We start from the raw sequence: 144,179 nt of genomic DNA on the forward strand, positions 1-144,179 counted from the left end.
GTGGAGATGGGGGAGACCTTCCCTCACACATACTTGCCACCCTCCTTTCTCACTCCCTGTTCTTTCTCTGCAAACTTCGCATGGGAACCTAGGTCAAACATAAATCATACAAAATCAACATTACTTATATTAAAGGAACAATGACTTTCCTATACACTACAAAAGAACCAAGATGGGAACTCCAGACAAGATGGCTGCTGCACGAAACTAAATCATTTAAACATTATTATAATCACTTTCACATAATACATATCTTAGTAATTCGGCCTCCTGCTTGATAATTCATAATGTAATTTCATACAGAGAATATAAGCAAATAAATCATCCTTCACACCATAATTAAAGATAGAGCATTAATGAACGCTGAGACCATCCAGGATAGATAGATAGATAGATAGATAGATAGATAGATAGATAGATAGATAGATAGATAGATATTATTTGACAAATAAGCTTTGCCACAGTAATGGCTATGGCCGCGGGCCGTCAGCTTCACTCACCTCCTGACGGCCGCAGCTATGGGTCTACGAGCGCTGGCCCCAGTCTCCCCAGGAGACGCTAGCGCTCACTTCCGTTCACCTCGGCCGGGTCCCGTAGGGTGCGCACGCTCGTGCCCGCTGTTAAAGGGGCAGCGTGCGCACCAGAGTTTAATGTAAATTTAGCCCACGAGTACCCTGGACTATAAGAAGGGCCCAGCCCCTTCCTCCCATGCCTGAGTGTTGTTGTCGTACCCAAAGTTTGTCTATGCAAATGGTCTCCTAGTGTTTTCCAGTTCCGAGTGTTCCCCGTATCTGTATCCTGTATCCCGTGCTATACTGGTCAAGTGCCGTGCTGAGCTGAAGTCGTGCTGTTCTGTATTCCATGCCTATCCTGCTACTCCATGCCTGACGTCTACCTGCTGCCTAGTCCCAGCCGAGCCTGCCCTGCTACTGTCTGAGCTGCCACAGGTACACTATACGAACTACTGACTGTGACCTGCGTCCTGTCGGCCAGCTGCCGTACCGTCTAAGCGGTATGGCCCAGTGGGTCAGACGATGATGTACATAGAAATACAGACTTACAGATAGAGCGTTAACCACATATGAGACCATCCAGGATAGATAAATATTGGATATATAATATAGGTTAGATAGATAAACAAACAAACATAAGACAAAATAGAGAGGTCGATAGATAGATAGATAGATAGATAGATAGATAGATAGATAGATAGATAGATTTATCTTGCTTAATAGAGATAACATACAGGGAGAAGAGAAAAAAGTAGATCGATATATGATAGATAGATAGATAGATAGATAGATAGATAGATAGATAGATAGATACAGGGCCGGCCTTAGAATAGATGGCGCCCCGTGCAAAATTATCTTTTGGCACCCCATGCCATCATAAAAAAGTATAATGCCTCCCCACAGTATAATGCCCTATATATTGCCCCCACACAGTATAATGCCCCTTTAGTGCCCCCTATACAGTATAATAATATTTAATAATGTAATATATTATAACCCCTTCAAGGACACAGTATATTGTCCTCTAATTGTGCCCACACAGTATATTGCCCCCTGTAATGCCCCTACACAGTATAATGTCCGCTTAGTGACCTTCACACAGTATAATGCCCCCCTCCCCGGCTGCTGCACACAGCCCCCCCTGTAGATTGTGCCATACAGCCTCCCTGTAGACAGTGCCATACAGCCCCCGACCTCCCCCTTGTAGACAGTGCCATACAGCCCCCACCTCCTCCATGTAGACAGTGCCATACAGCCCCCACCTCCCCATGTAGACAGTGCCATACAGCCCCTCACCTCACCCTTGTAGACAGTGCCCCCAAACAAAAAAAATTGTAGACACCTAGGCTGCGTTCCCACCACGAACTGAGCTGCTCCACAATACCAACGACAGGATCCTTGTGTAGGACGGTGTGATCCTGTAGCCTAGTACAGAGTTTCCTGACCTTTTCGGACTCGTAGAGCCCCTGGGAAAAAATGTTTTCCTCAGGACACCCCTAACAAAAATTGTTTAGGGGAAGGCAGAAAACGACTAAAAACAAGCACTAAACTCTTGTTCACACAGCATTTTTTGTTAGGCAGAAAAAATGTGTCTCAAAATTCTTGAAGGAATATTGAGGCAGATTTTGAATTGACCGAGTTATTTGACAGTTTTTTTTGCGTTTTTTTAAGCTGTTGAAGTAATCCAAAAGACGGAGGCAAAAAGCACTCCAAACAAGCGCCGCAGGTATATTCTGCCTCCTAAAATGACTCCCCTTCACAGTAAAATGACCATCAGCCCGCCACTCTCACTAAAATCACCATCAGCCCGCCACTAACAGATGCACTCATAGAATAGTGCGACACAGCCCCCTGTAGATAGTGCCACACAGCACCTTGTAGGTAATGCCACACAGCCCCCTTGTAGATAGCACCCACCCCCCTTCCTGTAGATAGCGCCACTGTAGCTCCCTGAAGGAGCGGAATCCCCCTGTGGCCAGGGGTTTCCACTCCTGGGCGGAGCGCTTGATGTCTCTGTCCATATATGGACAGTGACATCAGGGGCAACTCCTGAAGTGGAATCCCCGTCCACAGCTTTGCCGACGCTGTGACCGGAGATTCCACCCCAGGATACGCCCCTGACGTCTCCATCCATTTATGGACAGTGACGTCAGGGGGTTCTCCTGAAGCTGAATCACCGGCCACCGGGTCGGCAACGCTGTGGACGGTCATTCTGCTTCAGGAGTTTCCCTGATGTCACTGTCCATATATGGACAGAGACATCAAGTGTTCTGTCCAGGAGGGGAATCCCAGGCCACAGGGGGATTCTGCTCCTTCAGGGAGCTACAGTGGCGCTAGTAGATAGCAAAGCAGGGAGATACCTCCCTGCTCTGCTATAGTGTTCAATAATATCTGCGTCTTGGACGCAGGTACTATTGAATGTGGCATCGCTACCGCTGTAGCAGCAACAGCAGCTGCTAGCGGTGCCTCATGCCCGTATCGCCGCTAGCAGCCGCTATGGCTGCTGCAGCGGTAGCGACGCCACTGATAGAAGAAGCGCCCAAGGGGATAGGCAGCTGCTGAGCATGAGCAGCCGGGCCCAGGCACTTCTGAAACACAAGCAAGGGAAGGAAGCCCCATTCCACCTGCTGGAGTGATGTGCACTGTACAATGGCACAGTTCGCACAACCCTAAAGGGGGTTTTACACTGGGTGATTATCGTGCAGACAAGCGTTTATAGAACGCTCGTTCCCGATAATTGTCCTGTGTAAACAGGAGAACGATCAGAAGATGAACGAGCAAACCCTCGATCAACTACTGGTCGTATCATTCTAAAAAAGTTAAATATTATCGTTGTCGGCAGCACATCTCCCTGTGTAAACAGGGAGACGCGCTGCCGACATGATAATAATGTATGTGGACGAGCGATCGGAGTAACAACCGCTCGTCCCCATACATAGCTCCGTGTGACAGGAGCAAACGAGTGCTGATCAACAATATCTCGTAGATCGGCGCTCGCTGCAACAGCCACTTATCGTCCGGTATAAATGGCCCTTAAGGCCGGCCCTGGATAGATAGATAGATAGATAGATAGATAGATAGATAGATAGATAGATAGATAGATAGATAGATAGATAGATAAATAGTGTCCCGATCTGTGGGTATGTGGACCCACTGGGCCGCACCACCGTAGCGGGATAGCAGCTGGCCAAACAACAGTGTACTAAGTATATACCAAGTCCAGCACAAGGGTACTTGTAATAGTCCAGACAGTAGCAGCAGCTAGGCACAGATGGGATCTTGACGGCACATGATGCAAAGCGTGGCAGATGACACTAGACGTGGTAGACGGCACAACACGACTCCAACACTATAAAGGGCACAGGAACAAATACAGCATGAGACACGGGATACGGGTAGCAGGGCACGGGAACACTGGGAACAGGATACGACTAAGGGATCATTTGCAAGACTAACAGAGGAATACGAACAATGCCCAGGCAAGGAGTAAAAGGGCAGGGCCCTTCTTATAGTCCAGGGTGATCATGGGCTAATTACTGATGTTTTAAATGTGCGCGCACTGGCTATTTAAGGGCAGGCGCGAGCGTGCACGCGCACCCTACGGGACACAGCAGAGTGATGCGGAAGTGAGCGCTGGCGTCTCCTGGGGAGGAGATGCGGGCCAGCGCTCCCCAGACCATGGCTGCGGCCGTCGAGGGGTGAGTAATGCCGACGGTCCTCGGCCATGGATGTTACAGATAGATAGATATTAGATAGATATAGAGAAGGTCGATAGACAGTTGATTAACTTAGATGTTATTGATATTAGGTGGATCCTATGTGTTAGAGCTGAACTGACGGAATCGGCTGAGAGAGAACGATACAGCTTCTATGTCTACAGGATACATAGACACTGTATTGTACAAAGTAAAACAAAATTTTAATAAATGTCAAATAAACAAGTGCTTAAAAATACCAAAAACATTAGTTTAATTTAAAATAAAACATTTAGGTATATACACAGCCTTTAAGTGTGTGTTAACAACGTATAAGACCATCCAGAATGATAGATGGTTATGAGATAGACAGATAATGAAAGAGAGACAGCTTACCTTCTGTAGTTAATGGAAATAACATATAGGTAGAAAAGAACAGACGATGATAGATAGATAGATAGATAGATAGATAGATAGATAGATAGATAGATAGATAGATAGATAGATAGATAGATAGATAGATAGATAGATAGATAGATAGATAGATAGATAGATAGATAGATAATGATATTTCTGCAAATTCTGAGTTCTGCAACTTTCTTTAGTTCCTGATCTATGATGCGCTGTTGGGCATAGTTTCCATTCTGTGCTATTTAGTGTAGGGGTCTATTCACACAGTGTTTAGAGCATCCGTTAGTGTATACGTCGGGAAATACTCCTGACATATCCCTCTGACCGATCTCCCGACCTATGTAACTGTATGTCATATATTTGCATACATCGCCCATAGACCACTAATGCAGGGAAAAAAGTATACCAGGCTGTATACGTTCTTTTGCAGTGCCTGGGTGCATAGGAAAACTTTCTTTTCCTATATAGCAAAGACAAAGGTATACCAATGTATACCAGACCGACAAATGCCAAAAGGACACTCTTGGCATCCATCAGGCCCATAGGGGTAGATGAACATGTTCAGCATATGTGCTTGGACAATGCCACGGCGCCTACGCCAAACATACATCATAGATCATAGACCCTAAATCTGTGATGAGACTGCAGCTGCTGTGTTACAGGATGAGTTGTCATCTAGTCGTAGCCATGTTTACGTACCAGTACTATATACAATCACATGCATTGTGCAGCTATTACACAAATGTCACACTTCTCTAGTGTTGGGATTTGATCGCTGCTTTCACATGAATTGCTGCACTCTCTTGTCTAGCCATGTGTTAATGCTTCGTCATCCAACAGCTGCTACTCTATAGAAATGTGATCCCACATATGCAAAACATTGGGAAGCTATATCCGTCATATATTTTTTTTCTCTGAATAGTTTTGATATTTGAATCCTCATAATAATCCTTGTGGGGAGAAGGGAGGATATTGAATAACATCACTGGAGGGTATGAGGAACAATAAGAATTAAGATATAAACTGGGCATCTACGTGTAGGCTTCTTATATTAAGATGTAGAAACCATCACAGAAAATATTAGAAAACTGTTTATATAATAACTCCTTACACTTTGCAGCCATTTTATTGCTTCTAAAATAAAGTAAATTAGTTAATTTTGCAAATAATCTTGGTTAAAAATGTTTTATGTTTATGTATACAGCTCCTATGCAGACCTATGTGTCTCCATGGTAACAGACTAGAAACAAACCCTGTGTAGCCAGATCTTGCAGTCATACTCCTTTGTATCTGTCTCCTACTTCTTGATCATATTAATTTAATAGGTTATCAAGAAGTAGTGAGGCAAATGGAGGGGCATATGATTGCAGGACCTGACTACAAAGGTTTTTTTTGTAGTCTGTAACCATGGAGACTCATAGGTCTGCATAGCTGTTGTACACAGTGTCTGTCATAAGACAAGGAATTTAACAGATTTGCTCGTCTATTTCTTAATTTATTTTTTTTATATAAATATTTGAGTTCACAAAGTCATATTTACAATTAGGGTATGTTCACACGCAAACTCAAAAACGTCTGAAAATACGGAGCTGTTTTCAAGGGAAAACAGCTCCTGATTTTCAGACGTTTTTTAAGCCACACGTGATTTTCATGGCCGTTTTTGGAGCAGTTTTCAATAGAGTCTATGAAAAACGGCTCAAAAAACGTCCCAAGAAGTGACCTGCACTTTTTCACGGCCGTTTTTTTTAAACGCCCGTTTTTCAAAACGGCTGCGTAAAAAAACGGCCCGTCGGAACAGAACGCCATTTTTCCCATTGAAATCAATGGGCAGATGTTTGGAGGCATTCTGCTTCTGATTTTTCTGCCGTTTACGGCCCGAAAAACGTCCGAAAATGGGCCGTGTGAACATACCCTTACAACATAAGAGGAACCAAAAGTCCTCTTCATAATAATATAACAAATGTTAACAACAATCACAAGTAAGGGCATGTTCAGACGTGGCGGAATTCTGCAGACACTGTCCGCATCAATGGCGCACATAATCCGCGTTGCAGATTCCATTGCGGATTTGGCTAAAATGTTAAGTAAAATGCTGCGGATTAGTCGTTGCGAATTCAGGTGCAGATCACATCCTGCTCTCTTTCAAACATTCCATCTCAGTCTGGCTATAGACCTCGAAAACACATAGGTCCAGCCAGAATGATGAAATATCCTGTTCATGAAAGCAATCCGCAACGCAACACACATAACATCTGTGAATTTCATTGCGGAATTTTGAAACTCCATTGAAGTCAATGGAGAAATTCCGCAACAAGTCCGCAACAGACAGTGCATGCTGCGGACACAACATTCTGCACCACAGCCTATAGTCCGCAGCGGAGTTTTCCGCAACGTCTGCACGAAGATAACTAAAAAGGTGTGGAAACCAATGGACAAACTGTCTGCTGCGGAATTCCACAGCAATTCCGCCATGTCTGAACGTGCCCTAACATAAGTATTGTGTCAAACATTATGTAATACCAGGACTACATTAGCAAAATACGTACTGAAAAAGATGTATCCCTAAATAAGATCCCTATTGAACTCCCCTTATCAATCGCTCCCCCTCCCCATGTCGCTACCTTTAAGGCACCATAAAAGGTATTATGAAAGTGGGACTGATTGGGCATTTGCCCAGTGCTGGAGTATACTCTTGCGTGCTTCCCCAAAAAAGTAAAGTAGATTTAGAGGATTTTGTAAGATTATTGTTAACTGAATCATAGGATATTAAATATAGCCCATTCAGCAGTTATGTCAAAAGAAATTTGAAATGTACCACATAAGTAATCTTTAACCGTGGACCATAATAGCGGAGTTTGTGGGCATTCCCAAAAATTTTGGAAAATGTCTGAATTGGTTTGTTGACATTTGGCACAAGAATATGTTTCTAGAGGAGACATCCTTGCATATACGCCCTATGAATATATTATGAGAGCCATGTCCTGGTACGTGCTTACTAGGACAGCCCTAGTTAGATAAAGCGTAGCTTCCAATAAATCTTTCGTGGTGTAATCAGAAAGTTGAGATGACCATCTAGCAGCTCCCTTGTACTTTTTTATTTTTATATAAAATACATATAAATAACTGGAAAACATTAGTCTCAATAAGGAACACATTTTGCGCTACCAGTTGTAGTTTTCATTGGCACCATTTTGGGGTACGTGATTTTTCGGGGGGTGGGGGGGATCAGCAATTCTGCCAATGTTTTTTTGTGTTTTTTTTTACTCTGTTCACCAGATATAATGTGATAGCTTTTATCCTTGCCAAACAGATGATTTTGCCGGTGGATGCCATGGCCAACCAGACATTTCCCCTGCAGCAGTGGTTATCATTACATGGCGGCCATTCAGATGTCAGAGTCCCTCTATGACGTCCATATATCCTAATAGAACAACATCTTTAAAGGGTAACTAAACTTTCAAAAAACATCTGACATGTCATAGTGACGTCACAAGTTTAGATTGGTGAGGGTCCGAGCACTGAGATCCCCCATCCTTTCTGGTGAGCGCTCAGCTGCTTCGGTTCTAATTGGCTTTTCTCAGAAAGCCGATTTAACGGTGTACGGGCTCATCCTTTGAGTCCATACAGCAATTGCTCGCCTTTCCGAAAAAAGTAGATCAGAAACTAAGCGGCTCAGCGCTCACCCGAGCGCTTCTGCCGCTTTGTTTTAGCGATCGGTGGGGGCAGGGTCGGCGTTAGGGGGGGCATACTGGGCAATTGACCAGGGCCCCCACCCCTCTTAGGGGCCACTGCCCACTATCGCAGCCATAACGGCTGCTGCGAGGCCTGCGGCATGAGGGGGCCCACGCTGACCGGCACATAACATATATGTCTGGCGTGATGGAGTCAAGGAGGCTGTGGAGCGCTCCATCTGTCGCAGGAACAGGGCTAGGTGAATACTATTTAGATTTTTTGGGGGGCTGTGTGGCACTATACAGGGGAGAGGGCTGTGTGGCAATATACAGGGGAGGTTACTGTGTGGCACTACATTCAAGTGGGGGGGGGGCTGTGTGGCACCATAAAGGGGGGACTGTGTGGCACTATACTGGGGGAGATCTGTGTGGCACTATACAAGAAGGGGGACTGTGGCACTATCTACCAGGGGGGCTGTGTGGTAACTACACAGGGGGTAAGGGCTGTGTGGCACTATCTACTGGGGGGCTATGTGGCATTATGTGCAAGGGGGCTGTGTGGCACTATCTATAAGGAGTGGGCTGTGTGGTACTATCTATAAGGGGGGTATGTAGCACTATACAAGGTGGGGCTGTGTGTGTGGCACTATCTACAGGGGGCTGTGTGACACTATCTACAGGGGGCTGAGTGGCGCTATCTACAGGGGGCTGAGTGGCGCTATCTACAGGGGGCTGTGTGGCACTATCTACAGGGGCCTGTGTTGCACTATCTACAGGTGGGGGCTGTGTGCCACTATCTACAGGGGGCTGTGTGGCGCTATCTACAGGGGGCTGTGTGTGGCGCTATCTACAAGGGACGCAGTGACACTCTCTACAGGAGGCACAATCTACATTGCACTATCTACATTTATGCCCCCACTGTGTGGGCATAAAGGGAGTGCAGTTACTGATGGGGCACTTTTATTGTGTCGAGCACTAAGCGACCATTATTACCATCTGGGGCACTGTGGATTACGAGTTTGTTTAGAGGATGTTGTATAGGTGGAAAGGATGCTGGAAAAACGAGAAATCATAATGTGTGTTGAATTCTGCAGAGAGGAGTCGTGACTGGAATAAGTCGTCACAGTGGTCCGGGCCGGATGGAGAAAAAAAGGGAAAGTGAACGACACTAATCAGATAAAACCTCACCTGTGAGTTACTGAATATAAATGTGCTGTAATCACGTCTATGGTCTGCAGAACTGCTGTGTATAACTTGCATCTACCACTATATGGTCACTATGTAGTGGTAATATTGGTCTAGGCCACTGCCCACTATCGCAGCCATAACGGCTGCTGCGAGGCCTGCGGCATGAGGGGGCCCACGCTGACCGGCACATAACATATACGGACTGGGCAGCACAGCCCCCACATGCCCTGTGGCGTCAATAGCCCCGGGGGGGGGGGGTGGCGGTGCGAACGACTGCCAGATTTAATTGTATCTGCGCCATTAGGACGCAGATACAATTGAATACTATAGACTGCGGTTCACGTTTGGCCTGCAGCCTTTAAGGCACTGAGAAAAATCCCTGCGCAGTCTGGCGTGATGGAGTCAAGGAGGCTGTGGAGCGCTCCATCTGTCGCAGGAACAGGGCTAGGTGAATACTATTTAGATTTTTTGGGGGCTGTGTGGCACTATACAGGGGAGAGGGCTGTGTGGCAATATACAGGGGAGGTTACCGTGTGGCACTACATACAAGTGGGGGGGGGGGCTGTGTGGCACCATAAAGGGGGGACTGTGTGGCACTATACTGGGGGAGATCTGTGTGGCACTATACAAGAAGGGGGACTGTGGCACTATCTACCAGGGGGGCTGTGTGGTAACTACACAGGGGGTAAGGGCTGTGTGGCACTATCTACTGGGGGGCTATGGGGCATTATGTACAAGGGGGCTGTGTGGCACTATCTATAAGGAGTGGGCTGTGTGGTACTATCTATAAGGGGGGTATGTGGCACTATACAAGGTGGGGCTGTGTGTGGCACTATCTACAGGGGGCTGTGTGCCACTATCTACAGGGGGCTGAGTGGCGCTATCTACAGGGGGCTGTGTGGCACTATCTACAGGGGCCTGTGTGGCGCTATCTACAGGTGGGGGCTGTGTGCCACTATCTACAGGGGGCTGTGTGGCGCTATCTACGGGGGGCTGTGTGTGGCGCTATCTACAAGGGACGCAGTGACACTCTCTACAGGGGGCACAATCTACATTGCACTATCTACATTTATGCCCCCACTGTGTGGGCATAAAGGGAGTGCAGTTACTGATGGGGCACTTTTATTGTGTCGAGCACTAAGCGACCATTATTACCATCTGGGGCACTGTGGATTACGAGTTTGTTTAGAGGCTGTTGTATAGGTGGAAAGGATGCTGGAAAAATGAGAAATCAAAATGTGTGTTGAATTCTGCAGAGAGGAGTCGTGGCTGGAATAAGTCGTCACAGTGGTCCGGGCCGGATGGAGAAAAAAAGGGAAAGTGAACGACACCTATCAGATAAAACCTCACCTGTGAGTTACTGAATATAAATGTGCTGTAATCACGTCTATGGTCTGCAGAACTGCTGTGTATAACTTGCATCTACCACTATATGGTCACTATGTAGTGGTAATATTGGTCTAGGCCTCATGCACACGACCGTAGCCAAGTGCACGGCCGTGATTTTTGGGTGGGACGGCCGCGAAGTGTTACCCGCGGGCCACCCGCAAATTGCGGGCCGTGCACATGGCCACGTGCATTATTTCCTATGAGACTGGACCGCAGAACACGGCCGTAATAAGACATGTCCGTTCTTTCTGTGGTCCATTCTCCTGGGCCATGCACGGACCGTGGAAACCACGGTCGTGTGCATGGGCCCATAGAAATGAATGGGGCCGCAATTCTTCTGTGGTTTTTCGTGGGACTTGCGGCCGCAAAAGCACGTTCGTGTGCATGGGGTCTTATAATAGTGAGTTGTGTTCAGTAACAGTATGCAGGTAATATTTCATATGTATATATATATATATATATATATATATATATATATATATGTATATGGCCACGGTGCTCATGAATGGAACAGTGGAGCAATACCATGCACAGCCACTACAAATGTAACGGAGTGTACAAAGTACAAAACGAGAAGGAAACCATGTAGACAATGAAGAGGTTGTGGCCCTCGTACGAGCGCCTCGGCCCCTTCAAAAAGCTGATCGGCGGGGCGTGTCGAGAGTCGGACCTTCACCAATCTAATATTAATGGCATATCCTAACGTTAGGTCATCAATTTTAAAAACTTGGAAAACCCCTTTACGCTTGACGTACCCAAGACAGCAGCCACTTATCCTAGGAAAAGCAAATGATTGGTCAGGTTACAACCCAACCTATCCAACCCTTGTATACCATGCTCGGGGGGAAAGCCCATACACATTGGGTTTAGGGTTGCCACCTAGCCAGTAACTGACTGGCTGACCCGGTAATAGATACCAGCAGGGCAGTTCCGATATTTCATATAGACCCGTAGCGGGCTTTGGGTGACCTATTGGGGATCTGTGTAATGAGGCCATAGTCTGAAATCAGACAGGTATCTATTATACATAGGTAGCTTTCTTGACGGGCATCAGAGGACCACTGGTCATCTAAGAAGTGTAAATATTGGTCTTCTTATAGATGAAAAATCCAAAGACAATATCAAAATAAGCTTTCTAAAGGCCTGAACCAACCATGGTCAGCCTAATCTCAATAGATGGCAGAATTATTATTATTATTATTATTATTATTATTAACGATGTCAAAAGACATTGTCCTATATTGTAAATAATTTCTGTACAAAGAAGCCCTACTCAGCCTTGATCTACCCACCATCCGGAACAAAACATAGTTTTATTGCAGGAAATTAAATTTCGTCACGCAGCCCCTTACAAAAGAGAAGATACATATTTCGGGGGCAAGTATGACGTCACCAATGTGATTTGTCATTGCTCCTCCACGCTGTTCCCTTACCCGACAACGAGGTCTGCGGGATCCAAGGCATAAGGATTGCATCATAGCCTTTATAAACCCTATAGCTACTGTAGATAGGCACCATACAAGAAATAACATGTGTTAAAAAATCACATGATGTCACAGCAACTTCTGCTGGCCAATGTGACAATAGCTGACAAAAAAAAAAAACAATGACATATAATTACACACTGAGTTAAAAACTTGCAATGCAGTTTCTATGGCAGATAAATACTATACTACATATATAATAGATGATAAATCTGTCTTAAAAAGCCACTTTCTAGCAACTCTTGTAGTACCTCTTCTGGCCAGCAGATGGTAAACTTTTTTGGTGCCATTCACTGGCATTGAAATTGGGCTATGTTTCTAGGTGGGCATCAAGAGTGGCACGTTTGTTGGAAGGTATTCATTAACCCCGTTTCTTCTTTTTCGTCCTATACCAACGAAGGAAACGGTCCATTGTCTGTATAGACCATGTTTCATCTATTGCTCTTCCAAGCCTCCAGCCCCCATGTTCAGTGCGCCCTATAACGTCTTGTACCATGATTTATAAGATGATAAAGCAATAGTATGGTGGAATATTAATACCACATGATACGCAGGATTTTCACTACTATAGGGTGCAGAACACACAGATAGACGTATAGGAATCTTCAACCTAGACATTCTAACATCTTCAATCAGGTCACATTTCTATCTCTGCGATATCTGTGATCTCTTTCATCAGACGGCAGAATGATGGGCGAGGTTCTGGGTTCTGTTGAGAATGAAGTAAAAATGGTGTTACATGTGTACGAATAGACATTTCTAGAAGCATCCCACAGATTTAGACAGAATCCCTAACAATATATTGTCTATGGAGACTTGCTGATGGACCCTCAAAGGAACAAGGATCATACAATCCTATTGTCTCCTCATGAGATAAGCGGCACTAAATGTGTCTGTCGGCTGCTTATCTCCTTCTCCCTACTGAATTGACATGTTTTGGGTAGTACCGAATGATTCCTCAACTGACAGCTATCACATCTGTGATCGACAACTGATGTTAGTATTTAGACGGTTCCCTCTTGTGAAGAAAAACTGGATCTATTGAGTCAATCCTACATTTTTACCCCCTTCATGGGCAGTCTCGTAGTTGACTACCCGCCACTGTTATCTTTTTTCTTTGGCCAGGTATATCATTGGTTCCTCCTGCTTTGATGGAGACATACAATTTTAATATAATTGATTCATTTTTCTATACCTGGCTTCTATCAGCCATCTGATCTGTGGGCAGCAATAACGGTAACGATATTCAGAATGCATTGACTTGCCAAGGGCATCACCCATTATTTTTCATCATTGATTCGGTTTGATTCAAGCTCTTCGCTCCTGAGTTGTATGGCAGCATTGCCACACATAACATGTCTAGACGAGGGACAGGAATATGTGGCACGTTACTGCAATTTTGTTTTTTGCATGCTCCTTCTTCAGATGCCCCACTTGCCCCCATAATAGTGCTAGTAGACACATTTAGTTACTAATTACACTTGCCCAACAGCCATGCCCGCTTTATACATGACCATGCTGCTCCTCCCCTGCACTAGAGTTTGTTAGCCATTCCAATGTGTGAGATTGTCATTGCCACCAGTCCGGCCGTCATTCCCTGCTCCCACTGAGTTCCTACCAGTCCTCAGTGTTTTCTCTGTGTAGGCATTTGCCGCTTCTCTTGGCTTCCTAGCTCACAGACACCTCTGCTGCCGTTCTCCTCTTGTTTCTTGTGCACTCCTTAGTGCGCGTGCGCACTGACCCACTCCTCCCTTAAAGGGCTAGTGCACACCAAGATTTATTTTGATATATAAGGTACCCTCTGCCATTGCTTTTTGCCTAAATTAGGTTCCATACTCCAGCTCAGCTCGTTAGTTGTATTCTCCTGAGACTTGTTTTTTTATTAACTTTTACCGATCCTGCTTGAACTTGACCTCGCCTACCTGCCCTGACCTCTGGCTTTGATAATCTGCCGCCTGCCCTGACCTCTGGCTTTGATAACCGTAAGTGAACGTCTGCCCTGACCTGCGCTAACACCAGACCCTGCATCTTGACTGCCTGTGTTGTACCTCGCCTGTCCACTTCGGCCATTGTCAATGGGGACTAGTCTAGGGGTAGCAACCGGGGGATAGTAGCAGCCAAGTCCACATCTCTGACTGAAGGTTAAATTCTGAACACCTAGCTATGCCTTAGACTTAGATCTATGCCTTAGACTCTCACGCCCAATTCGTTGGCAACACAGTGGGTCCACACCATCCACTGAAGGCCCCGGGACAGTCAACACCTCAACGGGCCCCTGTGAGATCCACACCATCTTATAGCACTGGTAAAGAGACTCACAAGTCACTATATTTTTTAAACAAAGAATGGCACTAGTAAAGGCTGGTGACAGGCACCCTGAAACATGAAGCTATGAGGAGGCAGTTTTCCCACTTCTTGGTTGGACCCAGCAGACGAACAACCTGGACCCCAACAATAAGATCTACTGGTCCCCGCTCTGAGGTCTAGCGGTAGGTCACAATCTACTATTTGGCCACCACTGGTCTAACGCTGGCCATAAATTTGTGATTTCAGACGGCCATTTCTAAACTACTTGTAGTTCATGGTTGGTATGTGAAGGTTGTCGTTCTAGACATCAACCTTTTCAACTAAAAACGCCAAATCGCCGATCAATATCTGCCTTGACCTGTGGCCTGGTCTGGACTTTTATGGATGGGATGCAGATCTGTCACTTGGCATGAACAATTTTACAAGACTTCACCCGACACAGACCGGAAAAAGTCCAACATGGAAGATCATATTCTTTTCTTTAGACATCGGTCTTTGGTCGCCGTCTGCCGCATTTGTTCGTGTCATGAAAAAGGTCGCCGGCGGTCAGTCGAAAATTCTCTTAATTGTCCTTTTTGGCTGACCAAAATCCCTAGTGTATGGTGAGCTTAAGACATGACAGCGATGGTTTCTGTTGTTAGTCTGCCCGTGTGCAGAAGTATGGCTGATAAAATGCTTTCCAGTGTGAACAGTGTGTAGATCTACTTACTTCCTGCCAGCAGCTGTTCATAAACTGGTACACCTTATCTGATGCCATCTTGGGTTTGAAGAGCCTCAAGCCGTTTGATATTTCTTCCACAGCGACCGGATTACTAAGGTGTTCAAATGGTGTCTTCCCCTCGCTGAATACCTCCCAAACCAGAACTCCTGCCCAGCAGAGAACATACAAATGTTGTTGAGCAAACACACATATTACTTCTTATTTCATTTAATTAAATGATGGGGGGGGGGGGGTTGTATTAAAACTAGTGCAAGGGTGAAGTTGTCCATAGCAACCAATCAGGTTCCTGCTCCAACTTTGTAAAATAAGAGCAACAATCTGATTGGTTTCATTGGGCAATTGCTCCACTTTTTGCATTTGTGCTTGTTTTAAAAGATCTCCCTCATGTAATATGTCATACATGATGCGAGGACCTTAAAATGACTGAAACGTACCATAAGACCAGACGTCGGACTTGCTGCTGTATCGTCCATATCGAAAAACCTCTGGAGCTGACCATTTCACAGGAAACTTAGTGCCTGATGAGCTTGTGTACTGGTCGTCCAGGACAAACCTGAAAAGGCAATAAAATTATTTCGATTTCAATGTATACCTGCATTGCCAAAAAGTTAGCCAGATGAATGGCCACGGATTACACCAATGAAAGAGAAGCTCTGGCATGGAGACAATGCAAAAAAACAGTTCTAGGATAGTGTGGCTATCTATCCAAGACAAAGGACATGCTGGTGCAGAGTTGTAGAGGAGAACGCGAATGCAAAAAAAAAAATGGCCTTCAGAAATCATATTAATAACCATCAGAGACATCTGAACTGGGAATTTTGAGCCTGTGCACCTGGATCTCCATGATCGGCCTATGGCCTACCATGGGCCTCCAACCATGGCCTCAAGTTTGGAATATTTTGATAATTTTGGAGACCTCCTCGGACCTGAGAGACAACACCCTGCCAAAAAGGATCTGCAGCATCTTCCCTAAGTGTCAGAGGCATCCCACATTAATCAAACGTATTCACTCAGGATGCAGTATATAGAAGGGCATCTTATATTAATAAGCGGTGGCACTGCAGAGGGATCAATTACTTGTGGTCGGGTTCCTCTGCCGTATACAGCTGATACCCTGTGATCAGCATATTTTCGGCAGGCCCTTCTTACAAAAAAAGGATTGTCCGAAGCAGACAACCACTTCGAAGCGTTTTTGTCCACTTTGGACAATCCCTTCTTGTTAGCAGCCTTCCTTGACAATAAGTTTAGCACAACGTGTCCTCCTACTGGGACCCCCAGTGATCAGCTGTAATAGTGGGGAAATCTGGCAGTAAGTGTTCAATTTCCCTACAGCGCCACCACAGGAGAAATGAAAGGGCTTTTCCAATGAGAAAAAAATTTATGGACTATCCGGAAAATATGCCATCAATATCTGATCGGTGGGGGTCCGACTCTCGGCACCACCGCTGATCAGCTGTTTCGAAGTAAGCGCTGCTTCCCCTAAATTCCTGTCACTGCTTCGTACAGTCAACACACTTGTAGAGGCGATTCACAGTGTGAAGGATGGAGTGGACAGAAGTTAATGTTTATAATAATTTTCTCTCTTTAATAAAATATAGACTATAGAGTTGTGTACATAATTGTGATGAAGCAATAGTAGGATTAGATAAGTATACGTGGCAAGATGGCCCCTGAACAGGGACTACGCACTAATAAAATAACAAGTCACTTCCTGGTATGAACGAACTATGAAGACATATCTAAAGGACCAGATAAGGGTGAACCTATCCAAGGATGACACAAGTATCAAGAGGCTTACAGTGATACGTGCTTTTATAAAAGTGTGATAACATGTACCCACCCCCAGGAGAAAGGAGATATAGAACAAATGTGTCTAATAAAGCAGTGACGCTTCTCCTGATGCTGAGTGAGGAGCTTTATACCAGACTTTGTGTGGTGTGATTCCTTTCGTACGAACTCAGCGTATTATCCCTGCCGGTTGAGACTGATTAGTACCCGAACATTTTGGCGCCCAATTTTTGTCTGAAACTGATGAACATGATTGTATGGCCCTTATGGCCCAGGAAACAGTGGGGTTCGCACATGTAAAAGATACCCCACTCCAAAACCCAGACCTAAATACTCTTTGTGGATGGTTCAAGGTATTTTGTAGAAGGATCTTTTCTTACAGGATATGCAGTAACCACCGAAGATGTAGTCCTAGAAGCAGCCTCCTTACCAGCGTCCCGCTCAGCACAAGAAGCGGAGCTTAAGGCCCTGGCAGCAGCATGCCAACATGCAGAAGGAAAGACAGCAAATATATACACTGACTCTCGAAGTAGCAGTAGTAAACATTAAAAGCTCACACCAAGGTGAGTTCACCAGAGACAAAAGGAAATGCTTTGGCAGACCAAGCCGCAAAAGCAAGCAGCACAGAAGCTACCCGTGTTAGCAGCCGTATGTCAGATAAAAGATCCAGAGGAAACAAGACCAGCTGTAAGCCCGGAACTACGGCAAAAACTTCAAGGACAAGCAACAAAAGAAGAAAAAGACAAGTGGACGGCCCAAGGAGCAACGCTACGAAAAGATGGCCTCTGGCAATGCCAGAATAAACTGTGCCTGCCTAAGACAATGTTCCCAATGATGGCCCAAATAACACATGGAGCGACTCACCAATCAAAAACGGCAATGATGGACTTGGTAAACAAGGTGTGGTATGCCCCAGGGTTTAGTGTGATGGCCAGCAGTTTTACACAAGGATGCATGATCTGTGCAACACATAATATTGGAAGAACTGTAAAAGTACCACAGAAGCACACACCCAGACCTATATATCCGTTCCAGAGACTGCAGATAGACTATATTCAACTACCCAAAGTTGGTACCTAGGAGTATGTGCTTGTTTGTATTGATCTCTTTTCAGGATGGCCAGAAGCTTTTCCAGTAACCAAAGCTACAGCTGTAGCCACAGCAAAGAAACTGATCAACGAGGTGGTGTGCAGATATGGAGTTCCAGAGATGATCGAGAGAGACAGAGGAACTCATTTTACGGGTGAAATCATGAACCATGTGTTGTCAGCTCTAGGCATAAGTCAAGCCCTACATACACCATACCATCCACAAAGCAGTGGGAAGGTTGAGAGACTAAATGGGACTCTCAAATTGAAAATCCAAAAAGCAATGGTAGAAAACGGGAAACCATGGACCGAGTGTCTACCATTAGCCTTGTTCTCAGTAAGATACACGCCCACAAAAAGAACAGGTCTCAGCCCATATGAGATCTTATTTGGGTCGGCTCCCAGATTAGGATGTTATTTTCCACAGGTGCTCCAAATGCAGTATGGTAGACTAACAGATTATGTATCACCGCTGAACAAACAATTGACTAAGGTGCATGCACAAGTCTTTGCTTCCATTCCAGGTCCTGATTCAGTTGAAGGGACGTATAAGCTAGAACCAGGAGATTGGGTCATTGTCAAAAGACACGTGAGGAAGAGCCTTGAGCCACGGTTTGATGGTCCTTTTCAAGTTTTGCTCGTTACAAGCACCTCAGTGAAGCTCGAAGGAAAGGCAAGCTGGATTCACGCCAGTCATTGTAAAAAGGTTCTTCAGCCAGAAGAATGAATAACTTTGCGGTTGTTGCGGCGGTTGTTGCGTGTGCTCTTATACAAAAAGGCAGAACTGCTACTCCTGTACACGTAATCAGTACAGAATCACTGGAACAGTTCAGGACAGGGTGGGCGAATGCCACAGTGGATAGAAAGCAGGGTAACTACACCTGTAAGGCCAATGCCCCGTGTTATACTACAAATGTGACTACAACCGAAGGGACTTGGAAAAAAGGACCACATGGAGGGACTGTGTACCTTCACATAGACAAAACAGCCAACATTAGCATACAAGAAGAGACGCCGGGGCTGTTGCTTTGTTGTTATGAACCAGATTTACAGTACCCGAACATTGTGTTTGGTAGCGGCTTGTGACACCAATCCATGGAGTACTTCTACGCAAGCATATACTTTGTACTGTACTGAACAAAATGGACATGCCACTGCAGTTCTCACACAAAGTCATGGACCACAGCAGCGCCCGGTAGCATATTATTCAGCTAGACTAGACATTGTGGCCCGAGGTTCCCCATCATGTGTGAAAGCTATTATTGCTGTAAATTCAATGTTAAACAAGGCCTCAGATTTGGTCCTGGCATTTCCACCACATGATATTACTGCTATTCTAACTCAAGTACAACCGAAGCATTTGTCCACTGCAAGACATTTGAGATTAACCTGTGCTCTTCTTCTCCCTGAGCAGGTTACTTTACACCGCTGTACTACATTGAACCCAGCTACCTTACTGCCTTTGGAGCAAGGGGGAGAAGACGTAGGTAAAGTATGGTCACAATTTTTGTCTGAAACTGATGAACATGATTGTATGGCCCTTATGGCCCAGGAAACAGTGGGGTTCGCACATGTAAAAGATACCCCACTCCAGAAGCTTTTCCAGTAACCAAAGCTACAGCCGTAGCCACAGCAAAGAAACTGATCAACGAGGTGGTGTGCAGATATGGAGTTCCAGAGGTGATCGAGAGCGACAGAGGATGTTAGGGATCTGCCAGGTACTTCATCTAGGTATACTCCTGGGATTAATCAATCCACACCTGAGGCCAGACCTGTTCGACTGACACCATCTCCCACCAACCAGGGTGGCAGGCTCAGGAGTGGGAGAGCCTATCGCGGCCTGGTCTGTCGGAGTTAGCTCCGCCCCCTGTCCTTTATTACCTGCCCTGCTCTCTCCCTCAGTGCTTGTAATTCTTTTGGATTCCTGGCCCCACTGCTGCTTGCTCCAGCCTGCTTCTGCCGTGCTCCTGCCTTGCTGCAGTTCTGCTAGACCTGCTTTGCTTTGCCCCTGGCTTGCTTCTGTCTCCGTGCCCGCTCGGGTGTACTTACATAATTACAAGCCCTTACCTAGTCTACCATTTCTCCTACGCTGACGCTATCATGGACCCCCTTGAGACCCTGACCCAGCAGATGCAGGGCCTCTCCCTACAGGTCCAGGCCCTGGCCCAAAGGGTCAATCAGGGTGACGCTGCTTTAGTAGTACCCCTCACCTCACCTCTAGAACCCGACCTCAAGTTACCTGACCGGTTTTCAGGGGACCGTAAGATGTTTCTCTCCTTCCGGGAGAGTTGCAGACTGTATTTCCGCCTAAAGCCCCACTCCTCAGGTTCCGAGAACCAGCGGGTGGGTATCATCATATCCCGACTCCAGGAAGGGCCCCAAGAGTGGGCCTTCTCCTTGGCTCCTGACGCCCCTGAACTTTCCTCTGTTGATCGTTTTTTCTCTGCCCTCGGACTCATTTACGACGAGACTGACAGGACTGCTTTAGCCGAGAGTCAGCTGGTGACCTTACGTCAGGGTAGGAGACCGGTTGAGGAATACTGTGCTGATTTTAGGAAGTGGTGCGTAGCTTCTCAGTGGAACGATCCGGCCCTAAGGTGCCAGTTTAGGTTAGGATTATCTGACGCCCTGAAGGATCTGCTGGTTAGCTACCCCTCGTCTGACTCCCTTGACCAGGTTATGGCCCTAGCAGTACGACTTGACCGACGTCTCAGGGAACGTCAGCTAGAACGCTTCAGTGTGCTCCCCTCTGACTTTTCTGCGATCCCCCCCGAGGTCCCGTCTCCTCGCCCCTCCACGGAGGACTCGGAGGTACCTATGCAACTCGGGGCCTCCATGTCCCCTCGACAACGTAGGGAGTTTCGCAGAATGAATGGTCTCTGCTTCTACTGTGGGGACGACAAGCATCTTCTGAACACCTGTCCCAGGCGCAAGAATAAAAAGCCGGAAAACTTCCGCGCCTAAGTGATCATCGGGGAGGTCACTTGGGCGCACAGGTATTTCCCGTTAATGTGAAACGCAATAAAATTTTGCTTCCCTTTCAGGTCTCGTTTGCTGGCCGGTCTGCCACGGGCAGTGCTTTCGTGGATTCTGGCTCATCTGCTAATATCATGTCTGTGGAATTTGCTATGTCTCTAAAGATGCCTTGTATTGATTTACCTTATCCTATCCCTGTAGTAGGAATCGACTCAACCCCCCTTGCTAATGGTTATTTTACTCAGCATACTCCTGTTTTTGAACTCCTGGTTGGCTCCATGCATTTGGAGCAGTGCTCTGTACTGGTGATGCAGGGATTATCGTCTGATCTGGTTTTAGGCCTTCCCTGGTTGCAGTTGCATAATCCCACGTTTGATTGGAATACTGGGGATCTCACCAAATGGGGTAATGAATGTCTTATGTCATGTCTTTCTGTTAACTCTATTTCTCCCCGGGAGGAGGTAAACACGCTTCCTGAGTTTGTTCAGGACTTCGCCGATGTGTTTTCTAAGGAGGCCTCCGAGGTGTTGCCCCCCCATAGAGATTACGATTGCGCTATCGATTTGGTGCCTGGTGCCAAGCTTCCTAAGGGTAGGATATTTAATCTTTCATGTCCTGAACGTGAAGCTATGAGGGTGTATATCCAAGAATGCCTGGCCAAGGGTTTCATTCGCCCCTCGACTTCTCCTGTAGGTGCTGGCTTCTTCTTCGTGGGGAAGAAGGATGGTGGTCTTAGGCCGTGCATTGATTATCGTAACCTGAATAAGGTCACCGTAAGGAACCAGTACCCACTTCCTTTGATTCCGGATCTTTTTAATCAGGTTCAGGGAGCCCAATGGTTTTCTAAGTTCGATCTACGGGGGGCATATAACCTTATCCGCATCAAAGAGGGGGATGAGTGGAAAACTGCGTTCAACACACCCGAGGGTCATTTCGAATACCTGGTCATGCCCTTTGGGTTGTGTAATGCCCCTGCTGTCTTCCAGAATTTTATTAATGAAATCCTGAGAGAGTACCTGGGTAATTTTCTTGTTGTGTACCTTGATGACATACTGGTGTTTTCCAAGGACTGGTCCTCCCACGTGGAGCATGTCAGGAAGGTGCTCCAGGTCCTTCGGGGGAATAATCTGTTTGCTAAGACTGAAAAATGTGTCTTTGGGGTACAGGAGATACCATTTTTAGGGCAAATCCTCACTCCTCATGAATTCCGCATGGACCCTGCCAAGGTTCAAGCTGTGGCGGAATGGGTCCAACCTGCCTCCCTTAAGGCGTTACAGTGTTTTTTAGGGTTCGCCAACTATTACAGGAGATTTATTGCCAACTTCTCGGTCGTCGCTAAGCCTCTTACGGACCTTACCCGCAAGGGTGCTGATGTCCTCCATTGGCCCCCTGAGGCCGTCCAGGCCTTTGAGACTCTCAAGAAGTGCTTTATCTCGGCCCCCGTGCTGATTCAGCCCAACCAAGAGGAGCCATTTATTGTGGAGGTTGACGCTTCCGAGGTGGGAGTGGGGGCCGTCTTGTCCCAGGGTACCAGCTCCCTCACCCATCTCCGCCCCTGTGCTTACTTCTCTAGGAAGTTTTCGCCCACGGAGAGTAACTATGATATTGGCAACCGCGAACTTCTAGCCATTAAATGGGCTTTTGAGGAGTGGCGGCACTTCCTGGAGGGGGCCAGACACCAGGTAACGGTCCTTACGGATCACAAGAATCTGGTTTTCCTAGAATCGGCCCGGAGGCTTAATCCTAGACAAGCTCGGTGGGCACTATTCTTTACCAGATTTAATTTCTTGGTTACCTATAGGGCTGGGTCCAAGAATATTAAGGCTGATGCTCTGTCACGTAGTTTCATGGCCAATCCTCCTTCCGAGAAGGATCCTGCTTGTATTTTACCCCCTGGTATAATCGTCTCTGCCACGGATTCTGATTTAGCTTCTGATATCGCGGCTGATCAGGGTGCAGCTCCCGGGAACGTCCCTGGGGACAAACTGTTTGTTCCCCTGCAATACCGGCTGAGGGTACTCAGGGAAAACCATGACTCCGCTCTATCTGGTCATCCTGGCATCTTGGGCACCAAACACCTCATTACCAGAAACTATTGGTGGCCTGGGTTGCCTAAAGATGTTAGGGCTTACGTCGCCGCTTGTGAGGTTTGCGCTAGGTCCAAAACCCCTAGGTCCTGACCTGCGGGCCTACTACGTTCCTTGCCCATTCCCCAGAGACCTTGGACCCATATCTCCATGGATTTTATCACCGATTTGCCTCCATCTCAGGGCAAGTCGGTGGTGTGGGTGGTAGTCGACCGCTTCAGCAAGATGTGCCACTTTGTGCCCCTTAAGAAGCTACCTAACGCCAAGACGTTAGCTTCTTTGTTTGTGAAACACATCCTGCGTCTCCATGGGGCCCCAGTCAATATCGTTTCTGACAGAGGGGTACAATTTGTTTCCTTATTTTGGAGAGCTTTTTGTAAAAAGTTGGAGATTGATCTGTCCTTCTCCTCCGCCTTCCATCCCGAAACTAATGGCCAAACGGAAAGGACCAACCAATCCCTGGAACAATATTTAAGGTGTTTCATCTCTGACTGTCAATTCGATTGGGTCTCATTCCTTCCCCTTGCTGAATTTTCCCTGAATAACCGGGTCAGTAACTCGTCAGGGGTCTCCCCGTTTTTCTGTAATTTCGGGTTTAACCCAAGATTCTCCTCCGTCTCCCCTGGTTGTTCCAATAATCCTGAGGTAGAGGATGTTCATCGGGAACTGTGCACTGTCTGGGCCCAGGTTCAGAAGAACCTAGAGGCGTCCCAGAGCGCACAAAAGATTCAGGCGGATAGTAGACGTTCTGCTAACCCCCGGTTTGTCGTCGGGGATTTGGTCTGGTTGTCGTCCAGGAACTTGCGCCTTAAGGTCCCGTCCAGGAAGTTTGCTCCCCGATTTATTGGACCTTATAAGATCATTGAAGTCCTCAACCCTGTATCCTTCCGTCTGGAGCTCCCCCCATCCTTTCGCATACATGACGTCTTCCATGCCTCCCTCCTTAAACGCTGCTCCCCGTCCTGGTCCCCCTCGAGGATACCTCCTGTTCCCGTTCTCACCCCTGAGGGGGTGGAATTCGAGGTGGCCAAGATTATGGACAGTAGGATGGTCCAGGGCTCCCTCCAGTACCTGGTCCATTGGAGAGGATACGGGCCGGAGGAGAGGACTTGGGTACCTGCCCGTGATGTTCACGCTGGGGTATTGATCAGGAGGTTCCACCTTCTCTTCCCCACTAAACCGGGTCCCCTTAGTAAGGGTCCGGTGGCCCCTCATAAAAGGGGGAGTACTGTTAGGGATCTGCCAGGTACTTCATCTAGGTATACTCCTGGGATTAATCAATCCACACCTGAGGCCAGACCTGTTCGACTGACACCATCTCCCACCAACCAGGGTGGCAGGCTCAGGAGTGGGAGAGCCTATCGCGGCCTGGTCTGTCGGAGTTAGCTCCGCCCCCTGTCCTTTATTACCTGCCCTGCTCTCTCCCTCAGTGCTTGTAATTCTTTTGGATTCCTGGCCCCACTGCTGCTTGCTCCAGCCTGCTTCTGCCGTGCTTCTGCCTTGCTGCAGTTCTGCTAGACCTGCTTTGCTTTGCCCCTGGCTTGCTTCTGTCTCCGTGCCCGCTCGGGTGTACTCACTTCGTCCTGGTCCTGACTGTTCGTTCGCCGCTCCGTTTCCTCGTGGCGTTCCGTGGCTACTGCCCCTTCCCTTGCGTGTTCCCTGTTTGTTTTCCTGTGCACTTAGACAGCGTAGGGACCGCCGCCCAGTTGTACCTCGTCGCCTAGGGCGGGTCGTTGCAAGTAGGCAGGGACAGGGCGGTGTGTAGATTAGGGCTCACTTTCCCTTCACCTCCTTTCTGCCATTACAGAGGAACTCATTTTACGGGTGAAATCATGAACCATGTGTTGTCAGCTCTAGGCATAAGTCAAGCCCTACATACACCATACCATCCACAAAGCAGTGGGAAGGTTGAGAGACTAAATGGGACTCTCAAATTGAAAATCCAAAAAGCAATGGTAGAAAACGGGAAACCATGGACCGAGTGTCTACCATTAGCCTTGTTCTCAGTAGGATACACGCCCACAAAAAGAACAGGTCTCAGCCCATATGAGATCTTATTTGGGTCGGCTCCCAGATTAGGATGTTATTTTCCACAGGTGCTCCAAATGCAGTATGGTAGACTAACAGATTATGTATCAACGCTGAACAAACAATTGACCAAGGTGCATGCACAAGTCTTTGCTTCCATTCCAGGTCCTGATTCAGTTGAAGGGACGTATAAGCTAGAACCAGGAGATTGGGTCATTGTCAAAAGACACGTGAGGAAGAGCCTTGAGCCACGGTTTGATGGTCCTTTTCAAGTTTTGCTCGTTACAAGCACCTCAGTGAAGCTCGAAGGAAAGGCAAGCTGGATTCACGCCAGTCATTGTAAAAAGGTTCTTCAGCCAGAAGAATGAAGATCTTTGCGGTTGTTGCGGCGGTTGTTGCGTGTGCTCTTATACAAAAAGGCAGAACTGCTACTCCTGTACACGTAATCAGTACAGAATCACTGGAACAGTTCAGGACAGGGTGGGCGAATGCCACAGTGGATAGAAAGCAGGGTAACTACACCTGTAAGGCCAATGCCCCGTGTTATACTACAAATGTGTCTACAACCGAAGGGACTTGGAAAAAAGGACCACATGGAGGGACTGTGTACCTTCACATAGACAAAACAGCCAACATTAGCATACAAGAAGAGACGCCGGGGCTGTTGCTTTGTTGTTATGAACCAGATTTACAGTATCTACAGAAATATACAACCAGTAAAAATAGAAACAAAATGATAAATAAGACTTATGAAAGATGCAACAAGGAGAGGCTCAACTCTACGATTGTAATAAAAGAAACTGATAGGATGATATTATGTATGAATAATAGCAAAATAAGAAATAGAAGATATTTTGTATTCTTGATAACAATTTTAAGAGATAGTTTTAAGCCACATATAACAGTACAAAGTCTGGAAAGAATCCCACACACTTGTAAGAGCGCTGTAACCCAACAGCAGAAAAAGAATGTACACTTCAATATTTCCTTCCCTGAATCCCCCAGCTGTCATAGACAAAAAAGAGAATGGTATGACCCGCTATTAGGAGGGGTAGGAACGGGATTAGGAGTATTGAATGGTATACAGTTAGAAACAGTTCGGCGGATCGAAGGGAACTGGAAGGGAGAATGCACCCTGGCGAAAGCGATCATGCCTTTTCATATACTCTCTGAGACCCAAGAGACCACCTCTCAAAATAGTCACATATTTACAAGGGAAAAAAGAGATCTGAAAGGAAGTTTTGACCCCCATGTGTATATAGATGCTATAGGAGTCCCAAGGGGGGTCCCAGATGAATTCAAGGCCCGGGATCAGGTAGCAGCTGGATTTGAATCATTAATCCCTATGATCACAGTTAACAAAAATGTAGATTGGATAAATTATATCTATTACAACCAGCAACGGTTTGTTAACTATACTAGGGACGCTTTACAAGGTCTAGCTGACCAGTTAGGACCCACATCTACTATGACTTTCCAGAACCGTATGGCCCTTGATATGATACTAGCAGAAAAAGGAGGCGTTTGTGCCATGATAGGTACTACCTGTTGTACTTTTATTCCAGATAACACAGGACCAAACGGCAAAGTAACCATGGCAATCAAACAGATTGTTTCTTTATCCGAGGAATTAAAACGAAATTCAGGTTTCACAGACCCATGGGATCAGTATTTCTCATGGTTAACCGGATGGCAGAAAATTCTGGCCCAAATTGGGATTGTAATCTTAATTTTTCTAGTGCTTTTCGCAGTTATTGCTTGTTGTGTATTACCATGTATGAAGAAATTAATGACTAAAACTATAACTGAAGTAACTCCCACTTTTATGTTTTCTTCAGAAATTGAAGGACTTTTACCAACTCCATCCAGGAAAACAACCACCCTTTATCGAGACTATTGTTCTGAAGATGAATAGATAGTGTAGGGTGTGCACCGACTCTTTAAGTCCAGCTACAAAGGGGGGTCTCCTAATAGGGGAGGCTCGTCTCAAACTGGTGAAAAAATCCTTTTACTCCCCTTTCCCAGAGCACGGACACACTTAGGTTAAGAAATGAAGAAAATAATGATAAAAGGGGGGACTGTGAAGGATGGAGTGGACAGAAGTTAATGTTTATAATAATTTTCTCTCTTTAATAAAATATAGACTATAGAGTTGTGTACATAATTGTGATGAAGCAATAGTAGGATTAGATAAGTATACGTGGCAAGATGGCCCCTGAACAGGGACTACGCACTAATAAAATAACAAGTCACTTCCTGGTATGAACGAACTATGAAGACATATCTAAAGGACCAGATAAGGGTGAACCTATCCAAGGATGACACAAGTATCAAGAGGCTTACAGTGATACGTGCTTTTATAAAAGTGTGATAACATGTACCCACCCCCAGGAGAAAGGAGATATAGAACAAATGTGTCTAATAAAGCAGTGACGCCTCTCCTGATGCTGAGTGAGGAGCTTTATACCAGACTTTGTGTGGTGTGATTCCTTTCGTACGAACTCAGCGTATTATCCCTGCCGGTTGAGACTGATTAGTACCCGAACAACAGTATTATACCCTTCTCCCATTCGAGTGCAGCGCTTGCACGAGAGCCGAGGCTCCTTCAAAACAGCTGATTGATGATGGCGCCGAGAGTCAGACCCACACCGTTGAGATATTGACGCCTACCCTAAGGATAAGCCATCAATTTTTTCTCATTGGAAAACCCTTTTAAGCATTAACTCAGTGCACATTCAAATCAATGGGTCCTCCAGAGCTAGAGGCGCTCTTTGTAACCACAATCCAGGATGAGGATCTTGATCAGCGCACCCCTCTATCAACAAGAATTCCCTACGGGTTTATGGAAATGTTTTTTCTGAACTGAACAACCCCTTTAAGTTGACTATAGACAAAAAGATGAAAGATAGTGGTAGAACATGAGTTGAAGGAGTTCTGTGCTTCAAAACATTGATGGCACATGGCTAGGATATGCCATCAATATGTGATCAGTGGGTGTTCGACTGTTGGGACCCCACAATCACACAAAATAAGGGGGACCTAGCGCTAGTACACTGCTTTGCCACTCTTTTCTGTGCGCTATGTGTGATATTGCAGCTCAGACCCATTTATTTATGACAAGTGCGGTCTAACCAATTTAACGATTTGATCTCAATGGGTGCCATGCAGTGCTTCATTTTGAGAATTTACACTGGGATTATCTTTTTGGTAACAAATAATTTTGGGAGATCTGTAAACTATAGAAAAAATTGCAAAAAAAAAAATCCCTGCAATGTATTTTTTTTACATTTCTTTCTTACCTGGTCATGCCAAAATCTGATACTTTAACGACCAATGATTCTCCAACCAGACAGTTACGAGCAGCCTGTAGAGACCAGATAAGACCGTTCTCAGATTTAATACATGGATAAAACAGTCATAGACAGATAACTATTCAAAATGTAGAATAGAAGCATTTTTCACTTAATAATACTGGAAATAAATAATTTACTGTAATAATTATCTATGACGCAGAGAACGTAATCACTCATAGCAAACTCGGTTCTCATTGGGGCCCACAATCTGTGCATTTTGAATACAAACTAAGGCCGAAATCAAAGGCATTCTCCTCAAGACAACCCCTTTAATTTCCATCTACCAAATAGCTGATTTTCCAGGGATTTGCTGTCGACTGCTCATCTTCCCTGCAGCGGCCACTAAAGGCAAAATGTAGTATTACATGCTGGATCCTGCAACTGTGGCGACCACCTGATCATGTAATACATAATTTAATCAGGTCCACCAGAAAGCGACTGTCTTCTCTGGCCATTAGAGGGGGTTCCTGAGCAGGGCACCCCCTTTATGACATCCATATGCTCTAATAAAGCATGTAAATAGGGGTTCGTCGAGATGAGACAACCTATTTCTCCCATAAATGTGTATTTGGATTGTGAAATGAAACAGTTTTTAGAGGTAGTAGAGTAGCTATATTGGTTGCAGCGCGCTCTATCATACTTGCCAACTTTCCAGGAATGTCTTGGAGATTCCTGGAAATAAGGGGAGACCTCACAGATACCCCTTGCTAATAGTGTATGTATCTACACAGTCTCACATTGTCAGCACTGATTGGACAGTGTGACATGTGTAGAGATATACCCCATTGACAAGGGGAATGGTAACACCAAGTTGTCAATTAATTCATACGTTTCCAGGAGGAATAAGAGAGGGACAGCACGACGCAGAGTTCTAAGAAAAGATGCTCAAGAATTGTTATTTTATGGGCAATACAATTATTACTAAAACAGATATGAGGTCTTCTTTAAATTATGGATATTGTAAGGATAAAGAGTTATTTCAGGATGCTTCCTACATTTAGTGTCAGATGTGCTACATACCAGGTCTCTGTGAATGAAGTTAGAGGCCTCCAGATACTCCATCCCTTCACAGACATCCTGACACATACCCAGAGCTGTACTCCGTGTTAGAGTGCCCCGGTTTCTGCGCAGATAGTCATTCAGGCTGCCATACTCCATAAACTCAAATACAAGGAAGATTGGCACTTGCTGGGTGCAAACTCCAAGTAGCTGCACTAGTTTAGGATGGGAAATCTTCCTGTAGAAGAGAAGGAGACAGAAGACAATAAAGTGTCTACAGTGTAAAAGAACACAAGAATACTCCTGTTCATCAGAGGCTCTGGCTGTTGCTCTGTATCTTACCCATGCTTTACACTGCAGTTCTACCCCCAGTGTGAAAAATAATGTAATCAGGTATCTAATTTACACTAACTCCTGAAAACTTGGGTGTTGAGGTAGGAATAGATTTTCTTGTCCAAACTTTGTGACCAAAACTGATTTTGTATGACAAATATGCTATGTATTTCATGAATCTAAATTGTATTGAAGGCGGGTAATCTAAAAATAACAGGGTACATGTCACTTGTACTATCCTCCATAAATGGTCCTTACATTAAAACCTGTGCTTCCTCCACAAAGTCTTCCTCTGACATCATTCCTTCCCGAATCATCTTTATCGCCACTTTTTTTGTGCCTTGCCAAGATGCCAGTTTTACCACACCAAACTGGCCACTGCCAATCTCTTGAATAAAAGTCAAGTGCGTGGGGTCAATTTCCCATTTTCCTAAGGATGAACCAAAGTGTATTATTTCAGCATTGCTGTTCAGCAACAGTATAACCATTTATGATATACTTACCTTTGAAATTCAGCCCCAAACCCATGCTGCCAGGGTACCCCGCCCCTTCTTGTTGTCATTGCTTTGCATTGTTGTGTCGTCAAGCTCGAATCACTGCAGCGGGTGCCTAAGTCACCAGCTTTGTGTTAATGGCACTTCATTTTTTTTAAAGGGTTTTCCCACCATAGATGGGATGTGCCCATCACTCGTGATCCTCATAATGAAGGAGCTGCATTACTAGTTATCTCCTACACAGATTGTCCACACACATCGACACTCCCGGCCACCCTCACCTGAATGGAGAACAGCGGGTGGGGGGGGGGGGGTGCGTTGCTTCATTCTACTAGCAATATACTGTACTATTATATTATAAAATGGGAATAGCCCTCTAATATTGTGAGCCTGTAGCTACCTATTCTTAAGGGTCGTTTGAGCATTCATTAAAGCGGTTGTCTGGGCATGGGGCGATTTTTCATACTGATGACCTATCCACAAGGTCATCAGTATATGATCGCTGGGGGTCCAACACCCGGACCCTGCACCGATTGGATTGTAGGATGACATTAAAAACAAAAAACAATAAAAAGATGAACATTGAAAAGAAAAAAGGATTATTAGCAGTAAACGGCTGCTTTGGGGCTGGAGTGAATTCGGCTTTGATGTAAGAACACATATATTTAATGTCACATGTAAACCCAAATCAGTCTGCAAAGAAGCGGCCTTACCGTAGCTCAGTCCTGCTGTTATGGGGGTCGTCTCCTTCCAGCTACACACTGGATAGCGCAACCTTGTTACCAGACCTAAATGAAAGACATAGCCAATAAGAATTGTTAGGATTATCCATTCTAGGCCAGAGGTTTCCAACCTTTTACAGCCAGGGGACAGTCTTTTCCATATGATACTTACCAGCGCCATTGTGTTGGTGGTAATTAATGAGCTGGGGGATGTTCGAGAACACAATCTTCTCAGCCAAGTAATATCTTGGAGGGGAATCACTTGTTTTCCGAATATGATAATGTTTTACTGTGTGAATGCCGTCCCTGTGTAGAAAATCACAACATGAGACTCACTTGACTGGGGCTGACCTGCAATACCAGACACAGCTCACGTACAAGAGTGGCACTGTTTCTGGAAATAAAGCAGATCTTTTTTTTTTTTTTTTAATCTCAGAAAATCCTTTTAATTCAAGGAACTCATCACCACATTTACCCTGCTATCTGTGTCTGCCCTGGTAGCACTAGATACATCATTTTCAAGGACAATGTATGTGTTGGAATCAGTGCACGGGTCAATGGACTCTTCAGGACTGGAGTTGGATTGATGGGATTCACTAATCTGTCAACAGTAGCTGCTTCAGTGATCTCCAACCTGTGGCAAAAATACAACAGCCTGCGTCTGTCAGAGCATGTTGGGAGTCGTAGTTTTGCAACAGCTGGAGAGCCACATGTTAAAGACCAGTAAATTGCTTGCTACATGTATTGTCTTATTATAGATGGACTTGCATATGCAAGATTTTCAGTTAAGGGGAACACAGTATATAGGGTTGTAACGCCGGGGGCGGGTACTGCTCCTGCCGGCGGGGTCTCGTACCTCTTCTGGCAGCCTGCCTCACTCCCAGGCCGTCGGTGTCTGACACGCCATGACTAAGAACGAGTGATTCGTTCAAAATATGTAGGTTTGCTGCATCCTCCCCTTTGTGCTCAGTGCAATTTTATGTGAAGATTTAATAAAGTTGGTAAGAATTTTCCTTTTAAAAGCGCTGGATCAAGTCCCTTTCTACCCGCCGGTGTCTGCTAATGTCCTCCGCTTGCGGCTACACTGTCCCTAGTCACTCAAGCAATCCCTGTTGCCCTCTAGACTATTTAAGGCACCTCCGCTATCCACCAGATGCCTGAGTAACATTGGAACAATTTTGTTTGTATCCTGCAAAGGTTCCTGTATGCATCTGATTCCAGTCTGCTGCCGCTATTGCTGTCTGTTGTCAGCCTGTATCCAGTTACCCACTATCAGCTTGTATCGTGTTATCCGCTACCAGCTCGTATCCAGTCTGCTATTGCTGTCTGTTGTCAGCCTGTATCCAGTTACCCACTATCCACCAGTGTCCAGCGATCCTCCATCAGCTTTCATCCAGCTGCCCACTGTCAGTCTGCCTCCTACTGTTGGTGTCAAGCCTGAAGCTTCCAACCATCAAGGTACCATCTACCAGTGCTTGTTTCTAGTCTGATTGGCCAGCAGCTACTCCGCCGGGACCACCTCAAGAGGTAGCGACCTGGTAGCCTTCCCACAGAGAAGTCCAATTCCCTATATAGGGGTAAAAGGGTGAAGACCGAAGAGGCTACATAGATAACGCCCTTAAAGGTGGCCCTAAGCCAAACCGGAGGAGTAGCCCAGTGGGTCCAAAACCTGCTGGTCATAACAAATGTTACTCCACTCAAATAAGGTGACGCAAGTATATCGGCTTTGCTAGTGAACACTGGAGAAATTTCCTTGCTGGAATGGTCATACTGAAGGGGGTTGTACAAGATTAGAAAACCAGTTGGTTTGTAGCTCAGCTCCAAGGGGCTGAGCTGCAATACTACACACAACCTTTGGAGAGGTGTGGCGCTGTATTTATAATCCTGTATGACCCCCTTTAACGCTTTCACAGTTTAGGTGTACCATACACATTCCCTTATACAGTAGTCGTATAAGCTCCGGCAGTTTAGCAATTACCCTGATAATTTGGTGAAGATGGATACAGTGTACATCCCTGCCTGTCTTGAATCCCGAACCATGAACGCCCCTTCCTTGCCCTGTGTAGAAAAGAAAGAAAAGGACACGATAGGAAGAATTTCTGAATATGAATAGAAATCCCAATTATATCTACAGTAGGAGAGTCTGAGCACAATGGGCGGCTGACTGTGCCTAAAATAAAGAAACATCATCTATTAAAATTCATTCTAAAAATACCGCTGATAAAAATGCGTCTGTGCCGTCACATTAGCAACGACTCGCCAAACATATAGTTCAGCTATTTTCCACGGTGCCAAATACAAAAGATATGATTGAGCACCCGACAAAATCCGAAACACAAGGAGGCTAAATGATTGAGCTCATTGTTAGCGCACATAATAAATACATCTTGTCAACAGAATCTGCACTAAGCGTTCCAAATATAAAAGATGTAGCAGAGTTTGAGCTGTATCCCTAATATACAATACAAGTCAACAGTGCTGTGGAGTGGGAGTCAGTTTTGGGTGGAGTCGGAGGTCAAAAAAATTTACTGACTCCAACTCTGGCTTCAAAATAAAAATATTAAATATTATTAACCCCTTCCCGCCGCATAAATTTTTTGTTTTTTCATTATAATTTTTTCCTCCTTATGTTTGCTCTTTCTGAGCTTGGTGGTTTAAGTGGCTTGTGAACTAAGTGGAGTTCTAAAACCGGATTGTGTTGCTGTACTTCTGTATTGTGTTGCTGTATTTCTGTGTTTGTGAATCTGTTTTGATTGCTAGCAAATAGAAGATAGCAAAAACTCACACAATTAAAAAAAAAAAATAATTTGTAAATTTTTTTTTTTTTTCCCTTGCAGATTCGTTCCAGCTCAGCAGTTGACGAGGGGGAAGGGGTTAACAAGACACAGATTCGTTCCAGCTGAGCAGTTGACGAGGGGGAAGGGGTTAACTGGACACAGGTGGTATAAATTAGTCATCAGACCTCATTTTGAGCTTGCTCTTTCTGAGCTTGGTGGTTTAAGTGGCTTGTGAACTAAGTGGAGTTCTAAAACCGGATTGTGTTGCTGTACTTCTGTATTGTGTTGCTGTATTTCTGTGTTTGTGAATCTGTTTTGATTGCTAGCAAATAGAAGATAGCAAAAACTCACACAATTAAAAAAAAAAAATAATTTGTAAATTTTTTTTTTTTTTCCCTTGCAGATTCGTTCCAGCTCAGCAGTTGACGAGGGGGAAGGGGTTAACTGGACACAGATTCGTTCCAGCTGAGCAGTTGACGAGGGGGAAGGGGTTAACTGGACACAGGTGGTATAAATTAGTCATCAGACCTCATTTTGAGCTTGCTCTTTCTGAGCTTGGTGGTTTAAGTGGCTTGTGAACTAAGTGGAGTTCTAAAACCGGATTGTGTTGCTGTACTTCTGTATTGTGTTGCTGTATTTCTGTGTTTGTGAATCTGTTTTGATTGCTAGCAAATAGAAGATAGCAAAAACTCACACAATTAAAAAAAAAAATAATTTGTAAATTTTTTTTTTTTTTCCCTTGCAGATTCGTTCCAGCTGAGCAGTTGACGAGGGGGAAGGGGTTAACTGGACACAGGTGGTATAAATTAGTCATCAGACCTCATTTTGAGCTTGCTCTTTCTGAGCTTGGTGGTTTAAGTGGCTTGTGAACTAAGTGGAGTTCTAAAACCGGAGTTGAAAAGAGGAGTTGAAGCCCCAGTAAGTACTCTTCTTTTTCTTTGACAATTGTTCGCTGTTTTGGTGTAACTTGGATAATGGATAGCAAGATTGGAGGTTTTCTTCAGTGCACAGTTTGTCATATGTATACACGACTGGAGCCGGAGTTCCAGGGTGAATATCTCTGTGGCAGATGTGAGCATGTTGTTCACCTGGAATCTCGTATTAGAGATCTGGAGGAGCAGAATGCAACACTGAGGAGGATAGACAATTTTGAGCGGAGCTTGCTGCTCACAGAGCATGCAGTTAGTGGGTTAGAACTGGAGGGTGAAGACATGGGTGAGCAGGATCAGGTAAGTAGCTGGGTTAATGTAGTTAGGGGCAGTAGAAAGGGGTCAAAGACAAGGAAGGCCGATCCGGTTTCTGGCATTCCAAGCAAAATTGCCAGGTTGGGTGATGATGCGAGGGTGTCAGTCTCAGAAAAGGCAGCCCTAGTGGATACTGATCTCCCTAACAGCCGGGAGAACAGCCCAGCTAGTAGTCGGCGGGATGGTAATGCAGGCAAGCCAAGACAATTGATAGTTGTAGGGGATTCTATAATCAGGAAGACGGATAGAATAATTTGTCGCCAAGACCGCCTCAACCGAATGGTTTGCTGTCTCCCTGGTGCCAGGGTTCGGCATGTGGTGGAACGGGTGGACAAATTGCTGGGAGGGGCTGGTGATGATCCAGCTGTCGTGGTCCATGTCGGTACCAACGACAGAATAAATGGTAGGTGGAGGAGCCTTAAGAATAATTTTAAAGAACTAGGCTACAAGCTGAAGGGAAGGACCTCCAAGGTTGTATTCTCAGGAATACTGCCTGTGCCATGCGCATCACAGGAAAGACAGCGGGAGCTTAGGGAGTTAAATGCATGGCTGAAGTCTTGGTGTAGAGGAGAAGGATTTGGGTTCCTAGAGCACTGGGCTGACTTTTCATTGGGGTACAAACTGTATTCTGCAGATGATTTGCACCTAAATGGAAGGGGGTCCGCTGTGCTGGGGGAGAGAATTCTAGCTGGGGTGGCGGAGTATTTAAACTAGGGCTGAGGAGGGAGGTCAATGTAGAAAAAAAAGGGGTAGCCAGGTTAGAGAGGGGTCAGACTATATTGGTGGGGGGAGAAACAGAATGTGGGGAGAGGACTAGACAACAAGATAAGGAGATCCTTTCGTTACAAAACATCAGTGTAAATAAAAAGGACCGATTAATGTCAAATCACATTTCTGATAATAAAAGTGAAAAACTGACAGGCAAGTTAAAGTGTATGTTCACAAATGCCAGAAGTCTAGCAAGCAAAATGGGGGAGCTGGAGGCCTTGATACTGGAAGAAAATATAGATATAGTTGGTGTTGCTGAAACATGGCTGGACTCTTCACATGACTGGGCTGTAAATCTACAGGGTTTTACACTTTTTCGTAAAGACAGGACAAATAGGAAAGGTGGTGGTGTATGTCTGTATGTGAGAAGTGATATGAAGGCGAGTGTGAAAGAGACAATAGTGGGTGAAGACTGTGAGGAGGTTGAAACCTTGTGGGTGGAACTAGAAAGGGAGGTAAACACTGAAAAAATTACTTTTGGTGTAATCTATAGACCCCCCAATATAACTGAGGAGATGGAAGGTCAGATATATAAACAGATGGAGCGGGCTGCACAGGCGGGTACTGTAGTGATAATGGGAGATTTTAATTTCCGGGATATTAATTGGTGTCATGGTTCGGCTTCAACTGCAAAGGGGAGACATTTCCTCAACCTGTTGCAGGAAAATTTTATGGGCCAGTTTGTGGAAGACCCGACTAGAGGTGAAGCTCTGTTGGATCTGGTCATTTCTAATAATGCAGATCTTGTTGGGAATGTCAATGTTCGTGAAAACCTCGGTAACAGTGATCATAATATAGTTACATTTTACCTATACTGTAAAAAACAAACGCAGGCTGGGAGGGCAAAAACATTTAATTTTAAGAAAGCCAATTTCCCCAGGATGAGGGCTGCAATTCAGGATATAGACTGGGAAGAACTAATGTCAAATAATGGAACAAATGATAAATGGGAGATTTTCAAATCTACTTTGCGTTATTATAGTGCAAAATTTATTCCTACAGGTAATAAGTATAAACGACTCAAATTAAACCCCACATGGCTTACACCTTCTGTGAAAGGGGCAATACATGACAAAAAAAGGGCATTTAAAAAATACAAATCTGAGGGTACAGCTGTAGCCTTTGTAAAATATAAAGAGCTTAATAAAATCTGTAAAAATGTAATAAAATTAGCAAAAATACAAAATGAAAGGCAGGTGGCCAAGGATAGTAAAACAAATCCTAAAAAATTCTTCAAGCATATAAATGCAAAAAAGCCAAGGTCTGAACATGTAGGACCCCTAGATAATGGTAATGGGGAGTTGATCACAGGGGATCAAGAGAAGGCAGAGTTACTAAATGGGTTCTTTAGCTCTGTATATACAACAGAAGAAAGAGCAGCTGATGTAGCCGGTGCCAGTGCTGTTAATATATCAGTTGATATACTGAATTGGATGAATGTAGAGATGGTCCAAGCTAAATTAAATAAAATAAATGTGCACAAGGCTCCGGGACCAGATGGGTTACACCCTAGAATTCTTAAAGAGCTTAGTTCAGTTATTTCTGTCCCCCTTTTCATAATATTCAGAGAATCTCTAGTGACAGGTATAGTGCCAAGGGACTGGCGCAGGGCAAATGTGGTGCCTATTTTCAAAAAGGGCTCTAGGTCTTCCCCGGGTAATTATAGACCAGTAAGCTTAACATCCATCGTGGGGAAAATGTTTGAGGGGCTATTGAGGGACTATATACAGGATTATGTGACAATAAATAGCATTATAAGTGACAGCCAGCACGGTTTTACTAAGGACAGAAGTTGTCAAACTAACGTAATCTGTTTTTATGAAGAGGTGAGCAGAAGTCTAGACAGAGGGGCCGCTGTGGATTTAGTGTTTTTGGACTTTGCAAAGGCATTTGACACTGTCCCCCATAGACGCCTAATGGGTAAATTAAGGACTATAGGTTTAGAAAATATAGTTTGTAATTGGATTGAGAATTGGCTCAAGGACCGTATCCAGAGGGTTGTGGTCAATGATTCCTTCTCTGAATGGTCCCCGGTTATAAGTGGTGTACCCCAGGGTTCAGTGCTGGGACCACTATTATTCAACTTATTTATTAATGATATAGAGGAAGGGATTAATAGCACTATTTCTATTTTTGCAGATGACACCAAGCTATGTAATATAGTTCAGACTATGGAAGATGTTCATGAATTACAGGCAGATTTAAACAAACTAAGTGTTTGGGCGTCCACTTGGCAAATGAAGTTTAATGTAGATAAATGTAAAGTTATGCATCTTGGTACCAACAACCTGCATGCATCATATGTCCTAGGGGGCGCTACACTGGCGGATTCACTTGTTGAGAAGGATCTGGGTGTACTTGTAAATCATAAACTCAATAACAGCATGCAGTGTCAATCAGCTGCTTCAAAGGCCAGCAGGATATTGTCGTGTATTAAAAGAGGCATGGACTCGCGGGACAGGGATGTAATAATGCCACTTTACAAAGCATTAGTGAGGCCTCATCTAGAATATGCAGTTCAGTTCTGGGCTCCAGTTCATAGAAAGGATGCCCTGGAGTTGGAAAAAATACAGAGAAGAGCAACGAAGCTAATAAGGGGCATGGAGAATTTAAGTTATGAGGAAAGATTGAAAGAATTAAACCTATTTAGCCTTGAAAAAAGACGACTAAGGGGGGACATGATTAACTTATATAAATATATGAATGGCACATACAAAAAATATGGTGAAATCCTGTTCCTTGTAAAACCCCCTCAAAAAACAAGGGGGCACTCCCTCCGTCTGGAGAAAAAAAGGTTCAAGCTGCAGAGGCGACAAGGCTTCTTTACAGTGAGAACTGTGAATTTATGGAATAGCCTACCGCAGGAGCTGGTCACAGCAGGGACAGTAGATGGCTTTAAAAAAGGGTTAGATAATTTCCTAGAACAAAAAAATATTAGCTCCTATGTGTAGAAATTTTTCCTTCCCTTTTCCCTTCCCTTGGTTGAACTTGATGGACATGTGTCTTTTTTCAGCCGTACTAACTATGTAACTATGTAACTATGTAACTATATTCCAAAACCCATAACTTTTCTGTTTTTTCCCGTCGATATAGCCGTGAGGGATTGTTTCTTTGTGGGACCAGTTGTAGTTTTTCACTGAACTATTTATTGTACCATAGAATGTACTGGGAAAAAAAATATTTGTGTGGTAGAATAGGAAAAAAACTGAAATTCCTCCATTGTTTTTTGGGTCTTGTTTTTATGGCTTCCACCGTGTGGTAAAAATTACATGTTAACTTTATTCTGCAGGTCAATACGATGACAGCGATACCAAATTTATATAGTTTATATAGTTTTTATTGGAACCATTTTGGGGTACATAAGACTTTTTGATTACTTTTTATTCCATTTTTTGGTGTGAGATGAGGGGACCAAAAAAACTGTGATTCTGGCATTTATTTTTATTTTTTTTCCTGCATTCACTGTGCGAGTTAGATTGTAATAGTTTGGACTTCCACAGACGTGGTGATACCAGATATGAAAAAGTTCCAGCTATTTCCACTTGAGACAAAAGCGGACTCATCGCTGCAGAGGATAGACCTCTATTCCTGCCTCTATTGCCGTCTTGCTGTGCACCATGATAGCCTTTGAGAGCGGTGGCGTGTGATCAATGGTACACCTATAGTTCCACATCTGCCTCGCAGCCCAATGTCACGCAAATGCGTTTTGATGGTTTGTGTCAACACTGGTTGCCGCCCTAGGCTTGGGATGTGACGTCCAATTTCACTTGCAGTACAGAATGAATTAATATGCGCCATTCTTCCAATCAGACGATCGTGCGTGCAGAGCTTCGCCTCCTTGCGCTTCTTGCTGTCATTCCCGTTCGTTGTTGTATTCCCAACCTCCGGGACACGCAATGTTGAACAGTGCTGACATCTCGGCCTAGGCACGTAGCCATCTGGTAGAGTGTTAAACCATGGTCTCTCAGTTCAAGGATTCTGTCCCACTCAGTTTGCGACAAGTGGCCATAACTGGCACGTCGACGAACAGGTGGCATCGCACAATTATCCCAAACCACTTGATACGATTTTTGAGGTTTCATGTAGCTAAAAAACGTTTAATCTGGCTTTTATGCCCTCCACATGCCACAGACTGGAGCTAGGTGATGGAAAATGTGATCATTTGCAGATCTTAGCGACACCTGCTGCTACTTCCTCGATTTGCACAACCTTGGTCTTCTTGGTGTTGCAATTTCAATGTTGAGGAGTGTATACACAGTATATAAAAATTTTATCTAGCTGTATTTTACTTTTCTTATTAGTCCCGTTAGGGGTCTTGAACCAGCGATGATTGTCTCGCTTACACAATATACCGTAATACTAATGTTTTGCAGTATATCGTGATTTTATAAATCCCTGACAAAGGGCTTAGGGCATGCCCCCACGTGGCGGTTTTCCTCCGCAACTGTCCGCATCAATGCCGCACAGAATCTGCGTTGCAGATTCTGTGGCGGATCTGCCCAAAATGTTCAGTAAATTGATGCGGACTAGCTGCTGCGGACTGCGGGAAAAGTGCTTCCCTTCTCTCTATCAGTGCAGGATAGAGAGAAGGGACAGCACTTTCCCTAGTGAAAGTAAAAGAAATTCATACTTACCGGCCGTTGTCTTGGTGACGCGTCCCTCTTTCGGCATCCAGCCCGACCTCCCTGGATGACGCGGCAGTCCATGTGACCGCTGCAGCCTGTGATTGGCTGCAGCCGTCACTTAGACTGAAACGTCATCCTGGGAAGCCGGACTGGAGACAGAAGCAGGGAGTTCTCGGTAAGTATGAACTTCTATTTTTTTTACAAGTTGATGTATATTGGGATCAGTAGTCACTGTCCAGGGGGCAGAAACAGTTACTGACGATGACTTAACTCTTTCAGCACCCTGGACAGTGACTATTTACTGACGTCACCTAGCAACGCTCCCGTAATTCCGGGAGCCCCATTGACTTCCTCAGTCTGGCTGTAGACCTAGAAATACATAGGTCCAGCCAGAATGAAGAAATGTCATGTTAAAAAAGCAAGACGCATCCGCAGCACACATAACATGTGAATGACATCTGCGGACTTCATTGCGGAATTTAGAATCTCCATTGAAGTCAATGGAGAACTTCCGCAATGAGTCCGCAACCAGTCCGCCACTGGTCCGTAACATCCATTGTATGCTGCGGACACCAAATTCCGCACCGCAGCCTATGCTCCGCAGCGGAATTTTCAGCCTCGTCTAAACGAAGCCTACTAAAAAGAAGTGGAAGGCAATGGAGAAACGGGTCCGCTGCGGTTTAACGCTGCGGAGTGTCCGCAGCGGAATTCAAGAGCAATTGCGCCACGTGGGGCTTTGCCCTTAATAGTAGCACAAGGATGGCAGACCTGGGGGCGTTCATTAGTCCCCCAGGCTGCCATGACAACCATTGGCACCCCGCAACCACGTCGCAGAGTGGCGATAGAACGTCAGAGGGGGTCACCCCCCTCATTCTAAAGGCTTAGCTGCTGCTTTCGCTATTGGCATCTAAGGGGTTAAACAAGCAGAATCTTGCTCAAGTGGGATTGCTCGGAAGTGTCGGCTGTTTCATACAGCCGATGCACTCAACTTATGAAGTGGGCTTAGCCCGTGAGCCCACTCCACACTCTCCCACCGCCTCCAGCAGGTGTCGGGAAGGGGTTAATATGGTCTTGTGTTGCATATTTAGGCTGGATTTACACGAGCGTTTGCGTTTTGCGCGCGCAAAAAATGCGGCGTTTTGCACGCGCAAAAGGTACTTAAAAGCTCCGTGTGTCATCACCATATGATGCGTGGCTTCGTGATTTTCGCGCAGCCGCCATAATTATCACACTCTGTTTGTATGTTTGTAAACAGAAAAGCACGTGGTGCTTTTCTGTTTTCATTCATACTTTTTACTGCTGTTGCGCGAATCACGCGCGTCACCCGGAAGTGCTTCCATGTGCTGCGCGTGATTTTCACGCACCCATTGACTTCAATGGGTGTGTGATGCGCGAGCAACGCAAAAATATAGGACATGACGTGAGTTTTACGCAGCGGACACACGCTGCGTGAAACTCACGGACGGTCTGCACGGCCCCATAGAGTAACATAGGTCCGTGCGAGGCGCGTGAAAATCACGCGCGTTGCACGGACGTATTACACGTTTGTCTAAATAAGCCCTAGCTCACAGGAATTTTTAAAAGTTCTTCAGTGCTTTAAATTGGAGCGCACTTTCCTTGCAAGTAACTGATATGGGGCAGCATTTCGCAGCATGCAGACATTTTTTAGTCTGAACCAACATAAAGTAGAACATAGGTTGTCAGTTCTCTAGAGAATACTGACCTTGTGGAGGGAAGCAATACTCTCAAGGTCACATAGATAATTAAATGGACACTTCTACTATGTATATACAAATGATCAATTTTAGATATAAATACGGTACATACCTTATCAATGAGAAGCTTTTCAGCCTGGTTCCTGCTTATATTTCTGTTGTACCACCTAAAAATGTTTAAATATAAACATGTGAACTTACAAAATGTATGACAGTAGACGTAGTAATAGTAGTAATAATAGTAGTAACAGAAGTAGTAGTAGTAATAGTAGCAGTAATAATAGTAGTAGTAATAATAGTAATACTAGTAGTAATAATAGTAGTAGTAGTAGTAATAATAGTAGTAGTAATTATAGTAGTAGTAATAATAGTAATAGTAGTAATAGTAGTAGTAGTAAAAGTAGTAGTAATAATAATAGTAGTAGTAATAGTAGTAATAGTAGTAGTAGTGAAAGTAGTAGTAATAATAATAGTAGTAATAGTAGTAATAATAATAGTAGTAATAATAATAGTAGTAGTAATAGTAGTAGTAGTAATAGTAGTAGTAATAATAGTAATAGTAGATAGTAGTAATAGTAGTAGTAGTAAAAGTAGTAGTAATAATAATAGTAGTAATAATAGTAGTAGTAATAGAAGTGGTAGTAGTAGTAGTAATAATAGTAATAGTAGTAGTAATAATAGTAGTAGTAGTAATAGTAGTAGTAATAGTAGTAGCAATAATAGGAGTAGTAATAGTAGTAGTAATAATAATAGTAATAGTAGTAATAGTAATGATAGTAGTAGTAGTAATAGTAGTAGTTGTAGTAATAATAGTAGTAGTAATGGTAATAGTAGTAGTAATAGTAGTAGTAGTAATAATAATAGTAGTAGTAATAATAGTAGTAGTTATAGTAGTAGTTGTAGTAGTAGTAGTAATAATAATCGTAATAGTAATAATAGTAGTAATACTAATAATAGTAGTAGTAGTAGTAGTAGTAATAGAAGTAGTAGTAGTAATAGTAGTAGTAATAATAGTAATAGTAGTAGTTATAATAGTAGTAGTTATAGTAGTAGTTGTAGTAATAATAATAATAGTAATAGCAGCAATAATAGTAGTAGTAGTAATAATAGTAATAGTAGTAATATTAGTAATAGTAGTAGTAGTAGTAGTAGTAATAATAATAATAGTAGTAGTAGTAGTAATAGTAGTCGTTGGAGTAGTAGTAGTAGTAGTAGTAGTAGTAGTAGTAATAATAATAGTAATAATAATAATAGTAGTAATAATAATAATTGTAATAGTAGTAGTAGTAGTAGTAGTAGTAATAGTAGTAGTAATAATAGTAGTAGTAGTAGTAGTAGTAGTAGTAATAATAGTAGTAATAGTAGTAGTAATAATAATAGTAGTAATAATAGTAGTAATAATAGTATCAGTAGTAGTAATAATAGTAGTAATAATAGTAGTAATAGTAGTAGTAGTAGTAATAATAATAGTAGTAGTAGTAATAATAGTAGTAATAATAGTAGTAGTAGTAATAGTAATAGTAGTAATATTAGTAGTAACAGTAGTAGTAATAATAGTAGTAATAATAATAGTAGTAATAGTAGTAGTAGTAATAGTAGTAGTAGTAATAGTAGTAGTAGTAATAATAATAGTAGTAATAATAGTAATAGTAGTAGTAATAGTAGTAATAGTAGTAATAATAGTAGTAGTAGTAGCAGTAGTAGTAGTAGTAATAATAATAGTAATAGTAGTAGTAGTAGTAATAATAATAGTAGTAGTAGTAATAATAGTAGTAGTAATAGTAATAGTAGTAATATTAGTAGTAGTAGTAGTAGTAGTAGTAGTAGTAATAGTAGTAGTAACAGTAGTAGTAATAATAGTAGTAATAATAATAGTAGTAATAGTAGTAGTAGTAATAGTAGTAGTAGTAATAGCAGTAGTAATAATAATAGTAGTATTAGTAGTAATAATAGTAATAGTAGTAGTAATAGTAGTAATAGTAGTAATAATAGTAGTAGTAGTAGCAGTAGTAGTAGTAGTAATAATAGTAGTAATAGTAGTAGTAGTAGTAGTAGTAGTAATAATAGTAGTAGTAGTAATAATAGTAGTAGTAATAATAGTAGTAATAATAGTAGTAGTAGTAGTAATAGTAGTAGTAATAATAGTAGTAATAGTAGTAGTAGTAATAATAGTAGTAATAATAATAGTAGTAATAGTAGTAGTAGTAATAATAATAGTAGTTATAATAATAATAATAATAGTAATAGTAGTAGTAACAGTAGTAGTAATAATAGTAGTAATAATAATAGTAGTAATAGTAGTAGTAGTAGTAATAGTAGCTGTAGTAGTAATAGTAGTAATAATAATAGTAGTAGTAGTAGTAATAGTAGCTGTAGTAGTAATAGTAGTAATAATAATAGTAGTAGTAGTAGTAGTAGTAGTAATAATAGTAATAGTAGTAGTAATAATAGTAATAGTAGTAGTAATAATAGTAGTTATAATAATAATAATAATAATAATAATAGTAATAGTAATAGTAGTAGTAACAGTAGTAGTAATAATAGTAGTAGTAATAATAGTAGTAATAGTAGTAGTAGTAGTAGTAATAGTAGCAGTAGTAGTAATAGTAGTAATAATAATAGTAGTAGTAGTAGTAGTAATAGTAGTAATAATAGTAATAGTAGTAGTAATAATAGTAGTAGTAGTATTAGTAGTAATAGTAGTAATAATAGTAATAGTAGTAGTAAGGGCATGACCACACGTGGCGGATTTCCTCCGCAACTGTCCGCATCAATGCCGCACAGAATCTGCGTTGCAGATTCTGCTGCGGATCTGCACAAAATGTGCAGAAAATTGATGCGGACTAGCTGCTGCGGACTGCGGGAAAAGTGCTTCCCTTCTCCCTATCAGTGCAGGATAGAGAGAAGGGACAGCACTTTACCTAGTGAAAGTAAACGAATTTCATATTTACCGGCCGTTGTCTTGGTGACGCGTCCCTCTTTCGGCATCCAGCCCGACCTCCCTGGATGACGCGCCAGTCCATGTGACCGCTGCAGCCTGTGCTTGGCCTGTGATTGGCTGCAGCCGTCACTTAGACTGAAACGTCATCCTGGGAGGCCGGACTGGAGACAGAAGCAGGGAGTTCTCGGTAAGTATGAACTTCTATTTTTTTTACAGGTTGCTGTATATTGGGATCGGTAGTCACTGTCCCGGGTGCAGAAACAGTTACTGCCGATCGCTTAACTCTTTCAGCACCCTGGACAGTGACTATTTACAGACGTCTCCTAGCAACGCTCCCGTCATTACGGGAGCCCCATTGACTTCCTCAGTCTGGCTGTAGACCTAGAAATACATAGGTCCAGCCAGAATGAAGAAATGTCAAGTTAAAAAAGCAAGACGGATCCGCAGCACACATAACATGTGCATGACAGCTGCGGACTTCATTGCGGAAATTAGAATCTCCATTGAAGTCAATGGAGAAATTCCGCCATGAGTCCGCCACTGCTCCGCAACAGACAGAGCATGCTGCGGACACCAAATTCCGCTCCGCAGCCTATGCTCCGCAGCGGAATTTTACGCATCGTCTAAACGAACACTGCTAAATTAAAGTGGAAGTCAATGGACAAACGGCTCCGCTGCGGATTAACGCTGCGGAGTGTCCGCAGCGGAATTTAAGTGAAATTCCGCCACGTGTGAACCCAGCCTAATAATAGTAATAGTAGTAGTAATAATAGTAATAGTAGTAGTAGGGGATAAATGGAAGGGAGTATGACTGCAGGATCAGAATACAGAATACAGAATACAGTTTGTCATTTGTTGACATGCATAAGTCCGCATAGGAACTGTCGACACAAAACGATAGGAGATTTTTAATTGAGACTGTTTGCAAAGTTGTGTAATTTTTTTTATTTTAGCTGTATTGAACCAATTTTAATTATTTTTTTTTGTGGAGATGGACATTGCCTTTACCTTTAACCACATAATTACCGGAAGATTTAACCCCTTCACTACTTAAATATGTATCGTTTTTTTGTTTTACTATTTTTGCACAATAATAGCAGATATTATGGAAAAAAATATATTTTTATGTCGCCGCATAACAAGAGCCAATTATTTTTTATTTTTCCATCGATGTAGCCGTATGTGGGCTTCTTTTTTGCGGGATGAGTCATATTTTTTAATACAACCATTTTCGGGTACTTATAAATTGTTGGTTACGTTTTAACTTCGGGGCGCTATGATTGCGGTGACACTATATATGTGTAGTTTTTTTTTTGTTTTTTTAACACCTATGGAAAATAAAATCACTTTCTATAGAAAACATTTTCTTTTGTTTCTCTTTTTTTGTTATAAAACTTTCTTTGTAACTAATTATTTTTTTTGGTCACACTAAGGGACTTCACAATGCAATCTACTGATCGCTTTCATAATACTTTGGCATACTCAGTATACTAAAGCATTATTGCCTGTCAGTGATAAACTGACAGGCAATCTAGCAGGCTGTGCCTTTGCCAGATAGCTGTGGCAGCCTTGGGGGCCTTTGTTAGGCCCCCAGCTGCCATTACAACCCATCGGCACCCTATGATCACGTAGCGGGGTGCTGATGGGGGGGGGGACAGAGCATCTAGGGGATTAATAGAGTACCAGTACTCCAGAGCCTTCCCTGGCACCGCTACTGTTTAGTAACAGCACGATCACAGGGATCTGCAGCGCCACTCAGTGCCGGCAGATAGCTAAGAATCCACTGTTAACGGCCTACTGCTGCGTCGTACATAGTCGTTCAGCGGTATTCAAGTGGTTAATAAGACTCCTTTATTAACTCTGATTACCCTAATAGGGCATTTGATAAAGACCACTTCTTTATGCTATGAATACAGGAATTATTTATCATACATGTTACTCATTTATTAACAAAAAGTTTCAGTCATATACAGAGAGTTTACAGGAACTAAAAACAGTGAAACACTTCCTCCTATCCTAAGACTTTTCAGAGTTTAAACCATTGAATGTCTCTAGCTCCAGTGGATATAATCGTATGATGAAGCTTTAACCCCTTAACGACCGCTAATACGCCTTTTCACGGCGGCCGTTAAGGGTACATATGCCAGAGCGCCGCCTTTTCACGGCGCTCTGACATAAGCCCGGCACGGGTGTCCTGTGCGGCTAAAGCTGGTGTAGGGCTGTCTAAAGACAGCCGGACACCTGCACTAACGGGCAGGATCGATATCAACATCGATCTCACCCGTTTAACTCCTTAGATGCGGCGCTCAATAGCGAGCGCCGCATCCAAGGGGTTTTGGAGGGAGGGTGCTCCATCTCTCACATCATCGGCACCCTGCTATGGCAATGGCAGGGTGCCAATGGCTTCTACGGCAGCCGGGGGCCTAACAAAGGCCCCCAGGTCTTCCTGTGGGGGATGCCTGCTAAGCCATGCCTGAAGCATGACCTAGCAGGTGCCTGTCAGGGTATGTTCACACGCAGTGCCCAAAAACGTCTGAAAATACGGAGCTGTTTTCAGGCGAAAACAGCTCCTGATTTTCAGATGTTTTTTTAACAACTCTCGTTTTTTTGGACAGATGTTTGTAGGCGTATTAGGGGCGTTTTTTCAGGCGTAATTCGAGGCGTAAAACGTCCGAATTACGGCTGAAACCACTGCGTGTGAACATACCCTTACACTGACAGGCAATAATACACTGCAATACAGAAGTATTGCAGTGTATTATAAAAGCGATCAGAAGATCGCATAGTGAAGTCCCCCAGTGGGACTAAAAATAAAGTTAACAAATAATAAATAAATTAAAATCCCAAATAAAAAAAATTAAAAACCCACTTATTCCCTTATAAAATACTTTAATATGAATTTTTAAAAAAAAAAGTAAAACATTACACATATCTGGTATCGCCACGTCCGTAACGACCCCACCTATAAAGAGATTACATTATTTAACCCGCACGGCGAATTGCGTAATTTTTTTTAAACGAAGTGCCAGAATTGCTGTTTTTTGTTCATCCTGCCTTCAAAAAAATGTGATAAAAAGTGATCAAAAAGTCGCATGTACTCCAAAATAAAAACTAGACGTCCCGCAATAAAACAAGCCCTCATACAGCTGCATCGGCATAAAAATAAAACAATTATGGCTCTTAAAATATGGCGACACAAAAACAAATAATTTTGAAAAAAATGTGTTTTTACTGTGTAAAAGTAGTAAAAGATACAAAATCGATATAAATTTGGTATTGCCACAATCGTAATGACCCGCTGAATAAAGATATTATGTTATTTATACCACACAGTAAACAGCGTAAATCTAGGACGAAAAAGAAGAGTGGCGCAATTTATGGATTTTTACACAATTATATGTACCCCAAAATGGTGCTATTAAGAAATACAACTTGTCACGCAAAAAATGAGACCTTATACAGCTATGTCAACGCAAAAATAAAAAAGTTATAGCTCTTGGAATGCGACGATGGAAAAACGCAAAAAATAGCTCGGTCATTCAGGTTTAAAATGGTTAAAATGCACATGAGGATCTTATATAGAAAAATAGTTTGGGCCCGAACAACCAACACTTTGAACCTTTCTTTTGAGAAAGAACTGGATTAACGCTTTCTTACAAAACGAATCCAAAATGTAATTATTCTTTGAAACATGGAAACCCATTATCCGGATTCTCCCAACACACATTAAATCCAGGATCCATGACTGGATCCAAACCACCCCCTGGTTCCTAGAACAAACTATAGCAGGTAGACATCCCATGTGATCTCCAAACTACCAAAACAATCCCACGGCCCAGAGTATATATTGCCGAAATGACTGCTCGGCACTTGCTCATTTCCATCCCCCCTTCTTCAATGTTGTAAGGGTGCGTAAAATGGTCGATGTCGTAAGTGAGGTACTTTACGCACTGTCTAAACTTGGAGATCGGCAATCACTGGACACCTCCTCTGTCACCGCCAAACTGGTTTATACATCGCAGACCCGACATGGAGAGTGATATCTCCTCAACTAGAGCTACCGGGAACAAAACCCGCTGATCATAGACTCTCAAATTAAACTTCTAACGTTAAAGCTTCTTGAACCGCATTGACAGCGTCTGTTTCTCTACCCCTCCTGTGATGCCCATTCCCTCTACTCCCCATCTTTTTTATGTTAAACAAAAATTTTTGTTAAAATGTTGAATAAAAACATTTCAGAAAAAAAGAAAAATAGTTCAAATAATAAATCACCACAATTATTCCATTCTGACATTTTATAGTACAAGTGAAAGTTAGAAACATAAGCATCAGGATGGCCGACCATGGGCACACCACTGTATTCCTCCTGTGCACTAGACTTCAACACCAACCATATTGTCTTAGAGTAGGCAAACACACTCATATTCTTCTTTGGAGGGTTGCTTTAGGACTGTAGCATAGCCACACATGGAGAAATGCTAGCCCCATTACAATTAGTGTGAAACAGAAAGCAGTGTATAGTGTCAAAACAGTACTTGGGTTTATGGGATGGAGAATTGTGGACATGATGGAGGGTTAATCTGGCCATACACAAAATAGCTGTCAGCCAAACGCCCGTTCAGCCGACAGCGCTCACTCTGGACTCCCTTATAAAGCTGCATGCTCGCGGGAGTATGTATTTTTATTACAATGAGCAGATAGGAATAAGCTGCTGCCAGATATGGCAAATTCAACATTCTCAAACCTTCTTGCCCCCGGCATATGCTGTGTCGGGGGACAGTTGGGAGGCCTCTATACACGTAAGCCAATCCCGACGAAATCGGCGGGTTTAAACAACTTGTATATACTGTGTATGGTCCTTTATTCCATAGTGGGGGACCTGTGGCCAATCTATGCAATGTATCTAAGGGAGGTATTAGGATTAATTGTGAAAGATGGACTACAAATCCCAGACTTCATATACATGGCTTTCATGCAGAAGGTTCTGAGGTGCACTTACTCATAGGTTAGCAGGCTGTCTTCACTCTGCCTCGCTAGATAGCTGCTTGGGGCATAGCCAACATGTCTAAAAAAAATGAACAGAATATTTTAATGATTCGCCCACAGTTACTATAATTACACAATTCTAAAATTATACTCTTTAAATGAATTACGGTAATTTTTTTTTACACTAATTTACAGTACACGTATATATACACCTAAACGTTTACTTTCTCTTCACAGGTGTAACATGGAGCTCCTGGGCCCTGTGGCAAAATCTGTAACAGGACCCCTAACTATCAAGTGCCATTTACGATACTGGCAGAGGAGCTGCTGGGCCCCCTCAGACACCAGGGCCCAGGTGCAACTATAACTTCTGAACTTCCCATAATTACACCCCTCGTTCTCTACAATTTTTGAAGTTCTAATGTGACATTTTTTTCTGTTCTTGGAACAAACTTTAGCTGAAGACGCTCACTCTCCATATGTGAATTCATATTAACATAGTCATTGTGAGCAGAGGTAGGTACATAGAACCAAACCAGATGAACCTTGCTTGATAATAATAGGATTCTAACCTTAGAAGATCCAGTACCAAAAATTGGGCAAATTTCTGCAAAGCACCCACAATCCAGTTGTCTCTATATTATTGGTTACCATTAACCAGGGATAGACAACTCTCAACAGTTGAGTTCATCACAAGTTCTGCAACCCTAATTTTGGCAGAAACTTGTAGTTGGTTGCCAATTTGGCAAACCTGGGTAGATATCTATCTATCTATCTATCTATCTATCTATCTATCTATCTATCTATCTATCTATCTATCTATCTATCTATCTATCTATCTATCTATCTATCTATCTAATGGATATGCTATAAATGTCTAAGATGGTAATAACCCTTTAAACTCCAAATCTAGAGTACAGGTTTTTACCACTAATCAGCCTACCCATTTTTATCCTGTACTTTCCACCAATGCAGTTCTGATGTGTCCAGTGGTAGATATTCTTCCCCTCTACGGAGTACCAGCTCTTGGGTATTTTCTGTTGTATAATCATATAATGCGACTGCCCAGCCTTGATCTAAATGGCTTCTCTGGAAGAAATGGAAAAAAGAAGATGAGATAATGATGGGTTGATGCTGCGGGGTCGTTGTTAAAGGAACACTAAGCCTAGAAATGAATTCTAAACGTAAACAGGAGATGCATTTTCCCGCATTGTTTGTCAGTCTGTACGATTGTCTGCAGGTACCTGCAGCAAACAGTCTTGTAAAAATCTAGCAGGTGTTAATTTTCTTATGATCTCTTCCATTTTCTATTGGCAGAGGACTGAACAGGTGGGGCTTAACCAAGGGGCGGTGCTTAGCATTGGCAGTGCTTAGCATTCTTTGTCTCCTATTGCAAACAGAGCAGTGGGGGAGGGCTCCTGCAACAGCTAGTTGCCTTACAGACAGACATAGGATTTTGAGAAATAGGAATTGAAACATGGCTGACAAGCGAAGAATAATTCTCTATATATTTTGAGTATTTATGTTTTATATATTTTGTATGTTTACCGTTCCTTTAAGCCGAAGTCTAAGGGTAAGGTCACACAGAGTTTTCGTACACGCTTTTTGACGCGGAAAATGCGTCGGAAAATGCGCCAAAAAACTTACGAAAATGCCTCCTTTCAATGGGAGGCGGAGGCGTTTTTTTCCTGTGAGTGGAAAAACCGTCTCACGGGAAAAAGAAGTGACATGCCCTATCTTCGGGCATTAACGCCTCTGACCTCCCATTGACATCAATGGGAGGCAGAGAAAGCGTATTTTGTGGCGTTTTTTGCCCGCGGCGCTCAAACTGAATTTTGAGGCAGATTTTCTGCCTACAAAAAACTCAGTGTGAAACCAGCCTAAGGCCCCATGCACACGACAGCAAAAAACCTCAGTTTTTGCGGACCGCAATTGTGGTCCGCAAAAACGGAGCCATTCACTTTAATTGAACACTGACACCTTTCCGTAGCACTACGGAAGGGTGTCAGTGCCGTGGAAATGTTCCGGGAATTATGGAACATGTCCGTTCTTTCGCATTTTGCGGGACGTGCTCCCATACTTTGTATGGGAGCACGGCCCGAAAATGCGGCTGTCAGTCAGCGGCCGGCCGTGCCCGCAATCGCGGGCCGCGATTGCGGGCACGGTCGTGTGCATGGGGCCTAAGGGTTAACTTATTCTTAGGCCCCATTCACACTACCGTATTTTCATTTATCCGTAAATACTGTCCGTAAATACGGATCCGTAGTCATATGGCTTTCATCCGTATATACGGAAGGGTGTCCGTAAGTATGGTCTATATTGCATCCGTATTTGATCCGTATATACGGATCCATAAAAAATAAAAAAGAGGGAGGCTGAAAATGATGACACCAACATGTTGCATAGCAACGCTTCCGTAAATACAGATTGTTTACGGATGCACATCCGTAGCCATCCGTATTTACGGAAGCGCCCATAGCCTTCTATTGGAGAGTCCGTGCCGTAATTACGGACAGGAATAGGACAGGTTCTATAACTTTTATAGATCGAACACCCATCAGTAAAAATACTGAAAGGTGTCCGTGGCCAATAGAAATGAATGGGTCCGTAATTACGGATGAAATATACGGTCGTATGCATGGGGCCTTACAAAAATAAAAATTCTGTTGCATTATTTCCCCAAAATTTTTGTTATGTTTCTTATTTGATAGTAATTCACTTACATTATGTCTCTCCTTGTTTAATTATAGAATATGTAACTTTGTGTTTGTAAACTTACCCTGTTGTCGTCTGGAGTTGGCGGCAGCGGTTTCCCTGAAAGACAGAAAAAAAAATTAATCTATTGATGTGTGTCTCATAAAAAACAAGGCCGACAAGATCTGCGCAGGAGGGTGGCAGATAAAGCTGCTAAGAACAGTACATGAGTGTTGTTTTCAGAATAATCCTTTATCAACTACCGATTGCAAACTATAGGTACTTTTACATCGACCAAACATTTGTATTATGTCCGGCGGCGCATCTCCCTGTTTACACAGGAAGATGCTCTGCCGACAACAATAACATTTGACACATTTAAAACGATGCGACCAGCAGACCAACGAGTGTTTGCTTGTTCATCTGCTGATCGCTGCCCTGTTTACACAGGGCAATTATTGGGAAGGAGCGTTCTGTGATCGCTCGTTTGCTCGATAATCTCCCAGTGTAAAAGGGCCTTTAGTCACCCTGGTAGTTTAACCAATTCCCCGACCTGGACATACATAGTGTTAGGGGATGTTCACACGGAGTATTTTGCAGAGTTTTTTGACGAGGAAACCGCGTCGCAAAACTCGGCAAAAACGGCCCGAGAACGCCTCCCATTGATTTCAATGGGAGGCGTCGGCGTCTTTTTCCCGCGAGCAGTAAAACCTCTCTTTTGTATCCACTAGTGTTTGACTCAAGAACTGCCTGTGTGAATCCACGCAGCGCTAATCTTACCTTCAAAATGATGGAAACCTTAACGAAACCCCGACAGACCCCATTATAAGTCATTGGGGTATGTCAGGTGTTGTTTGGCTATAAACAGAGGCCATGACATCAGTGTGAACAGAAGTTTATGGTGTATGTTTTTTACAATGAAAGCTTATGGCAGACTGGTTTGGCATAGACTTGCAAAGGGTTTTTTTTTGCATACAGTTGAGCATACGTTTTTTAGGAAAAAAAAAAAAAAAAAGCTTAACTGTATGGCAAAATGTGGTGTGAATAGAGCGCTATGTTCACACGGGGTCTTTTGCCGAGTTTTTTGACGCGGAAACCGCGTCGCAAAACTCGGCAGAAACGGCCCGAGAACGCCTCCCATTGATTTCAATGGGAGGCGTCGGCGTCTTTTTCCCGCGAGCAGTAAAACTGCCTCGCGGGAAAAAGAAGCGACATGCCCTATCTTCGGGCGCTTCCGCCTCTGACCTCCCATTGACTTCAATGGGAGGCAGAGAAAGCGTATTTCTCGCTGTTTTATGCCCGCGGCGCTCAAGAAAGCGTATTTCGCGCTGTTTTATGCCCGCGGCGCTCAATGGCCTCGGGCGAAAAACGGCGCGAAAATCGACGTGCAGGGAGAGGAAAATCTGCCTCAAAGTTCCAAACTGAATTTTGAGGCAGATATTCCTCCCCCAAAATACTCCGTGTGAACATAGCCTTAAAGTCGTGATAACTGGATAGATATAATTAGTACTGGTAACAATCAGAAACGTTTGAGATTTCACTATGGCTTTGTTCACATCTGCGTCAGGGCCCGGTTCAGTGATTCCGTCGGAAGCTTTCCGTCATGGGAACCCATGAACGGAACCCTGACTGAAACAAACGGAAACCATAGGTTTCCGTTTGCATCACCATTGATTTCAATGGTGACGGATCCGATGCAAATGGTTTCCGTTTGTTTAAGGGTTCCGTCATTTTGACGGAATCAATACCATAGTCGACTGTAGTCACCATTGAAATCAATTTATTCCATTCAGGGTTCCATTCATGGGTTCCCCTGACGGAAAGCTCAGACGGAAACCAATGAACGGAGTCCTGACGCAGATGTGAACGAAGCCTGAGAGGGTTGTTGTGAAATCTTAGTAATGATTTGACCATTTACTTGTGTCATAGACATAGAGGATCTGAGAACAGGAACTGTTTTATAAACTATAGGTGCTGGGCTGGAGACTGATCAGTTTTTTTTTTTGTACAATATTTAGGGCCCTACTGTCTGCCTCCTACCTCTGTAAACCTCAGATTTCATACAGATTTTTATTGTGTTCAATTCTGCGTGAATCCATCACAAAAATAATTGTAACATGTACCGTTAGATGCTGTATTACAGAGGTATACCACAATCCCTCCATTTAAAGAGGATCTGTCACTAGTTTAGTAATGTCCAATCTCCTAGCTAATCTAATAGGCGCTGTCATGCTGATAATACTAGTGAAAACTGTGTCCCAAAACGTTTATTATTTTAAGTTATGAGTTTTTTTCTAAATGTGCAAATGAGCCTATACTTGACAACTGGGCGGTAACAGCAGCGATTCTCCTGAGCAGGGGCGTAACTAGGAAAGACTGGGCCCCATAGCAAACTTTTGACTGGGGCCCCCCCTCTGCTGGGAATCACACAACCCCCCCCCTTGTAGATAGTGCCTCCCTATAGATTCCACCACACAGCGCCCCCCTATAGATAGCACCATACACAGCCCCCTGCAGATAACGCCATACAGCCCCCCTGTAGATAACGCCATACAGACCCCCTCTGTAGATAACGCCATACAGACCCCCTCTGTAGATAACGCCACACAGACCCACTGTAGATAACGCCATACAGACCCCCTCTGTAGATAACGCCATACAGCCCCCCCTGTAGATAACGCCATACAGCCCCCCCTGTAGATAACGCCATACAGAACCCCTCTGTAGATAACGCCATATAGCCCCCCCCCCCCAAAAAAAACGGCCTATAGTTTGTCCTACAAAAGACATGCATCCCCTATCCACAGGATAGGGGATACATGTGTGATCGCTGGCAGCGATAAGGAGAACGGGGGACCGAAAGTCCCCCGAAGTTCTCCATGACTAACCTCGGACTTCCGGCGTCTGCGCAGTTCAATAAAAATGAAAGGAGCGCTAGTCACGCATGCGCACAAGCGCGACCGGCGCTCCATTCATTTCTACGGAGCTGCCGACACAGACCCCGGGAGTCTGAGGTTTGTCATGGAGAACTTAGGGGGGACTTTTGGTCCCCTGTTCTCCTCATCCCTGCCAGCGATCACACATGTATCCCCTATCCTGTGGATAGGGGATACATGTCTTATGTAGGAACAACCCCTTCAGTGGCGTCGCGCTGTAGCAGCTATAGCGGCTGCTAGCGGAGCCTGCGGCCATGGGAGGGGGCCGTTCCGACGGGTGGCACGGGCCCCCTCATGCTGCAGGCTCTGTAGAAGTCGCTACGGCTGCTATAGCGGTAGTTACGCCACTGCGTATAGGTTTGTACGGCGTAAAACTACAGCTCCCAGCATGGCCTGAACAATGGTAAGGATATGCTGGGAGATGCGGTTTCACAAAAAAAATCCTATCACCATCATCTCGCTGCAGATCATACAGTGACTACAATACTGATTAGAGGCAGAATAAACATTTACATTAAGTGACTCACCGGTGACGTCTCAGATTCTAGTTATTTTCTTCTCCCTCCGGTACAGACATCTATGATGGATTTCTCCCGGCCATGACCCATTTCTGCAGTTTTCCGTTCAGATGTCTTCAGCTTCTCACTTTTAAAACATTTCTGCTCCTATAAACAAAGTTAAAATTCTCAACACATCTAAATATAACTGTCACAAACACACAACATGCCCCCTGTAGATAGTGACCTACATAGAAGCCCCTATAGATAGTGCCCACATATGGACTCCAGAGCTGCAAGGCAATAGTGCTAACCACTGAGCCACCGTGCTGCCCTACATATAGCTTCCCCTATAGTTAGTGCTCCACGTATAGCCCACCTCTGTATATAGTGTCTCACATATAGCTCCCCTGTATATAGTGTCCCACATATAGCCCACCCCTGTAGACTGTGCACTACATATAGCCACCCTGTTGCTAGTGCCCCACAGGTAACCCACCCCTGTATATAGTGTCCCACATATAGACCCCCCTGTATATAGTGCCCCACAGGTAACCCACCCCTGTATATAGTGTCCCACATATAGACCCCCCTGTATATAGTGCCCCACAGGTAACCCACCCCTGTATATAGTGTCCCACATATAGACCCCCCTGTATATAGTGGCCCACATATAGACCCCCCTGTATATAGTGGCCCACATATAGACCCCCACCTGTATATAGTGGCCCACATATAGAGCCCCCTGTATATAATGGCCCACATATAGAGCCCCCTGTATATAGTGGCCCACACCCCCACATATAGACCCCCCTGTATATAATGGCCCACATATAGAGCCCCCTGTATATAATGGCCCACACAACCACATATAGACCCCCCTGTAGCTACTACCCCACATATAGACCCCCCTGTAGCTACTACCCCACATATAGACCCCCCTGTAGCTACTGCCCCACATATAGACCCCCCTGTAGCTACTGCCCCACATATAGACCCCCCTGTAGCTACTGCCCCACATATAGACCCCCTATATATAATAGCCCACATAAAGATGACCCCCCCCCACTATAGATAATGCCATTCACATTTTTATGAGGGGAAAAAAAAAAACTTGACATACTCACATTCGCCGGTTCCCACGCTGTTCACTGGCGATGCAGACATGCTCTCTTCTGAGCATGTCTGCAGGAGCTGAACGAGCGTCCTCCAATGACGCCGATTGGCGGGGCAGAATGACTTGCCCCGCCAATCAGCACCTTCCAAGCATGGAAGCGGCGCGATGATGTCATCGCGCCGCTAGCCAATCAGTGTCATTGTAAGGCACTGGATGGTCAGGCACGGAACATGCCCGGCCATTCAGTGCTAATACATGTATTTGGCTGCCGCTAGCACTGGGGCCCCCTCCGGTGCTAGCGACACCTACAGGCATGAGAGGGCCTGTGTAAGGCTCGGCGTCGCGGGCCCCACAGTAGCGGCGCTACCGCTGTAGTAGCCATAACGGCTGCTAGCGGCGCCACCGGGCCCCCTCAAGCCCCGGGCCCCGTAGCAGCCGCTACTGCTGCTACCGCGGTAGTTACGCCACTGCTCCTGAGGTGGAGTCTCCTCACAGTCTCAGACGCTGTCCTATCAGCACGAAGCTGCTTCACACGGTGTGAGAGACTGAGGCTGGAGGGAAGGGGGATCACTTCAAACAGCCATATCTCGGGCTGTGGACCACCTAAAACAGCATGGGAATATGAAAGAGGAGATTCTAATCTTTCATATGACACCAGGATCACAGTTCTAACTGTGACACAACCGGAGATATCGCCAGTTATATACACAGTCGGGAATGGAAGCTGTATACTATAAGATCAGGCTGTTGCTGGGCAGGGAAGGGGGAGAAGCTGTATGCTGATTGGTGTTACAAGTAATTGAAGTAATTATTACTAATGTATCTAGAAGGATCAACTGCTGATGAGAAAATGATGGTGGAAAACCAATAAAGATAATTCTGCGACATGGGTAAAAAAGTACCAGTCAGGGTCTGGACGCAAGAAATGTCCAAGTCACTAAGGAATATCTAAATCTGCCCTAAAAGGTCAGAGTGCAAGGAGAGCACAACTTTTTTTAAACAATTTTCTATCGTTTAGATGGGAGAGTTTTTGAACATAACAATACAAATTTTTGTAATGTTGCCTTGAAGCTTTTCCAATCAGGGTAAATCTATGGTATGCGGGAGGCCATGAAATCGAGTCAGAAAAGGTTACATGTTCTGAGACTAGGGGCGTAGCTATAGGGGTTGCAGAAGTAGCAGTCGCTCTCATGCCTGGGGGCCTAAGGATATCCAAAGGCCACCATTGCACATATGAAGGCACCAGTATGATAGACGGCATATGGTAGGTGGGGGGCCTGTCACAGATTGAAAGAACCCGGACCATTAGGAGGGTTCTACATGGGATTGCAGAAATCCCTGGTTTTAGAATTTTTCCCGCCGGTATCTAGGCAGAACGGGAATTCTGCCAGGTGATGTCTGTCATTGGACCACAGCTGTGGCCTATGTGACAGTGAGGGCAGTTTAGGGCCCTAGTAACAGTCAGGGATTGGTGTAAGAGGTGTGGTCAGGTGACTAGTTAGGTGTATATATAAGCCAGGAATATGCAGTGGTCTTGGCAGACCTTCTGACGTATTCCTGGAATAAATGTTCGCTGCCCCCGGCCTCCCTCCCTAAATTTTTGTGATTGTACTGTATTTATTACCACACCCTTTTGTTGAAAGGGGTAAGTCGCTCAGCAGTCTGAGTGGACATTTATGTATTATTTGTGGTAGGCTTGAGCTTATGGCTGAGCCAGGTTAATAATTCAGGATGATAAAGTTAATGGTTTTTATTATTCAATATTTTATGGTAACTTTAATAAAAGGCCGTGGCCAGAATATTTTTCGCACCGCTCCAGTGTCGTGTCGATTTATTTAGTTATATCTTAAGTTTTTGACAATGGTTATTTTATTATAATGTTTCTAGTATGTTTTTTAATCCCATTTCCATTAATGCTACGTTAGGTTCAACCGAAAACTGTATGCCACCAAAAACAGACCTTCCCATATGTAAAGGATGGTATTGGCAGCATGCTGGGGAGATGCTTCTTTGCAGTAGGTCTTGTGTATGTACAGGGTAAACTGAATGTGCTTAAATATATAATGGCAGAAATGGAAAAAAATGTAGGACAGCGGACACCCCATTATTAAATGCATTGTGGTAATTGTACCCTAAAAATTGACCTTTTCATTCACCGTTTCTCGCTCATGCAATCTTGGTGAAGATTGTGAAAAACAGTATTCGATACAGAAATAGTAAATTCTCTGTGGTCAGGACTGTCAGGCTGCAAAAATGAAGGGGTGATGACGTGTAAAACCTCAATCTCTTCTTTCTTATCTTTGTCATATCCGCAAGCTGTCACTCCAGATTTATATACACAATGACGTTATCAAAGATCATAGTACCAGACGAATCATGTCTGATAGATTCATCACTACTACATCAGATCTATACCATAAAAAAAAACACTCAACACAATACTAGTGTCAGGACAAATGACCCTCCAAGCTCGTCAGTGACTAAAACGAGGGATTTCCAGACAGTATTACTTACTCTCATTTTCTGTATAAGCAACTTTGAGTCATCAAGAAGAAACGTATATGCTGGGAAGGTCTCAAATGAATGATTGATGTGGAAAGTATGTCATGTTCTGCAGTTTGGTGGTAGCACCTTTGGATTCTTGGGGTTTCCAAGCAATCTTTTCTTTGAAAGTACATAATCAATATAGTCTAAAAAGTCTGCGGCTACTATTGAGCCCTCCTATGACTGCAATTTACTAGGTAAGGTGGCAAGCGGCTACAAAGCGTGTCTCTGGAGGATCCACCATGGATATTTTAATGGGTACCATGTAATACTTCAGTTTCCCTGTGGTGGCACTGCAGGGAAATAAAACACTTACTGACGGGTTTTCCAGCAGATTACAACTGATCGCTGAGGGTCCCAGGTGAGTAGCATGAGTGATCATATTTTTTTCAGTGAACCCTTCAGACAAAAAGGGATTGCAAAACTTGGACTGTCCCTTTAAAGCTAACCATACACTGAACATTTTTTATTTAATTAGGCAAAAACAATCAATAAAAAAATCAACCAGTCATTATGGAGTAAACGTTAGATCAATTTGGTGTTTAATCTGATGGACTGTTTTTTGTGTATAGCCGTATTCCCATACAGAAGTAGTGAACATAGTGACAGTTTCCAGATGGTACTTCGGTGTATCACACTAATTTTGCAGTATATATTGTGGCAAGTTCCTAGTATTTAGTGGTATATCCTGTGATTGGTTTGTCAATCTAGATGATGACGTGGCATATACCAGGTCCAGTCAATAATACATACAATGGTCTGTCCTTTGTGATCTATGTATCTAATGAGTATTGGGGTAAATCCACTGTAATCGAAGTGCTATGAACTATGGCTAATACCTGGTGTCTTGCCTGGTCACCTTATTGCAGATTAATTTGCCTTATTCTTAGAGTTGCCTAGATATGGTTGCAAACAAATTGCAGTAAAGAGTCAGTAAATCCCACGTAGAGATTATATTTCGAATCTGTAAATTAATTTTCACCAACGATATGTATCTTAACGTCATACAAATTCTCTGTAATATACGGTTACAAACAGGGGACCGCGGTTATCAAGATGTGGCACAGTTTTTTGGTATTACAAGAGTAGCACAAGCTACAGATCAACAATATTATGATAAAATATTCACTAAAAGCATACAAAGAAATTGGGTCTTATTTATCAAAACGGTATAACTGTTATCAACAAGTAGCTTGTTGCCCATAGCAACAAATTAAAGATATTAACAATAATTGTTGTGCACTATTTAGGTTCCCATACTAACCCTTTGTTCTCCAGAGCTCCCCTTTTCCCTTCACTAGCAATCACATCAACCACAGACCTCCATAATAGTATCTATGGAGCTGTGATTCCGTCACCTGGTCATGCAAGGTAGCTAAAATCGTTTAAAATGTTTAACACAGAATTAAATTGAGTGTGTGATCCTTGCCATCCTAGAAGTAAAAATGTAGAAATAATCAGATAAATTATTATTTTAAACCAAACATACCATGGAGACAGACCATGCGTCTGTTATGCATGCAGTCCTATTTTCCCAGTCAAAATGACGTACACCACGATAGAACCCAAAGGACCCCATTATGTGAATGGGGTCCGTCAGGCGCTGGTGGTACCTGTCATACGTTATAAACGGAAACCAGGATAAAGATGTGAACAGAGCCTAACGCAGTAATAATTCACAAACTGTGTTGTGTCTAATACACAGGAACTCTTCAGTGTGATAAATATCTAGAATTACGCCCAACAATTATCAACTAGGAATGGAAACATGTGGTATTACTTACAGGCAACGCTTGGGTCGTATACAGTACATCCTGTTGCCATCTTTTCTGTCTGGCAGCAGCATCTCCATCGTCCTTCCACCCAGAAGTTAGGGTGATACTTGGGCACCAGGCAATGGTTGTCCTTTATCACTGGGTGAAGAGTAAATAATGTCAACCATTGGCAACGGTTCTAAAAATGTAATTAACGTAACTCTTTTTTTGTTCCTTTATTATTCTCTTCTAGAGATTGTTCTGTTTATCCCAGTTTATTTACGTCTGTAATGTCTTGTTGGAAAAATCAATAAAAATTGCAATTTAAAAAAAAAAGATTACGAAAACGGTCTTCTTTTTCTCCCAGAAACTCGCCACTCTTGTCCATGAACTGTGTCCTATATTGCAGCTCAGTCCCGTTCATTTAAATAGGCCTGAGCTACAATACCAGACACAGCCCATGGACAGAAGTGGCGCTGTTTCTGGAAAAATAAAAAATAAAGACCCTTTTTTTTAAATAATCTCTTTAATACTTACTATATGCTACTGTAACAACTATTTTACTTCTATGGTATCCCCACTCAAACATGTTTTTCATTAACATGCAAAAGACAGAATATGTGGTCACAAACCTTGCACTTTACTAATATAACGGATTGGTCATATTCGAATGTAGCAGAGCTGAATCAGTCATTAAACTCTTTGGGGATTCATTAGCGGCCACGTAAGCCATTGGTTTGGCAACGGGGGAGGTGGTAAAAATGTATTTACGACTTATTATACCTATGTATAAATTCACCACCAAGAGGGAGATTTATTGAAGCTAGTGCAAAGGAAAAGTGGAGGATTTGCCATAGTGACCAATCAGATTCCAGCTCTCAGTTTTTTTGTACAATGGAGCAGTTAACCTGATTGGTTGCAATGATTAAAGGGGTATTCCCAGAATAGACATTTATTACCTATCCACAAGATAAGTGTCTGATCGCTAGAGGCCCGATCACCGAGGCCCCCACCGATCACTAGAACAATGGTCCCAAGCCCCCGTCCCTCCTCACTGCACCCTCCACAGTGAGAAGAACCTTGAATGGAGCGGAGGATGAGCATGCGACCTGCCGCTCCATTTCAAGAACTGAGCGATGTACTCGACTGTTTTCATCGTTCCCATAGACTTTGAATAGAGTGGCACTGCGCATGCTCGATGCTCGTCCTTCGCTCCATTCAAAGTTCTACTCACTGTTGGGGTGCAGTGAGGAGGAATCAGGGGGCTCTGGACCCCCGTTCTAGTGATTGTGGGGGCCCCAGCGATCAGACACTTATCACCTATCCTGTGGATGTCTATTCTGGGAATACCCCTTTAATTGCTTTTCCTTTGCACCAGTTTTGATCAATCTTCCTCTAAATGTTCTAGATGTGGGTGGAGATCGCCTTTAACTTTGCAGAGTATTTGAGGAGAACTAAAAGTTTCTGTTTAGGAGTATAATGGTTTTGTCACCTATTCTAAGTCTCTTGCTATGGTTTGTGCCTCTACATCCTGTGGCATTACATCTGCTATGTTAAACTAGCTGTAGATATTAGCAAGATGAGAGCTCACTCTTGGCACCCTCATGCCTAGCTCGGCCTAATGTGCATGTTATTTTAAAAGGACGAGGGGCATACATTTTTCTCAATTTAGCCGCTTATCTCCCAGGGAAACGAAGGATCGTGACTTAGGAGATAATAGCATATGCCAGAGTACATTACTATTCTTGCTGCTGCTAAAGTTTTCATCTTCCAACAGATTTAACAGGGGCGTACACATATAGAGGGGGCAGGGGTAACCAGGTCTCTGGTGCCTGAGGGAGCCAAAAGAGTCCCTTCTGCCATGTAGCAGGGCAATAGTACATGGTAGGTGGGGGCCTATTACAGATTTTGCATTGGGGCCCAGGAGCTTAAAATTACCCATTTGTCTTTTGGATAAAATGCTAGATGCTTCCAGTATATAAGGTTACTCCATCCAAATAAATAATTTCCCAAATAGTTTGCTAGCTCTTCCTGCACAGACATTTTACGTTTTGATCTTACCTTCTTTAAGAGCCAGAACCCATTGTTGCCGACTCTCTTTGTCGGGGGCGAAGATGTATAGAAAATAATTATCATGGGCGACCTGAAGATGATAAAGATTAAGTAAAATATTAAAACCATAATTTTATCAATGGCCACCCATGCTGTGGTTATTCTCCAGGTCAACGTAAGAAACGTCTCATCAACCATTACAGTTTTCCCAGTAGAGGGGTAGCCACAAATAGAAATCTATAATATCAGGACGTTGAGCTCATACGCTCTTACATTAGCTAAAATGGTCAATTGCAATGCAGCCCCATGATCAGCTCTAGGATATTGGATTTACTTTCTGTAATGTAACCATTACTTACAGTTACCGACTTATAAAAATATATAAACAACAGTTACGGAGCTATAGTCCCCTCTCTACTGCTGGGGAGTAGCATCTATCTTCCGAGGAAAATTCCTAGAACTGGTAACGTGTTACTGATATGGCCACCAGCGTTCCTCCAGAAAACTGGGTGACTACGGTGCGTTTTATGCCCGCGGCGTTCAATGGCCGTGGGGAAAAAACGCCGCGAAAATTGGCGTGCAGGGAGAGGAAAATCTGGCTCAAACTTCCAAACGTAATTTTGAGGCAGAAATTCCACCTGCGAAAAACTCTGTGTGAACATAGCCTAAGGGAGGCTGTCATACGCTTTATGGCTACTAAGCAAAAAACAGCACTGGTTTGGGGACCAAAACACAAGTGCAAACATATCTTTGTGGCCTCAGATAGACTTAGCAGTGCAGAGAAAAATAACTTTTATTGTGCATGTAAATGAGCTAGCAAATGCCCTGAGGGCGGTCCCGAGCCCGCTCTCGTGAGTAAACCCTGCCCAACACCGCCCCCTTGGTCTTAATTGACAGCTCAATCTGCTATGTCACTGAGTTCGGCACTGAAATTCCACGCATCTGGATCTGTCAATCAAAATCAAGGGGGCGGTGTTAGGCAGGGTTTACTCATGTGAGCCGGGCTTGGGACCGCCCTCAGGGCACTTGCGAGCTCATTTACATGCACAATAAAAGTAATTTTTCTCTGCACTGCTAAGTCTATCTGTGGCCACAAAGGTATGTTTACACATGTGCTTAAAGAGGCTCTGTCACCAGATTATAAATTCCCTATATTGTACATGATGTGATCAGCACTGTAATGTAGATTACAGCAGTGTTTTTTATTTAGAAAAACGATCATTTTTGACGGAGTTATGACCTATATTAGATTTATGCTAATGAGTTTCTCATTAGCTGACCAATCAGTGGCCAATCAGCGTCATACACTTCTCTCCATTCATTTACTCTGCAGATAGCGATATAGCTATATCGCTATGTGCAGCCACATACACAAACACCAACATTACTCGAGTGTCCTGATAATGAATATACATTACCTCCAGCCAGGACGTGATGTGTATTCATTCTCCTGACCACTTCTCTGTACTTCTCTGTGAGTTACAGCATAGCAGGCGTAGTCTCGCGAGATTACGCTATAAGCTGTCATTTACAGCGAGAGCTCGCTGTGCTGTGCTGTAAATCACAGAGACGCTACAGAAGTGGTCAGGATTCTGAATACACATCACGTCCTGGCTAGAGGTAACGTATATTCATTGTCAGGACACTGCAGTAATGTTATAGTGTGTTTATGTGGCTGCACATAACGATATAGCTATATCGCTATGTGCTGTGTAAATGAATGGAGAGAAGTGTATGACACTGATTGGTCACTGATTGGTCAGCGTCATACACTCCTCTCCACAATGCCAACTTGGTCAAAAAGTAAAACATGCCCAGTTGTCCATTGAGAAACTCATTAGCATAAAGCTAATATAGGTCATAACTGTCAAAAACTATCGTTTTTCTAAATAAAAAACACTGCTGTAATCTACATTACAGCGCCGATCACATCATGTACAATATAGGGCACTTATAATGTGGTGACAGCCTCTTTAAGTCCCCTACGTGGCGTTTGTATTAGCTGAGTAGTCATAAAGCATCTGGCGGACTCTCTTTAAACTGTTATTTGTCAACAGAGACCAGTGCCGGGAGAGGAAGTGGCATGTGCGTGGCCGAGATCAAAGAAGATGTGATTGTCTGGGCCTTTTGACTTTTTTATTTGATTCAATCTATTCATAAAGAGTATGAACGACTTTCAATTCAAAAATAAAATCACTTTTTTGAGGAAACTGTTATGGGGTACCATGGGTGGCATTGTTATGGGCCCTTTCGCTGTTATGGGGCGTGGCCTATACAAGATTGCTGTTGCTTTATTATAAGGATCATTGCTGCTTGTGCCAAAATGAATCAGCAAATCTACAACACAATTATTCCAATGTAAAAAAAATGGTCGAGTATCTCTTACCTGGAACGCATATTTGTTTCTGCAGGCAATTGTGACATCCGTTGTCACTATTTCTACACATTTAATACGACGCACTTCCACAAAACCACGAAGACTGCGCACTTTCTAAAAATAAAGTAATATTTAATAGTAAATACTATAGGATTCCTTGTGGTGATAGGATAATATGACAAAACAGCCAGTAATTCAATCAAGAAATCACCAGTGAATAGGAGTCCCTGATCTGTCCCCATTCACCAAGTTGTTGAAAAGACTACAGTCCTAAATGGCAAATCTGTCAATCATAAATCACCAACCAATGGGCAACCAGGGATTTATTATCGGACTGGAATGCCAGGAATATCATGACAACACTGGTTCACTAGAGATAGCCAATGAGTCATCAGGAATGGACACAAATATCACCACCATGGATGACCTCTGGATCCCTAATGTTGAAGGCCAAACTACTGGACTACCAGAAAAGTACACAAATACTGGATAATTAGGTGCTGACACTAAATAACTGGGTCACCAGTTGGTTAGGTCATAGCCACCCAGATTTCTCCATAAAATTAAGGGAACGGATACGGATTAGTAAGATATAACCACATGTAAGAATACAATTAAAGGGGACCTGTCACTTCTCCTGAAACATGTCTGATTTAATAAATTATATTGTTTCTCATGAAATAACAATTCTGGAACATCTTTTCTAAGAACAACGTTGTACCGTTCCTCTGTTATTCCTGCTAGAAATGTATGAATAAATTGAGAACTGGGAGTTATTGGTTGGGGGTGTGTCCCTACACAGACTGATACTGTACAATCAGTGCTGACAGAGTGAGACTGTGTAGGGACACGCCCCTTTCACAAGGGGAATGGTTACACCCAGTTGTCAATTTATTCGTAAATTGTTAGAAGTAATAATAGAGGAACGGTACAATGCAGAATTCTAAAGAAATATTCTGCAGAATTGTAGTTTCATGGGGAATACAAGTATTTACTAAAATAGACACGTCAGGGGAGGTGACAGGTCCTCTTTAATGTTAGGCTATATTCAGTTACTTATGGCAGCACCAACTCAATACAGGGAGTTACTTACAAAACTTCTTTATAACCAGGCCCATGTTCTATGGTATGCTGGTCATGCTATATTTATTTGGCTTAGAACATGGATGTAAACATTGAGTTAATGCTTTGACTTTACACTTTAAAAAGTTATAGACAGTTCCATAATCTATCTATCTATCTATCTATCTATCTATCTATCTATCTATCTATCTATCTATCTATCTATCTATCTATCTATCTATCTATCTATCTATCTATCTATCTATCTATCTATCTATCTGAGTTACAGTTGTTATTATTTTTCATTCAATAACGTTCTGTTCAAAAATATCTGTATTCTTCACAAAATTATTCCAAGAATATTAACCCCTTAATGACCAGCCTATTTTAGACCTTAATGACCAAGCCATTTTTTACGTTTTTACATCGTCTCATTCAAAGAGCTATAACCTTTATATTTTTGCGTCTACATAGCTGTATAAGGTCTTGTTTTTTGCGGGACAAGTTGTAAGTTTTAATAGCATCATTTTGGGGTACATAGAATTTATTGATTAACTTTTCTTTTCTTTTTTTGGGGGGGAATAGAAAAAAACAGCAATTTCGCCACACTTTTTTGCGTCCTAAATTTACGCCGTTTACCGTGTGGTATGAATAACACAATAACTTTATTCAGTGGGTTGCGATTGCAACGATACCAAATTTGTATCGTTTTTGTATGTTTTACTACTTTTACACAGTGAAACCACTTTTTTTTCAAAATTATTTGTTTTTGTGTCTCCATATTTGAAGAGCTTTTATTTTTTTGCCAATGCAATTGTAGGAGGGCTTTTTTTTGTGGAACGACTTGTAGTTTTTATCGGTACCATTTTGGAGTAGATGCAACTTTTTGATCAATTTTTATCACATTTTTTTTAAGGCTGGATTCAAAGAAAACAGCAATTCTTGCATGTTTTTTTATTTTATTTTTTACGACCTTCACCGTGTGGGTTTACTTATGTAATACCTTTATAGTCGGGGTCCTTACGGACGTGGCGATACCAAATATGTGTAACTTTTTTACTTTATTTTGTTTGTTAATAATAAAGCAGTTTGTAAGGGGGAAAAGTGTTTTTTTCACTTTTTTTTTTACTAGTCCCACTAGGGGACTTCAGTATGCGATCCTACGATCACATTTATAATACACTGCAATACTTCTGTATTGCAGTGTATTATGCCTGTCCGTGTAAAATGGACAGGCATCTGCTAGGTCAACCCTCTGGCATGACCTAGCAGGTATTCACTACAGACAGACCTGGGGGCCTTTATTTATCTTATCGCCGGTGGGATGAGAGGGAGCTCCCTCCCTCTCTCCATAACAACTCAGATGCGGCGCACGCTATTGAGCGCCATATATGAGGGGTTAAATACTAATATCGATCTCACACGCTCGAGCAGGGATGCCCACAGCCCTCAGCTACCTCTGGTAGCTGAGAGCAGGGAGATTTGTCAGCTCCCTGCTCTGTTTACTTATTCCGATGCAGTGACGTAAAAAGTCTATTGCATCGGAATAAAGCCCGTTAGTGACCGACGTAACAAACACTATGGGGCGGTCACTAACGGGTTAAAGAGCATTAATTAGGATATCTAGCACAGATACTGGTAAAGACATTGTGAGAAACATCCTATGAGATCATCAAGTTCTTTATGAATAATCATCTTCTACACACACTGAGGAAATGGCCAGAGTTCTATGTCTGGTTATTGCTTCATATTAATTATATGTCTAAGGGCCTGTCCACAAGGTTTTTGCCCTACCTTAAAAATGTACATAGGGAAAGCTCCCTTCGTACACGCAAGACGTGTCCATAGGGCTCCGTTAGCTCAATGGAGGCCAAAAGAGTTTCCACTGTATGGTATCCCACAGGTATACGTTAAACGTATACCTTAGAGAACTTCCCCAGGGCTGGAAAGCCCGGGAAGAGCATCAGGTATAGCTCAACCGTGATTCTGGCCTTGGGGAAGCCCCTGAGATCACTGTCCATATATGGACTTACTGTCAAGGGCTTTCAACTACGGAGTTTCTTTCCAGAGAATCGGTAGCGCTCTGGCCGGGGGATCCTGGACTGGAGAAGCCCCTGACGTCACTTTCCATATATGACAGTGACGTCACGGGATCCTCCAGAAGTGGAATCCTCAGTTAGAGAGTTTCAGATCTCTAGTGATCAGAATGTCTGAGTACAACCCACATTATGAGGAGTAATCCAATCTAGTAAAAAATGACAAAACCAGCTCTCACACAGTGTCTATGTACAGTCCTCACCTTATTCAGACGAACGTTGAATACGTCTGTGTGACGGCCATTAAAACAACGGACGCATGTTTTTCAATGGGGCCGTTAACACGTCTGTTGTTTCAATGGACCGTGTGAAGGGTCCGTTAAAAAATAGAACCCGTCCTATTTTGTTCGGTTTTCACGGATCCCTCCATAGGCTCAAGTCTATGGGGATCCGTGAAAAAGTTTTTTTGCGTCCGAGTGTCCCCACGCTCATGTGAATCTAGCCTCAGTGTATGTTTACACGCTTAACAAAAAACGGATGTAAAATAAGGAGCTGTTTTCAAGGGAAAACAGCCTGTGATTTACAGCCGTTTTTTATGCATCAGGTGTTTTTTGATGCGTTTTTTTACGGCTGGAGCGGTTTTTCTATTGAGACAATGAAAAACGGCTCTAAAAACGGCTCAAGAAGTGACCTTCTTTTTTACGGGGCATTTTTTTTACACGCCGTTTTTACAAACGGCGTGTAAATGATGGCCCATGGGGGCAAAGAGCCCTTGTTTTTTTTCATTTAAATCAATGGGCAGATGTTTGGGGTGTCCAGCCTCCGTATTTTTAGCTGTTTTTTTGGGGCGATTACGGCACAAAAAACGGCTGAATATAGCCCATGTGAACATACCCTGACTCCGTTATTTGAGGTTAACTGACTGTTAGTTCCATGACACAAATTGTTCCAGGCCAGGAAATGTCAGCTGTTTGCTAAGTGTCTATGCACCACTGTCAGTTGTCATGAGTACACGACTAAGGCTCTATTCACACCACATTTTGCCATACAGTTAAGCTTTTTTTTTTTTTTTCTTCCTAAAAAACGTATGCTCAACTGTATGCAAAAAAAACACTTTGCACGTCTATGCCAAACCAGTCTGCCATAAGCTTTCTTTGTAAAAAACCTACACCATAAACTTCTGTTCACACTGATGTCATGGCCTCTGTTTATAGCCAAACAACACCTGACATACCCCAATGACTTATAATGGGGTCTGTCGGGGTTTCGTTAAGGTTTCCATCATTTTGAAGGTAAGATTAGCGCTGCGTGGATTCACACAGGCAGTTCTTGAGTCAAACACTAGTGGGTACAAACGAGAGGAGAAATATGGGCACGCTCAGACGAGGCGTATTTGCAGCGGAATCCCAGTGCGGACAGGCCGCAGTGGAAATCCGCAGCAGACTTTTTTTTCTTTGGTTTCTCTAGATTTTTAGTTAACTTAGTCTAGACTTTGTGGAAAACAACGGAGCAGAAACTGCAGTATTTACATTCCACAGCCTGCACAGTCTGTTGCGGAGAACAGCGAATTTTCACTGCGGATTTCCGCCATGTCTAGACGAACCCTTAAATTTTGCTACAGAATCGTTGCAGCGAAATCCACAGTGGAACATTTCCGCCACGTCTTAATGTGCCCTATCAGTCTTCTTTTTGGGACACATTCCTGGCTTTGGCTAAAAAAACCTGCACCATAAAACAGCCTGCAGACAAAATACAGCGTGCAAGTTTCGGCACATTTGTTTCAATGACTTTGATAATCATGTGCTTTCCTGATTAACCTGGATGTGGCATTGGACGTCACAGTAAAAGCTGCCCCCCTTCTCCGTATATGTGTGAACTTCGCTGGAAAGTCATCAGCTTACAATGTCTGTGACATAATATAATTTCCTTTCTATTATTAGAACCGTATAATTTGACTACATAGTGTATTTACGTAACTGCAGTTAAATAGCAGCATCTTTTCTCAGAACGCTGCATTATGCTGTTCCTCCTGGAAATTTATGAATAAATTGACAACTGGGTGTTACCATTCCTGTTGTCAAAGGGGCGTGTCTAAACATTGACATTGCACTGATTGGTCAGTGTCACACTGTGTTGGGACAGAACCTATTGACAAGGTGATTGGTAACGCTGAGTTGTCAATTTATTCATAGCTTTCCAGGAGTAATAACAGAGGGACAGAATAAAGCAAAAAATACTCCAGAATTGTTACTTTATAAGGAATGTTACTATTTACAAAGGCAGATGTGTCAGTAGAGCTGCCAGATCCCCTTTAATGCATGTGAAAACTGCCTTAGGCCTTATTCACACGAACGTGTTAAACGTGCGTGGGACGGACGTTGAAACAGCGGCCGTCCCACGGACCTATGTTATTCAATGTGGCCGTTCACACAGCCATTGTTTCAATGGACCGTGTGAAGGGTCCGTGGGAAAATAGGACATATCCTATCTTTTCACGGATCACGCATCCCTCCATAGACTCTCAACTATGGGGGATGCGTGACATCGCGTCCCGCAGCGCTGAGCACGGATGCACCTCGGACGTGAAAAACTGTAGTTTTTCACGTCCGAGATGCACAGCGCTCGTGTGAATCAGGCCTTATACAGTATCTTCACTCCATTTACAGTGAAGGAAATAAGTATTTGATCCCTTGCTGATTTTGTAAGTTGTGCCCACTGTCAAAGACATGAACAGTCTAGAATTTTTAGGCTAGGTTAATTTTACCAGTGAGAGATAGATTATATAAAAAAAAAAAAAAGAAAATCACATTGTAAAAATTATATATATTTATTTCCATTGTGCACAGAGAAATAAGTATTTGATCCCCTACCAACCATTAAGAGTTCAGCCTCCTCCAGACCAGTTACACGCTCCAAATCAACTTGGTGCCTGCATTAAAGACAGCTGTCTTAGGGTATAAGTATTTGATCCCTTTGGCAAACAAGACTTAATACTTGGTGGCAAAACCCTTGTTGGCAAGCACAGCAGTCAGACGTTCTTTGTAGTTGATGATGAGGTTTGCGCACATGTTAGATGGAATTTTGGTCCACTCCTCTTTGCAGATCATCTGTAAATAATTAAGATTACGAGGCTGTCGCTTGGCAACTCGGATCTTCAGCTCCCTCCATAAGTTTTCGATGGGATTAAGGTCTGGAGACTGGCTAGGCCACTCCATGACCTTAATGTGCTTCTTTTTGAGCCACTCCTTTGTTTCCTTGGCTGTATGTTTCGGGTCATTGTCGTGCTGGAAGACCCAGCCACGAGCCATTTTTAATGTCCTGGTGGAGGGAAGGAGGTTGTCACTCAGGATTTGACGGTACATGGCTCCATCCATTCTCCCATTGATGCGGTGAAGTAGTCCTGTGCCCTTAGCAGAGAAACACCCCCAAAACATAATGTTTCCACCTCCATGCTTGACAGTGGGGACGGTGTTCTTTGGGTCATAGGCAGCATTTCTCTTCCTCCAAACACGGCGAGTAGAGTTAATGCCAAAGAGCTCAATTTTAGTCTCATCTGACCACAGCACCTTCTCCCAATCACTCTCAGAATCATCCAGATGTTCATTTGCAAACTTCAGACGGGCCTGTACATGTGCCTTCTTGAGCAGGGGGACCTTGCGGGCACTGCAGGATTTTAATCCATTACGGCGTAATGTGTTACCAATGGTTTTCTTGGAGACTGTGGTCCCAGCTGCCTTGAGATCATTAACAAGTTGCCCCCGTGTAGTTTTCGGCTGAGCTCTCACCTTCCTCAGGATCAAGGATACCCCACGAGGTGAGATTTTGCATGCAGCCCCAGAAAGATGTCGATTGACATTCATTTTGTATGTCTTCCATGTTCTTACTATTGCACCAACAGTTGTCTCCTTCTCACCCAGCGTCTTACTTATGGTTTTGTGGCCCATTCCAGCCTTGTGCAGGTCTATGATCTTGTCCCTGACATCCTTAGAAAGCTCTTTGGTCTTGCCCATGTTGTAGAGGTTAGAGTCAGACTGATTAATTGAGTCTGTGGACAGGAGTCTTTTATACAGGTGACCATGTAAGACAGCTGTCTTTAATGCAGGCACCAAGTTGATTTGGAGCGTGTAACTGGTCTGGAGGAGGCTGAACTCTTAATGGTTGGTAGGGGATCAAATACTTATTTCTCTGTGCACAATGCAAATAAATATATATCATTTTGACAATGTGATTTTCTTTATTTTTTTTAATATAATCTATCTCTCATTGGTAAAATTAACCTAGCCTAAAAATTCTAGACTGTTCATGACTTTGACAGTGGGCAAACTTACAAAATCAGCAAGGGATCAAATACTTATTTCCTCCACTGTATATCATTAGAGGACAGCATTATGGCCATTAGGGCACCTAGAACATTTTTTAGAGTCTGTGGCAGAAGGAATGGGTGATTTTACCAGTCAGTATTTCCGTGTATGAATAAGAACACTAAGAATTGGTGAGATAGATGCAACATGGGAAAATTAAATGAAGGATTGTCCATCCGACACCTATCAATAGGGTATCAATAGGGTGTGAGTGTGTCCAATAAGCGTTGTGCTTTGAGGTACATGTATATGCCAGATTGAAGGGGGGATGTGAATGTCATGTAGCACCAGACTGAAACTGAGTGACTGTAGATGTTGTGGGCTAGTGTGTAGCGCTTGTAGTCCCAGGGCAAATGCCCATTGTGCCTTGCGGACATAGTGCCCCAGGCAACATCTTATTTTAATGCTGTTCCTCTTGGTACACACCAATTCAATGGCAACTGATCTCATGTATTTTAACTAATAAGAACAAATATGAAAAAAAGTTGCCCAGCAGCCAATAGGATTACTTATTCAATTTTTGACCATCAAAACAAGTAGTGATGTCGTACTTCTTCCTAAAAATGTGGAAATATTGGTTTGTTTACTCCTCTCATTTCAAAGCAATCCTGATAAAGAAGTAGGCTATGCCACCCTTTATTTTTCCTTCTCGCCCCCAAGGGTCATCATCCGCTGCCCTTATGTACTCCGTTTCTTTTTCATTTTGCCAAACCAAGCTCCACCTTCTTCTTTCCCTTTGAATACACATGAGAAACGCTACCATACTACATTTTATTGAATGTATACTTGTTGTCATTCCTCCTATACTGTTTTGGTGTGTACTGTATTTGGGGTCTGCGTACCTGGTTTTCGTCCACTGTTTATAAAAAGTTAAGAATTATAAATAGGGCTTATTTTAAAAAATTCAGAAGGCCACAGCGGTAACGCCCGCCATTCACTGGCATCACGGCTGTAAGCAGCAATTGGTTGAAGAAGCTGTGAAAAAACTCCTGAAAGCCTGAAAAACACCTTCTGGTTGGATCTACACACAGGGTGGCCAGATATTACTAAGCCTATAGTGAATTATTGAAAAGGCTACATACACAGCGTTTTCATTTGTGGTGTTTTTGTGCTTTTGTGTTGGGGTCAGTGGCGTTTTTTTCTAAATGTAGTGTGTGGTGTTTTTTTCTGGAATTTTTCCCTTTTTGGTTTCTCTATAGGACATGAGAAGAACACATGTTCAAAATGTTACTAAATAAAAAACACCAACAGAAACGCCATGAAAAAGCTTGAAATCCATGGCGTTTTATACAAAAGATTAAAAATGCTAAAAAAATGGAAGGTCATATATACGGTACGGTGTCAACCATGTCCCTTTCCACTAGACCACACCCTCTTTCCAACTAAGCCATGCCCCCTTGTCGGGTGTGCCGAAAAAAGTGTCTACAACAGTTAAGAAATGTGGCGGACAGCATGTACACCAGAATTCTGGTTCAAATGGAATTGTAAATCTGCCCCAGTCAGGAACTGAATTGAAAACTGGTCTGCTTTTTTTGCCGCGGTTTTCGCCCGTGGCCATTGAGGACCACGGGCAAAAAAACGCAGTGAAAAATGCTTTTTCTGCCTCCCATTGATTTCAATGGGAGATCAGAGGCGGAACCGTGGCAGGAAAGGACATGCGTTTTCTTTTTTTGCGAGCGGCAAAAACCCGCCAGGGAAAAAACCGCCTCCGCCTCCCATTGAAATCAATGGGAGGCAATTTTGGCCGATTTTTGAGTTAATTTTTCTGACGTGATTTCCACATCCAAATTAGCGCCAAAATACTGTGTGAACTAGGCTTTAGAAGAATTTTTTTTTGTTTTCGCTTCAGCTGATTTCAACAGTTATAACTTTTTTACTTTTATATTGATGCAGATGTATGAGGTCTTATTTTTTGTAGAGGAGTTGTATTCTTATGCAGACTATTTTAGCATATATTTACATTAGCTTTAAACTTCTGTAGCTGGAAATATCAAATGTTCTACAATAATATTTAGAATAATTATTTATAAAATTATGTAAAATTTAAACTATGTAGAATACAGTATTTACAACTTTGCAGTTGGCCGTGGATAGGGGATACATGTCTTTTGTAGGACACACTGTAGGTCGCATTTTTTTGGGAGGGGGGGCGCTGTATGGCGTTCCCTACAGGGGGGGGGCTGTACGTCGTTCCCTACAGGGGGGGGCTGTACGTCGTTCCCTACAGGGGGGGGGGGGCTGTATGGCGTCCCATAAAGGGGGGGCTGTATGGCGTTCCCTACAGGGGGGGCTGTATGGCGTTCCCTACAGGGGGGGCTGTATGGCGTTCCCTACAGGGGGGGGCTGTATGACGTTCTCTACAGGGGGGGGCTGTATGGCGTTCTCTACAGGGGGGGCTGTATGGCGTTTGTAGATAACGCCATACAGACCCCTATGTAGATATCTACAAAGGGGGCTGTATGGCGTTATCTACAGGGGGGCTGTATGGCGTTATCTACAGGGGGATGTATGGCGCTATCTACAGAGGGGGCTGTATGGCGTTATCTACAGGGGGCTGTATGGCGTTATCTACAGGGGGGCTGCATGGCGTTATCTACAGGGGGGCTGTATGGCGTTATCTACAGGGGGATGTATGGCGCTATCTACAGAGGGGGCTGTATGGCGTTATCTACAGGGGGCTGTATGGCGTTATCTACAAAGGGGGCTGTATGGCTTTATCTACAGGGGGGCTGTATGGCGTTATCTACAGGGGGATGTATGGCGCTATCTACAGGGGGTTGTATGGCGTTATCTACAGGGGGCTGTATGGCGTTATCTACAGGGGGGCTGTATGGCGTTATCTACAGGGGGGGCTGTAAAAAAGGCACTTTCTACAGGGGGGGTTGTGAGACACACAGGGGAGGGGGGCCCCAGTCAAAAGTTTGCTATGGGGCCCAGTCTTTCCTAGTTACGCCCCTGACTCAGACCGTCCCCAAAGATATGAGATTTTAGTGGTACCAGCCAAAATTCCCATGGCCAAATTTAGATAAATTTTTTCTTAGGACTATTTCTAAACATTCTGCTATTAGTAGGTTTATAGGTAAACTGCTAGGCCAAGGACTATTGTAATGTATCCTATAGAGTCCATCATAGTTTTTGCATTCTAAAACCATTCACGCCTCTGACAGAGGAGTTCCTTTTTTTCCAAGCAAATTGTATTCACAGGGACCTGTTTGGTTTCTAAGAAGGAATTTGAATGCAACATGTAATAGAAGCCGAATAGCCCCACATTCGGTATTTGCATTCGGTAATGTGATGGTGACAATAGCGTAGGATGGACTTCCTCAATAGTCATCTAATTCAAGACTAGGGAGTAATGTCAAGTAAAACATAAAAGAAAACATGGTAGAAGGTCGGTAGACTTAGAATATATGTGTGTGTGTGTGTGTGTGTGTGTGTGAATGACCAGACATTATTGAGAATTTATGTATTATCCCTTTTTAAAAATTTCCACTCTCGAAAACGGACTTAACAGATGTTCTCAATAAACCGTTAATGGCAAGTTGGTCTGATTTCGGGGGAGGGGGGGATATACTTATAAAGTAAGCCAAGCCCAACCCTAACAGACCCTACTCTCTACCCCATCAACTTACCCCATTTCGATGCTCATAATAGTTAAGTGAGGAGTGAGTAAGGATGAAGACCCTTGACTTGAAGTTGGCTGGAGACGTTCTTCTTTTCTGCTGAGACCTCTTGATAAGTGGCTGTTGTAATATGACTGAACTATTCATCTGGAACTTCAACCGCTGCTCCCAGAGTCACAGGGAGACCCTGAGATGTTCACATACACATAACCCTGTCAATCCACTCACGATGTCAAACTAATAAATCCAAAAATAGACATATAGACAGCACAATAACAGTCCGACACCATGAGTCTGTGAGAAGAAAAAAATTATAAAGCAATAGGGTACAAAACAGACATCGTGAGCGGAGGTGGAGATCATGAAGTCTTATCTGAAGATCACGCAGTGCAGCAAAGGTGTAAACTTGTATTACGTGACCTCAAACTATAACCACATCCTCCTTTCAACTGAGTTGATGCTTCTGTCAGTCCTACTCATAAATGTTCAGTACAACTTCTGAACTGAATATTTGTACAGTAGATTGACTAAACAAGACAAAAAAATTGTTTCTGGGCTTATTTCCTCCTCCGACGACCAACCAAGCCCCAAAATGTTGACTTATATCCTCATTACTTTTTTTATTCCGTCAATTAGACAGGAAAATGTTGTCCTCCATTCTACATGCTTCACGTATTCTCTGATAATAGCACAAAAAGTCCAATGCAATACCACCATAATTCACAACCATATGTTCTTTACCTCAAAAAAATACAATGAAGCACCTTTAAATAGTTTTGTATTAAAAATCACCTCCTGTTTAGTGCATACAGCTCCTATGCTGAACGATGTGCCCCATGTCGATGCAGTAATTGGGTCTGATCTTGTTGTCATGTATCGTTTACCACTTAGAAGCATGTTACTCCTGAGCTGAATTTTCTCATTGAAATCCCAGATTGCAGTCATGTCATCATGAAATGGAGAAGATGTAGATAGGGAGGGACAAGCAATCGAAGATGGGAAGGCAAGAAAAAGAATATTTACCAGGGAATGCCCACTGAGCTCTGAACTTGCAGCTCCACAGGCAAGATTGTCGGAGAAATCATATGGAAGCAATACACAAATAAGCCTCCGACATGAAGCTCTCCAAGTACACAGACACGTATCTAAAAAACTTTTCACGACAACTGTGCAAATACTCTTTGAAGGGTTTTTTCTCTCCTCGCCACATGGAATAGGGGACTGCTCTTCACCTCCTCGGTGAGTGTCCCAGTAGAATAGCCGAAATTAATTTATAACAACTCGAGGGAAGAGAACAACTCAACGGCTGATGTTTATTGCAAGAAGGATGAACATCGATAAACAGATTGCTACAAGGATCCTGATGAGCAGAGTTTTGGAATACAAAGAGAAGGGGTATATAATGGTAGCACGCCATACTTGTATTAGGATCTTTCACAAAGACAATGGACGGAAATAAATATACCCAAATTTACCTTTTTTTTCCACACAAAAAGCCACTAAGCCTAAGGCCTCATGCACACTTCAATTATTTTCTTCAGGGTGGTATCCGTTTTTTAACTGATAGCATACTGACACATTCATTTCTATGGGGCCATGCACACTTCCGTTGTATTAAAGGTTCTGTGAGTCCGTTCCATCAGAAGTAGAACATGTCGTACTTCTGTCCGTTGTTAGGTGTCCGTCTCGCCCATTGAAGCCTATGGGTCTGGCAAAACAACGGGCGACACACGGAAGGCATCTGCGTGCCGTCTGTTATTCACGGATCCCTGCAATTGGGGAATCTGTGGCTTGCACTATTGGGGTACTTGTAGCTGGCATCTGTGGCAGGCACTCTGGGAGGCACACAATGTCAGTGGATTACTCTCAGGAAAATTGGGGCAAATAAAAAGGTAACAAAAAATATACTGCGCTCCGAAATTTGCTTCTGTACATGGGGGGGCACTTTTTCCCCCCCATTTTTACATATTAGAATATTTAGAAGTGAGATTGCTTGTACACACATCGTATCTGCAAATACCATACGCACGCTGGACTCACTAAAGAATTATAAAATCCAGTTTTTTTTATACATCCTCAAATGTGGTTTACATGAAACTATCCAAAAATGTGCTCATTGGGGGGCCATACAGTACATTACTGAAGCTAAGCAGGAACTGAAAATTAATTTAGACACATAGGCTGGGTTCACACGACTTATTTTCAGACGTAAACGAGGCATATTATGCCTCGTTTTACGTCTGATAATACGGCTCCAATACGTCGGCAAACATCTGCCCATTCATTTGAATGGGTTTGCCGACGTACTGTGCCGACGACCAGTCATTTACGCGTCGTTGTTTGACAGCTGTCAAACGACGACGCGTAAATTGACTGCCTCGGCAAAGAAGTGCAGGACACTTATATACATTATATGCAGGACACTTATATACATTATATGCGGGACACTTATATACATTATATGCAGGACACTTATATACATTATATGCGGGACACTTATATACATTATATGCAGGACACTTATATACATTATATGCAGGACACTTATATACATTATATGCGGGACACTTATATACATTATATGCAGGACACTTATATACATTATATGCAGGGCACTTATATACATTATATGCAGGACACTTATATACATTATATGCAGGACACTTATATACATTATATGCAGGACACTTATATACATTATATGCGGGACACTTATACACATTATATGCAGGGCACTTATATACATTATATGCGGGACACTTATATACATTATATGCAGGACACTTATATACATTATATGCGGGACACTTATATACATTATATGCAGGACACTTATATACATTATATGCAGGACACTTATATACATTATATGCAGGACACTTATATACATTATATGCAGGGCACTTATATACATTATATGCAGGACACTTATATACATTATATGCGGGACACTTATATACATTATATGCAGGACACTTATATACATTATATGCAGGACACTTATATACATTATATGCGGGACACTTATATACATTATATGCAGGACACTTATATACATTATATGCAGGACACTTATATACATTATATGCGGGACACTTCTATACATTATATGCGGGACACTTCTATACATTATATGCGGGACACTTCTTTGCAACGTAATTTGAGCCGTTCTTCATTGAACTCAATGAAGAGCAGCTCAAGATTTACGAGCGTCTCAGACGCCTCGCATAATGCGAGGAGGAGCTTTTACGGCTGAAACGAGGCAGCTGTTTTCTCCTGAAAACAGTCTGTCATTTCAGCCGTAAAAGCCAGCTAGCGTGTGAACAGGCCAACCCATAAGAGTGCTAGCCAGTGACCCAATAGGAGTTTTAGCCTCCCATGAGAGTGCCAGCCACGCTACATCCATACTAGGGCTGGCCAGAGCCTACAGCAAGCCTAGCAAAATGCATGCCACATAATATTGCCAGTCACAGTGGCCCCACAAAATGAGTTTTGCCCAGTCCTAAGTTTTTCCCAAAGTACAACATGTGGCTACTTCCCTGGCTCGAAATGCAGAGTAATATGCCCTTTTGTTGTATGAAGAGGTGGTCTCTGGTATACTCAGGCCTAGATAATTGCGGATTTTCCTGCGGCAAATCTGCAGCGTAATTCAGCACCAGCAAAGTAAATGAGATTTCAAGTAATGTCATTTACACGTTGCAGAATTTTTTTGCACGTAAATTGTCCTTTTAAAAGCCGTAGAATGTCAATTTATTTTGCGATTCAATCTCAGAAGTTTATAAAAAAAACGCACCAAAATCCACAGCATAAAATCTGCACCTGTTTCCGCATCAAAATGTAAAAACTGCACCTAAAAACGCATCAATAAGCGCTGATTTTACCTGTGGAATTTCCTAAGTTCATCTGCGGTTTTCTGCACCAAATTACGCTACGTGTAGCCTTAAACTGGATTTACATGGGTGACAAAAACGCACCTAATTACTATAGTCAATGGGAGTCCCAATTACGGCCCTAAAAAATGCACCAAAAAGAGTAAAAGAAATCGCAGCAAAAACGCCTCTACTTTAAAAAGCGCTGTACAACATAGGTTCCGGATATACACAGGGACCCGCTACACACAATATGATTTCAAATATGTAGTTATGACTAAAATAGTTGGGACCACATATTCCTCGCCTCCGCACAGAGCCTTTATAGATATGGTCTGTGGCTGTACATATTAGGTTGGGTTCACACAGAGTTTTTTGCAGGCGGAAAATCTACCTCAAAATTCTGTTTAGAAGTTTGAGGAAGATTTTCCTCTGCCTGCACGCCGATTTTCGCAGTGTGATCGCAATGGGGTCATTTTACGCCTTGATCTCCATGCAGGTTCAAATCGATAGGTAGGACCAGCTGCTCGGAGAAGTAACAGATACACTGAGACGTTTCTCAAGGTAAAATACTTCTAATTTATTGAACTACAAACGTTCATACTTATAGCATCAGACGAACAAAGAACATTCCATAACATATGAGTCATCTGTATGTTCAAGCCTTACATCTTCCTTTCCCATATAGCTCATTTGTGGAGCACCAGGTATTCCCTTAGGTTTCCTTTATGCTTAGGGGGGTAGTCAAGTGATTGACCACAATCTGTTTGCAATTTTCAAGGGACGGCAGAGCATCTGCAAACTATTTCTTCTCTTAACCTTTCTAAAATACCCATTATATTGTAACACATGTTCTCCTTTATAACATTTCACTCCTTATGTCCCAAATACATTATATATGTATATTTATACCATAACAATCCCTCCTTTTGTGATTTTACCAACACCTAAATTCCAATGCTACTTCTATCTCCGGATAGCAAGGCTTCGATCCATTTCTTCACTTGATTCACACAGGTATGTAGGTGGGGTAATCTCACAACATTCTTTCATCATAATGTATAGGCCTCTGATTGAATGCTTCCCTTATTTTACAAAATGCATAACAATTAAAACATGTAAGCAATACAAATAATATCATTAAACAAATCAATGGTTGGAAAAGCACATGTAATATTTTAGTAGCTGTAGGTGAGAATCCTGTAAAAACGTCATACCAGTGATGGGCACTAGCATCTTTAATTGCTGATGACAAATGTATCACTTCCCTAGCTGCTATTGTAGCCAATATTTTCACCCTACTTAGAGTTACATTATGGGCTTGGATTAGTTTTTCAACTTCTCCTGATCGTTGTAACACCTTTTTCAATTCGTCTAAAGATAAACTAAAATTTCCATAGGGCAAAGGTTCAGGTACCCATATAGTGGACATTATTTCTTCTAAAGTAGGCAGGAACACTATAGTTTGGTTCCCCCAAGTCAAATGCGTCACATTGTATAGACATCCTGAAAATGGTCCTGTGAGTTTAAACTGGCTAAGGGTCTGCTTGTTGTTAGTTATTAAACATACATGCTGTGGACCTACTTCAATATAAACCTGTAGGTTAGCTTCTGGGATTATAGTGAGTGCGCATACATTATCCTGGTGCTGCATTAGACAGGGTTCATATATCCTTGACTGTTGATTACATACATATCCTTGCTCTGTTAATTGGCACAAATCTATATTCCTTGTCTTATTTTGAGAATCTATGTGTGTTCCTTTCATTTCCGGCATCCAATATTGTCCTAATAATGTCACCGGATCAATCATTACCATTGGCATAACAATAAATTTGCATAATAGAGTAGGATTTTTCACATGAAATGCTATTAGTCTTCCTGCACACCATTTAGGTGTACACTCAGTATACTCAGGCTGTAACAATAACCACGTATCATTTCTCTTTCCTATGGGCAGAATGTCTGTCCATTGCCTAACATGACTACTAAACAATTTATTCTTAAAATTATTCATCTGTTCTTGTTGCCACATCGTTTTAAGCGTACATACTGTCCAATTTACAAAAGTTGATACATTCTGTAATGTTCTATATTCGGTTAGCATACTTTCATTAAAAACATTTAGAAACAGTTCATCTATAGCTAACCCTTTTTGCTGTAAGTCAAAGGTAGTAGGTAACCATGACGCACCTATCCTTAATGCAGTAGATGTGTCATCTCCCACTGAGTTTAATTTGTTCATAACTGTTTCTAACTGTATACCATTCAATACTCCTAATCCCGTTCCTACCCCTCCTAATAGCGTCTCATACCATTCTCTTTTTTGTCTATGACAGCTGGGGGATTCAGGGAAGGAAATATTGAAGTGTACATTCTTTTTCTGCTGTTGGGTTACAGCGCTCTTACAAGTGTGTGCGATTCTTTCCAGACTTTGTACTCTTATATGTGGCTTAAAACTATCTCTTAAAATAGTTATCAAGAATACAAAATATATTCTATTTCTTATTTTGCTATTATTCATACATAATATCATCCCATCAGTTTCTTTTATTACAATCGTAGAGTTGAGCCTCTCCTTGTTGCATCTTTCATAAGTCTTATTTATCATTTTGTTTCTATTTTTACTGGTTGTATATTTCTGTAGATACTGTACATCTGGTTCATAACAACAAATCAACAGCCCCGGCGTCTCTTCTTGTATGCTAATGTTGGCTGTTTTGTCTATGTGAAGGTACACAGTCCCTCCATGTGGTCCTTTTTTCCAAGTCCCTTCGGTTGTAGTCACATTTGTAGTATAACACGGGGCATTGGCCTTACAGGTGTAGTTACCCTGCTTTCTATCCACTGTGGCATTCGCCCACCCTGTCCTGAACTGTTCCAGTGATTCTGTACTGATTACGTGTACAGGAGTAGCAGTTCTGCCTTTTTGTATAAGAGCACACGCAACAACCGCCGCAACAACCGCAAAGATCTTCATTCTTCTGGCTGAAGAACCTTTTTACAATGACTGGCATGAATCCAGCTTGCCTTTCCTTCGAGCTTCACTGAGGTGCTTGTTGTGAGTAGGACTTGAAACGGTCCGTCAAATCTTGGGTCTAGACTTTTCCTCACGTGTCTCTTAACGACCACCCAATCTCCCGGTTCTAACTTATGCGTCCCTTCAACTGAATCAGGATCTGGAATGGAAGCAAAGACTTGTGCATGCACCTTGGTCAATTGTTTGTTCAGCGTTGATACATACTCTGTTAGTCTACCATACTGCATTTGGAGCACCTGTGGAAAATAACATCCTAATCTGGGAGCCGATCCAAATAAGATCTCATATAGGCTGAGAACTGTTCTTTTTGTTGGAGTGTATCTTACTGAGAACAAGGCTAATGGTAGACACTCGGTCCATGGTTTCCCGGTTTCTACCATTGCTTTTTGGATTTTCAATTTGAGAGTCCCATTTAGTCTCTCAACCTTCCCACTGCTCTGTGGATGGTATGGTGTATGTAGGGCTTGACTTATGCCTAGAGCTGACAACACATGGTTCATGATTTCACCCGTAAAATGAGTTCCTCTGTCGCTCTCGATCACCTCTGGAACTCCATATCTGCACACCACCTCATTGATCAGTTTCTTTGCTGTGGCTACGGCTGTAGCTTTGGTTACTGGAAATGCTTCTGGCCATCCTACGTCTTCTCCCCCTTGCTCCAAAGGCAGTAAGGTAGCTGGGTTCAATGTAGTACAGCGGTGTAAAGTAACCTGCTCAGGAAGAAGAAGTGCACAGGTTAATCTCAAATGTCTTGCTGTTGACAAGTGCTTCGGCTGTACTTGAGTAAGAATAGCAGTAATATCATGTGGTGCAAACACTTGGACTGGAAATGCCAGGACCAAATCTGAGGCCTTGTTTAACATTGAATTTACAGCAATGATAGCTCTCACACATGATGGGGAACCTCGGGCCACAGGGTCTAGTCTAGCTGAATAATATGCTACCGGGCGCTGCTGTGGTCCATGACTGTAGAGCTATAGATTCCCATTTTGGTATGTATGAGCTGCACTAAGTCTTCCCATGTTGCTGAATACATTTTCTGAATTTGTTCTATATATCTCCAAAAAGGGACAGGCTCTGTCTCCGCGTCGGGGGCTTTCTGAACTAAAGTCAACGCATCCCTAGGGTTCCATGGCTTATATTTATGTTCCTTATCTTTATTAAAATTCTTGTCAGCTTCAGTCGCAAACAGGTCTGTCAACACTTGTAACCTTTTTCCCACGTTTTCTAATGCTTGCGTCGTATCTTTTGACTCGGGAAGCTTCCTTGCTGCTTCTGCCTGATCCATATTACGCTGATGTCTTTCCCTTTCCTCTTTCTCTTCTGCCTCCTCTTTTTCCCTTTTCTCTCTATACGCTCTAGTTTCTACTCTTTCATCCGTTGAGCCCTCGGCTCCTCCTGTTACTGGGGTTATTCCTGCCAACACTACAGGGGCCAACCCTATTGTTTGTTTATATGGTTCTGGTACTTCTTGAGGTGAGGGGGCAAAGGGGTTTGTGCTACTCATTTTTGGTACCACTGGATATATCCCTAGGGGATTTTGCCCTCCTGGTCTTGCTGCCCCACATGCAAAACAAGTATCGGTCCATGCTTGATTCTGCTGACCACACACTCTACACGTCCATCCCCCTGGTCCCTGCGTCGTGACTACCCCATACCCCGGTGGGCTACTTGCTTTTTCCTGGATTTTCATTATAGCAATCATAATAAAACTTTTTCTTACATTCTGTTTCCATGCATCCCCCTCGCGTTACTTCCTCTGACACCTTTCTCCATGCTTCTGCTTTCCACTGTAACTTTTTATCTTTCAACCATCCACGTTTTGTGTCACAACATTCATTCAATTTTTCCAGATCTAATCTTCCCGCTTTTCCCATTCCACATGCCTTCATTAACTGATTCGTTCCTTTTGTCACATCCTTTCCCTCTCTTTCCGCCACTACCTGTTTGGCTGTCAGTCCTTGTGGGTGCTCATCTCGTAATAGGGACACCAAGTTCCCCATTGTTGCCTAGTTATAAGTGGTCGCCTATGGGCAGACCCTAAGTTATGTAGGGGGTAATTTTCCTGATAGGTGAATTCCTTTCTCACCTATTTGAGACAGTTACTTATCCCCTCGAAACTTCTTTTTAAAGAGGGTAACCAAGTTTCCCATCTTGTGACTGTAAGTGGTGGCCTTAGGCACAGCCGTATTTTGTTACAGATTTTAGCTACTGACAGATGAATTCTATTCTCATCTATTTTAGACAGTTTCTAGTTTCCGTACTTACTTATTTTGTTACAGATTTTAGCTACTGACAGATGACTTCTATTCTCATCTATTTTAGACAGTTTCTAGTTTCCGTACTTACTTTCTACTCTGGCCAGAGAATCTTCCTTTTACAGTCCTTTTATAACTAGCTTACTTTCTTCGTCTGAGACACCACTCGAGTACGTGCCCTCCGCACCATAAGAGTAATATGACAAATATTCCTAATCCAAATAACAAGGCAAACGTAAAATCAAGCTGTTCATTTGACATGCCGGTTTATCGGACTGCAGAAAATTCTGGAATTTTGAGCTGAAAATCAGCGCATGATAATCCCCGCAAGTACTCCAATCGTGTACACACGTTCTCGGTATTTTGCCGGATTATCGGACTGCACAAAATTTTCGATTTCCGGGCTAAAATTTAGCCTATCATAATCCCCGTAGTCACCTGAAGCATGTATACATGTTTCTGGTAATTTGCCGGATTATCGGAATTTTTTTCCAAAAACAATTTCCTTATTCTAAAATGCATTTGTGACACAAAAACTGGGTTTCTACAACATTCATACAAATACTGTCATGGAGATCAGGGACTTTATCCTGAGGGTAGGATTTATTTTAGACTTGACCAGATTTTTACACTAAAAATACCCTCATGTGGCCCCTCTATTCCTTAGGAGTACTACCGGGAAGGTGACCTACCAGACAGGAAGGTGCAGAGCAGAGTTTGTAAGAATTAAGTCTTCTTACCTTGCTGCAGCAGTGGTCTGCACGTTCCTTCGTCCGGGAGGTCGCCACTCTAGTCCCGGGAGATCCCCTGGGTGGGGTGCCGTCCTTCTGGTCAAGTCTTTGTTCGGGCGCCAATTTCTGTGATCGCAATGGGGTCACTTTACGCCTTGATCTCCATGCAGGTTCAAATCGATAGGTAGAACCAGCTGCTCGGAGAAGTAACAGATACACTGAGACGTTTCTCAAGGTAAAATACTTCTAATTTATTGAACTACAAACGTTCATACTTATAGCATCAGACGAACAAAGAACATTCCATAACATATGAGTCATCTGTATGTTCAAGCCTTACATCTTCCTTTCCCATATAGCTCATTGGTGGAGCACCAGGTATTCCCTTAGGTTTCCTTTATGCTTAGGGGGGTGGTCAAGTGATTGACCACCATCTGTTTGCAATTTTCAAGGGACGGCAGAGCATCTGCAAACTATTTCTTCTCTTAACCTTTCTAAAATACCCATTATATTGTAACACATGTTCTCCTTTATAACATTTCACTCCTTATGGTCCCAAATACATTATATATGTATATTTATAACATAACAGCAGCGTTTTTCACCTGCGGCCATTGAATGCCACGGGCATAAAACACAGCGAAATACACTTTCTCTGCCTCCCATTGATGTCAATGGGAGGTCAGAGGCGTAAACGCGCGAAGATAGGACATGTCCCTTCTTTTTCCCCGCGAGCCTCCCATTGAAATCAATGGGAGGCATTTTCGGCCGTTTTTTGGCGCGTTTTCTGACGCGGTTTCAGCGTCTAAAAACTCTGTGTGCACATACCCTTTAACTGGAAACTGTGATGGAGGAAGCAGATTATCAAACCACTTACTGGATCTAAATTTTGGAGCCTGACATTAATATTTTATTGCAGATAAATGATATGATCCTGCCCAGGTAGACCTCTATCTGCATAGGGAATATAGTGCCGCATCTAAATACATATAGTCAGATTTCCCATTAGGCACAGTATACACATGCCTAAAGGCTCTCCTAAGAGGGCGCCAAGTGTCTGCAAATCTTCGACCCTGGCAGAAGTAGAGAGAGCGCGTACATCAGATATTAGATAACGACGGCTCTTTATCCTTAATTCTATTAACATAAACTAGCAAAGAATAATGCAGAAGCAAAGGCTGGGGGGAGAACCAAAATGGGGGCTTGGTTATTGTGACGCTTAATTGGCTATATCGTTAGACGATGCACATATATTTGGTATCATCTGCACAGGAGAATTAGGCCTCATGCACACATCCTTCACTGTTTTCACGGCCATAAAAAACGGATCAGTGTGTCCATTCAGACATCCGTATGGTTTCCGTTTTCACGCCGCATCCGTTCCGTTGCTCTGTATTTTGCATCCGTTGTGCTTCCGTATGTCGTCCGTTATATATGGTCCACAAAAAAAAACGGTAGGAAGTAAAATTGAGCTGAACTTGTCACATTGAACACCTGAAAATTTGGCCCTCCCTGCCGATACTCGGCAACGGATCCGCAAATAACGGACCACACACGGATGCCTTCCACGTGCAGTCCGTTATTTCGATGGACCCATAAGCTACAATGGGCAAGATGGAATCTCACAACGGACAGGAGTAGGACATTTGCGGAACAGACATATACGGATCCACGAAAATAACAGAAGTGTGCATGGTCCCATAGAAAAGAATGGGTCAGTGTGCTATCCTTTTAAATAAATGGATAGTACACTGAAGAAAATCACTGAAATGTGCATGAGGCCTAAGCCCTTATTCACACGACAGGGTTTCCCGGCCAGGTGACGGCTGTTCATAAGATGGCCGTCACACGGCCGTAGTAGGAACAATAGACCCCTAATGGGGCTATTCACACGACGGGCCGGGAAATGTGGCCGTCAAAAAATGGGACATGCCCTATTTTCGGCCGTTCACCCGGCCACCCAGCTCCCATAGAAGTCTTTGGGGCCGGGTAATATACGGCCATCACTGGACTGTGCCCCGAGTGACGGCCGTGTCTACCGTCGCTCGCTGTCTCCTCCTCACAGCGCAGGTAAGTTTCTACAATGTGGGGGTGCTGTATACAAGGGTACTGTGTGGCCAGGCCGGGGTGTACAGCAGGTGGAAGGGTGCGCAGCGCTGGCTCCCTACCCCTGCTTGCTTCTTCAGGCATCGCTACCGCTATAGCAGCCATAGCGGCTGCTAGCGGTGACACCTCCCATTGGTGATGGCGCCGCTAGCAGCTGCTGCGGCTGCTACTGCTGTAGCGAGGCCACTATAGCAGAGCAGGGAGGTATCTCCCTGCTCTGCTATGTGCTAGCCCCACTTTAGCTCCCTGAAGGAGCGGAATCCCCGTGTGTTCGGGGATTCCGCTCCTGGACAGAGCGCTTGATGTCTCTTTCCATATATGGACAGTGACATCAATGGCAACTCCTGTAGCGGAATCCCCGACCACTCTGTGACCGGGGATTCCACACCAGGAGAAGCCAGTAAAACGTTCAGTGTCCATAAATAGACACAGACGACAGGGGCTTTTCCTGAAGTGGAATCACCGGCCACATGGGGATTCCACTTCAGGAGTTGCCCCTGATGTCACTATCCAGATATGCCCGGCCCGGAACGGAATCGGAACGGATGTAAAACAGATGCAAACCAGCCCGGGAAAAACAGCCCAAAATGGCCGATTTTATCGGCCGACACTTGGACCCGGTCGTGTGAATAAGGCCTTAGGGGATTCATTTTTGGGATAAATATTGTTGATTGAGCCAAGTAACTTAGAATATGAAAATAATAAATGTTTTACTACATGAGGCTGGGTTCACACGAGCACATTAACGTCCGTAATGGACGGACGTATTTCGGCCGCTAATCCCGGACCGAACTCAGTGCAGGGAGCCGGGCTCCTAGCATCATAGTTATATACGATGCTAGGAGTCCCTGCCTCTCTGCAGGACAACTGTCCCGTACTGTAATCATGTTTTCAGTACGGGACAGTAGTTCCACGGAGAGGCAGGGACTCTTAGCATCGTACATAACTATGATGCTAGGAGCCCAGCTCCCTGCACTGTGTTCGGTCCGGGACTTCCGGCCGAAATACGTCCGTCCATTACGGACGTTAATGTGCTCGTGTGTACCCAGCCTAAGGCTGGGTTCACACGACCTATTTTCAGGCGTAAACGAGGCGTATTTTGCCTCGTTTTACGCCTGAAAATAGGGCTACAATACGTCGGCAAACATCTGCCCATTCATTTGAATGGGTTTGCCGACGTACTGTGCAGACGACCTGTAATTTACGCGTCGTCGTTTGACAGCTGTCAAATGACGACGCGTAAATGGACTGCCTCGGCAAAGAAGTGCAGGACACTTCTTTGCCACGTAATTTGAGCTGTTCTTCATTGAACTCAATGAAGCACAGCTCAAGATTTACGATCGTCTCAGACGGCTCGCAAAATGCGAGGAGGAGCATTTACGTTTGAAACGAGGCAGCTGTTAACAGTCTGTCTTTTCACACGTAAATGCCTCTCATCGTGTGAACATACCCTAAGGGTTCACACTGAGTTTTTTGCAGGAGGAAAATCTGCCTCAAAATTCAGTTTGGAATTTTGAGGCAGATTTTCCTCCGCCTGCACGGCGATTTTCGTGGCGTTTTTCGCCCACAGCTATTGAGCGCCGCGGGCATAAAACACTGCGAAATACGCTTTCTCTGCCTCCCATTGATGTCAATGGGAGGTCAGAGGCGTAAACGCCCGAAGATAGGGATTGTCCCTTCTTTTTCCCGCGAGCTGGTTTTTCCGCTCGTGGGGAAAAAACGCCTCCGCCTCCCATTGAAATCAATGGGAGGCATTTTCGGCCGTTTTTTGGCGCGTTTTCTGCGTGAAAAAACTCAGTGTAAGCCCAGCCTAACAGATACAAAATAAAAAGATATAAGCTCCAAATTTGAAAAGAATGTATAGGATCGTTTATGATCGTTTTATGCTGTAAAGAAAAAAAAAACTACAGCAAAACTGATTTTTCTTCTGCGTTTGTTAAAATAAAAATTTGATGTATATGTACTCTAAGGCCACATGCACATGTTGCGTATTTTGCTGTGGAAAATACGCATCAAAACCGCAGGAAATGCACAGGTAAAAATGGCAACTAATCGTGCGTTTTTCGGTGCAGTCTTTGCAATCTGACCTGTAAATCGTTGCATTTTCAGGCTGCGAGTTTTGTGCGCTTTTCCTTAGAACTAGTCAGATACAATTCGCAAACGGAAACGCAAGATAAATTGACAAGCTGCAGATTTTAAAATACATAACTCAGGTCAATTTACGTGCACAAAAAAAACCGCAGTATGTTCGTGACATTTCCTGAAACCTCATTTACTTTGCTGGTACTGTATTACACGGCGGATTTGCTGCACGTAATATGCATCGTGTGCATTGAGCCTAAAACGACCCCTACATAAAGGAAAACTCAACCTGCAAAAAACAAATCTGCATAAAAAGTTGTTATGACCGCCGGATGCGAAGAGGAAAAATATATTTATTTTTACCAGAATGAGCAGTTATCACCCATTCACAGGATACGTGATAATTGTCTGATCGCCCCAGGGAATGTTTGGACGGGGGTCCCAGACCCCATTCCTCCTCACCATACTTTACAGTGAGGTGGAGCTTGAATAGAGCAGAAGTCGAGCATGTTCCTGCTACTCTATTTAAAGGGGTATTCCCAAAACCATAAATTATCACCTAGCCACAGAGTAGCTCATAATCGTCTGACCGCTTGGACCCCCACCGATTGTTAGAACGGGGGTCCCCGACCATAGTGAGGAGGACATTGAAAGAAGCGGAGGTCGAGCATGCGCATGCCGCTCCATTTGAAGTCTATGGGAATGACGGAAACAGCTGTGTACTCGGCTGTTTCCATCATTCTCATAAACAGTGAATACAGAGGCGGGCCCATGCTCGACCGACACTCCCCTTCACTGAAGTGGAGCAGTGTAGAGGACCGGTGGGATCGGGACCCCCCATTCTCACAATCCCTAGGGTCCCCAGCGGCCAAACCAATATCACCTAGATAATGGTCGATTTTAGGAATACCCCTTTAAGATACAGTATGGACAATGGCGCTTCCATCCACTCGCTGGGCAAGAGGGAACTACAACAAAGCCCTATACATTTGAAAAAGTAGTGCAGGGGCTTCTTAAATATGGCGCCGCATCGTCCACCGCCGTCAGAAACCTGGTAATATACACTGGTAAATCTGCCTCTATGTGCATATGTATGAAGACACATATTATATAGGTTATCTCTCAGGTATCCTTCTCTATCGTTTTCAGAGCCGTCATCTAACATACTTCCCAGCGCCTCCCTCTGGTTAAAACTTCCGACGTTCGCCGCTACTGCGCACTAAAAGCATCTGACTAAATGCAACCATCCGACGCCCTCTAGCGTTGGATCCGGTTACTCGTTCTGACATGCGCAATGACCACGCGTGTAGTCTCTTTCGTTCAGCCAATCAGCACACATCTTTTCAACAGACGGAAGTTACAGCTACAGCAGCAGCGGTGGTGTGGGTGACGTCACATCCGGGAAGTGGTGTCACCAGGCTGTGGAGGAGAGGGTCTGTGCTGGTGGAGTGGCGTTGTATTTGTCTTGTGGAGTCGGAAGTGAGTATGGGGGGCTTCTCTGCATTAATATCAGTGATAGCGGCAATGGTGATGTATAGCATATTAACAAACCAATATAATGACGTCACTAAGAGTCAATCATAACTTAGGGTATATTCACACAGTGCAGTTTTTGAAGCCACAAACTGGTGTGGATTACAAAAATTACTCCTTGTTCTTGCTTAAACTGCACCGTGTGACTATACCCTTAGATACTCTATGCGTTTTCACTCTTTCATATTATGTGATAGCTGGAATAGACATTTACCTTATATTTTTGCTCTGATTTTGCAATGATGTTGCTATTCTCGCTCCATTGATTCATCCATAAGGTCCAGTCTTCCTTTTTTTTTATTGGGTGATTGTATTACCATGGGCACCAGACTAAGGCTGTGGGTACATAAAACAGAGCGAGAGTTATAAACTCGTAACCGTGCCCACCTGTCCTTATAGCAGCTTTTTTCTGCCCACCCCCCTGGGGTCTATTAAAAGGGTTTTCCCACAAACACATGTATCCCCTATTCACAGGATACGGGATACATGTGTGATCGCCGGGGGTCCGAGTGCTGAGAATGGGGCACTTCTGCGCATTCTTGACCAGCGATCCATTAATTTCTATAGGACTTCTGGGACCGCTGTCTCCGGCAGCTCCATAAAAATGAATGGAGCGCTGGTCGAGCATGCGCACCAGCGCTCTATTCTCTTGGAGCACTCCGGGGGACTTCCGGTCCCCAGTTTTCCTCATCGCTGGGGGTCCCAGCAGTCGGAACCCCAGTAATCACACCCGTATCCCCTATATTGTGGATAGTGGATACATGTGTTTGTGGGAAAACCCCTTTAAGCATTGGTGGGGGCACAAAAATGAAAGTAATACTACTTTACCTCAGAAGGGAGTAGACGGGCAGACAATAGTGGGTAACGTGACCAGCAGAGCCTGCCCGCTCCATTCACGTACGTCATGTTGACGTCTAATTACAGGCTTCAGTGCAGGGAGCGTGTCAGACGGCAGCGTTTCCCACTGTGGGGAAGTTGTAGTCTGATGTTGGTTGCTATGGCTACTGCCGGGATCTTATAGATATTCAACCCTGACATCATATGTAAAATTACTGTCTGACCAGATGATCGCTTTAAGGATCTGCTTTCCTGGCATGTCTATTTCAGTAAATACTTGTATTCCCCGTGAAATAACAATTCTGGAACGTCTGTTTTTAGAACTCTGCGTTGTGCTGTTCCTCTGTTATTCCTCCTGGAAATGTATGTCTAAATGGACACCTGAGTGTTACCATTGTCAAACAGACGTGTCCCTACTACTGTCCAATCAGTGCTGACAGAGTGAGACTCTGCAGGGACACACCCCATTGATCAGGGTAACGGTAGCACCTAGTTTTCAATTTATTAATTAATTTTCAAGAGGAATAACAGAGGAATGGCATAATGGAGACTTCTAAGAAAAGATGCTCCAGAAGGGAATTAAAGTATTTACGAAAACAGACATGTCAGGAGAGTGGACAGATCCTCAGACACTGACAATCCATTTTGAAGTACTCTCTTAGGGCCTGTTCACATCTGTGTTGGAGACTCCGTTAGGTCCCTTCATCACAGATCCGGCTGCACTATTGTTTCTGGTAAAACCATGGAAACTCGACTGAACCCATTAAAGTCATTAGGTTATGTGGGGCGCCAGTGGTGTCATAAAACGAAACCGGCGCTTCCGGTATTTTTGTTGTTCTGCTCCTCTGACTGAGCGTAACAACCGAAATACCAATACAGATGTAAATTAGGGCTTTAGAAATTCTGAGTTAACAGGGAATGGGTCCCCTATTTAGGACCTTCATTATGGAGAGCAGCTACAAAGAGTACTGGGGGGCACCCTGTATGTTGGTGCTTTACATGGACATCATATTGAATTCAATGGTAGCTCTGTAATGCTTCATCTCCCCAGTGGTGGCGCTGCAGAGGAATTGAACACTCGCTGCTGAGTTCCCCCACAGATGATCGCTGGGGACGCAGCAGCGGATCAGCTTATGGTTGGGGAACCCATCTAGCAGTAGGGATTGTTTGACGCACACCACCCCTTTAATAAAAACCTTATTATTAGTTCCGGCACCTTCTCGAATATAATAAAAATGCTTAATCTTTTTCAGAGCCTTTCTCCTTCACTATGGGCGAGCCCCAGCAAGTGAGTGCGTTGCCTCTGCCACCACTGCAGTTCATCAAAGAATATACAGATGACAACGTCCGCAAAGGATTAGTCCCTAAACCCCCCGCTCCCGTTAAGGACAGTTACATGATGTTCGGAAACCAGTTTCAGTGTGATGACCTGATCATCCGACCCCTGGAGAGTCAGGGCATTGAGCGACTCCACCCTCAACAGTTTGACCATAAAAAGGAACTCCGGAAACTCAACATGTCCATCCTGATCAACTTCTTAGATCTGCTGGATGTTCTGATCCGAAGCCCTGGAAGTATAAAGCGGGAGGAGAAGCTGGAGGACCTCAAGCTGCTGTTTGTTCACATGCATCACCTTATTAATGAGTACCGGCCGCACCAAGCCCGCGAGACCCTGCGAGTGATGATGGAGGTGCAGAAAAGACAGCGCCTGGAGACGGCGGAGAGGTTTCAGAAGCACCTGGAGAGGGTGGTGGAGATGATCCAGAACTGTTTGGCCTCATTGCCGGATGACCTTTCTTTGCCTGATGGTGGCGTCACCATTAAGACTGAACCTATGGAGGTGCAGGAACCCGCTATAGAGCAGCAGGACGTACCTCCAGAGGCTCCCGCTTCTCTTAAAGAGACAGTAGATAAAGATGCCGCCATGTGTGTGATCATTGATGAGATGACATAAAACTACCGCTGGGATATTGATCTATGTTTCTGTTTTTGCACCATCCGTTCACCCTGGACATGTTGATGGGTGTTCATAGTAAAGAAGTACGGCAGCGGTTTGTTGTGCCGGGAGCTTGTTCGGGAACTTTCTCAGGAATTCCTTTTCCAAAAATTTAGAGTGACTGACGAAATATAGGACAATCCGCTCCCATGTTATGTTACAGCTCTATATGCACCCAGTGGGTGGTCTTCATAATTTGTTTGTTTAACGTTATTCGTTTTTTTTTTCCATATGCCTCAGTAAACATTACAATTTGTTAAGTACGACTTTTTTCATTTGATGAATTTGTTGTTAGGAAAAGTTTTTTTTTGTTCTGGGCGGTGGACATGTGTTGAATTTGTCAGTGAATTCAGGAATTACTTCAAAGTCAAGTGGTCATTTATCACGAGTGAAAACTAACCCTAAAATCCCGATACAATCTATGTTTGCACTCAATGCAATCTGTTGTTTTCTGTAGCCAGCCAAGCTGTGCAAGGTTTAGGCCTAATTCACACTGCAGTTTTTTTTAAATGCAGTTTTTGAAACCACTACCAGGAGTGGATCATAAATGAAGCCGAAGTATATAGGAAAGATTTGACTTTTTTTTTTTTTTTTTATTCCACTCCTAGTTGTGGCTTCAAAAACTGCACTGTGTGAATATACCCTAATGGGATGTATGAAATTAGAACTGCATGGCTGCTTTCTTCTAGAAACAGCACCACTCTTGCTCATGGGCTGTGTGGTATTACAGCTCAGTTTCTTGAATGAAGCAAGCAGCCATGTTTTTATAACCTCATGGGATTACAAGTGGTAGATTTTTCTCGCCATGTATTTTTCTGCACATTTCACTAGGATGTGCTGCCAATGTCTATCCGCTGTGACACCCACTGATCACCAGGTGGCAGCAGTGGAATGAAAGCGGCATGCCACTTTGCCTCTTGTCAGCGGCTCTTGGTTTTTGCGGGTGGCTGCGTGGGCGGTCATTATAATTAATGATCAACCATGCGGCCACCTGAAAAGAAGTGCAGTGGAATCAGTTTGGCTGCCCCATTCTAGTGATCGTTGGGGGTCACCGTTCAGGAAATTCCATAGTGACTAAGTCACGTATTCACACTACTAGTCTGCATGAGATGTCACTACAGATAAAACACCTCAATGGCGTGCGCGGATTGGCTGCAATGGTCACATGGTGTCGCAATGAACATCATATCATTAATCTGCTTTCCAAACGTGACGCGGTAGGAGCTACGGAGAGCTGTGAATGGGGAACCAAAGCAGAATCGGACAGGGAAGTATATTAGAAAGTTATTTATTACTAAATTTGGGGTCCATTAACCCTTTACTTGCCAAGGACGTATTTAACGCGTATATATTTATGCTTGCTGCGACTACAATATATGGGAGAGAGCTTAGCATTTTGTCATAAAGCCCAGAATCTTCGCTTTGAAATGATACTAGGCTGTTAGGTGCAATATTCAGGGGGTGCACACTTGTTTTGAAGTCGGGGAGCGGCGTTAAAAATGTGATTCCTGGTATTATGTTTCTGAAACGGAAGGGTGACATCAGGAAGAAACATCACCGCCTGTAACTGTCATCTCTCCCCTGTACAACCACCACTGACCCCCGGGCAACATATCACAGCTACAGGTCCGCACTCCTAGTAGCCAAAACAGCACCAACATTTTTTGGTGCCGTTTTGACTACCAGGAGTATGGACTTTAATCTGCAATACGTTGCCATTACATAGGGAAGCATATTACAGAGGCTCTGTCACCGGTTTAGAACTGCCCTATCTCCTACTGAATCTAATGGGCGCTTTAATGCAGATAACCGTTTTTTTGGGGGGTTTTTTAAACTTATTTTTGACCAAGTTATGATCATTTTTATCTTTCTGCAAATCTGTTCTAAATGCCCAACTGGGCGTTTTATTTTTTTGTAACTTTTCACCAAGTTACCGTTGTAAAGAAAAGTGTATGACGTTGACCAATCAGCGTCATAAACTTCTCTTCATTCCAGCCCAGCTTTAGGCCTCATTTACACGAGCGTGTGCGTTTTGCGCGCGCAAAAAACGCTGCGTTTTGCGCGCGCAAAAGGCACTTGGCAGCTCCGTGTGTCATCCGTGTATGATGCGCGGCTGCGTGATTTTCGCGCAGCCGCCATCATAGAGATGAGGCTAGTCGACGCCCGTCACTGTCCAAGGTGCTGAAAGAGCTAACTGATCGGCAGTAACTCTTTCAGCACCCTCGACAGTGAATGCCGAACACAATATACACCAACCTGTGAATAAAAAAAGACTTTCATACTTACCAAGAACTTCCTGCTTCCCCCAGTCCGGGCTCCCGGCCGTTGCCTTGGTGACTCGTCCCTCTCTTGTCATCCGGCCCCACCTCCCAGGATGACGCCGCAGTCCATGAGACCGCTGCAGCCTGTGATTGGCTGCAGCCTGTGCTTGGCCTGTGATTGGCTGCAGCTGTCACTTGGACTGAACTGTCATCCCGGGAGGTCGGACCGGAGTTATCGGTAAGTCAGAACGTCTTTTTTTTTTTACAGGTTCATGGATTTTCGGAGCGGAAGTCACTGTCCATGGTGCTGAACTTTCAGCACCGTGGACAGTGACTGTCTCCTGACGTCGCGTACCCGAACATTTTTTACCGGTTTCGGTCAAAACAAGTTTGGCCGAACCCGGTGAAGTTCGGTGCGCTCATCTCGAATTTGACACTCCGTTTGGATGTTTGTAAACAGAAAAGCACGTGGTGCTTTTCTGTTTACATTCAGGAGTTTGACAGCTCTTGCGCGAATCACGCAGTTCGCACGGAAGTGCTTCCGTGCGGCATGCGTGGTTTTCACGCACCCATTGACTTCAATGGGTGCGTGAGTGCGCGAAAAACGCACGATTATAGAACATGTCGTGAGTTTTTTTCTGCGCACACGCGCTGAGCGCAATTCACGCATCGTCTAAACTGCCCCATTGACTAATATAGGTGCGTACGACATGCGTGCAAAGCACGCGCGTCGCACGCGCGTATATTACGTTCGTGTAAATGAGGCCTTATTCACAGCACAGCGTGATCTCTCGAGATCCTGCTGTGACGGGACTTCCTCCCGCAGGTCCTTCATCGGCACTATGGAAGACTGAACAGACCTCGCCTCCAGCCGTGCCAGGATATTTATCCAAATCTGCAGCGGCTGGAGGCGAGGTCTGTTCAGTCTTCCATCGCTCCGGTGAAGGACCTGCGGGAGGAAGTCCCGTCACAGCGTGATCTCGCGAGATCACGCTGTGCTGTGAATAAAGCTGGACATGAATGGAGAGAAGTGTATGACGCTTATTGGTCACTGATTGGTCAGCGTCATACACTTCTCTCCACATCGCCCACTTGGTGAAAGGTAAAAAAAACGGCCAGTTGGGCATTTAGAACAAATTTGCATAAAACTAAAAATGATCAGAACTAGATAAAAAAAAAAATCAACGTTTAAAAAAACAAAAACAAACAGTAGTTATATACATCAGAGCGCTGATTAGATTAGGTAGGAGAGAGGGAAGTTATAAACTGGTGACAGGGCCTCTTTAAGCTGACAGATCTAGTTCAAGGCACACGTGTTAACCTTCATGGATTGCTTACGAGCCCCTAAAAAAAGGGTAGACCAGGCAAATATCCTGCAAAGCCTGTCCAATAGGGGCACTAGTATGGGAAGTGACATCAGCAGCCGATTGTCCAGTCACGTCTAATTTCCTCATAGACGTGTGTGTGTGCGCGCGCGCGCGCGTGTGTGTACCTTTTGCGCAGTGTCTACCTTTAAACGCAGCGTTTTTCTTACGTTGCAGTTCCGTAAGACAACTGAATGGACCCATTGAATTGCATAGGTCCGTGTGATGTCCGTTGTTTTAACGCGCGTAACACGGACGTGAAATATGCTCGTGTGAATAAGGCCTTAGACATGCTCGCTAGAAACCTATGGCGATCTAAGGCCTGCTACACAGGCTGTGTTCAGTCTGTCCGATATGGACCATATGTCGGCGGCATTTACGGGACCGAACACAGGTTCAGAGAGCCGAACTCCTAGTATCATAGTCCTCCATGACGCCGTGAGTCACTGCCTCCCCGCGGGAATACTGTCCCGTACTGAAAACACGCTTAGGCCTTATTCACACGGACGCATGTATTTCAGTGGGGCCGCTCACACGGCTGTTGTTTCAACGTACTGTGTGAAGGCTCTGTTGGAAAATAGAGCATGTCCTATTTTCTTGGTTTTCCACAGATCCCTCGATAGACAAGTCTATGGGGATCCGTGAAAACGGGATGTTTTTCATGTCCGAGTTTCCCCATGCTCGTGTTACTCTAGCCTTACGGTATGGGGCAGTGACGCACAGCAGAATGGATGACTATGATGCTAGGAGTCAGGCTCTCTGAACTGTGTCCGGTCCGGGAAATGCGGCCGACATACGGTCCAGATCTCATGGGCCGAACACAGCCGTGTAAAGCAGACTTGCATTTGGTTCGCTTGAGCCGCGTGGTGTCGGGTCCTGAGGCCATAATATGGACGCTATAATGCGGCTGCATTGCAGTAGACGGGAGTGAGGCCTCACTTTATGATTCATTACCGGGATAATTGTGTTTTTTTGCTCTTAGGCCTCATGCACACGAATGTAGTTTTCATCCGTAGCTACGGATCAGGTATTACGGATGAAATTGCGGACCCATTAATTTCTATTGGCTACGGACACCTTTCTGTATATTTACGGATGTGTGTCCGTGCCGTAGAAATGATCTGCAAAATACAGAACATGTCCTATTCTGGTCTGTAATTGTGGCACGGACTCACCCATAGAAATCAATGGGCGCTTTAGAAGTTGTGAGCGGCTACGGGTGTGCAAAAACTCTTAGGGTATGGCGACACGATAACGTCAATTACGGCTGAAATTACGCAGCTGTTTTCAGGAGAAAACAGCTCCTGAATTTCAGACGTAGTTGCTCGTACTCGCGTTTTGCGAGGCGTCTTTTACGGATGTAATTTGGAGCTGTTCTTCATTGAAGTCAATGAAAAACGGCTCAAATTACGTCCCAAGAAGTGTCCTGCACTTCTTTGACGAGGCTGTTATTTTACGCGCCGCCTTTTGACAGTGACGCGTAAAATGACAGGTCGTCGGCACAGAACATCGTAAAGCCCATTGAAGTGAATGGGCAGATGTTTGCCGACGTATTGTAGCCGTGTTTTCAGGCGTAATTTGAGGTGTGATACGGCTCGTTTACGCCTGAAAATAGGTCGTGTGCATGAGGCCTCAGACAGAGGATTTAGGAAATTGTTAAACAAGAACATAAGTTTCCTTCGTAGCATAATAGAACACACCATCATAATAGGGTCTTGTTGGTAGTCGCCATATAACAAAACGACTGATCACACAAGGATTCCTTCACATTATTCACAAGTATTTTTTTAGCGTTTTGTTGGGTTTGTAAAAAATGGCATTAAGCGTTTTTCAAGTCCTTAGGGAAAATATAAAAAAAAAAAAAAAAAAAGCCTTACCCAGAGCATACTGCGTTCTGGAAAAAAAAATGCCAAGGACCCAAAAACGCAGCAAAAGCGTCATATTTCACTATTGCCGTTCAGCACACAACTGGCCACAGTGTTTTGGGGGAAAAAAAAAAAGCGCTCAGCATAAATACGCTATGTGTGAAACCACCGTAAGGGTATGTTCACACGGCTTATTTTCAGCCGCTTTTCGGGCCGTAAACGGCTGAAAAATTGGAGGCAGAGCTTCTCCAAACCTCTGCCCATTGATTTCAATGGGAAAAACGCGTTCTGTTCCAACGGGGCGTTTTTTTACGCGGCCGTTTTTCAAAATGCCATTGAAAAGTAAGTGCATGCAACTTCTTGAGCGGTTTTTGGAGCGGTTTTTCATTGACTCTATAGAAAAACCGCTCCAAATATGGCCGCGAAAAACCTGAAGAACCCAGCCTAAGGCCTCATGCACACGACCGTATTTTTTCCCACCCGTAAATACTGGCGTAAATACGGGTCCGGTGTCACACGTATTCCACCCGTTTTGCACCAGTATTTACGAACCCGTGCCCGTAAATATGGGTCCGGTGTCACACGTATTCCACCCGTATTTACGAGCACGTTTTTAGCGGCAAAATAGCACTGCACTAATCGGCAGCCCCTTCTCTCTATCAGTGCAGGATAGAGAGAAGGGACAGCCTTTTCTGTAATAAAAGTTAAAGAAATTCATACTTACCCGGCCGTTGTCTTGGTGACGCGTCCCTCTCTTCACATCCAGCCCGACATCCCTGGATGACGCGGCAGTCCATGTGACCGCTGCAGCCTGTGATTGGCTGCAGCGGTCACATGGCCTGAAACGTCATCCAGGACGTCGGGCCGGATGTCGAGAGGGACGCGTCACCAAGGCAACGGGCGGGAGACCGGACTGGAGGAAGCAGGAAGTTCTCGGTAAGTATGAACGTCTTTTATTTTTATTTTTTACAGGTTTATACTGATCGGTAGTCACTGTCCAGGGTGCTGAAAGAGTTACTGCCGATCAGTTAACTCTTTCAGCTCCCTGGACAGTGACTATTTACTGACGTCGCTTAGCAACGCTGCCGTAATGACGGGTGCACACATGTAGCCACCCGTTATTACGAGAGCTCCATAGACTTCTATGGACTGTCCGTGCCGTTATTACGGCCTGAAATAGGACATGTTCTATCTTTTTCAACGGCACGGGCACCTTCCCGTGAGAAAACGGGAAGGCACCCGTCGCCAATAGAAGTCTATGAGCCCGTTATTACGGGTCGTGATTACGACCCGTAATAACGGGCGTTTTTACGGTCGTGTGCACGATGCTAGGAGTCCCTGCCTCTCCGTGGAACTACTGTCCCGTACTGAAAACATGATTACAGTACGGGACAGTTGTCCTGCAGCGAGGCAGGGACTCCCAGCGTCGTACAGAACTATGATGCTAGGAGCCCGGCTCCCTGCACTGAGTTCGGTCCGGGACTTCCGGCCGAAATACGTCCGTCCATTACGGACGTTAATGTGCTCGTGTGAACCCAGCCTAACTCTGCAGCATTTACAGTAGCCACAAAGTGGATGAGATTTTTGACAATCAGCCACACGTTGTGAAAACAAACCCCTGGAGAAATATGAAGGAAGCGTTCCGAGATGCGGTATTCAAATCCGAAGCATGTCAATTTATACTGTGTATTCTGTGCGGAGAAGCTTCGTGTTTGGGCCCTTGACTTGAATAGCGAGCATAAAGCCCACCCTAAAATACGCAAGTTGACTTTTATTGCAGTTTGTACAGCCTTTATGTAGCGGGAATGCGTAAAAACCGATGTAAATCCGCAGGTGCACAAAAAAGTTTGTTAAAATCAATGTTTCACACTAAATCCGCAGGTAAAAACCACGCAGCGTATCCGACCAGGTACCCGCAGTACATTCTGTCCGAAAATTTCGGATGGAATTTCTGCTGCGGAAAGCAGCGGTAAAAACCGCTCATACTTACGTTGGTCGTTGTTATGGCGACGGGCGTCTCTCTTGTGCAGTTTACGCTACGTCGGAACACGGCCTAAGCGTAAGGACATATAACGTAAACACTGCAGATTTTCCTTAACGGATTTTATAGTGGAAATTTTGCAGTGTTTGCAGTAGCAGAAGAGTAGAAGAGATATGAACAAATGTCATCCACATGCTGTGGAAAAAAACACTGAAAATCGCATTTAAAAATTGCATCGGTGCGGTGTTTACCTGCATATTGCTGTGATTTTGGTGTGTATTTTCCGCACCAAAATACTCAGCGTGTGTATCTAGCCTAAAGGGTGTTCAAGGAATTGTTTTGCTGAAGAAAAATAAAAACGTTTTAAACAAAAAATATGAAAAATATTAGAAAATTAAACTAGATAAAAACATTCGCTGCGAGCAGGGTTCGAACCTGCGCGGGGAGACCCCATTGGATTTCAAGTCCAACGCCTTAACCACTCGGCCATCACAGCGCCATGTAATCTGCTACGGAGATTTCATACAACAGTCTGCGTACAATGACGTGCTGCGTATACTCGAGAAATATGTGCGGACTGCAGACGTTCAGCTTCATCACATCCACATATATCCGGATATTCAGTAACTATCACGTCATTAGTTATTTACCGCGTATACTCAGCTTTATGTGTATGGAACCTGTATCATCATAACAGCCCCCTGCTGGTCATTAGGGGGAAGTGCACAGGATTTGGGAATGCCAAGTTTACATTTATTCGTCTTCTGAAGAAATCTCACATGCAACTGAGCAACATTTTAAAAGTGCTGACCTCAGGACGCTCCGGTATTTAGCAGAACACGCTGGCACTTGTAGTTCTTCAGCAGCATTGATTTTAGCTCTCGACTCCTTGGTACTTTTTCATATTAATGTCCATACTATGCAGAACGCGGAACAAGATTATTTCAGGAATAAATATTTGCTCTGTATTTATATTCTATCATAGGTTTATTTGGCCGTAAATGTAAAATCTTTGTTATGAGCTCAGTAGAATTAACTGCAGGACCAGTTGTGACCTCCAGAGGGCGACGTTTGCCGTATTTTGCACACAATCCACAAAGCTACCAGAGGATACAGACCTGACACTTCAACCAGCCGATAGACACGACTAATCGATTGTCCGATTGTAATTTTTAGATTATGAAAAGTCAAGGGGAAAAAAAAAGGGGGGGGGGGGACTAGCCTTTTATTGTGTCTGATCAGGTGTAAAATTGCGGAGATGTTGTGTTCACACAATAGTCATTAAAATTTGCGTTGCCACCGTTGGGGTAAGGACACACATGGCATCTATAGAGCTATAACTTTTTTTTTTTTTTCACATGGACATAGGTGTATGAGGACTTGTTTTTTGCGGGATGAGTTGTATTTTTCAATGGGGTATATAGATTTTTTTTAATTAACTTTATTAAAGTTTTTTGGGGGTGGATATAAAAAAAACAGCAATTTAGCCATTGTTCTATGCATTTTACATTTACGCCATTTACTGTGCATCGTAAATAACATGCTACCTTTACTCTATGCGTCGGTACGATTACGGCGATACCCAATATGTATAGTTTTTTTTATGTTTTACCACTTTTGCAGAATAAAAACACTTGAACTAAAATAATTTTATTTTGCATCGCCGCTTTCCAAGAGCCATAACTTTTTTATTTTTCCGTCAATGTCGCCATATGAGGGCTTGTTTTTTGCGGGACTTCATTGCTACCAATTTGGACTACATGGGACTTATTGATTAACAGTTTATTATTTTTTTTTAGGGGGGGAATGGGAAAAAATAGTAATTTTGGCATTGGTTTTTGTTTTTTTACGGTATCGGAATAAAGCCCCTTAATGACCGCTGTGAAAAGGCGTATCGGCGGTCGTTACGGGGTTAACCTGCAAAAAATGCACAATCATTTAAACACAAAGCCAATTTGCTGTAAAACAGAACGTCAGCTTGGTGTGGGGTCGCAGTTTCCGCTATTTGTGTCCTTACCCTGAGAGTTGATGTGTGTTTTTGTTACCAGCCCTCCACTCTGGCTCAAAGAACGGGGACCCAAGCAGGCGATCACCTCTGTGATGTCCATACGTGCTAAAAGAGCATATGGACAGGAATATTCTATGTGGGAAAAACCCCTTGGCAAAATGCACCGTATATAGTGATTAGCGCAATCTGCCTTATATTTATGCCACAGTCACAAGAGCTGAGCCCTCGTTATCAGCAGTGGGTGCCAGCTGTAAGGGCGGGTTCACACATGGCGGAATTTCACTTAAATTCCGCTGCGGACACTCCGCAGCGTTAATCCGCAGCGGAGCCGTTTCTCCATTGACTTTCACTTTAATTTAGCAGTGTTCGTTTACACGATGCGTACAATTCCGCTGCGGAGCATAGGCTGCGGAGCGGAATTTGGTGTCCGCAGCATGCTCTGTCTGTTGCGGAGCAGTGGCGGACTCATGGCGGAATTTCTCCATTGACTTCAATGGAGAGTCAAAATTCCGCAATGAAGTCCGCAGATCTTATGTGTGCTGCGGAGCGTATTGTTTTTACTACCATGACATTTCTTCATTCTGGCTGGACCTATGTATTTCTAGGTCTACAGCCAGACTGAGGAAGTCAATGGGGCTCCCGTAATGACGGGAGCGTTGCTAGGAGACGTCTGTAAATAGTCACTGTCCAGGGTGCTGAAAGAGTTACGCGATCGGCAGTAACTGTTTCTGCACCCGGGACAGTGACTACCGATCTCAATATACATGTATCTGTAAAAAAACATATAAGTTCATACTTACCGAGAACTCCCTGCGTCTGTCTCCAGTCCGGCCTCCCAGGATGACGTTTCAGTGTAAGTGACGGCTGCAGCCAATCACAGGCCAAGCACAGGCTGCAGCGGTCACATGGACTGGAGCGTCATCCAGGGAGGTCGGGCCGGATGCCGAAAGAGGGACGCGTCACCAAGACAACGGGCGGTAAGTATGAATTTCTTTGACTTTCACTAGGGAAAGTGCTGTCCCTTCTCTCTATCCTGCACTGAATAGGGAGAAGAGAAGCACTTTTCCTGCAGTCCGCAGCGGCCAGTCCGCATCAATTTTCTGCACATTTTGTGCAGATCCGCTGCAGAATCTGCAACGCAGATTCTGTGCGGCATTGATGCGGACAGTTGCGGAGGAATTCCGCCATGTGTGGTCATGCCCTAACCCTTTTAATGCCCCAGTCAATAATGATTGCGGCATCTAGGTGATTAGACAGAGGGAGGGGGCTCCATCTGATACCCCACTGCGCCCCTGTGATGCGATCGGGGGACTAAAAATGGTCCTTAGACCTTATTCACACGAATGTGTCAGTTTTGCGCGCATAAAAAACGCGTCCCTCTGGCGTCCCCCAGCCCGGCCTAGTGGGATGACGTTTCATCCCATGTGACCGCTGCAGCCTGTGATTGGCTGCCGCAGACACATAGGATAAAATGTCATCCATGGAGCAGAGAGATCTGGGTAAGTACAGACTTTTTTTTTTTCAATTTGCAATTTATGCGGCAGAATTGCAGTTTTTCCACCGCAAAAATCACAGCATCTGCTTTTTGTTGCGGGTTTTACCTCCCATTGAATTCAAAGGGGAAAAGCCACAACAGAAAATCAGGCGTTCATAAATTGACCCCCCCTTTTCCAATTTTTTCCACTACAGTAATGTTAAAAAATATAAAACTTAACATAACTGGCATTGCCGCGTCCATAAAAGTTCAAACTATTATAATATAACGTTAGTTAACCCCGTAAAAAAAAGTAAATTGAAACTCCAAAATTGCTGGTTTTTGGTCACCTTAGCAGTCCAAAAAAATGGAATAAAAAGTGACCAAAAAGTCGCATGTACCCAAAAATGGTACTACAGCTCGCCCTGTAAAACATAAACCATTACACCACTAAATTAACAGAAAAAACATGTGGCCACACAAATCATTTAGGCTATGTTCACAGGCAGTGGGCAAAAACATCTGAAAATACGGAGCTGTTTTCAGGCGAAAACAGCTCCTGATTTTCAGACGTTTTTGTAGCTGTTTTTTTACGGCCGTTTTTGGAGCTGTTTTTCAATGGAGTCAATGAAAAACGGCACCAAAAACGTCCTAAGAAGTCTGCACTTCTTTTGACGAGCCGTCATTTTGCGCGCCATATTTTGACAGCGACGCATAAAATAAAGGCTCGTGGGAAGAGAACATCGTAATTCCCATTGAAAGCAATTGGCAGATATTTGTAGGCATATTAGGGGCGTTTTTTCAGGCGTAATTCAAGGCATAAAACGCCCGAATTACGTCTGAAAACACTGCGTGTGAACACCCTCATTTTTTAATAAATCGTTTTTCCTTTATAAAAGTGGTCAAACAAAAAAAAGCTATATACATTGGGAATCGCTGTAAGGGTATGTGCACACGAGAAGTGCCTTTTACGTCTGAAAAGACAGCCTGTTTTCAGGAGAAAACAGCTGCCTCGTTTCACACGTAAATGCTCCTCCTCGTAATATACGAGGCGTCTTTGACGCCCGTAATCTTGAGCTGTTCTTCATTGACTTCAATGAAGAACGGCTCAAATTACGTTACAAAGAAATGTCCTGCACTTCTTTGCTGAGGCAGTCAATTTACGCGTCGTCGTTTGACAGCTGTCAAACGACGACGCATAAATGACAGGTCGTCTACACAGTACGTCGGCAAACCCATTCAAATGAATGGGCAGATGTTTGCCGACGTATTGTAGCCCTATTTTCAGACGTAAAACGAGGCATAATACGCCTCGTTTACGTCTGAAAATAGGTCGTGAGAACCCAGCCTCATTGTATCAACCCGTAGAATAGAGTGAACGTGTAGTTTTTACCATAAGATGAACGCTGTAAAAACTAAACCCAAAAAACAATGGCACAATAGCTGTTTTTTGCACATTTCACCGCAGAAATATATATTTTTTGTTTGTATATATGGTACATTAAATAGTGTCATACTAAACTACAACTTGTCCGGCAAAATACAAGCCCTCATACGGCTATGTTGACAAAAAAAAAAAAGTTATGGCTTTTGCAAGGCCGGGAGAAAATAAAATAAAATGAAAGAATGAAAATTTGCTGCATCATTAAAGGGGTTGTCCACTACTGGACAACTGATGACCTAACCACCGGATCGTACATGATCTGTGGGGGTCCGACACCCACACCCCGCACCGTTAGGCCGCTCTGGCTGCCTCTGAGCCGGACATACATGCCGGAAGCAGTCGGCTCCGGCCACTGAATAGTGGCCCAGATGCAGTACTGCAGGTCTGCTCCTATTCAAGTGAATAGGAGCAGAGCTGCAGTTCGACAGCACGGCTGCTATGCTATGCACGGAGCCATCTGCTTCCGGCTCTGTACATCGCATAATGGGCCATTACATCCGATGCCCGGAGGCAACCGGAGCGGCTTAACGCTGCGGGGTCCGGGTGTCAGACCCGCACCAATGATATACTGATGACCTATCCAGTGGATAGGTCATCAGTTGTTCAGAAGTGGGCAACACCTTTAAGGGGTTAAAACAGGCATAAATGTTTTGCTTTCTTTTCTTCAAAGTTTAACTCGTTAGTGACTGCCCATAGGCCTTTTTACGGCAGTCACTAACGGGCTTTTTTTCTGATGCATTAGCCTATTACGGTGCTGCATCAGAATAAGGCCGGATTTACACGAGCGTGTGCGTTTTGCAAGCACAAAAAACACTGGGTTTTGCGCGCGCAAAAGGTACTTAACAGCTCCGTGTGTCAGCCACGTATGATGCGTGGCTGCGTGATCATTATGACACTCTGTTTGTATGTTTCTAAACAGAAAAGCACATGGTGCTTTTCTGTTTTCATTCATAGTTTTTACTGCTGTTGCGCGAATCACGCACCCACTGATTTTCACACACCCACTGACTTCAATGGGTGCGTGATGCGCGAACAAATATAGGGCATGTCGTGAGTTTTACGCAGCAGACACACACCACGTGAAAATCACGGACTGTCTGCATGCCCCCATAGACTAACATAGGTCCGTGCGAGGCGTTGCACGGACCTATTATATGTTCGTCTAAATAAGCCCTAAAGCAGCGCTATTTTTTTGTTCATCCTGCCTTCAAAAATGTTTCTAAAAAGTGATCAAAAAGTCGCATGTACTCCAAATGGTACCAATAAAAACTACAAGTCGCCCGCAAAAATAAAGCCGTCAAACAGCTGCATCGGCAAAAAAATTAAAAAGTTATGGATCTTAAAATATAAAGACACAAAAACAAATAATTAAAAAAAAGTAGTAAAAAAAAATATATAAATTTGGTAAAGTCGCAATCACAACGACCTGCTGAATAAAGTTATGTTATTTATACCACACGGTAAACTGCATAAATTGAAAAAGCAAAAAGAGTGGTGAAATTGCTGCTTTTTTTCTATTCCCCCCAAAAAATGTTAATAAAAAGTTACCCCAAAATGGTGCTATTAAAAAATACAACTTGTCCCGCAAAAAACAAGTTCTTATACAGCTATGTAGACGCAAAAATAAAAAACTTTATAGCTCTTTGAATGCGACGATGGCAAAACGAAAAAGATTGCTTGGTCATTAAAGCCTAAAATAGGCTGGTCATTAAGGGGTTAGAGTGATTTTAAAATGATCCACCAGAGGGCAGCCTTTATACACACAAAATAAAATGTAAGTATTTGTAAGATAGTCCATCCATGGACCAAGTATCCACCCCGGACTGATGGGATTCAGAAAAGCCTAAATGTGGTAAAAATAAATGTATCTATGTCTTTCCCTAAAAACCCTGGGAGGCTGAGATTGTCTAAGGAGTCATGCACACGGCCACATGTCACACAGTTCCTGATTATGTCATCAATGAGGTGGCGTGTGCTTAGCATTACTGGGGTTTAAATCCAACCAAGAAAAACATCTGCATGGAGTTCGTATGTTCTCCCCATGTTCTCCCCGTGTTTGTGTGGGTGTCCCCCAACACTCCAAAAACATACTGATGGGTTAACTGGCTTCATATGAAAGTGGCCCTAATAAGGTAGAGAATTTAGAGTGTGACCTTCTCATTAAAGGGGGTTTTCTCATAATCATTATTTATCACCTATGCGCAGGATAGTTGATAAATATCTGATCGGTGGAGGTCCGACTTCTGGGACCCACACCGATCCCGAGAATGGGCTTAGCTTGACGTTCCTGCGAGCCACATAGTAATGGAGAGGTAGTGCTCATGCTCGGCCACCACTCTATTCATTTCTATAGGGTGGGGAACGGCAAGGTGAGCCCGTTCTCGTGATCGGTGGGGGTCCCAGCAGTCGGACCCCCACCGATCAGATATTTATCATCTATCCTGCGGATAGATGAAACATAATGATGATGGGGTAAAGCCCTTTAAGTTATTTTGAAAAGCCTGAGTAGAAAAATGGCTGAATAAACGCCATACCTTTAGCATTCTGCATTTTGATTAAAAAAAAAACAAACGCCACTGACCCTGGAAATGCCACAAATCAAACCACGGTGGGTAGAAATCTCCATATTTTGTTATAGACTCCCAGTGAACATCTGGTTACGGTGTTTTCGCTGACATATTTTATTCCCAAAATGGCATCCCTATGAATCCGAAACTCTTTGGGCATTCACAACTAATTAAACCCGTGATAATTGGGATGACGGCTTCCTGATGAGAGATCCAGAATCACAGGTGCCATTACTTTCTAATAATGTTCTTCATGTTCTTTGTCATAACAAAAGGTTTGTGCCAAATTTATACCCCGGGAGGCCATGTCATGTGTCACATTGTATTACTGTGTGTGGCGGTGAGGATACTTTTTTTATTTTTTATTTACTGTGAACTCTTCCTAAAGTAAACTTGATATTTTCTTTTTTACAGTAGTTTCAATTTGTCTCCGACTACAAACTAAAAATTTGTGGGCTACATTTGTGGGGAACAAATAAAGCAATAGGTTTTTGGTTTCTTTTTTTTACAGCGTTGACTGTGCGGTAAAAATTACGTTATCTTTATTCTGCAGGTCAATAAGATAACAGCAATACCAAATTTATATATATTTGTTAAATATTTGTTTTATATATTTGTTATATACAATTTGTTAAAAACTTTTTTGTTTTGTGTCACCATTTTCTAAGACCCCTAATTTTATTTTTTTTCCCTTCAATGGGGTGGTGTGAGGGCTTGTTTTTTTTTTACAGGACGAGGGCTGTAGATTTTATTTGTACCATTTCAGGGTACAAATGACTTTTTGATCACTTTTTATTCAATATTTTTTTTGGGGCAGTGAGGAGACGAAAAAATAAAGCAATTCTGGCCAATTCTGGCTGGTGATATTTATTTTCCTACAGCGTTCACTGTGTGGGTTAAAGATCATGTAAACCTTTGCACCTATTTTTTAATAAAATGTATGTTTTAGGTGATTTTACACATTTTTCAAATTAAAAATTTTATTTTGTTTTTCCAATGCAGCTTCTTAGTTGATGTAAAAAACGTGGCAAAACCTCAAGTTGATGTAATTAGATGAGATCGCGATTAGGTCTCATGCACACGACCGTTGTTTTCTTCTTCAGTTTCCTATCCGTTTTCTTTTACTGAACCATTCCTTCCTATAGGGCCACGCACACATTCATTATTTTTGCAGATCCGTGTGTTTGTTCCGCAAATTATAGAACGGGTCCTGTTCTTGTTCATATTTGCGGTCCGTCTCATGGACAGCACATGGATGACACTGGGATCCCTGTTTTGCGAGCGACAAAACGGAAACGGTCGTGTGCATGATGCCTTATGCTTTGTGTTAGAGATACAGCGCTTGATGCAGCTTCTATGTATAGAGGATGCATAGAAGCTGCATCTCAAAAACAATGGAACATTTTGAATACATGTCAATTCAAAAAATATGTCAAATTACCTAAAACATATTTAATAAAAAGATAAAATAGGTTTCCGTAGCCTTTAAATAACATGATATTTTAATTGTTTTTACTTTTTCAGATGCAGCAATACCAATTATTCCAAATTTTTTATTGTTTACATAATTTTATGTGAAAAATGGGAAAATAAATTTTCATTCTTTTTTTAATTTTTGTTATATTTTTTTTAAAATTTTCTTATAAATGTTTTCATTTTTTTTTCAATCCCTTTTAAGGGGCTTTACCATGTGATCAATGGATTGCTCATGCAATACACTGCTATGCTTATGTATTGCAGTGCATTGCCTATTTATGTGCTGTATTATTAAGCCCTGCCGTGTATACTGCCACCCGCAGCGTATTGTGCGGGCTCAGATCCTGAGCCTTATTGTTACAGTGTACATCATCCGTACATGTACGGCAGATGGCGCCGAGGGGTTAAAATCCACCGCATGCTCATTATTACTTCGGCTTCCACGTTGAAAAGCTGAATCTCAGCCATGGATTTCTGCTGCAGATTTTCTAAAATGTTTAGAAATATAAAACGTTTTATGTTATATTTCCCCTCTATCTTATATCACACCTACCATTATTTGAATGCCAAATCTTGGAACATTTTACGCCTTACCCTTATTCCACACTGGAACTCCAAACTGACCAAATATGCACCTTTTTAATAGAAATTACTATAACCCCTATCCATTTTGTGGTCGGGCTTGCGGGACTGTTCTGTAAAACTAGGACTGTTGGCAAGTATGCTATAATTAATGAAACAGGAGGCCCAGGATGAAAAATGCAATAGGTCCTGAGTAGGCAGCAGCCATGCCGCCACCAGGCCGTAGGCTGGACAGTTCAAACCTAAAACCTAAGAGCACACATTGGGACATAATGATGTATTCAGTAAGATACAAGACACATGGGGCATAGTTCGTTAAAGTTTAATAACACAAAAACAGGCCTTATAGCCCATAGCAACCAATCACAGTGCAGGTTTCATTTTACCAGAGCAGTGTAAGACATAAAAAGATGAGCACTGATTGGTTGCTATGGGTGACAAGGTCAGATTTTCTGTCAGATCGTTTTGCTAAATGAGGCCCATGTGCACTTTCCTCTTTCCATGCACCCCTGGGGCTAGTAAAATATAATATATTTGTAAGCTTTATAACTGAAGGAAAGGTCACGAAATAAACCTCACATCTACATTTCCCATCTTTTTTATTTCTTCCCAAATCCATAGCTATAAGATCCACTCCGCACACATATAATACATGAATTTCTGACTACAAATAATAATTTTCGTTTGAAAACTCGGTGTCATTTTTTTCATCACCATTTTGGAGCTGGACGAGACGCTAAATAATTGTGTTCTTCATTCGGAGACTTCGTTTATTAAGAATCGATGGAGATCTGTAGTTTAGGTTTACACTTCCCCAGAGTTGAGAGCGGCTTACAAATGATTGTTCCAATGTCTGAGGTATAAATACTCCTCAGATTGTTTTACAGACGATGTAAACATAGTGTAAAAACAGAGCGGCCCCGGATAACGTGCTGCATGTATGACATAAACATGTTTCTGTGCTTATTGCAATGTAACAAAAAGAACCTTAAAGGGGTTGTCCGGGCGCGGGGCGGATTTTCATACTGATGACCTATCCACAGGATAGGTGATCAGTATATGATCGTGGGGGTCCGACACCCAGACCCTGCACCGGATGTTATGCAGTGGTCAGTGCCGGAAGCAGATGGCTCCGGTCGCAGTATAGCAGCCATGCTGCAGTACTGCCGCTCTCCTCCTATTCAAGTGAATCTATTGTACTGTGGATAGGTCATCAGTATTAAAAACCGTCCCTTGTCCGGACAACCCCTTTGGCCCCCTGCACACGTAGCGTAATTGCTACAGATTTTCTGTCCGGAAAATCCACAGCATATTAGGGTATGTTCACACAGAGTTTTTTGCAGGCAGAAAAATCAGCCTCAAAATTCCTTCAGGAATTTTGAGGCAGATTTTGACCTGCCTGCACTCTCTTTGCCATGTTTTTTGCGGCGTTTTTCGTGACGTTTTCGACTGCGGCTATTGAGCGCAAAAAACATTTTCTATGCCTCCCATTGATAACAATGAGAGGTCAGAGATGGAAAAAGCCTGAAGAAAGAGCATGATGCTTTTTATCCTGTAAGTGTTTTTTTCTGCTCGCAGGGAAAAAAAAATGCCTCCTCCTCCCATTGAAATTAATGGGAGGCGATTTCGGATGTTTTTTGGCACGGCTTCTGACGCGGTTCCCGCGTCAAAAACAGCGGCAAAGAACTCAGTGTGAACTAGCCCTTAGAGTAGCAGCAAAGTGGATGAGATTTTAAAATCTTATCCACGCGCTGCTGAAAATTTACATGCAGGATTTGACCTTCGGTGCGGCAAATCCTACCAAAAGTGCGCACTAAATCAAACACAATTTTGTGTGGACGTTCGGCCGCAATTCTCTGCAGTATCTGGGTTGGATTTATTTTTGGAGTTTTCCGCAGCAAATCTGACCTGTGTGCACATGAGAGATTTTCCTATCTGAAAATTCCATTGCGGATTTGCCCAAGAATCAGCAGCAGAAATCCGAGGTTGACCCTCGGATTTCTGCCATGAATTTGCAGATTTCGCATGTCAATACCGTAGTCGACTGTGCTATTCATTCCGTCAAAACGACGGAACCCTTACACAACGGTGACAAGCGGAAACCATTTGCACCGGTTTTGTCACCATTGAAACCAATGGTGAAATCAGATTCCGTTCATGGGTCCCCCTGCCGGAAAGCTCAGACGGAACCCATGAACGGAGTCCTGACGCAGATGTGAACAAAGCCTAACATCTACTACATTATCTGTACTCAGAGTGTGTGTTATCTGTGATGTTACATAGGACTGCAGGTAACACTACTACATTATCTGTATTAAGAGAGTTATCACTTTATGGGCATGACCACACGTGGCGGATTTCCTCCGCAACTGTCCGCATCAATGCCGCACAGAATCTGCGTTGCAGATTCTGCTGCGGATCTGCACAAAATGTGCAGTACATTGATGCGGACTAGCTGCTGCGGACTGCGGGAAAAGTGCTTCCCTTCTCCCTATCAGTGCAGGATAGAGAGAAGGGACAGCACTTTCCCTAGTGAAAGTAAACGAATTTCATACTTACCGGCCGTTGTCTTGGTGACGCGTCCCTCTTTCGGCATCCAGCCCGACATCCCTGGATGACGCGCCAGTCCATGTGACCGCTGCAGCCTGTGCTTGGCCTGTGATTGGCTGCAGCCGTCACTTAGACTGAAACTTCATCCTGGGAGGCCGGACTGGAGACAGACGCAGGGAGTTCTCGGTAAGTATGAACTTATCTATTTTTTTACAGATACATGTATATTGAGATCGGTAGTCACTGTCCCGGGTGCAGAAACAGTTACTGCCGATCGCTTAACTCTTTCAGCACCCTGGACAGTGACTATTTACAGACGTCTCCTAGCAACGCTCCCGTCATTACGGGAGCCCCATTGACTTCCTCAGTCTGGCTGTAGACCTAGAAATACATAGGTCCAGCCAGAATGAAGAAATGTCATGGTAGTAAAACGAATACGCTCCGCAGCACACATAAGATCTGCGGACTTCATTGCGGAATTTTGACTCTCCATTGAAGTCAATGGAGAAATTCCGCCATGAGTCCGCCACTGCTCCGCAACAGACAGAGCATGCTGCGGACACCAAATTCCGCTCCGCAGCCTATGCTCCGCAGCGGAATTTTACGCCTAGTCTAAACGAACACTGCTAAATTAAAGTGTAAGTCAATGGACAAACGGCACCGCTGCGGATTAACGCTGCGGAGTGTCCGCAGCGGAATTTCAGTGAAATTCCGCCACGTGTGAACCCAGCCTATCTGTGATGTTACATAGGACTGCAGGTAACATCTGCTACAATATTTGTTCTAGGAGAGTTTTCACTGTGTTATCAGTGGTGTTACATACGACTGCAGGTAACATCTACTACATTATTTGTACTCAGAGTTATCACTGTGTTATCTGTGATGTTACATATGTAGGACTGCAGGTGACATCTACTACATTATCTGTATTAAGAGAGTTATCACTATGTTATCTGTGATGTTACATAGGACGGCAGGTAACATCTAGTACATTATTTGTACTCAGAGAGTTATCACTGTCAGGGCCAGCGTTAAGGGGGGGGGGGGGCGCACACTGGGCAATTGCCCAGGGTCCCCATCCTCTTAGGGTCCCCTGCTGCTATGGGGCCGAGGCATGAGGGCCCGCACTGCCCCGCCGACAGCCACATTCACTTGTATCTGCGTCCTCAGGATGCAGGAATCCTCCACAGGGCGCCATCCAACCTAACGCCGGCCCTGCCTCCACCTCCATAATATCTATATGGAAATAGGTTGTTGCCCTAATGGTAGAGGTTACTTGATCAGGACCCCCCTCTATGAGTTGGACCTGAAAGCCACACCAACAGCTGCTCTGGAAGCAATTTCCTGCAGAAAAAGTTAGCTTATACACAGCAGATCCCTGCAGGTACCCCTTATGTATATTCATGTATAGCATCCATATTAAGGGGTTGTATGACTTAACACTCTAATGGCAAAAATTGAAGGTCAGGGTTGGCCTCCTAGCGCTCTTATCACTTTCTTCTAGTGAACGGCAGGGGGCACAGCAGTTGGACTCCCACCGATCTGACTATTTCAATTTCTTGCTTGGTCTACTTGAAATGTCTATTCAAGGGCATTGATGGACCATCTTTAAAGAGCAAACATATTCACTTGTATCTGTGTCCTCAGTACGCAGATACAATTGAACACTATAGGTTGCAGGCCACGTTAGGCATGCAGCCTATAGGGCCCCCGGAGAAGACCCCCTTTGCAGGCTGGTGTGATGACGTCACCTCATCACGCTGGCCTGCGCATGCATCCCGTCTGTAGACTATGCATTGCTCCGTCCGTTGCGGGAACGGGACAAGGTAAGTACAATTTTTTTGGGACTGTGTGTCACTATATACAAGTGGAGGGGGGAGCTGTGTACCACTATATACAATGGGAGGGGGAACCTGTGTGCCACTATATACAAGGGGAGGGGGAGCTGTGTGCCGCTATATACAAGGGGGGCTGTATGGCACTATATACAAGGGGAGGGGGAGCTGCGTGCCACTATATACAAGGGGAGGGGGAGCTGTGTGCTACTATATGCAACGGGAGGCGGGAACTGTGTGCCACTATATACAAGGGGAGGGGGAGCTTTGTGCCACTATATACACATGGGGCTGTGTCGCACTATATACAAGAGGATCGGGAGCTGTGTGCCACTATATGCAATGGGGGAGCTGTGTGGCACTACATACAAGGGGAGGGGGAACTGTGTGGCACTATATACAAGGGGAGGGGGAGCTGTGTGCCACTATATACAAGGGGAGGGGAGCTGTGTGCCACTATATAAAAGGGTGGGGGCTGTGTGGCACTATATATAAGGGAGGGGGCCGTGTGGCACTATATACAAAAGGAGGGGGAGGCTTGTACCACTATATACAACGGGAGGGGGCAGCTGTGTGCCACCATATGCAACGGGAGGGGGGAGCTGTGTGCCACTATATACAAGGGGATGGGGGAGCTGTGTGCCTCTAAATACAACGGGAGGGGGAGCTGTGTGCCACTATATACAAGGGGAGGGGGAGCTGTGTGCCACTATATACAAGGGGGGCTGTGCGGCACTATATACTAGGGGAGGGGGAAGCTGTGTGCCACTATATACAAGGGGGGGGGGCTGTGTGGCACTATATACAAGGGGAGGGGCAGCTGTGTGCCACTGTGTACAAGGGTAGGGGGAGCTGTGTGCCACTATATACAAGGGTAGAGGGAGCTGTGTGCCACTATATACAAGGGGAAGGGGGAGCTGTGTGCCACTATATACAACGGGAAGGGAGAGCTGTGTGCCGCTATATACAAGGGGAGGGGGAGGTTTGTGCCACTATATACAAGAGGGGATGTGTGGCACTATTTACAAGGGGATGGGGAGCTGTGTGCCACTATATACAAGGGTGGGAGTTGTGTGGCACTACATACAAGGGGAGCGGGAACTGTGTGCCACTATATGCAAGGGAAGAGCTTTGTGCCACTATATACAAGGGGAGGGGGGAGCTGTGTGGCACTGTATACAAGGAGATGGGGGGCTGTGTGCCACTATATACAAGGGGAGGGGGGAGCTGTGTGCCACTATATAAAAGGGAGTGGGGCTGTGTGGCACTATATACAAGGGAGGGGGGCCGTGTGGCACTATATATGAGAGGGGGCCGTGTGGCAATATATACAAGGGAGGGGTGCTGTGTGGCACTATATACAAGGGGGGGGCTGTGTGTCATTATCTACTAAAGGGTGCACTGTGTGTCACTATATACAAGGAGGGACTGTGGCGGTATCTACAGGGGGGCTGTGTGTGGCGCTATCTACAAGGGGCAAAACTGCTGTGGGAGCACAAAGGGGGCATGGTTACTGAGGGGGCACTTTTAATGTGTTTAGCACTGAGGGATCATTATTACCATCTGGGGCACTGTTGATTACGAGTTTGTTTAGAGAATGGGGTATAGGTGTGGCGGATGCTGGGAAATCTAGAAACCAACATGTCTGTGTGTCAAATTCAGCGGAGACGAGTTGTCGCTGGAATTAGTCGTCAAAGTGGTCTGGGCCGGATGGAGAAAAAAGGGAAAATGAATGACTAATCAGAGAAGACATCACCTATGACTCACTAGATATAAATGTGCTGTAATCACTTATATGGTCTGCAGAGCTCCTGTGTATAACTGGCATCTACCACTATAAGGTCACTACATAGTTGTAATATTGGTCTTTGTATAGCGGTTTTTATTCAGTAACAGTATGGGGGTATTATTTAGTCACTATTTGGTTATGGTGTGGGGGTATTATTCAGTAACAGTATGGAGTTATTATTCAGCCCCTATGTGGTTATGGTGTAGTAGTATTATTCATTAACCGTATGGTGGGAGTATTATTCAGTCACTATGTGGTTATGGTGTGGTGGTATTATTCAGTAACAGTATGGGGGTATTATTCAGTCCCTATGTGGTTATGGTGTGGTGGTAGTATTCAGTAACAGTATGGGGGTATTATTCAGTCCCTATGTGGTTATGGTGTGGTGGTAGTATTCAGTAACAGTATGGGTGGGGGTATTATTCAGTCACTATCTAGTTATGGTGTGGTGGTATCATTCACTAACAGTATGGGGGTGTTATTCACTCACTATGTGGTTATGGTGTGGCGGTATTATTCAGTAACAGTATTGTGAAGAATTTGCCTGACACAGCTTCTGTGTCGACGCCCGTGGTTAATCAGCCTGCATCTGTTCCTAGGTCTGCTAGAGTGACTCGATCTGCTACCACTCAGGCTGGTAGGCTGAGGAGTGGGAGAGCCTATCGCAGCCTGGCCAGACGGTTCTAGCTCCCGCCCTTGGTCCACTTATACCTTCATTTGCTGCTTGTCCTTTGCCTGTGATTCTCCTGTTTCCCGGCTCTGCTGTTCCTGCTGTTACTATTGACCTCTGCTTCATATTGACCCTGGCTTGACTGACTATTCTCCTGCTCTGCATTTGTTAACACGTACTCTCCTGGTTTGACTCGGCTCGTCCACTACTCTGTTGCTCACGGTGTTGCCGTGGGCAACTGCCCCACTTTCCTTTGCTTTTGTGTTCCCTTGTCTTGTTTGTCTGTCGTGCACTTATTGAGCGTAGCAACCGTCGCCCTATCCTGTCATTACAAGTATGGGGTATTATTCAGTCACTATGTGGTTATGGTGTGGCGGTATTATTCAATAACAGTATGGGGGTGTTATTCAGTCACTATGTGGTTATGATGTGGAGGTATTATTCAGTCACTATGTGGTTATGGTGTGGCGGTAGTATTCAGTAACAGTATGGGTGGGGGTATTATTCAGTCACTATGTGGTTATGGTGTGGGGGTATTATTCAGTAACAGTATGGGGGTATCATTCAGTCACTGTGTGGTTATGGTGTGGTGGTATTATTCAGTAACAGTATGGGGGTATCATTCAGTCAATATGTGGTTATAGTGTGGTGGTATTATTCAGTAACAGTATAGGTGGGGTATTATGCAGTCAGTATGCAGTTATGGTGTGGTGGTATTATTCAGTTACAGTATGGGGGTGTTATTCAGTCACTATGTGGTTATGGGGTGACTGTATTATTCAGTAACAGTATGGGGGTGTTATTCAGTCACTATGTGGTTATGATGTGGAGGTATTTTTCAGTAACAGTATGGGGGTGTTATTTAGTCACTATGTGGTTATGATGTGGAGGTATTATTCAGTAATTGTATGGGGGTATTATTCAGTCACTATCTGGTTATGGTGTGGCGATATTATTTGGACCCTATAATGTATTATTATTGGTATTATTGGTTCTATAATAGTGAGTTGTGTTCAGTAACTGTATGGGGGTATCATTTCATCTGGTATAGTGGTATGATATAATAACTGTACAAGTATATAGATAATTTTTTTGTGTGAGAGTGGGGACATATACTTTGGGGCTTGTAACACTCCTGGACGCACTAGAAATCAGCAATGCAGTTCTCTGCACATCGCCTTCTGAATTGGCTGATTGATGCCGTAAGGCCTCGTGCACACTTCAGTCTTTTTCTTCAGGGTGCTAGCCTTTTTCTGACGGCTAGCACCCTGACCCATTCATTTCAATGGGGCCATGCACACTTCAGTTTTTTTGACGGTCCCGTTGCTCCATTCCGATCAAAAGTAGAGCATGTCCTACTTTGGTCCGAGATTCCGTGACCGTGAGGCCCATGCAAGTCAAGGCATCCGTGTGCTGTCCGTGTGTGACGGAGCCGTTGCCTAGCAACGGCCGGGCGGGCAGAAGTACATTACAGATATATTACACTAATCGGCAGCCACTTCTCTCTATCCATCACTGATAGAGAGAAGAGGCTGCTTATAAAAATAAAATGAAAAGCAGTTCATATGTACCCCGGTCATTGTCTTGGTGACGAGTCCCTCTTCTTCCTCCAGTCCAACCTTTCTGTATGACGCGGCAGTCCATGTGGCCGCTGCAGCCTGTGATTGGCTTCAGAGGCCGTCACGTGGGATGAAGCGTCATCCCTGGAGGCCGGCCTTCTGGCATCATCCGGACTTGCGTGACCGCCACTGCAGCCTGTGATTGGCTGCAGAGGTGACATGGGATGAAACGTGATCCCAGGAGGCCAGACAGGAGGAAAGTAAGTATGAACTGATTTTTTTATTTTTGACTTAATTAAAATTGTATTTTGCGACTGCCGAGCATGGTTATTCTTCAGAGCTAGTCACTGTCCAGGGTGCTGAAAGAGTTACCGACGATCAATGCAGTCCATTAACTCTTCCAGCACCCTGTACAGTGACTAGCGCTGAACAACCCTGCTCTTTCAGCACCCTGGACAGTACCATGCTCGGCAACGGAAACACGGAGTGCACGAGGGAGTGCCTACGGAAATCACACGGCTGCTAAAACGGGCACACGGATCCTTAAAATACGGCAGTGAAAACGGTGATGGAAGTGTGCACGAGGCCTATGGGTGTGCTCACATAAATTTTTGGATTCCGTTGATGGGTTCCGTTTTTCGCTTGTGAGGGCAGCAATAGAGAATCCCGCACAGGGCGCCATCCAACCTAAGGCCGGCACCACCTCCACCTCCATAATACCTATATGGAAATAGGTTGTTGCCCTAATAGTAGAGGAGGTTACTTGATCAGGAGCCCCCCTCTATGAGTTGGACCTGAAAGCCGCACCAACAGCTGCTCTGGAAGCAATTTCCTGCAGAAAAAGTTAGTTTATACACAGCAGATCCCTGCAGGTACCCCTTATGTATATTCGTGTACAGCATCCCTATTAAAGGGTTGTATTACTTAACACACTAATGGCATATAGGACCTGCCATTATTGTCCGATTGGTGGGCATCTGACCGTTGTAATCCGACTGATCGCTAGAATACAGTTGAAGTGCTGATAAGAAAGCGATGTGTCTCTTACACTCTTTTTGCCCCTGCTTAGTTTTTTATGAAGACCACACGGGCAACCCATTATATTCAATGGCCAAACATGCTGCATCTTAAAAAAGTAAAGGTCATGGTTGGCCTCCTAGCGCTCTTATCACTTTCTTCTAGTGAAAGGCAGGGGGCACAGCAGTTGGACTCCCACTGATCTGAATTTTTAAATTTCTTGCTTGGCCTACTTGAAATGTCTATTCCAGGGCATTGATGGGCAATCTTTAAAGAGCAAAGAAACGCACAATTATCATCCAAAAGTTCATAAAATGATCAATTTATATGAACTTATATTCTATATGGCTGCAGGGTAAGTAACACATGACATCACGTTCACTATAATGAAAGGGTGTAATCAATGGTCCATAAGGGGTTCTCCTCTATTAGCTAAATATAATCTCAACGTTCTGTAATTTGAGTCTTTTTTTTTACGAAAAGATATTCAGCCTCCCCTTAGATTTCATGTGATCTGATAAATAAAAAAAGAGGTTTAAGCTTTCTTACGTGAGCCGTAAAGCTTCATGAGCCCCTTGTAGTTAATCAAATTGGCTCCATGATTTGACGAGCCGGAAAACACTGATCCTGCAGTTTGTACATTTGCTCTTGCTAGCACAATGTAAAGGCAGAACTGCTGGGTCTTATGTTTGTCATGGCAGGACCTCCTTAAAAATATTGACTTGTGGCCTCTTTTATGAGCTGGTAGATTTAAGGAAAAAAAACAATCTGACACCATCAGCACCCATGGGTATCCATTACACTGCACGGCTATCACTCCTACAAGGTGTTAAGGCCTTGGATGATCTGATTGCGGATAATGATAGGAAAGTCGCTTCCTGCTTGGCGCAGCTCTTTTAACAATGCAGAGCTCGGGGGTTTAAAGGTGCAACTCCTGACACTTAGTTTTATTGATGCAGCCTTTTAACCACGCGTTTTATGCTTCCCACAGTGATTATTTGCTTTCGAGTTTTATGGTGGGTTTTTATTTTCAGGGCTTTTTCAAGTGTGTAAAATGACAGCTGTCTCCACTCAAAGGGACAATTCCAACGAATTATCAGGAAGCAACAATACTGTGATATTGAGTCCGAAAATGTATTTTTCCTACTGTAAATTTGCTGCTGGCATACATTGTATTCACTGGTTTCTTTGCAAAGTAAACGACAGGATGGGGAAACTGAACGACTACAAGGAACCCCTGATCACCCCATTAACATACATGTTCAACTCCGCTGATTCCTATGGACTGAAAAAGCTGCCAGCAGGGGCAGTTTTATCGGATGGCAAACTAGGCAAATGCCTATTTTAGTAAATACTTGTATTCCCTCATGAAATAACATTTCTGTAACTTATTTTCTTAAAACTCTACGTTGTGCCGTTCCTCTGTTATTCCTCCTAGAAATGTATAAATAAATGTGCAACTGGGTGTTACCATTAACCGTGTCCCTTCACTGTCTCACTCTTTTAGCACTGATTGGACATTCATCAATTTCTATGAGGAATAACAGAGGAACGGCACAACAGAGAGTTCTAAAAAAAGATATTCCAGAATTGTTATTTCATGGGGAAGACAATTATTTACTAAAACAGACATGCCAGGAGAAGTGACAGGTACTCGCTAAAATTTCTACATCAAACATATTATTAAATTGGACCAGTTTAATATAATTTACTGGATTATATAGAACTCTGGATGGCAATTTAAAGAGGACCTGTCACCTCTCTTCACATGTCTATTTTAGTAAATACTTGTATTCCCCATGATATAACAATTCTGGAACATCTTTTCTTAGAACTCTGTGTTGTAGCATTCCTCTGTTACTCCTCCTAGAACTTTATGAATAAATTAACAACTGGGTCTTACCATTCCACTTGTCAAAGGGGCGTGTCCCTACACAGTCTCACTCTGTCAGCACTGATTGGACAGTGTCAGTCTGTGTAGGAACACCCCCCACTGCTAACACCCAGTTGTCAATTTATTCACACATTTCTAGGAGGAATAACCGAGCAACTGCACAATGTAATGTTTCTCCAGAATTGTTATTTCAACAGGAGAGGTGACTGGTCTTTTACAGCAGCATTCACAAAAGAGAGAGGGCTCAATAGTAAAGATTATGGTGCCGGTTTTGCCAGAAATACCCTTGGTGTCATCTTTTGGTGCACTCTTTGTATCACTTCGACCTTAGATATTAAGCAGGTGACACTAAAGTCACTGGCTAATTATTAGAAATTTTCACATGCGGATACATAAATGGAAATTGTCTTATATGGTTCATCATAATAGATAGACACAGCACAATACTTAGAATTCATTGCCTTTGCCACTTCTCAAAGTCTATTACCCGCAAAAGAATTGTGCACTATCTCCCCAGTTTATTTGCTTCCTTCATGCTATAAATCTTCTTGGTGACTACGACAGAAAATTATCTGCTGTGAAAGAAAATAAATGTTTTGGAGAGAAAATTATTCAAAATGTAAATCTTCCAATATTCTCTCACATAGGGAGCCTGTCACCCTAACCTGAAAGAAAAAATCCTCCTTTATTGAAGCATAACACACAGTGAATCAGGATTAGGATGCGTATTGAAGAGTTATTACAATTATATTTTTTCTTGATGACAAATGACTTGTGAATACAAAGCAAGTTGATATAAAAGATTACATTATTTCACTCAGAGATTTACATACGTGACTGGATAGAAATTCCTTTAATTATGCGTAACTATAAAAAGAAGCGTTATTTTGTTTGCTTTGGTTGAAAAGTCAAAGTTTATTCTTTTTTTATAGTATGAATGTGAAATGTTAAATACTTTTGTGTCAAAAAAGACAAAAGTATAATAGGTATGATACCTTTATTGGCTAACCATAAAAGTTCTATATGCGGCTTTCAGAGCACAGAGGCTCCTTCTTCAGGCAGTTTACAAATGAATGACTTAGAAAAAAGCACAACATTTAGATGTTACACAAAGACAATTAGTACATGAGGTGATACATCATTAAGATAAGTCGGGGTAATAAAACTGAGGTTATAGGGGTGATGACTTAGGAGTTAAGGCATCTGGAATCAGTCTGATGGGGGACGTGACGTGTGTCCATGTAGTGGCTCATAAATCCTGGTGTTAGATTGAGGCCTTGTGTCAATGACTGGAATTTTATCATCATCTTGAATTCCCAAATTTTTCTTTCTCTGTTGTTTTTAAAAATGACCCTTCAGAATGAGTACCTTTAGATCTGCCAAACTGTGGTCTGGTCCAGAGAAGTGTTTTCCCACGGGTGTATCCACCTCCTGTTTTATTGTATGTCTGTGAAGATTCATCCTGGTTTGTAGTTTTTGTATGGTTTCCCCAATGTAGATCCTTTATTGATGCCCCTTGTACACAGGATCATGTACACTACATTGGAGGATGTACAGGAGAACGTGCCAGTGATTTTATAGTCCTGCTGCGTGTTTGGTATCTGGATGGTGTTTGATGACAAGATGTTGGTACAGGTCTTGCATTTTCTACTGTTGCAAGGAAAAGTGCCAGTCTCTGATGGTGGTGAGAGGGCACTTCTGACCAGGAGATTCCTTAGGTTTGGTGGCTGTTTGTAGGCAAGGAGTGGTAAATCTGGGAATATTTCCTTCAGTTTATTGTCTTTGTTAAATATAGGTTGGAGATCAGCAGCAATTTTCCTCAAGATGTTCATTTGGGGGTTGTATATGACCACTAGGGGAACCCTGCTGTTGTCTTCCTTCTTTTTGTACTCCAGAAGATTGCTCCTTGGAATTCTTGTTGCTCTGTAGATCTGATCATCTATAATCCTTGGATGGTATCCCTGTTGTAAGAATGTATTCCTCAGTGATAGCAGGTGTTGTTTTGTGTCTTCACAGTCTGAACAGATCCGTATGTATCGCAGAGCCTGGCTGTAGATGATGGATTTCTTTATGTGTCTCGGATTATACCAGAATTTCTTCATAAAGTGTCCATCCTAAGGCCTCATGCACACGGCCGTGCCCGTAATCACGGCCCGTGGTAGTGGACATGGCCGGCCGCTGACGGCCGCGGGCCGCATATATTCGGGCCGTGCTCCCATATAAAGTATGGGAGCACGGCCCGTAAAGACGGAAAAGTAGGACATGCTCTATAATTCCCATCATGGTTCTACGGCACGGACACCTATCCGTAGCAATACGGAAAGGTGTCTGCGGCCAATAGAACCAGGCGGATCCGTAATTGTGGACCATATTACGGTCCGCAATTATGGAGATTTTTTACGGTCGTGTGCATAGGGCCTATGGCCTCATGCACACGGCCGTGCCCGTAATCACGGCGGGCCGCATTTTTGGGCCATGCTCCCATACAAAGTAAAAAACGAAAAGTAGGGCATACTCCATAATTCCCGGCACGGTTCTATGGCACGGACACATATCCATAGCGATACGGAAAGGTGTACGTGGCCAATAGAACCGGGCGGGTCCGTAATTGCGGACCGTATTACGGTCCGCTTGGAGATTTTTTACGGTCGTGTGCATGGGGCAAAGGTCTATGGATACCTGGATGGATCTGGGGTAAAAAATATTATTACAAAAAGTTAGAGATTCATCAAATCAAATCCCACCTTGAGACCATTATGCAATGAGACAAAGCATCATATTTATGTATCTTCTCATTGCTTTGTGCAGAAGAGGAATAGACTTTTATGAGCCGGGTGAAATTCTGTCATACTCCTGATACTCTGGAGTGGTTTAGCGGTGAATCCCTAGTATCTCTGGTGGTCAAAGTTGATAAAGGGGGTTAATATTTATATCCGTTATCCATGGTGGTCTAGGGTGGTTACGTGGGTAACATTACATTGTATAGTACTGGCTCCCACTGAGTAGCAGAATGAAGATGCGAGTGCAGCGACCCCTTCATTTTTTAAAGAGGCACAATGGCTCATCCGTACACGGTGCCTAGCACTCTAGTACTAAGGATATGCCATCAATATTTAAAGGTGTTATCCGGGATTTTAAAATTGATAGTCTATCCTTAGGAAAGGACATCAATATTAGATCGGTGGGGGTCCGACTCTCGGCACCACCGTGATCAGCTGTTTGGAGGGGCTGTAGTACTCGTACGCAGCCTTTTAATTGTTCACATGGATTTGATTTTTGTTCATATTTGCACACGGTGCAAAATTCGTAGTGGCTGTTCAAGGTTAGGCCATCATTTCTAAAATCTCGGATAACCCCTTTATGTCCCAGAAAGGCCCTTTAGGCTACATGCACATGTTGCGTATTTATCTGCGGAAAATATGCACCAAAATTGCAGCAATACGCAGTAAATTCACACGTAAAAACGACACCTAATCGTACGTTTTCTGTGCGGTTTTTATGTTTTGATACGTTTTCAGCGCGTTTTCAGGCTGCTGTTTTTGGTGCGATTTTCCACAGCACTAGGCAGATACAATTCGCAAGCGGAAACGCAAGAGAAATTGACATGCTGTGGATTGTAAAATATGCACACCGCAGGTCAATTTCAAAATCGCACGTAATACGAATTGTGTACATTGATCCACAATGGTGGTGGTCTTGGGCAGGGAAGTGTATCTATATTTAAATTTGAAGCGACTGTCTGGACCCTCATTTTGGGCCCCCGCAGGTTCTTAAGCAACCCTGTGGTCCAGCGACTACATTTTAAACATGACGGGGTATATGGAGTAATATTACCTGGTGCCCACCAGTTGCGCCCCTCTGCCCTGGATCCTGCTGCTTTGGGGTCCCCTCTGTGTTGTCCCAAAATGGCCACATCGCTTTACAGGCTGAGTCTAAGACACTACCTTTGTTCACTGATTGGCCAGAAATGCTCATGTGAGCAGCTCTGGCCAATCCGAGAACAGTGAGAGTGTCTCAGACTCATAGTCTAAGAAGCTCTGCAGCCATGTTGGGACAACACAGAGGGGACCCCAAAGCGGCAGATCTACGGCATAGGTGCCCAACTGAAGGGAACCAGGTTATATTACTCCATATACCCCGTCATGTTTAAAATGTTGTCGCTGGACCGGAGGGTCTCTTTAATTAAATATTGGTAGAATACAAACTGTGCCTCTGTTCAACTGGGCTATTGTTCTTTATAGTGGCATCTATAGTCACTATGACTATCGCCAGGATTGTGATAAGTACAGTAATCACTATATCCCTCAAGATTGAGAAGAGTAAAAGACTGCAACTGCATCCCCTTCCTCCCCTTCTTCTTTTCACTGTTTTACACTAGATGGATTTTTTTAGTGACTGAGGAGGTTTCTGAACATTTACAGAGAGCATACAGGCAGGGGAAGTGTAACTAAAGGCTTCTTCAATGTGAAAAGTATGCCAATTTCCCCCAATAATGTTTAATGTTTTCACATATACTACTTACTTATTAAAAATGAAAACTAAATTGTTCAAAGCTTATTTCTGATTGGTTGGTTGAATGTCTGCACCTTTATATCTGGAGAAATTACCAGCTATCATACGTTACATCTTCAAGAAAACCATGCAAAGTTGACCTCAAAGAATGTTCTACAAAACTAGTCACGAAGCTCATGAGAAAAATCTACAGATTTGTTGGGAACCATTAAATGTGCTCTATAAAACACCCCGATGGAAACCTCAATTTTCCATATTAAGGTTACGCAAACAGTTCGAATTTCCAGTGGATAACCCTAAAATGATAATTGTTTTCCTCTAGAGAACACAATGAAGCTTCTTCTCATGCAGATAATCAATGTTTGTAATCTCAAATTAATTAATGAGCTTGAAATAAACCAAACATGCAAAACTTTTTTGAATCTGTCTCTGGAGCCATATTGTACATTTGTACATCGTATCCCATGCGGCCTAATGATCAGCCGTTGTTGGCTATAAATGATCACTTATTTTAATTAAATGCTATTATTTTGCCTTAGATCTTGGGAGTTATATTGATCACTTCAAGATCAGAGATTAAGATAAGGTTTATTTTGCTATACCTCTAGATGTGAGTTTAGCGCACTGGCTTTAAAGCCCTATTAACCATCTGGGAAGGATAGGAAGACTTCATTACTGTGATGCATGAATTCTCTTACTTGCAAGAAATATTACAAAAGGCACCGCAAAGAAGAATTGCTTTTAGTTTCTATTATTAAGCTAAATTAAAGTGATACAATTGGTAAAGGGAAATCTGCTTTTTTTTGTGTGACTTATTTAAAGTAAATGCCCAAAAATGTATAATTTTATACAATCCGATCCACTAAAATATTATACTATAAAATAGCGTTGGCGTGATCAGAGTCTGCATGGGATTTTCAATTGATAGCCGATTCTTACTTTATGGTGATGTCATTTGTGATGACCTATGGGGGTACTTGTGGCAGGCACTGTGGGGGCATCTGTAGCTGGGACTTTAATAGCAATCTCCGTTGCAGATAGTCAGGCGGGCATCTAAAGTTAAGAAACTTATTGGGTATTTGTGGCTCGAAAAGACTGCTCATGTCTATTGCCGGTAAACAAAATTACTGTGTTCCCTGCATATGTTTAAGCAGAATGTTAAAACAGATTTTCTTGCCAGTTCACAACTAAAACGGCCTTGTGTATCAAAACAGACAAATGCCCTTGTGGCTCATAGCAACCATTTAAAATTCAGCTTTCGGGGTCTAAACGTCACTGGAGACATGAGACGTGAACTCTGGTCCCCTGGTCTAACCAGGCCACTTTTTGACAACATCTTTGAGCCCGGTCCGTAAAAAAGTTTGAGGGTAATGTCTCTTAAAAATGAATGTTATAGAAACTTGAATATTATTCAATATCTCAGGGTTACCAAGATCAAAGCTTTCAGCTGCCCCATTGATGCATTTATGACAGCACTGAAGTCGTAATTGACTGGGACAAGTTGCTTTAGTTGATGCGTTCTTCAAAATCCTCCAGCAATAAGTAGGGCAAGGAGCTCCGGAGACAGCGAGAATTACTGGGAGCAGAATAATGGCCTTGTACTATCACATCACAAATATCCTGGGCTTTACACCGGGCTCTTTATCCAGGGAGTGAATATTGTTCTCAGAGAACAGATGTTACCGGGAGAATGAAAAATCAATGTGCCCATAGACTGTGACAGTTCATAGTAAACAAGATTCTTTGCAGGTCTAAAATCTTATCATAACAGTATAAAATATTATAAGGGCTTTTCATCAAGCTCCGATAGCACAGGAGGCTCAGCTCCGTATTGACCCAGTGTTCTGCTGGTTGATATTAATATAATATCACTATAATGACCGTTAACCCAAACGAGCCACAAAGAGATCATAAAGTAATCAGGAGGCTCTTTTGCAGCAGCCAATATTTAATTCTTCTTTACCAATGATCAGAAGGGGGCACAGTTCCATAAATTAGCACTAATTGACATAAAAGTGCCTCTCCACTTTGACCACAACATTTTCTACCTTTGACACAACCTTAAAAAAGCTACATAAGTGATAGTTTGGAGTCACTTCGAGGGTCTGTACAGACGGCTTATTTTCGGATGTTTTTCGGTCTGTAAATGGCCGAAAAATCGGAAGCAGAATGCCTCCAAACATCTGCCCATTGATGTCAATGGGAAAAACGGCGTTCTGTTCCAATGGGGCATTTTTTACGCCACGTAAAAAAACGCTCGTGAAAAAGAAATCCATGTCACTTCTTGAGCCTTTTACGGAGCCGTTTTTCATTGACTTTATAGAAAAATATCTCCAAAAACGGCCGTAAAAAAATGCGTTTGAATAAAAAACGGCTCTGTATTTTCAGACGTTTCTTCCTTAGCGTGTGAACATACCTTAAGGGCCTTTTGAAGAGTTTTTCCGAGATGGGCAAAAATCTGGCCAAGCTGCCGCCAATCACTGGCCTTAATAGTGTATGACACAAGACAGCGAGGCCAGTGATTGGCTGCCGCGATCACGTTGGTATATGGGCATGTCATCACTGCAGCACTGTCAACAAAGAACGACAGAGAGTACAGGATCGGCTGTGCTGGAATGCCAAGGGATTTTTCAGGTCGATTTATACCATTCCCCCCCTTTCTTGGCCAGATTTGTGCCTATCTCGGAAAAATCCTTTAGGCCAGGAAAAAAAACACAGTTTTGGTGCAGTTTTTGGCTCATTTTTATGAGCCAGAAGTGGACGCAATAAAAGGAAAAAAAAATGCATCCGTCTTTTCTTTATATACAGTGAAGGGAATAAGTATTTGATCCCTTGCTGATTTTGTAAGTTTGCCCACTGTCAAAGACATGAACAGTCTAGAATTTTTAGGCTAGGTTAATTCTACCAGTGAGAGATAGGTTATATTTTTAAAAAAAAAACAGAAAATCACATTGTCAAAATGATATATATTTATTTGCATTGTGCACAGAGAAATAAGTATTTGATCCCCTACCAACCATTAAGAGCTCAGCCTCCTCCAGACCAGTTACACGCTCCAAATCAACTTGGTGCCTGCATTATAGACAGCTGTCTTACATGGTCACCTGTATAAAAGACTCCTGTCCACAGACTCAATGAATCAGTCTGACTCTAACCTCTACAACATGGGCAAGACCAAAGAGCTTTCTAAAGATGGCAGGGACAAGATCATAGACCTGCACAAGGCTGGAATGGGCTACAAAACCATAAGTAAGACGCTGGGTGAGAAGGAGACAACTGTTGGTGCAATAGTAAGAAAATGGAAGACATACAAAATGACTGTCAATCGACATCGATCTGGGGCTCCATGCAAAATCTCACCTCGTGGGGTATCCTTAATCCTGAGGAAGGTGAGAGCTCAGCCGAAAACTACACGGGGGGAACTTGTTAATGATCTCAAGGCAGCTGGGACCACAGTCACCAAGAAAACCATTGGTAACACATTACACCGTAATGGATTAAAATCCTGCAGTGCCCGCAAGGTCCCCCTGCTCAAGAAGGCACATGTACAGGCCCGTCTGAAGTTTGCAAATGAACATCTTGATGATTCTGAGAGTGATTGGGAGAAGGTGCTGTGGTCAGATGAGACTAAAATTTAGCTCTTTGGCATTAACTCAACTCGCCGTGTTTGGAGGAAGAGAAATGCTGCCTATGACCCAAAGAACACCATCCCCACTGTCAAGCATGGAGGTGGAAACATTATGTTTTGGGGGTATTTCTCTGCTAAGGGCACAGGACTACTTCACCGCATCAATGGGAGAATGGATGGAGCCATGTACCGTCAAATCCTGAGTGAGAACCTCCTTCCCTCCACCAGGACATTAAAAATGGCTCGTGGCTGGGTCTTCCAGCACGACAATGACCCGAAACATACAGCCAAGGCAACAAAGGAGTGGCTCAAAAAGAAGCACATTAAGGTCATGGAGTGGCCTAGCCAGTCTCCAGACCTTAATCCCATCGAAAACTTATGGAGGGAGCTGAAGATCTGAGTTGCCAAGCGACAGCCTCGAAATCTTAATGATTTACAGATGATCTGCAAAGAGGAGTGGGCCAAAATTCCATCTAACATGTGTGCAAACCTCATCATCAACTACAAAAAACGTCTGACTGCTGTGCTTGCCAACAAGGGTTTTGCCACCAAGTATTAAGTCTTCTTTGCCAAAGGGATCAAATACTTATTTCTCTGTGCACAATGCAAATAAATATATATCATTTTGACAATGTGATTTTCTGTTTTTTTTAAAAATATAATCTATCTCTCCCTGGTAAAATTAACCTAGCCTAAAAATTCTAGACTGTTCATGTCTTTGACAGTGGGCAAACTTACAAAATCAGCAAGGGATCAAATACTTATTTCCTTCACTGTATTTCCTTCCTTTTGGCTGTGGCTCAAAAACTGAGCCAAAAACGGCATTAAAACTGTGTGTGTGATCCTGACCTTAAAGTTTTATTGTGAACGGTAACAGTTTTGTGATTGATGTGCTTCACCTGTACAAGCCGCATGACCAAAAACAGCAGCAATTTGCATTTTGAACACATGGTTTTTAGCAATGTGGCACACTACAGTCGCACGTGTATGGGAATCCGAATAACTACATTGGGTAATTGCATAAATAGCAAACACAAGACCATTACCTGAATCGCTTACATTACATGCGTCAATGTTCCAAAAAAAAAAAAACAACCCTGCCGGCCTGAGAGATTTACATTTGCTGTCATTGCCCTATAGATTCAGAAAAACACTGGCAATTATCAGAAAAAGTTCCAATAATTTAAAACATATTGGAATTTTTGGCAAACAGGGACTAGTTGATTGCTAGAATTGAAATATTATAATTAAATTAAAGGGAACCTGTCACTAGGTATGAAGCCACTACATCCCCACATGTTGTTATACAGCGGGGGTTTAGTGTTCCAAACCTGCCCAGGTCGAAACTGGCAATAGTTAGTAAAATAACTTACACGTCAGTGAGATGAGTCTGGGAGCTACATGGGCGCATGCGCATCGTGCACATACAGCCGATGACCATGCACATGCAGTGGAGCGTGTTGTACTGTCCTCGGCTTCATGTGCGCAGTTTATATAATACCCGATTCCACCTGACTCCTCTCAGTAAAGGAAGTGCTGGCGAGTAAGTGAAAAACACATGCCACATGCAAAGCACACTGATGCAAAAACGCAACGTACACGGACAGATTTACACGCATTTTTTACGCGCGTAAATCTGTCACGCTCGTGTGAATGTAGCCTTACTTGTAAGTTAACGCTGAACGACAAGTTTTGGAACACTAAACCCCAACTGCATAACAACCTGCTGGGGGTTTAGTGTCTCCAAACCGAATGACTGGTTCCCTTTATGAAGTAGGTGCCTCCTTACTATTCTATTCTGAAATGACAATAATGACATTTATTTTTGGTAAAATCTGATTTAATATGGAAATCTGAAATGGAAAAATAAGCGATATCTATCTCTCTCATGTCATATAGTGTCAATCCAGCTTTGAGCTGGATAGCTGAACCATGTCCAAGGCTGGGCTCAAAGGTGTGTGACCGCTGTAGGCCTTCCCGGCTGAAGAGTGTGTCTCAGATGGCCTGGCATCCGAGGCTTGTGATACCCACAAATCTTAATATTAATTGTATAGTAGTATTATTTATGCATTGTAAAGCAATGACAGCTTACTCTATGACTAGAGCTGTTATATCGTCACTGTATGTTGGTATTATTTAAGTATGTTATGGTTGTATGGTGATATTAACATTGTGTGACACTACTGTATGGTATATTATTTTTGCAGCATACGGTGGTGATGGTGGCAGCACTGTATTGCTTTGTTATTTATGTCTGGTATGGTTATGACCATACACAATATGTGTGTGGGGGGGGGGGGGCACCAACGGAAAGTACCATGCAGGGTATCATCCAATGTAAGACCGGCCCTGACCATATCTGACAGTCTGGTTCCTAGGGATACACTGTCTAATAACCACAGCCTTTTCAAATAGATTGTCAGCCAGCACATCCATACCAACCAGTCTGTCTCAGATTACTCTGGTCTTTAGCTGAAGGCCTAATTGCCACTAGTGTCAGACTGGGGTTACTTGGGCCCACCAGAAGAAATGATTCTGAGGGTCCACCCTCCACCTATACAGAACATGTGCACGTCCAATTTTAATTGCACCACAATTGTTGTTGCTATCATTGTACACACAGGACAGATCATCAATGAGGTCTAACAGGTTATCTGTGAATCATCCAATAAGTACAAAGGCCTATGAAGGACTATATTATGGAATTTCAGAGTATTACTGCCAATACACAATGGAACGACTCAGCACTAAAGTTACAACTTTATTTGGGGCTAAGCAACTAGCGCTAAGATGATCTAGCTCACACAGGTGTTCCTGGAAGGTCTGATCCGGTTGTCGATTCAGATCGACTGACAGCTTTGTGAGAGACGTCAGGAGGTTTCAGACAACCACCGTGCCACATGGTTAGTTCCTCCTTTATCCTCCTTAATAGCCCTTGGGTTCTCTTCTTTTTCTGAACCAATGAAAATTGGCCCAATCGACCTGCCCTGACTCGTCAAGAGTGTGCCAGACAATGGCAAGCCAATCTCTATCTGTATATTGAACAACTTGGACACTTCTTGAGCACCTGTTTTAGTCGGCCACCTCATGCGAGCAAGCCTACTGCTTCTGTCTACAGTACTACTCTGCAATGGTCTCAGAAACAAATACCCACTGCAGCAATCCTTGATACGGGTGCCAGTGGCTGCTTCGTGGATACTAGATTCACAGAACAACACTGGATTTCTCTTTAACCCAAGAAGGACCCTGTCCTCTTTAATATAGTGGATGGGAGACTTGGAGACAATTAATTTGTTCCATTGTACTCTTTAGGATTCACATACGGAGTGGCTACGTTTTGCTGTTGTCAAGTCCCCATTGTTTCCTGTTATCCTAGTCGCTTCCTTGCTGAAGACACCCAGCCCTCATTAGTTGGTTCAGCAATACAATCTCTTTTCCCTCTTCCTATTGTCTTTCACATTGTATCCCTCCAGAGACCATATATACCTCTGCACAAGACCCTTCCAACACATTTTTCTACCCTAGAGATATCCTCCCAGTTTGATCAAGATGTCAAGGGGCGCTAATTCCATGCGAGTACCATACATTGTTGGACACATTCTATCCCTCCTAATCGGATTTATGGATGCCCAATTGATCTTCTTTTTCAGGCTGATTCCTTTTGGACTAATTTTTCCATGGTTTGGACCGGAATCAAAATACATTAGGGAATATTTACAAGAGAACAAATGTGGGAAAAACAAAGTTCTATAGTTTACCCATGTCCTTTTCTTCAATCCCTTGGTTAAACTTGATGGACATATGACTTTTTTTTAACCACACTATGAAAATCTGGATAAGGGATTCCTCCAGCCTTCTACTTTTCATGCCAGATACAGAAATTTCTTTGTTGACAATGCCCATGTATTGAGTACCAGGAGCTCAATAATGAATATTACCATCAAGAATCGCTATACCCTTCCACTGGTCCCCGAGCTCCTTCAAAAACTCCGTCCATGAGACATCATTCAGGTTCCGTCTATGCTAGCCGGGGACCGGCATCCAGGTATGCCTGCGGACTTATAGTTTAATAGCAAACGCTACATATGGTAATAAAATTGGTTGCTATTATTTTCTTTTATGACCATAAAACAACTTGTTGCCATATGTTTTCCTATTATCCAAGAGACATTGGGGCAGATTAGAGATATGTATTTTGGCCACGATTTTAGAGTGATGAGACAGCAGGAACCCTGAGGTGATAGCAGCAGATGAAGCATTTAACACCTGCACCAACAGCTGCCGAGACTGTTCCTGTTATAACTTTTCTGGAGGGCTTTGTAGGGAGCTCGCAACTCGAGAAATACATCTTCGTCTGGCATAGCACAAGTTTTCGATTATATCCCCAAGGAGGCACTTACATGTCTCACAGAGAGACTTACAAAGAACACAATGTGAATGTTGTAAATGTCTTACAGAATAATAAATATCTCTGACTTGTGTGCTGAAATCCTTTACATCCGAACATAGCGAAATATTAGGATTGCATCGGTGATATAGATGGTTTATAAATGTATTTAAAGGGCAGGTTCACTTAGACTATGACGATTCCTTAATAGGGTGGTATGGACAGAAATGCTCTAATAGCAGTCCCAAAAAGAGGACTTGAGGACCCATTCTAGGTTGGTCTTGTCCCTATTTTATTGGGTGGTGAGAACCTGCACATGGAGGTGGTCTCCACAGATGCTGTAATGTTAGCAAATAAAGGCCTCATGCACATGACCGTAGCCATGTGCACAGCCGTGATTTTCGGGTCGGCCGGCAGCGGGCTGTCAGCCGCGAGCCGCCCGAAAATCGCATGCCATGCACATGGCCGCGGCCATTATTTTCAATGAGCCCGGACCGCAGAAACCGGCCGTAATAAGACATGTCCGTATTTTTTGTGGTGTGGGCTCCTTGGCCATGCACGGACCATAAAAAATAAGGTCGTGTGCATGGCCCCATAGAAATGAATGGGGCCGCAATTCTCCCGTGGATTTTCGGGGGAAGTGAGGCCGCGAAAGCACGTTCGTGTGCATGAGGCCTTAAGAATAAGTACTAAGTAGAACATGTACTTGAGTGATGAAAATGGTATGAGGGCATCTGGATCTTGTGTGTTAGCGTCAAGCAGCCCCTGAAAGGAGCCTCATTTTTATCTTTACAATGGGTCCCCTATGTATACCACTGTCAATGCTATATAACGAATAGGGAAACTAATCTCAGCAATATAGAGAAAATACTCTGTATAATTTCTCACAATTACATGATCTGTATCTTCACTCCAATAGATAATAAAAAGGAACCATATCGTATCAATCGTTATTTTATTAAGAGGTCTTACAAGATTGCAATTGAAATCATTTAAATACAAATCACTTTTATTCTTGTACAGAAAGTGTAATAAAGTTAAAAGATCTTATTATTATACGGAGCATTATTGCAAATGCTTACAAAATTTTTGCATAGAGTGAGTACAGACTCACAGATAACCCAAATACAAAACAACCCCAAAAAGCTGTATATGATACCCCGTCATCATTTCAAGCAGACACACGCTCCACTCACAACCCAAACACATACATATATTGGGAGATGACAAGCTTTACTCCAGTCTGCAGCCATATTGTGAGCATAATGACATCTTTGTATACCATTAGGGCACTAGGGACCAGTGACATCAATAGTATCAATGGCTTTTAAAGGGAAACTCCACTTTAAGGTAACCAGCTTCAGGTAATTTTGCAAATACTTTGCTTTGGTTATCATGTACTGATCCTGAAATACAATGGTGAATTTTTCTCGGCTTATATCCAAAGATACATTTTCAAATCTGTTTCTTTGTTACATAAAAGCAAAGCATTGTGGGAGCTCAGTTTTACACAGAATTGCAGGGGTGCCACGGTGACTTTTGGTCACAGTAAAATGGTGGGTTACAGCAAATGTCGCACAAACTCTTTTGGCAGGAAAAAGTTGTGAAACCATTTCAAGACTTATTTCGACATGGTCAGAATTCTTACGGTTGCTGCAAGTCACCCGAAACGCCAAACGGTCGATTTTACCTCAACCATTGTGCAAACAAAAGTTGCCATGGAGCTCTAGCCTTAGTGCTAAGCTGTTAAGACACATGTCTGTCAGTAAAGCGCAGATAAGCTGCAGTCTGTTTCCAAGGGCAACCAGTAGCACTTTAAAAGCAACATTGGATGTGAATAGATAGAAAGACATGATGTAAATGAAAAGAAGTACAAAATAATTAAGGCAAAGTAATTGCTAAATTGTATCTGGATTTAAACTGAAATGTAAAAAAATTTAGTTACCCTTTAACTTCTTGACAGAGTACATTCGGGTCCCCAAAATGGCTGCTTATTGAGAACGTATGTGATAGGTACACTAAAGTATTTTTTGGAAATAGTCCTACTTAAGGTGGCTTTGAATAAAATAATAAAATATATTGTTCTTCATAGAAACCAATCAGATGCTTGACTTTAAACGGGTTGTCTGGTTTAGAAAGGAAAACATTCCAAATTTCCTACAGGGAGTTCTGAGTTCATAGAGAGGGCTACGTCATCTGTGAATGGAGAGTGGCTAGAAAGAGCGTCTCTGGTTCTGGAGTACCTGGCACATTCACCCATTACATGGACAGCTCATTGACTGCAATGAGTCACATGTAATACTTCAGGTTTCCTATGGCGGTGCTGCAGGGAAATTGAACACTTGCTGCCCTGTTTTCCTGCAGATTGCAGCTCATGGCTCATGGTTATAGCAGCGGGACACCCTGTGATCTAACAAAAAATGACTTACTAAAGCAAACAACCCTTTTAAAGTCAACAATATACAATTTTTATTTAATGTCCTCTATGTCTACTGTATAATGTTACTGTTGTCTAAATTGTCACTGTTGGGTGAGTTTTCTGATATTTCAAGAGCCCAGTGTAGCAATCTTCAAGACTTGATAAAAATTCTAATAATTTATAGGGCATTTCCTTGTAAAAAAAATAAATTTAAAAAAAATCGCCAGGTTGTTCAACAGTTTTCCTAGTCATGTAATAATACATACCCGTCCATATCGCTAGCAGATTTGCCATGGGAGCTGTAATGGCGGCAATATTGTTTGTCACACCTGATATGGGTATAACTAAGGGCCTGTTCACATCAGCGTTGGCTTTCCGTTCCGGGGTTCCGTCGGAGGTTTCCGTCGGGTGAAACCCTCAACGGAAAGTGAAACTGAAACCACAGCTTCCGTTTCCGTCACCAAGGGTATCAATAGCGACGGAAACATTGCTAATGGTTTCCGTTCGTCACCATTCCGGCAGGTTTCCGTTTTAAAGACGGAATTAATAGCGGAGTCGACTGCGCTACTGATTCCATCAGAAAACCGGAAACCTGCCGGAATGGTGACGAACATAAACCATTAGCAATGTTTCCGTCACTATTGATATCAATGGTGATGGAAACAAAAGCTGTGGTTTCAGTTTCACTTTCCGTTGAGGGGTTCACCCGAGGGAAACCTCAGACGGAACCCCGGAGCGGAAAGCCAACGCTGATGTGAACAGGCCCTAAGAAACTTTATTAAAAACTTGACAGAAGAAGACAAGTCAGTGACTAATATTAACTGGTGATTTACATTCTAGAGGGGAAACAACAATATAAGAACAAGATCAGTTTTTTTATCCAAGCACGCTAGTAATGTAAACCTCGCAGACACGCAGACACACACGCGCTCGCTATACAGTGTTATGCTGGAGTTCCATGGTTTGCACGCTTAGTATATACCTCAGTGATTATATGAAGACATACACTACTGTAACAATCCTATCATCTATGGGCAAAATCACAATCTAGTGATATTTTTTCAAAAAAGTCATTATTTCTTTTGAATTATTGGGCCAAAAAATATCAAAAACCGAATATTATCTCATAAACTCGTGTGACTTCCATGACAATTTCTAATTGAACACTTTGCAAGAAAATCTCTTTTTTTTCAGCAAATACCTTTGAAAAATTTAGCTCTAGAGGAAACTTGGATATTGTCCAATTGAGAAATGTGCTTAATTCCACACATAGCGCTTGTTGCATTAGGGATGTGAATATCAACTTAACATAATATGCCAAGATAGAATATGTTGGCTGTCAGTAAAAAAGGCATAATGAAGCCTTTCAAATTTTATTTCCATTTTATGTGCATTAATAAAAAAGAAACAGAAATAAAATTAGATTCGCAGTTAAGAAAATAAATGGACAGCTCTAATTTTTGTTGACAAGATGGATGTCGGAGGTATATGCCGGGAGTATTCCCTGACATATGCCACTGTATGGTATACAGTGCCATACGTCAGCCATTGTAACGAAACCTATACCACGTGGTGTATCTTTTTTTTTTTTTTTTTACTGTGCCCCACTACATAGAAGTGTGGTAGACCCCACTTTTCTATACAGTAAAACGCATACTGGCCCACCATTTGCCAAAAGGACGCTCTTATGGCATAAACCAGGGTCATGGGGGCCTATGGGCATATTAGAGTATTTGTCGGTGAATACTCCTGCCTTATGCCACTAATGTGCCTATAAAAATAGACGTGGACAGAGCCAAGATATTCTGTTTTGTGGGCTGCTACACCAAAGGCCCTTCCAAGACTAGGGCATACATCCCTTCGATACCACCAAGGCTGACATAGTGGCTCCTCTGGGATCCGTCCCAGCTCAGATTGGCCCTATCTCTCTTCCCCGTCGGCAATATATACTAGTGCCGGACTCCACTTCTCTACAGACAATATAATATTGGTCAATTAGGGTCAGCCCAAGGGCCACATTATCCTTCTCTTGTACACGAGATGAGAAGGAAGGGGGGAAAATGCCAGGCACTACTGTGCAAATATAGAGACAGAACTATTGGGCTATCTCCTCGTAGTGCCAGCTGGTCCAAGTACAGTCTTGTTTTGCCTTCTTTTAACTTTGTATGGTTTACACATGGTACCTGTTACATTATACAGGACATATACAGATCAGGGTGTTTCTGGGTAATTATATTTTATATGCTAACAGAGATATTGGAACTTTTTCTATTTTGATATAGCAGCCATTGTTACAAAAACGGCAACAGGAAATGCGGCCATATTGGGTGTCACCTTTGAAAAAGCTTCTTAGAAATTGATGATAAAACTGTCACATTTGTTATTGACTGAACATGCTGATAGTTTTACCATCATTTCCTGAGAAACTAATTCAAGACAACTAATATGGATGCTCTTCCTCTGTAAATATGGCTGCCACAATAGGAAAAAGAAATGCTGATATCTCTGTAAGTAGATAAAACATAATGACAAAAGCTCTAACTTCTGATCTACAAAAATATAACCAATGTTACGTTTTTAGTGGAAATCCCCTTTAAGAGCATTGTATCTTCTCTGTCCTCAACAGAAAAACCCTGAGCTTTTTATGGCCATAGTCAGTATACTATGCACTATGAATTTGATATATAAATACAAATAGAATAGACTTTTCGGCCACAGAACCATATAACACCCCTGTGCCTTTTCTGGAGGGGAGGGATTGAGGATTGGGGTCCCCTATTCTAGCGATCAGTAGGTTAAACCCCTACCAATCTAACCTATGGATAGATGATAAATGCTGATGGCTGGACTATCCCTTTAAGGGTCCATATGTAATTTACATTGGGACGTGAGTAAGCTGTTCCACAGCCAAAGGGCCAATAGTTAAATATACTAAATAGTGAACATAATGGTGAACATTGCTTTACTTCTCGTGTTAGGCTGGGTTCACACGTGGCGGAATTTCACTTGAATTCCGCTGCGGACACTCCGCAGCGTTAATCCGCAGCGGAGCCGTTTCTCCATTGACTTCCACTTAAATTTAGAAGTGTTCGTTTAGACGATGCGTAAAATTCCGCTGCGGAGCATAGGCTGCGGAGCGGAATTTGGTGTCCGCAGCATGCTCTGTCTGTTGCGGAGCAGTGGCGGACTGGTTGCGGACTCATGGCGGAATTTCTCCATTGACTTCAATGGAGATTCTAAATTCCGCAATGAAGTCCGCAGCTGTCATGCACATGTTATGTGTGCTGCGGATGCGTCTTGCTTTTTTAACATGACATTTCTTCATTCTGGCTGGACCTATGTATTTCTAGGTCTACAGCCAGACTGAGGAAGTCAATGGGGCTCCCGGAATTACGGGAGCGTTGCTAGGAGACGTCAGTAAATAGTCACTGTCCAGGGTGCTGAAAGAGTTACGCGATCGGCAGTAACTGTTTCTGCCCCCTGGACAGTGACTACCGATCCCAATATACAGCAACCTGTAAAAAAATAGAAGTTCATACTTACCGAGAACTCCCTGCTTCTGTCTCCAGTCCGGCCTCCCAGGATGACGTTTCAGTCTAAGTGACGGCTGCAGCCAATCACAGGCTGCAGCGGTCACATGCACTGCCGCGTCATCCAGGGAGGTAGGGCTGGATGCCGAAAGAGGGACGCGTCACCAAGACAACGGCCGGTAAGTATGAAATTCGTTTACTTTCACTAGGGAAAGTGCTGTCCTTTCTCTCTATCCTGCACTGATAGAGAGAAGGGAAGCACTTTTTCCGCAGTCCGCAGCAGCTAGTCCGCATCAATTTACTGCACATTTTGGGCAGATCCGCAGCCGTAATCCGCAACCCGGATTAGGTGCGGCATTGATGCGGACAGCTGCGGAGGAAATCCGCCACGTCTGGCCGTGCCCTTAAAATTGATGGAGGTCATGTGCAAGCTAATTAAGTAAAGCCCTATTAAGCCTGCAAGTGCATATTGATCCTCACAGGATATGTTATAAATGTCTGATAGGTGGTGGTCCCCACCTCTGGGACCCCCACCTATCAAAAGAACAGGGGCTCCTTGATTCTTGTTCTACAAGCCAAGGCAGTTGTTGCCAGAAGCATCCATGAGGAGACTCAATGGATATTGCCACCGCTTGCCCTTGCGGAATGGGGGTCAGGTGACCCCTGCTTGCCCACCTCTGGGACCTCAACCTATCAGACATGTATGTCTAAAGTGTTTCACACTTCTCACTGCTTTGACTCAACGTTCATCGGTTTTATAGATAAGCATACAATGATAGCAGGCAAAACCAAATTTACAAACTACTAAATGAGTCAAGCTATATGGATGGTGTCAGTGGATAGAATACTAACTAATTATTAACAGTCCCATGAGTCCCTACCAAGAATGGTCACTAGGTTTAGATGTAAGAATAGCCCCATTAATGTGAAACCCTTTATATCCTACATTTAAAATACTAGCATAACAACCTTATACATTTTATAATTGGTAATTAGGTGGAATTTCAAATTCACCTAACTACTACTATAGGGTTAAAAAAAAATCTCAGTAGTTGACATATGGACCCCTTAATATAATATGCAAACTATATGGTAAAATGCACATCTATAAAAAATGTACATCATGGTCATTCAATTTTTGAAATGTTTGTGTTGCCATGAACTTAATCTCTACATGACATCTTATCTATTCATTCGTTTTTGGGTTTAGGGAGTAGCAAGATCATTTACATTTCCTATTAACAAAGTGAACTTTTTGGATACGCCATGCACCAGTTTGAACTCCAGTATATATATATATATATACATATATATATATATACATACGCACACACACACATATATATATGTGTATATATATATATATATATATATATATATGTATATATATATACATACACACACACATATATATATGTGTATATATATATATATATATATATATATATATATACGGTATATATATATGTATATATATTTATTTCTTTTATGACACTCCAGAACTCAGTTCTGACCAGACTTTGGCTTAAGATTTACCCATTATACTGTATGATACCAGGT

At 43.4% G+C, this 144,179-nt stretch overlaps 3 protein-coding genes and 1 non-coding gene across 5 annotated transcripts in view; 1 reads left to right on the plus strand and 3 right to left on the minus strand.

Annotated features, from left to right (window-relative positions):
• Window positions 1-12,987: 12,987 nt before the first annotated feature.
• On the minus strand, window positions 12,988-77,502 carry ITK (IL2 inducible T cell kinase). The gene is made up of 18 exons (XM_075855619.1): window positions 77,365-77,502; window positions 66,283-66,387; window positions 63,906-63,987; window positions 61,875-62,003; window positions 53,082-53,116; window positions 51,246-51,391; window positions 50,316-50,381; window positions 42,488-42,542; window positions 33,234-33,304; window positions 31,751-31,779; window positions 31,419-31,535; window positions 31,238-31,312; window positions 30,289-30,460; window positions 29,719-29,935; window positions 28,645-28,709; window positions 15,813-15,931; window positions 15,367-15,524; window positions 12,988-13,059 (listed from the first exon to the last, which is right to left on the minus strand). The coding sequence occupies exons 1-18, from the start codon at window positions 77,500-77,502 to the stop codon at window positions 12,988-12,990; spliced, it is 1,851 nt and encodes a 616-aa protein (XP_075711734.1).
• A 14,759-nt stretch (window positions 77,503-92,261) lies between these two features.
• On the plus strand, window positions 92,262-96,073 carry MED7 (mediator complex subunit 7). Its single transcript, XM_075859878.1, has 3 exons — window positions 92,262-92,495; window positions 92,591-92,920; window positions 95,065-96,073. The coding sequence occupies exon 3, from the start codon at window positions 95,082-95,084 to the stop codon at window positions 95,763-95,765; it is 684 nt and encodes a 227-aa protein (XP_075715993.1). The 5' UTR covers window positions 92,262-92,495; window positions 92,591-92,920; window positions 95,065-95,081; the 3' UTR covers window positions 95,766-96,073.
• Window positions 96,074-103,692: 7,619 nt separating this feature from the next.
• TRNAS-UGA (transfer RNA serine (anticodon UGA)) lies at window positions 103,693-103,774 on the minus strand. The gene has a single exon. It is a non-coding gene; the product is annotated as a tRNA-Ser (tRNA).
• Window positions 103,775-144,078: 40,304 nt separating this feature from the next.
• Window positions 144,079-144,179, minus strand: part of SGCD (sarcoglycan delta) — a 423,838-nt gene continuing 423,737 nt past the window's right edge. For both annotated transcript variants that reach the window (XM_075856102.1, XM_075856103.1), the window contains one exon: window positions 144,079-144,179. This exon is cut by the window's right edge and continues 3,427 nt beyond it. The gene's annotated coding sequence lies outside the window, so the exon portion shown is untranslated.

The sequence above is a fragment of the Rhinoderma darwinii genome, chromosome 3 (genome assembly GCF_050947455.1).
Source record: "Rhinoderma darwinii isolate aRhiDar2 chromosome 3, aRhiDar2.hap1, whole genome shotgun sequence".
In the NCBI taxonomy this organism is placed as follows: Eukaryota; Metazoa; Chordata; class Amphibia; order Anura; family Rhinodermatidae; genus Rhinoderma; species Rhinoderma darwinii.

What these genes read in the sequence shown, in the direction of transcription:
- ITK (XM_075855619.1), bottom strand. Translation starts at nt 77,502, where the DNA reads ATGAATAGTTCAGTCATATTACAACAGCCACTTATCAAGAGGTCTCAG. An exon ending in TCAGATTTTGGCATGACCAG is followed by an intron (nt 15,932 to 28,644) that starts GTAAGAAAGAAA and finishes TTGCCTTTTCAG; the next exon opens with GTTTGTCCTGGACGACCAGT. An exon ending in GTCCGACGTCTGGTCTTATG is followed by an intron (nt 15,525 to 15,812) that starts GTACGTTTCAGT and finishes TCTGCTGGGCAG; the next exon opens with GAGTTCTGGTTTGGGAGGTA.
- MED7 (XM_075859878.1), top strand. Translation starts at nt 95,082, where the DNA reads ATGGGCGAGCCCCAGCAAGTGAGTGCGTTGCCTCTGCCACCACTGCAG.